This window comes from Bos grunniens, chromosome 10 (genome assembly GCF_055505025.1).
Source record: "Bos grunniens cultivar Pamir isolate PY7600 chromosome 10, Bosgru_T2T1.0, whole genome shotgun sequence".
NCBI lineage: Eukaryota > Metazoa > Chordata > Mammalia > Artiodactyla > Bovidae > Bos > Bos grunniens.
Genome location: NC_141174.1, coordinates 76,886,239 through 77,027,665, shown reverse-complemented (window position 1 = coordinate 77,027,665; position 141,427 = coordinate 76,886,239). Strand labels below are relative to the sequence as shown.

General features: G+C 42.4%; 7 protein-coding genes, 2 long non-coding RNA genes, 12 other non-coding genes and 1 pseudogene across 27 annotated transcripts; 12 read left to right on the top strand and 10 right to left on the bottom strand.

The window, feature by feature from the left end:
* Positions 1–7,022: 7,022 nt before the first annotated feature.
* On the top strand, positions 7,023–9,288 carry LOC147364985 (heterogeneous nuclear ribonucleoprotein A1-like; annotated as a pseudogene).
* Positions 9,289–17,950: 8,662 nt separating this feature from the next.
* On the top strand, positions 17,951–19,537 carry LOC147364984 (ribonuclease pancreatic). 2 transcript variants are annotated; one of them, XM_086319002.1, is made up of 2 exons: positions 17,951–17,999; positions 18,734–19,537. In XM_086319002.1, exon 2 carries the CDS (start codon positions 18,759–18,761, stop codon positions 19,209–19,211), a length of 453 nt encoding a protein of 150 aa, XP_086175128.1. In that variant the 5' UTR covers positions 17,951–17,999; positions 18,734–18,758; the 3' UTR covers positions 19,212–19,537. The 2 variants fall into 2 exon arrangements, with proteins under 2 accessions (XP_086175128.1, XP_086175129.1); XM_086319003.1 differs by having other exon boundaries at positions 17,951–18,065.
* Positions 19,538–32,301: 12,764 nt separating this feature from the next.
* Positions 32,302–33,924, bottom strand: RNASE6 (ribonuclease A family member 6). Of its 2 annotated transcripts, none has more exons than XM_086319000.1 (2): positions 33,687–33,924; positions 32,302–33,095 (listed from the first exon to the last, which is right to left on the bottom strand). In XM_086319000.1, the coding sequence occupies exon 2, from the start codon at positions 33,088–33,090 to the stop codon at positions 32,626–32,628; it is 465 nt and encodes a 154-aa protein (XP_086175126.1). In that variant the 5' UTR covers positions 33,091–33,095; positions 33,687–33,924; the 3' UTR covers positions 32,302–32,625. The 2 variants fall into 2 exon arrangements, with proteins under 2 accessions (XP_086175126.1, XP_086175127.1); XM_086319001.1 differs by having other exon boundaries at positions 33,621–33,759.
* An 11,607-nt stretch (positions 33,925–45,531) lies between these two features.
* On the bottom strand, positions 45,532–47,827 carry LOC147364982 (epididymal secretory protein E3-beta-like). Its single transcript, XM_086318999.1, has one exon. It carries the CDS (start codon positions 47,260–47,262, stop codon positions 46,771–46,773), a length of 492 nt encoding a protein of 163 aa, XP_086175125.1. The 5' UTR covers positions 47,263–47,827; the 3' UTR covers positions 45,532–46,770.
* A 5,457-nt stretch (positions 47,828–53,284) lies between these two features.
* On the bottom strand, positions 53,285–75,034 carry LOC147364980 (ribonuclease 4). 2 transcript variants are annotated; one of them, XM_086318993.1, is made up of 2 exons: positions 74,919–75,034; positions 53,285–54,533 (listed from the first exon to the last, which is right to left on the bottom strand). In XM_086318993.1, exon 2 carries the CDS (start codon positions 54,514–54,516, stop codon positions 54,073–54,075), a length of 444 nt encoding a protein of 147 aa, XP_086175119.1. In that variant the 5' UTR covers positions 54,517–54,533; positions 74,919–75,034; the 3' UTR covers positions 53,285–54,072. The 2 variants fall into 2 exon arrangements, with proteins under 2 accessions (XP_086175119.1, XP_086175120.1); XM_086318994.1 differs by having other exon boundaries at positions 74,980–75,034.
* Positions 58,430–75,034, bottom strand: LOC147364979 (angiogenin-1). 2 transcript variants are annotated; one of them, XM_086318991.1, is made up of 2 exons: positions 74,919–75,034; positions 58,430–59,045 (listed from the first exon to the last, which is right to left on the bottom strand). In XM_086318991.1, the coding sequence occupies exon 2, from the start codon at positions 59,025–59,027 to the stop codon at positions 58,581–58,583; it is 447 nt and encodes a 148-aa protein (XP_086175117.1). In that variant the 5' UTR covers positions 59,028–59,045; positions 74,919–75,034; the 3' UTR covers positions 58,430–58,580. The 2 variants fall into 2 exon arrangements, with proteins under 2 accessions (XP_086175117.1, XP_086175118.1); XM_086318992.1 differs by having other exon boundaries at positions 74,980–75,034.
* Positions 63,221–75,034, bottom strand: LOC147364981 (angiogenin-2). Of its 3 annotated transcripts, none has more exons than XM_086318995.1 (2): positions 74,919–75,034; positions 63,221–63,826 (listed from the first exon to the last, which is right to left on the bottom strand). In XM_086318995.1, exon 2 carries the CDS (start codon positions 63,806–63,808, stop codon positions 63,365–63,367), a length of 444 nt encoding a protein of 147 aa, XP_086175121.1. In that variant the 5' UTR covers positions 63,809–63,826; positions 74,919–75,034; the 3' UTR covers positions 63,221–63,364. The 3 variants fall into 3 exon arrangements, with proteins under 3 accessions (XP_086175121.1, XP_086175123.1, XP_086175122.1); XM_086318997.1 differs by having other exon boundaries at positions 74,980–75,034; XM_086318996.1 differs by lacking the exon at positions 74,919–75,034 and adding an exon at positions 66,575–66,710.
* A 449-nt stretch (positions 75,035–75,483) lies between these two features.
* Positions 75,484–75,555, bottom strand: TRNAP-UGG (transfer RNA proline (anticodon UGG)). Its single transcript has one exon. It is a non-coding gene; the product is annotated as a tRNA-Pro (tRNA).
* A 1,136-nt stretch (positions 75,556–76,691) lies between these two features.
* On the bottom strand, positions 76,692–76,781 carry TRNAY-GUA (transfer RNA tyrosine (anticodon GUA)). Its single transcript is given in 2 exon segments — positions 76,692–76,727; positions 76,745–76,781. It is a non-coding gene; the product is annotated as a tRNA-Tyr (tRNA).
* A 1,462-nt stretch (positions 76,782–78,243) lies between these two features.
* Positions 78,244–78,316, bottom strand: TRNAT-UGU (transfer RNA threonine (anticodon UGU)). The gene has a single exon. It is a non-coding gene; the product is annotated as a tRNA-Thr (tRNA).
* Positions 78,317–99,090: 20,774 nt separating this feature from the next.
* TRNAL-UAG (transfer RNA leucine (anticodon UAG)) lies at positions 99,091–99,172 on the top strand. The gene has a single exon. It is a non-coding gene; the product is annotated as a tRNA-Leu (tRNA).
* A 1,585-nt stretch (positions 99,173–100,757) lies between these two features.
* Positions 100,758–100,839, top strand: TRNAL-AAG (transfer RNA leucine (anticodon AAG)). Its single transcript has one exon. It is a non-coding gene; the product is annotated as a tRNA-Leu (tRNA).
* A 2,528-nt stretch (positions 100,840–103,367) lies between these two features.
* LOC147364971 (uncharacterized) lies at positions 103,368–105,121 on the top strand. Its single transcript, XR_015133729.1, has 2 exons — positions 103,368–103,555; positions 103,745–105,121. It is a non-coding gene; the product is annotated as an uncharacterized LOC147364971 (long non-coding RNA).
* TRNAY-GUA (transfer RNA tyrosine (anticodon GUA)) lies at positions 104,012–104,101 on the top strand. Its single transcript is given in 2 exon segments — positions 104,012–104,048; positions 104,066–104,101. It is a non-coding gene; the product is annotated as a tRNA-Tyr (tRNA).
* Positions 104,681–104,770, top strand: TRNAY-GUA (transfer RNA tyrosine (anticodon GUA)). Its single transcript is given in 2 exon segments — positions 104,681–104,717; positions 104,735–104,770. It is a non-coding gene; the product is annotated as a tRNA-Tyr (tRNA).
* Positions 105,122–107,453: 2,332 nt separating the features above from the next.
* TRNAY-GUA (transfer RNA tyrosine (anticodon GUA)) lies at positions 107,454–107,544 on the top strand. The gene is given in 2 exon segments: positions 107,454–107,490; positions 107,509–107,544. It is a non-coding gene; the product is annotated as a tRNA-Tyr (tRNA).
* A 922-nt stretch (positions 107,545–108,466) lies between these two features.
* Positions 108,467–109,815, top strand: LOC147364968 (uncharacterized). Its single transcript, XR_015133728.1, has 2 exons — positions 108,467–108,711; positions 109,033–109,815. It is a non-coding gene; the product is annotated as an uncharacterized LOC147364968 (long non-coding RNA).
* On the top strand, positions 109,301–109,390 carry TRNAY-GUA (transfer RNA tyrosine (anticodon GUA)). Its single transcript is given in 2 exon segments — positions 109,301–109,337; positions 109,355–109,390. It is a non-coding gene; the product is annotated as a tRNA-Tyr (tRNA).
* A 6,454-nt stretch (positions 109,816–116,269) lies between the features above and the next one.
* OR6S1 (olfactory receptor family 6 subfamily S member 1) lies at positions 116,270–122,311 on the top strand. Its single transcript, XM_086318989.1, has one exon. It carries the CDS (start codon positions 121,304–121,306, stop codon positions 122,309–122,311), a length of 1,008 nt encoding a protein of 335 aa, XP_086175115.1. The 5' UTR covers positions 116,270–121,303.
* Positions 122,312–127,367: 5,056 nt separating this feature from the next.
* On the bottom strand, positions 127,368–127,439 carry TRNAP-UGG (transfer RNA proline (anticodon UGG)). Its single transcript has one exon. It is a non-coding gene; the product is annotated as a tRNA-Pro (tRNA).
* A 1,547-nt stretch (positions 127,440–128,986) lies between these two features.
* Positions 128,987–129,059, top strand: TRNAT-UGU (transfer RNA threonine (anticodon UGU)). The gene has a single exon. It is a non-coding gene; the product is annotated as a tRNA-Thr (tRNA).
* A 3,579-nt stretch (positions 129,060–132,638) lies between these two features.
* Positions 132,639–132,720, bottom strand: TRNAL-UAG (transfer RNA leucine (anticodon UAG)). The gene has a single exon. It is a non-coding gene; the product is annotated as a tRNA-Leu (tRNA).
* Between the last annotated feature and the right edge of the window lie 8,707 nt (positions 132,721–141,427).

Here is a 141,427-nt window from a genome sequence, read left to right as displayed (position 1 = left end):
ATAATCACAATGGTGTGATTCCTCACCTAGAGCCAGACATCCTGGAATGTGAAGTCAAGTGGGCCTTAGAAAGCATCACTACAAACAAAGCCAGTGGAAATGATGGAATTCCAATTGAGCTATTTCAAATCCTGAAAGATGATGCTGTGAAAGTGCTGCACTCAATATGTCAGCAAATTTGGAAAACTCAGCAGTGGCCACAGGACTGGAAAAGGTCAGTTTTCATTCCAATGCCAAAGAAAGGCAAAGCCAAAAATGCTCAAACTACTGCAAAATTGCACTCATCTCACACGCTAGCAAAATAATGCTTAAAATTCTCCAAGCCAGGCTTCAACAGTATGTGAACCATGAACTTCCAGATATTCAAGCTGAATTTAGAAAAGGCAGAGGAACCAAAGATCAAATTGCCAGCATCTGTTCATTGGATCATTGAAAAAGCAAGAGAGTTCCAGAAAAACATTTACTTCCTCTTTATTGACTATGCCAAAGCCTTTCACGGTGTGGATTACAGCAAATTGTGGAAAATTCTTAAAGAGATGGGAATACCAGACCACCTGACCTGCCTCCTGAGAAATCTGTATGCAAGTCAGGAAGTAACAGTTAGAACTGGACTTGGAACAACAGACTGACTCCAAATTGGGAAAAGAGTACATCAAGGCTGTGTATTGTCACTCTGCTTATTTAAGAGAGATAGAATGAGGTAAAACATAAAACAGTTGAGTTTGCGGCAGAACCAACTCAAGGATTAAGAGGGATTAAGGATTAGCCCTGAGAAGTGAAACACCCATGTTGAGGAGGTATTGGGGGTGACAACACTGGCTGGATCGGATTGCAATGGGAGAAGGCATCAGGACTGTTTAATTCAAGGCTCAAAGCAAGTCAGCCAGTAGGTCAAGAGGCTGAACTGAGTGACCCCATGAAAGACCCCACTTAAGTAAATGTGAGGCTTATCCCCTGCTTGATAAGGCTGAATCTCTTCACCTTAGATTCCGGCATGTGTTCTGTATCCACGTGACTTGTCTCTTGATAATAGCTTCCACTTAAATAATATCTCCCACCACAGGGCACAACAGGAAGAGCTGGAAAGGGGAAATCCAAGGTTAGAAAAAGGGGATTATTTCACAATGAGAGACTGTAGCTGTTTTTGGAGTCCATTCCAGTTCCCCATCCATGGCACAGGCTTTACTCAGGCATCCTAGGCAATGTTTGACCTTGCTTTAAGAAGAAACAGGGCTGGGAACTGGAGTGAGAAAGGACATGTGGAGAATGTGTGTGTCCTTGGGTGGAGGAAATAGTGATAAGGTGGAGGCTAGGATGTGGAGTTGAAAGATGGGAGCCCAGCTCTGTGTGCACTGGTGTCCAGACTGTTGACCGCATCTGTAGGTCACATGGGAGTCAGAGCCACCCTCTGGGAAAGGGCAGCCTGTGCTCAGGTGTTGGAACCCCTCCTCACTTTTATCTTTTGACTGCAACTCGTGTCTTATGGGATCTTAGTTCCCTGACCAAGAATGGAACCTTGACTCTTGGTAGTTAAAGGACAGAGTCCTAACCATTGGTCCACCAGGGAATTCTGAGAACCCTTTTCTTTCCCAGTTTGGGCTGCTGGCTGTATGAGGGTGGGATGGACAGAAAGAGACATGGGAAGCCTGGTAAAATGGGGACAATCAACAGGGAGCTGCAGAGCCTCGAAAGCTTTTTACCTTTTTGCAGTTGATTTGTCTTGAGAGGTGAAGTGTTGGGGTGTCAGCAGGAGGTGGAAATTAGGAGAAGATTGAACAATGTTTCCCTGGGGAAGGAGCTGCTCAGTAAATGTCAATAAATGCAAAGTTTTGTGACAGGCTAGATGGGCCACTTGGGCTGTTTGACTCCTTGGGAACTCCCAAATGATCTCCATCCACGGTGACCTCTGTCTCCATGGAGTTGGCTTCAGAGGACCCAGAATCCAGAGCCCCACTCCTGAAGCAGAGCCAGGAAAACTGTATAAGCTGGGAGAGGGGCAAGTGCCCTACCCGAGAGGAGAGTGTGGGGGTGTGGGTGGGCCTGGCCACAGCCTCTCTAAGGAGGTTCCTTGGGACCTGGAGCCCAGTGGTGTGGTAAAGTAGTTCTAACCTTCCTGGGCTGCCTCTGAATTTAAGGGGATTTCAGGGGTTAATTTCCAAGCATTCTGTGAAGGGGACAAATGTGCACTTCCTTTCACTTTCCCATCCAGGCCTAGGATCAGCTAGTTACTGATGTGGTCTTGGGAGCCTTCCTTGAACACTCAAGTTGGTCCTCCCATCACCCCTCAGGAGAATGCAGACCAGGGAAATGGATAGCTCAGTCATGCTTGGTGACAGGATCCCCGAGCTTGGAATCCCAAGGGCTTGAGTATGTCAGTCGCGTTCCTATCTTCTGGGTCTCTGACACCATCCTCTTGTTTCTCATTCGCCTACAGCTTGAGATCCTTCCCAACACCATCCCCTTCACTCTCAGGCTTTTCAACAGTCTTGGGAGATTTCAGGAAGTCAGGAACTTCATTTCTCTGTTCCAAAAAAGTCCACTTATATCCACCCTCATCAAATGAGGTTCTTTAATAAGAATATAAAAATTGTATTCTATGTTTGGAAATAAGGCTTAAAGTATATGCTCAGTATGGTTTCTAAATGGTTTTGGATTCTTATGGAGGAAGATAAAAGAATAGGTGAAGCAGGGAGCTTCTGCACAGAGATGTAGAAGAAATGAGCAGGGGAGGAAGCTCAGGGAGGGAGGCTGAGACCTGGAGACACAGCATAGCTTTGACAAAGATGCATCCATGCCCCTCCTGAGCCCCTAAATATCCTCAGACCTAGCAAACCTCTTCTCACCTGATTGTTTGAGAATCAATTCTTAAACATTTATGTTCAAACACGTTCAGTGTCTGAAGCCAAAGGGAGGGACGGGAAAGGAAGTGTCCCCAGACGAAGGAAGCTTCAGCTGGAGATCTCTGACTCTGCCTCCCTCCCTGCAGCCTCTTGCCTAGTTCTGCTTATGACCTGTCACCACTCGTAGGTCAGCTTTAGACAGTCTGTGGAGTCTCAAGGAGTCAGAGTTGACTGAGCGATTGAACAGCATGCACAGCCTAAATACAGAGATTCCGGGAAAAGGATTCTGCAGCAGGATAGAGCTCTGTAGAAGACAGGAAGAGCTAGAGCTGGGAGAAGTGTTGCTCATTATCTCAGCTTAGCCTCCACCCCGTGCTTTACATTCTCCACATAATTGCTAAAAGCTAGTTTTTCATCTCCTGAGCCCACATGCTCTAGAGGCAGTGTTCCACAACTAGAGAAGCTTGTACACCGCAAAGAGAAGTCCTTGTGCTGCAACAAAAGAAGCCCATGGGCCACAACGAGAGAAAGTCTGCACACAGTAATGCAGATCCAGCGCAGTTAAAAGCAAACAAGCCAAACCAACCAACAAAAAACTTGTCTTTCATCTCAGGCTTAGAATCGCATGTGGAATTACTGGATGGAAGAAAATGAATTAAAAGATGTCATCTTGGTGAGGTTAGCCAATTTCCCTCTGGGGGAAATTGGGCATCTGGATTGTAGAGGGAACCAGGGTGGGCGAGGTCAGGGACAGCACTGACTTCAGATATATCTTTGGGTCTTTCTTCCTTCCTTCTTTTCTCCTCACTGCCCTCTCCTTCCAATCACTGGTCACCTCTTTGCCTGCCTCCACTTTTCCATCTTTTCTCCTTCTAATTATTCTCTGCTTCCTTACTTTCTACATGTGACAAGGAACTCTGGAATATTAATGAGTGTGTGTGTGTGTGTGTGTGTGTGTGTGTGTGTGTGTTTGGGGGGCTGTCCTTGAGATTTTACAAACCTTCCTTGTAAAATAAAACCCTCACCCTCTACATACCCCTTTCTTTGCAGTTTTAAAGATCATGTGGAAATGAACAAAACCACTCAGATGGGAACAAGAAGAGTGAATTTATTTAGTTTATTGTAGTCAGAAATCTTGAGAGTCCCTTGGACTGCAAGGAGATCCAACCAGTCCATTCTAAAGGAGATCGGTCCTGGGTGTTCTTTGGAAGGAATGATGCTAAAGCTGAAACTCCAGTACTTTGGCCACCTCATGCGAAGAGTTGACTCATTGGAAAAAACTCTGATGCTGGGAGGGATTGGGGGCAGGAGGAGAAGGGGACGACAGAGGATGAGATGGCTGGATGGCATCACCGACTAGATGGACATGAGTTTGAGTGAACTCCGGGAGTTGGTGATGGACAGGGAGGCCTGGCGTGCTGCAATTCATGGGGTCGCAAAGAGTCGGACACGACTGAGCTACTGAACTGAGTCAGAAATCAGCCACTATCCCTTTTATTTGTCAAAGACTCAAAAGCAGGGAAGTGGGAAACTTTTATTGGTGGAAAAAGAAGTTTTCAGATGTGCTCTAATTGGAGGCTGCTGGCATGGAGCTGGAAGTGGGCTAACTAGAAGCAGGACAACCTACAGTTAGAGATGCATATTTGGTTTTTTCCAATAAGTCCTAATATGGGGAAGCAGAGACAAAAATTAGGAAGCTTTAACTTAGTAATCTAGTCACAGCTGTTTGAGGCCAATAGACCACCTGTTTTGCTAACTCTAGCAGCTGCTGTTAATGCCACTACCTTTGCCCTGGATGGAATATCATTGTTTGGCTTCCTGGACTGGTTTATGACGTAGAGTAGGTTTCCTGGATTTATTGATGCTGATTGTGGATCAGAAGTTTATCTTAAATATAGTCTGGCTGTTGTCTGTTCATGTATTTCGGTCTCTCAGTCCCTCTTTGTGTTCATTCTCTCACTTCCAAGAGGTTGGTCAACTTGTGAAAAGCAAGAATTCCAAATCTTCATTGCTCAGGAACAGTTCTGTTATCTTCATAGTCAACTGTATTGTAAGATCTTCTTGATCTTTCTATTTTTGTAGATGATCATCATGGTGATCATCTGATGAGAGACGGGCTGCACATAAGCATTTAAGACTGTACAGCAGACCAGCATAATGATCACTATCACTAAAACAAAAGAAATTAATAGTCTCTCTGAGGAGCTTCAAAACCAGAAAGTCCAGCTGTCCAACCCAGGCCAAGAGACATATTCCATAGGTCATGAAGCTCAATCTTAGACATCCAAATAGCTTTTCTTTAAAGACAATGGAAGGCCTGTTAAATTTGCCTATTTCATTGACAAATACAACAGGAAGTATTAGTACTGGCCCAGGCATCACCATGACTAGCCAACAAGAAATCTTAAGCAATGTGACTGTCTGTCACTACTCATGCCAGTGAGTTGAGACTGACCTCTAATCCATCTAAGGCAAAGGTTAGTGTCATTAACAGCAGCTGCTAGAGTTAGTAATAGGCTTATTATTTTTTAAGATTTTATATTAAAGTATAGTTAGTTTATAATGTTGTGAAAGTTTCAGGTATACAGCAAAGTTATTCAGTTATACATACGCATATATCTATTCTTTTTTCAGATTCTTTTCCCATATAGGTAATTACAGAGTATTGAATATAGTTTCCAGGTTATACGATAGGTCCTGGTTGATTACCTATTTTATTTATGTATAGTGGTGTGGATTTTTTAATCCCAACCTCCTAATTTATCCCTTCCCCCAGTAGTAGGTTTCTTAAAGGTTTTCTGTTTGTATGATTCCCACTGATGGGAACACTGTTCTGATTATTCAAATAAAAATGAGCCTGTAACTCACCCAAGTATTAATAATCCAGAATGGCATCATCTTGGCTTTGTATCTAAGCAGGAATTTCCAGTCTTGGTGATTTATAGAATTACAGACAAGTCTTGGAATACTATTCCTAATGATCATGAGGTGTTAGTCTGAGGCAAACAGGACCAGGCATCCTGATCACAAAGGAAGTAGAATCCCGGAGAGGTATGTGGAGATCCAGCGAAAAAAGTGCTGTTTATGACATGAGGTTGGAACCAAGGCCTTACATAACATGTTTGGATTTCTACTAGTCTTTTTCAGGTTTGGCTCACCACCCTACAAAGATCGTTGAGTTCAAATTTGGAATTATCTAGGGTCTGAACAATAGATTTTATTAACTGAGGGTCTTTTTCTGGGAGAGAGTGCATGCTTGACCACTGGTCACTGGGCACTTCAGTTGTGTGAAGGACACTAGCAGAGTCACCGGTTGACTTGTTTGGAATCAATTGTTCAAGTGGGTGCAAGTAGAAATGCCATTAACTGTGATCACCTGTGGCCTTATTTGATGAAATTGGAATTGCTCAGAGGGCTTTATCATGGGAATCTGGTGATTGTTGGTATATTCAGCAGTCAGTAAGACTGAGAACAGTCTTGTGGCTACCACTTGGGATCATCTGAAAATGGCAATTGAATGAGTATTTCCTTTTCTTTTTAACTTCATTGAGATATAATTGACAAATAAAATTGTAAGATATTTAAAGTTTACATTGTGACAATTTACTATATGCAAACATTGAGAAAGAATTCCTTCCACTGAATGAATTGACATGTATCACCTGATGTATTTATCATTTTAGAATGAGTCTATTCTGACCTAACAATTATAATGTCAGGAAGAAAAGAGAAAAAGGCTCTTTATAGGTGAATGACAGTAAGCAATCTATAGAAAATAATAAGAATTATAAGCAAGCAGATAAAAAAAAACCAAACAAGAATTGGATAGAAGTTTGGTCCAACATACTGGCTAGAGGCTGTCCACTATCTGTGATCATCTGTTTCAAAGGTCTTAGGCTAGCTGTCTACTTCTGAAGATTAGTGGTTTCTGAAGGATCTCTGAGAATCCTCAGTTTGAGATCTTGTACTGAAATAGCCCTCTACTTACATGAAATTCTAAATTGCTGTAGTTGTGAATTGTGAACCCAGTAATTGATTTCCTATAGTTTTACTGCTGTATTTGTTGTTAACAGTATTTTGATAAGGTCCCTTCCTATGAGGTTCAAGAACAATTTTTCTCTGATGTGTCTTTCAATAGATAAAATCCTCTGATTGAAAATAAGGCAGAAATTGTCTAGAAAGATGTTGTGGGAGTGTGGCCTTAATCTGTTGGTGACAGGACTGGGTATATAGCATAAGAGTCCCTCAAAATATTTTGCCGTATCTGCATATGGTAGGGATGAGTCTAGAATTGGAGGTGAAATTTCAAATGCATGTGCCTCTGTGGGTTAGTCGCTCAGTCATATCCAACTTTATAGGATCTATGGACTGTAGCCTGCGAGGTTCCTCTGTCCATGGGACTCTCCAGGCAAGAACACTGGAGTGGATTGCCATTCCCTTCTCCAGAGGATCTTCCCGACCCAGGGATCAAACCTAGGTCTGCTGCATTGCAGGCAGGTTCTTTACTGTTTGAGCTACAGGGAAGTCCCAATGCATATGCCTTCCAGTTATCAATTCATAGGGGGATAATCTATGTATTCCTAAGAGAGTTGTCTGTTAGGCCATAGAGATAGTGGCCAGGAGAAGCTGTAGTCAAGAAAGCTCAAAGATTTCTGAAAATATTGCTAGTTTTTTTTGGCCACACCTTGCGGCTTACGGAATCTTAGCTCCCAAATCAGGGACCAGACTTGGGCCACCACAGTGAAAATGCTTGGTCCTGTTAGGTAGGTAGAATAGGGAAAAGGAGTCCTAAATGGCGGTGACTATAAGATGAGGAAGGTCAAAGGAAGGTCTGAGGACCAGAGTGAAGACTTCAGGCAGAACAAACAGCACTCCTGGCTAAGCCCAATTTGCATAGGGCAGGCCCAGGTGGAGGAAAAAACATATAAAAGGAGGAGCCAAAGCGCTTTCTCACGGACTGTCTCTCCTGCGTGCGTGCGCTCTTTTCTCTCTCTCTCTCTCTCTCTCTCACTCTCCTGCTATCTTCTAAATAAAATAGAGCTGTAGCTGCCTAAGAGCTGTAGCATGGTTTGTCCCATACCCGAGAGCTATGACGCGCCAAGGGCTTTAATGTCTGTCGCTCCAAATCTTTGTTGTGACGAGACAAAGAACCGAGGAACATACACTCACGTGACAATTCTCAAAGACCTGGTGCCCACTTAACTGAGAGATATTTTTGGTGGCATTAAAGAAGACACTGAAGAACATCATCTGAGAGATTATTTTGAACAGTATGGGAAAATTGAAGTAACTGAAATCATGACTGATGAAGGCAGTGGCAAAAAGAGAGGCTTTGATTTTGTAACCTTTGATGACCATGACTCCGTAGACAAGATTGTCATTCAGAAATACCACACTGTGAATGCCCATAACTTTGAAGTGAGAAAAGCCCTGTCTAAGCAAGAGATGGCTAGTGCTTCCTCCAGCCAGAGAGGTCGAAGTGGTTCTGGAAACTTTGGTGGAGGTCATGGAGGTGATTTCAGTGGAAATGACAACTTTGGGGGTGGAGGAAACTTCAGTGGTTGAGGTGGCTTTGGTGGCAGCCATGGTGGTGGTGGATATGGTGGCAGTGGGGATGGATATAATGGATTTGGTAATGACGGAAGGAATTTTGGAGGTGGTGGAAGCTACAATAATTTTGGCAATTACAACAATCAATCTTCAAGTTTTGGACCCATGAAAGGAGGAAACTTTAGAGGCAGGAGTTCTGGCCCCTATGGTGGTAGAAGCCAATACTTTGCCAAACCATGAAACCAAGGTGGCTATGATGGCTCCAGCAGCAGCAGTAGCTATGGCAGTGGCAGAAGGTTTTAATTACTGCCAGGAAACAAAGCTTAGCAGGAGAGGAGAACCAGAGAAGTGACAGGGAAGCTACAGGTTACAATAGATTTGTGAACTCAGCCAAGCACAGTGGTGGCAGGGCCTAGCTGCTACAAAGAAGACATGTTTTAGACAATACTCATGTGTATGGTGGAGAAGGAAATGGCACCCCACTCTAGTACTCTTGCCTGGAAAATCCCATGGATGGAGGAGCCTGGTAGGCTGCAGTCCATGGGGTCGCTAAGAGTCAGACATGACTGATCGACTTCACTTTCCCTTTTCACTTTCATGCATTGGAGAAGACTATGGCACCCCACTCCAGTGTTCTTGCCTGGAGAATCCCAGGGATGGCCTGGTGGGCTGCTGTCTCTGGGGTCGCACAGAGTCGGACACGACTGAAGCAACTTAGCAGCAGCAGCATGTGTATGGGCAAAAAACTCGAGGACTGTACTTGTGACTAATTGTAAAACAGGTTATTTTAGTTTCTGTTCTGTGTAAAGTGTAAAGCATTCCAACAAAGGGTTTTAATGTAGATTTTTTTTTTGCACCCACGCTGTTGAGTGCTAAATGTGATAGTCTGATCATGACGCTGAATAAATGTCTTTTTTTTTTATGTGCTGTATAAAGTTAAAAAAAATAAAAGAAACCAGGCCTCAGCAGTGAGCACTGAATCCTAATCATTAGACCACAAGTGCCAGCAGATAGTGAGAAGTCCCTGGCTTATCTGCTTTATATAAATGAATTCAACAAAGCGATGGAAGATAGTGAAACAGTGAAGTGTTTATTAAGAGGAAAAAAAGATACATGTGAATAGATATACACTGGTGGGGTGGGATAGGGATGGGGTGGTTCAGAGAGACAGTCTCACTCTTGCAGTGGTTTGAATCACTTACATGGAGCACTTCTTCCTGGTTTCCTCTGGCCAATCATCTTGCTTTGCCTGGCTCTGAGTCCCTCTGTTATAAATTCAGAGTCCTCTCCTGTTTGTGCAAATCTCTTAGCCAAGACAGATTTCGGCACAGAGGCCTGTGGGAAGGTTGACACCACCTATTATGCAGTGGTATGCCATCTTTTCAGCCCCTGAGGAGCCTTTCTGCACATGTGCAGTTGGAAAGTTCTCTTTTACCTCAAGAATGAGAAATATGCAATCTCTTTATCTCTCTCTTTTTTTTCCTTTTGAACTTTTCCTTTTGTGCCAACAAATGTACAAATAGTCAAAGTTATGGTTTTTTCAATAGTCATGTATGGATGTGAGAGTTGGACCATAAAGAACGCTGAGCATGGAAGACCTAATGCTTTTGAACTGTGGTGTTGGAAAATACTCTTGAGAGTCCCTTGGACTGCATGAAGATCAAACCAGTCAATCCTAAAGGAAATCAGTCATGAATATTCATTGGAAAGACTGATGCTGACACTCCAATACTTTGGCCTCCTTATGCAAAGAGCTAACTCATTGGAAAAGACCCTGATGCTGGGAAAGATTGAAGGCAGGAGGAGAAGGGGATGACAGAGGAAGAGATGGTTGGATGGCATCACCGACTCAATGGACATGAGTTTGAGCAAACTCCTGGAGATGGTGAAGGACAGGGAAGCCTGGCGTGCTGCAGTCCATGGGGTTGCAAAGCATTGGACACGACTGAATAACTGAACAACAACAAATGGAATATACCGGATTAACAATGTTGTGATAGTATATATATATATATATATATATATATGTATCCAAGCTTCCCTTGTAGCTCAGTTGGTAAAAAATCTGTCTGCAATACAGGAGACCTGGGTTCAATTCCTGGGTTGGGAAGATCCCCTGGAGAAGAAAATGGCAACCCACTGCAGTATTCTTGACTGGAGAATCTCATGGACAAAGGAGCCTGGCAGACTACAGTCCATGTGGTTGCAAAGAGTTGGACTAAACCAACCAACCATACATGTATCCATTCTCCCCTAATCCCCCCTCCCATTCAGGCTGCCACATAATGTTGGGCAAATTTCCATGTGCTATACAGTAGGTCCTTGTTGGTTATCCATTTTAAATATAGCAGCGTATATGTGACCATCCCAAACTCCCTAATTATCCCTTCCCTCCAGCAACCATAAGTTCCCGGTCTCTTTATCTCTTATCTGGGCAGGACTCAGCTCCTCCTTTCTCCTACCACGATCTTTACCTTGGAGTATCTGTCCACAGAGGATAGACTTCAGCTACTCAGATTGGTGCCCATCTATCTCAGTTCTTTTGCTATTTTTACCACATCTGTAGAGACTGCCTCCACTAAGAGGGAGTCTTCATCCCCTGAAGTATGTAGGTTAATGAGAGCATATCCTGCTTGATAACCTCCAGTTTCAGTTTTAAGATATGATCTGTCAACAAGTAAAATTAGGCTAGGGTTATCATTAGGAGTCTAGAAATCTGAGATCCAAAAAGTTCTCTGTCTGAGATAAGATGATCATGAGACTCCCCTTCTTTTGGTCAGAGAAGAATGGCAGGATTCAGGGTGCTTTAGTGGTGAACAGTATGTGAGATGTGAGAGTAATGTATTCTAATACCTTAGCTGGACTTGCTGGCTGGATATTTATACAAGGCCTCCACGTGGCACCATCTTCCTCACAACGTGATGATTGGGTCCAAGTGTGGGTGTCCCACAACAGAGAGGGAAAGCCAGGCAGAAGCTGTCTCACCTGTTATGACCTGGCTTTTCATTTATTTATTTTTGAACTTTTTATTTTGTACTGGGGTATAGCCGATTAACAATGTTGTGATATTTGCAGGTGAACAGTGAAGGGACTCAGCCATACATATACATGTATCCATCCTCCCCCAACCCCTACCAGCCAGGCTGCCAACTAACACTGTGCAGAGTTCCATGTGCTATACAGTAGGTCCTTGTTGGTTATCCATTTTTAATATAGTCATGTGTTCATGACCTGCCCAAACTCCCTATCTCTTCCCCTCAGCATCCATAAGTTTATTCTCTAAGTCTCTATCTTTCTGTTTGTAAATAAATTCATTTGTATCATTTCTTTTTAGATTCAATACAAAATTTTTCATTTGACTTACTTCACTCAGTATGACACTCTCTAGGTCCATCCGTGTTGCTGCAAATGGCATTATTTCATTATTTTTAATGACTAAGAAATATTCCATTGTGTATACTTACCACATCTTCTTTATCCATTCCTCTGTTGATGGACATTTAGGTTGCTTCCATGTCTTGGTTATTGTAAACAGTGCTTCAGTGAACATTGGGATGTATATATCTTTTTGGATCATGTTTTTCTCTGGATATATGCCCTGGGGTGGGATTGCAGGGTCATATAGTAGCTCAGGACTTCTCTGGTAGATCAGATGGTGAAGAATCCACCTGCGATGTGGGAGACCTGGGTTTGATCCCTGGGTTGGGTAGATCCCCTGGAGGAGGGCATGGCAACCCACTCCAGTATTCTTGCCTGGAGAATCCCCATGGACGGAGGAGCCTGGTGAGTTACAGTCCATGGCGTTACAAAGAGTCAGACCCAACTGAGTGACTAAGCACAAGCACAAGCACAAGCATGGCAGCTCTATTAATGGTTTTGATGGTTTCCATAGTTTAATTAAAAGCTTAAGGGTGGGAATTCCCTTGGTATTTTCAATGCAGGGGCCCAGCTTCAATCCCTAGTTGAGGAACTGGGATACCACAAGTAACTCCCCATAGCCAAAGAACAAAACAAAACAAAAACAAACAAACAAATTAAAAAAAAAATCCAAGGATTTGTCCAGATTGCCATACACAAACAGGCAAAATGAAATCTTACTTTGGGATGCCTAGGGGGTAGACTACTGAAGAACCTTATTTGGGTCGCTGAAAGCCTGTTCATATTTCTGCAATTCTGAAATCTTCTTGTTGGACCAACTCCCTGAAATTCTTCTTGCACTGGAAAAGTGAAACAAGAATGACTGTTTTCATGCAGCCATGCCCAACACCTTAGTGGGATGCTAATACAAACCATCCTGTTGGGCACCTTTAGGGCAGGCCCTGTAACTTATTTCTGTACTTCACTGAGGTTGAATAAATGAATGAGCAAATTCTAAATTGGTTACTGTGAGTAACCAATGAAGATCTGTAGAGTTGATATGAAGGTTATTTTAAACTGAAGATATTTGAGACCCAGCAGATGCAGAAAGAAGCTTTTTCTGAGCTTCCCTTTCTGAATAAAGGCAGAATCTTCTGATAGTAAAGCTGCTATACATCCCTTTAGTGGGGAGTTACACCCAGGAAGAAAACAGATCATTCACACTTGCATTAGACAAACATTAAAACAAATTATTTTCCATCCCATTTATTCCCATAAAAGCTCATTTATCTTTCCTTTAAAAAATCCATTTATTTCTTGTAGAGTCCCTATTTGCTCCCCTCTGCCCCATTAAGCTGATGTAAAGTATAAACCTTTTCCCTAGCAGTTCAGAGAAGCACTTCTATGTTCTTCCATATGCATATGCATAAAGTTTGTCATTTCTCCTTCTGTTAATCTTAAGTCATTTTGTCAGTTAATTCACAGGGTTCATGACTGTACATAAATGAGTATAGGAAAAGTTTTCCTTCCAATACCCCTCAAGATGGTATGAGTACAATCTAAAGACTAAGAGACAAAGAAAACCTGGGTGGTGAGTGAATTATGGAAAGGAAAATAAAAGCTCACATGTCACCACATCTTCTTTGGCCCCACTTCCCCTTCCAAATTTAAACACATTAGAAAAGAAGGTTTACTTTACCAAAGATTTCTTGGATTTCATGTGGCAAAACAATTAAAAAATTTTCCCTTAAAGAATTCTGGTGGTCCAGGGGTTAAAAATTCGACTGCCAGTGCAGAGGACATGGGTTCAATCCCTGGGCCAGGAAGAGCACATATGCCTGTGAGCAACTAGGCCCCTAAGTCACAACTGCTGAAGACCATGCACAGAGCCTGTGCTCCATCACAAGAGAAGCCACCGAAACGAGGAACCCATGTGCTGCAATGAAGAGTAGCCCCACTCACTGCAACTAGAGAAAGCCCTCACACAGCAATGAAGACCCAGGACAGTCAAAAATTGTTTATTTATTTATTTATTTTCTTTAAAATCTCTTAAAAAAAAAATTCTGTTCTTTCCATCAAGTTTCCTCTCCTCTCTCTTCCTCCTATCTTTCCCTCCCCACGGATTTGAAACTTCCTGCTGTTTTCGGCTCTGGATTTTAGCAAAGCAAAAGCCAGACAGTTATTGACTCCACCCCCTGTAGAAAGCAATTCCAAGATCACCTAGTTTTATTTAAACAGATTCCTTGTGGGAGGTTTTAACCCCACTCTCTGTGAATAATAACAGGCTTTCTAAGCACTCTGCATCTTACCTGGCCTGTGTACTCAGTAGCACAGTCTTGTCTGACTCTTTGTGACGCTATGGACTGTAGCCCGCCAGGCTCCTCTGTCCATGGGATTTCCCAGGCAAGAAGACTGAGGTGGGTTGCCATTTCCTCCCCCAGGGATCATCCTGATCCAGGGGCTGAACATGTGTCTCCTACATCCCCTGCATTGGCATGCAGGTTCTTTACTACTGAGCTATCAGGGAACACTGCTTCTTACCTTATTTTGTCTTAAAAACAAGTCTAAGAGAAACATGTTATTATCACCCCATTTTAGAGATGAGAAAACTTTCCCAGTGCTTAAGGTGCTAAACCAGGATTTGGACTTGTTACTGAGTCCAAGCTTGCTCTGTTCACCATATGATAGGACAATAAATCTGAGAGACTAGGTGTTGAGACACAGAATACAACTTTGTTGGGGGAATGTGTAATTTCCTTGGTTATGTCTCACTACAGCAAATATTTGAAATGACAGACCAGTGTTACAGCTCGGTTACAGCTTAGTTTTATTTGGCAAGCAAAGGATAGTACACCTTCGAGGTGTGAGGGCAGGCAGACCCCAAAGGAGAGGCCTCGGTCTGTCTTGGCTTCCTCCTTTCATTCATTTGTCTCCTCCCTGCTGAGCCTGCCCCATGTAAATTGGGCTGGCCAAGAAGGGAATGTGTTTGTTTCACCTGAAGTTCTCACTCCAGTCTGCAGGTTTTCTTTTGTTTCATTTTTGCGGGCTTTTTCTTTTCTTCATCTTTTAGCCACCACCATTTTTGACTCCTTTTTCCTATTCTAACTACCTAACAACTTTATTTGGACAGTCAGCTGACCAAGAAGATGGCAGACTAACATCTCAAAATAACCATTTTGTTGGGGCCTGCATGCCAGGCTCTTTTATGGATCAGCGACGGGGGGTGAGGTGAGGAAACAAAGTTGAAAGTGAAAGTGTTAGTTGCTCAGTCATGTCTGACTTTCTGTGACCCCATAGACTATAGCCCACAAAGCTCTTCTATCTGTGGAATTTTCCAGGCAAGAATACTGGAGTGGGTTGCTATTCCCTTCTCCAGGGGATCTTCCCTACACAGCAATGGAACCTGGGTCTCCCACATTGCTGGAAGATTCTTTACTGTCTGAGCCACCAGGAAAGCTAAAGTAGAAAGACCATTTATTTCTTGCAAATACCTTCTAGAATGGCAAGTCCCAGATGGGGATATGTGAGTTTCACTTCCTTACAGACACTAGTGTTAAAGAACCCACCTGCCAATGCAAGAGACATAAGAGACACAGGTTCAATCCTTGGGTTGGGAAGATCTCCTGGACAAAGGCATGGCAACCCACTCCAGTATTCTTGCCTGGAGAATCCCATGGACAGAGGAGCCTGGTGGGCTACAGTCCGTAGGTCACAAAGAATTTGACATGACTGAAGTGACTTAACACAGACACAGCCTTTTCACAGGTGGTGCGAAATGGAATATCTCCTGCCATATCAATAAGAAAGGATGCCACAGGTATGTGCAATTCTGGCCCCCCCTCCCCCAAATATGAATTTCTGAGCCACCCCGGGCAAGCAGCAGGCAAGTGGCACCGTTGTCTACACAAGGAACTCAAGAATGTCTCAGTCCTTCACAGGTGGGCAGGGCCAGGTTATCTTCCTGTCAGCTAAACAAAGGCACTTTAAGGGTATGACTTCCCTGGTGGCTCAGACAGTAAAGCATCTGCTTACAATGTGGGAGACCTGGGTTCAATCCCTAGGTTGGGAAGATCTCCTGGAGAAGGAAATGGCAACCCACTCCAGTATTCTTGCCTGGAAAATCCCATGGACACAGGAGCCTGGTAGACTACAGTCTATGGGGTCACAAAGAGTCGGAAATGACTGAACGACTTCACTTTAGTTTAAGGGTGTGGGGGTGGGCAGGATTCTACAGCCTTTATGTATGCTATAATAACAAAAGTAGCGAAAAAAAAACAAGGATTAAAGTCATAGAAACAGATCCAGTCCAGTATGGAGTCAAAATTAACCTTTCTCGGTTACAGACCGAGACAGTGTAAAGCTAGAACATAGAGATATTTTGATAATTCATGCTCCAGAGGGAGTAAAATTATCCTCCATAAAAAAGTAATAACTGTATATGTTTATATATATCTGAGTCACTTTGCTGTACACCTAAAACTAACACAATATTGTAAATCAACTATACTTTAATGTGAGTAAAAAGTGAAGTCAAAAAGCTCAGTGGTGTCCGACTCTTTGCGACTCTTTGAGACTCCCTGGACTGTAGTCTACCAGCCTCCTCCGTCCATGAGATTTTCCAGGCAAGAATACTGGAGTGGATTGCCATTTCCTTCTCCAGGAGATCTTCCTGACCCAGGGATTGAACCCAGGTCTCCCGCATTGTAGGCAGACACTTTACCATCTGAGCCACCAGGGAAGTCTATACTTTAAAAGTAAATAAATAAAAACAAAATTGTCTCTCAGCAAATACAGGTCTCTTTCTGGGAGGAAATTCTACTGCTAAGAAATATGATGTTCTCTGTTTCTTCTCTAAAGGGGATTTTGCATTTTGGCTTATCTCAAATTCCTCTCCTCCACTCTGGCCTACAGGAAGAGAGATCACTGTAGATAAGAACAGTCACACGTTCTTTTTCAACAGCCCAGGAGTGTAGAAGAGGCCAGAACTGGGTAAGGTCACACAGAGGCTTCCTTTTCCTCCTCCGTGTTCAGGTACTGTCATCTTCTCCAGATCTAGGGAGCCTTCCAGCTAGGGGCAGCTGGACACCTCTCACCTCCTCGCCACCCCCTTCCTCTTGCCACCCTTTGCTCTCACCACTCCCTTCCCCCTGCAGATGCTGATGGGAGTCAAGAAATTCTGGCCAAAGCGGCTTCAGGATTCCGGGGGAGAGAGATGACATCCCGTGCCTTCCCCTTCCCATGATTACTTGTTATGTGACTTTTGATAACCTCCTCGTGTTTCCCAAGTGGTGCTAGTAGGAAAAGAACCCAACTGGCAATGCAGAAGATATGAGACATGAGTTTGATCCCTGGGTTGGGCATTGCAACCCATTCTAGTATTCTAGCCTGGAGAATCCCATGGACAGAGGAGCCTGGCAGGCTATAGCCCATAGGGTCGCAAAGTGAAAAGTGAAAGTCATTCAGTCATGTTCGACTCTTTGTGACCCTGGAATTCTCCAGGCCAGAATACTGGAGTGGATAGCCTTTCCCTTCTCCAGGGATCTTCCCATCCCAGGTCTCCCACATTGCAGGCAGATTCTTTACCAGCTGAGCCGCAAGGGAAGCCCAAGAATACTGGAGTGGGTAGCCTATCACTTCTCCAGAGGATCTTCCTGATCCAGGAATTGAACCGGGGTCTCCTGCACTGTAGGCGGATTCTTTACCAACTGAGCTATCAGGGTCACAAAGAGTCAGATACAACTGAAGCCACTTAGCACACATGCCTGGGCTATTTAGTGTGGAACATGGATTTGGTTGGAGTTTGAGCATCAATACTATAGTGGCTTTCTCTGCTGCTTTATAGAGAGAAAAGTTCTTATCAGCAAAGGCTCACTATCCCCAGCAGTCCCCCCAAAAGGGTGTGCGGGTATGCTCAATTGTGTCTGGACTGTAGCCTGCCAGGCTTCTCTGTCCATGGAATTTCCTAGGCAAGATCTGGAGTGGGTTGGTATTTCCTTCTCCAAAGGATCTTCCCACCCCAGGGACAGAACCGGAGTCTGATGAATAGGCAGGCATACTACCAGGCCAGGTGTCCTGGGCAATTCCCCAACCTTTCCTCGCTTGACCTTGTTTTCCTGTGGACTGAGACCAAGATGCCCCTCCCACCCTTCTTGGAAGCCAAGCCCCCTTTCACCAGTATAAGGTCCACACCTCTGGAAGAGAATGATTGCAGAAACTGCCTTCTCTCTCTCAGACATCAAACTAGAGACCCAGGTAAGCAGCCCAAGAAGTGGTCTCAGGAGCTGCTTCTGCTTGAGGGTTTGAGAGGGAGGATCCTAGGTGAGTGAGACTAGCCTGAGAATTGGGCTGGGCAGACAGGGGCAGGGAGCAGAGCTGGGGTCAGGAATGGAGCACGCAGGCTGCAGAGAGCCCACAGGGTTGGAGAAGGAGAAGCCTCCAGGTTGGGGGAGGCTTGAATCTCTCATAGGAATACAATGGTGTCCTTTATGGTATGGGGTCAGACACAGGACAGGGACTGAGTTTCCCTTGTGCTGGAGGACAACAGGGCTCTGTCAACTGTGATCCAGATGAATACTGGTGGTTATTTTGGGGATACAACTTAGCTTATTCAAAATCTGACTTTTTTATTTAGTGGTTTATTCAAAAGGATCCCCTAATGAGCTGCATGAGTGCTGGGTACAAAAGTATTTTATTTTCCAAATGTATTCCATATCAAAAGACTTTCTGTATTCAAAGACAGGACTGCTAGGATTTTAGATCATTTTGGGGGTCACCACCCAAAGGGGAGGACGACACCTCTGTAGGGAGTGGGAGTCAAATGTTTGTGGGAAGAGTATATGTGTCTCCTTACCTAGGAAAGCTCTTAGGAACAGGGACATCTTTCTGGTTGACCGGCAGGGAGACTGTAAGCCAGGGAGGCTACAGGTGGGAGCTGGGGTCTCTTTCAAAGGCGATGCTTTTCCTCCTCTCCCCCTTTTCTCATTCAGGTTTCTCCAGGGGAGTGCAGTCATCATGGCTCTGAAGTCCCTGGTCCTGTTGTCGCTGTTAGTCCTGGTGCTGCTGCTGGTGCGGGTCCAGCCTTCCCTGGGCAAGGAAACTGCAGCAGCCAAGTTTGAGCGGCAGCACATGGACTCCAGCACTTCCTCTGCCAGCAGCTCCAACTACTGTAACCAGATGATGAAGAGCCGGAACCTGACCAAAGATCGATGCAAGCCAGTGAACACCTTTGTGCACGAGTCCCTGGCTGATGTTCAGGCTGTGTGCTCCCAGAAAAATGTTGCCTGCAAGAATGGGCAGACCAATTGCTACCAGAGCTACTCCACCATGAGCATCACAGACTGCCGTGAGACCGGCAGCTCCAAGTACCCCAACTGTGCCTACAAGACCACCCAGGCGAATAAACACATCATTGTGGCTTGTGAGGGAAACCCGTACGTGCCAGTCCACTTTGATGCTTCAGTGTAGGTCTCTACCTAAGGCCAGAGCAGCAAGATGCACCACTTCATCACAAAGGCACCTGCCTCTCCCCCCATGTTTCCTTGCCCTGGGGGCAATAGCTCAAGTTAGTTAGGGCTCTTATCTCTGCGCACCTTACCAGAAACGCACACACAGGATTCCCTGGCATGAAAGCAATAACTCAAGCTAGTTAAGTCTTCTATCCAACCCACACTTGCTCCCCTGGCCTGAGTCTTGCCCCTGGTGGTTTGGGGGGTGAGGAGTGGGTTGTGAGGTGGGACCTGTGTTAACCAAATCACTGCTTCTTTCAATAAACATACTTGCAACCACCTGAATTCCTGATGCTGTCCTCACCTGGGTATTGTTCATGTGATTGCTCTCTTGCCAGGGGTGAGAAGCGTGAATCAGGTTATCTGTGGTAAGAAGGGAACGCAATCCTTAAATGCCACCTCTTCTGACTTTTGGTTTTCAGTGCCCTAAGATAATTCCTCTCTTTGTAGGTTCCTTGACACCCAGTATAAATGTGTGGGTGATTTTAAGATCTATAGTCTGGGACACTGTCATGCTGGGTGAGCTGACAGAGGGTGAAGCTCACATACAAAAATCTCTGGCACAGAAGAAAAGATCATGTGATCCAGGAGAGCCCCTGTTTGGCCTCAGGAGCAGAAGAAGACTACGAAATTATGACCTAAGATTTCCATTTTCCTTTTTTTGAGGGAGCTATTACTAAATCAGAAGGATGGTCCTCTCTTACTTGCAAACTTGGAATTCTTCATTCAGAAGCTAGAAAGGACCTCAGGGATCACCAAATGTGGGGAGGATTTCAACTAAGTAGATTTCAGCTTGTGGACCAACTCTGGTTAGAAGTACCTGCCTAGAATGTGTACAAAAATGCCTAAACAGTGATATGATGGAGCAGTGGTCTCCACAAAGGCTCCAAGGAGGTCAGTGTATATGTGCTACCCATTGGCCATCCCTACCTAAAGAAAGCCCTGCCTTTTACAGGGGGAAACCTGAGTCTTAGAAAGGTTAAGTGACCTGCTCCTGGCAGCTGCTAGTTAGTGTCAGATTGAGACCAAACCCTGGGTGTCCCAGCCTCCCTGTCGTTGCTCTTTCTGCTCCTGGAGTCTCCTCAAGGTGAAATCCCCCAGTCTCCCTCCTTCACTGAGAGCTGTGGAGTCACAGCTTTCCCTGCCTGAGCTGCTGGGGGCTCTCACAGGTTCCCAGGGCACTTGGCTGCGAGCCTGCTCACTTCTCGACAACCCTTTATTATATCCATTGAAAAGACTAGACTCGGCTTTTGTCACCGCTTAATCATCTCATATGACTTCCTGTTTATACTTGCATCTAGCTCTAGACAAGGTCATAAAACTGGAGAAAGATCCCACTGCCAACCAGTTTGACCAGTTCTTTCATCATGTGTACCACATTTATAAATGGTGGAATTGATCCTGTGTTTTTAGGTAAAGTGGAAGCTTAACCCTGGGGTCTCTGGGGGATAGGGGTGGACAGCTGATTCAGTGGCAGTAGGTATCTCACTCCTCACAGTGAGGATGGAGGAAGAAATAAAAAGGAAACTTTGTTTCTAGATCTGTTTTCTTCAGATAGAATTTTTCTTAAGTTCTTCTATTGTTTCCAAAACAGCAGTTCCTCTTTTTCCCTCCTCCTAGAGCTGAGAGAACACTTTAGTGGAGGTTTGAACATTCACTTGGAGTTTTGCTGCATCTATTCTGCACAGTCACCAGCTCTGACTACTGGTTCCCTGCAGGTTCTGGGCCAGGGGACCCTGTGAGCCTCCACCTGGGGAATAAGGTGATAGGTGGTAACAGATGGTCTGGGTGCAGCCCTGCACAGCCAGGGAACCAGAAGGTGTGGGTGGGGGTAGGTTGGGAAGTGCTCTAAACAGGACACCTAAAGGGAAGAGATCAAGTCTTGTCCTAGAGACATCAGGCAGAGTCAAGGAGAAACAGCAGTTGGGAGACAAATCAGAGATCTCTTTGTGGGGGACCTCCCTGGCAGTAACCGGTTAAGACTCCAGGCTTCCACTGCAGGAGCCTGGGTTCTATCCCGGGTCTAGGAACAAAGATGCCGCATGCCAGGTGGTGTGGCCAAAAAAAAAAAAAGGTTTCCCTTCTGTGAGGGAGTCTTGCTACCCCATAAATAAAGGAGTACAAACCTCTTCCAGAAGACTAACCCAGGCAGATTAATCTGAAAACTGAGGTACTAACATGTGAAAATGGATGGGTATCTGCATCATGACAGAAATGACGATATCTAGCTATTCTTCTAAGAAGGATAGTATTAATTTTCAGAAGACTCTTCAAACCAAACAAGCTCCAGGAATTCTGCATTCTTGGTGGACAGGTAAAATGCCTCCCAGCACACTCCTTGCTCCTGCAGTCTTACCTGTACCAAAAAAACCACAGTGTCTTCTGCCTCTTTGGACAGGCTGATTTTCTCCTGCCTCTCTCTCTGGTAAATTTCCCTTCAATTCCAGCAGCCAATAGTCTTCCAGCCGGAAACAGATCAGTCATCCACACCTTAACTGAGTCCTTCAATGAACAGAGTACAGGACCAGCACTTTAGGTTCTTTCTTTCCAAGCGCTGTCTCGTCAGTATTTTGCACTTTGAGCTTTCTCTCTAACTGGAAAATGAAAGGCGGCTCCCAATCCCCACTCTTGCCTCCTTAGCCTGATTCAGCCCTCGCAGAGCAAGTGGGAGCACCAAGGGGTGCTCATCTTCCTGTCTGTGATGAAAGGCACTTCAGTACTGGTTTGGGGAATTGATCACGAATGTGAGACAGCCCTCCATGTGCATGATTCATGATGCATGATGGAGTCCTGGTAGAAGGTACAGAATGAGAGTGAACTTCCTGTAGATTAGACCAAGACACTCCTGGAAGCACTTCAAAACTGTCTCCCAGGAGCTACTTTCTAGGGGACAAATTGCAAGCACGTCTGCAAAGCATTCACTAAATTCCCATGTACTTTGGGTTTCTTTGTGGCTTGTAACAAGTGTAGGTAGGATAGTTTCATCTCACTTCCTCAATGCCTTTGAAATATATTCAAGCTGTTGTGTGAATCAATGGTTCATTTCTTTTTCTTGCTGTGGATGTTCCACAGCTTATTTATCCATTCACCTGTTGGACATTTGCACTGTTTCCATTCTGGGTGATTAGGAAGATAGCTGCTTTGAACATCTAAGTACATATTTCTGTGTGAATTGGTGGAAGAATAAACACAGAAATCAATGGAACAGCATAGAGAGACCAGAGACATACCCACACAAATACAGTCAAATGATTTTTTTAAAAATTATTTTTGGCTGTGCTGGGTCTTTATGACTGCATGCAGGTGAGTGGAGGCTACGCTCTAGTTGCAGTGTGAGGGCTTCTAGCTGCAGGGCTTCTCTTGTTATAGACCACTGTCTCTAAGGTGCCCGGTCTTCAGTAGCTGCGGCACTTGGGCTCAGTAGTTGTAGCTCATAGGCTATAAAGCAGGGGCTCAGTAGTTGTGGCGCAAAGGCAGCAGCTTGTAAAGAAACATATTGAGGAAAGAACTGATTTTTTAAAAAAATATCCTGTGTTATATTAATTTTGAGGGAATTGCAAGAGTACATGGAGAATGTAAAAACAGTTAAGTACTGGGCACCATACTACTGAGTTTAGGTAAAATACCAGGCTTGCCATAGAGGCTGCCCACCAATCCCGAAAGCCCAAGAAAAGAAGATGGAATTCTGGAAAAGCAGAGCTTTCTTTCTTGTGAGAAAAAAACAAAGCAAAACAGATGTTTCTCTTACTCCTGAGTAATCTGATTTAGTTATAACCCTCCAGGTAGTCAACAGAACCCAGGGAACTAGGCACACAAGCGTGCCATCATTTCTGATCTTATTTTCTCATCCTATTTTACCTCCAAGTCTCATCCATACTTCCTGATACCACATTATAATTCCCTCTTTTTTCTAATCTCCTGTGCCTTCTTCGTCATCTGTACTGTCCCAGCTTCAAGGCTTCCACCTACCCAAGGTCTGACTGAGAGCAGATCCATGTGGTGGGTCTAGAACTTAGAAGCTATTGTCTGTGAAATCCCCCAAACCACTGGTAGACACCACAAAACAGTTGTCCTAAGAGTAGGGAATGGGTTAACTTTATGCACTGTATCCTCACTTCAGAAAAGTTGTCAAACTGCATTTAAAGACCTAAATATAAGGATGCCTTAACAGATACTACTGGGTGACTAACCACATCCACCATCGCTTAGTTCCTTGGGATGCTTATGAAACTTCTTTTTATAATCTCTTTTACAGGTTGAATTGTGTTCTCCCCAAATTTATATGTTTAAAGCCCTACCTTGTTGGAAATGTGAGATGCATTTGAAGTGAAGCGCTTTAAAGAAATGAATAAATTAAAATGAGCCCTTGCTGCTGCTGCTGCTGCTAAGTCGCTTCAGTCGTCTCCAACTCTGTGCGACCCCATAGACGGCAGCCCACCAGGCTCCCCCGTCCCTGGGATTCTCCAGGCAAGAACTGGGCCCTAATCCAGTGTGACTGGTGTCCTTATAATAAGAGGAAATTTGAACACAGAGAGACACCGTGGGTGCCAGGCTGCTGTGGCAAGTCACTATGGTGGGGTCGGGAGAGCAAGACAGGAAGTTTAAAGCTGGCTAGAAAGGGGGCTATTTGAGGATTTTTTTAAAACAGGGATAAAAAAACTTTCCTTAAAGCTTGTAATCATCCAAAAGGAAGATGGAACTACTTTTATGATATACCAGGAATTTCATTAAACCTCTTTTATATGTATGCTTGTGTCTACATTAGGTCATTCAGGTCTTGAAAGTGTTGTAGCCATGTGTTCCTGGAAACAAACTCACTCAGAAGGACAATGCAGCTCTTGGAGTGCAGTTTATTACACTGGCGGGCCCAAGGCAGAGTCTCCTCTTAGCCAAGGACCCCGACCAGTTTTTGTGAAAACCTTATATACCCTAAGTGTACTTGCTCAAACCCACCTCCCCAAATTCCTTGAAACTAGTCTGGACAAGGTAAAAGAGAGATACAATCAAAGTTAACCCACGATTCATGTGTCACAAGACTAGATAAACAGTGGATATTTATCAATAGGCCTGTGGTCATATCCCAATATACATAATGAAATGTACCGCTTTGTTCTGTTACAGAGATAATTAGCATATTTTTTTAGGCAACAGAGAGTCCAAGTACAAGTCCTGAGGCTCTTTTATCCGGGGGATCTGGTTTTCCATTGGTATGCCATTTCTATAGACACCGGGCACAAAGTTCAGAGTCCATTGGGAGGGTGACCATGCGTGTAGCCTAATGTTCACAGCCTGGCCTAAGATGGAGTCCAGCTCTGTCTGTTTCCTCCTTCAAAACCACTCTGAGAACTAGTAATAATCACTTTTTGTTAAACATTCCAGTTTTTTTTGGTTGTTTTTTCCACATAGCTTAAAGATACTATTGACTAGGTCTTTTTGACATTTCTATACCTGGTGATTTTCAGGGTGCCAGACAGAGTGGAGTTTGGTAGATTCTGTAAATGAAAGTAAGTAGACATAATATCTTATCTTAGTGTCGACTTAAAAATTAGCCACAACCTTAAAGCAGAGAATGTTTTACTTGATGTGAATGTTTAGGACCCCCAGCCTGGGAGAAAGCACCTCAGTAGCCCTGAGAGACTGCTTTGAGGAGGTGGGAGAGGGAGTCAGGCTATATACAAGTTTGCAACAAAGCAGACAGGCAATCGGAACATCAAAGATTATTGTTAAGTAAGGAAAACCAGCGGAGAAGGCAATGGCATCCCCACTCCAGTACTCTTGCCTGGAAAATGCCATGGATGGAGGAGCCTGGTGGGCTGCAGTCCATAGGGTCGCTAGAGTCGGACACGACTGAGTGACTTCACTTTCACTTCTCAGTTTCATGCATTGGAGAAGGAAATGGCAACCCACTCCAGTGTTCTTGCCTGGAGAATCCCAGGAACAGGGGAGCCTGGTGGGCTACCGTTTATGGGGTCACACAGAGTCGGACACGACTGAAGCAATTAGCAGCAGCAGCAGCAAGGAAAACCAGACATCAAGTTAAGGGATTTAGTGTTCTACATGTGGGAGGGCTTCCAAGGTGGCACAAGTGGTAAAGAACCTGCCTGCCAATGAAGTTAAGATGTAAGAGACCTGGGTTTGATCTCTGGGTCTGGAAGATCCCTGGAGAAGTAAATGGCAACCCACTCCAGTATTCTTGCCTGCAGAATCCCAAGGACAGAGGAGCCTAGTGGGCGGCAGTCTATAGGGTCACACAGAGTCGAACACGACTTAGCAGCAGCAGCAACCTATGTATGGGAAGATGCAAGATTCTGAAATTATTGAAGTCATTCCTTGCATATGCATCTCAGTTATCTGGGGCCAACATCCTGCATTTTTACAGAAATGTTCTTCTTTTCTTGAATTCCCTTAGGTCACAGAGGGCTGTAATCACTTATGACTATGAGATCCTTAAGTTCCTCGTGTAGGGAGTGGTGCTGCTTGTTGGCATGACTCATAAATTCACAGTTAGGGGCCAGAATCTCAGATAGCTGTGGCATTTCTTGCCCACCACATGGCAGGAAATATTTCATTTCATGTTAGTAAATGAGGCACTGATTATCTGCAAAGGTAAGTAACTTGCACAGGTAGTAAATGTTTGTGCTGAAATTGTTTTTAAAATTTTTATTTGAAATAATTTCATATGTACAGAATGGCTGCAAAAATGATACAAAGAATTCCTGTATACCATTTGTCTATATTGTCTAAGCAATAACATCTTTCCTATTTGCTTTATTTTTGTTGTTTAGTTGCTAAGTTGTGTCCAACGCTTTTGAGACCCCATAGACTGTAGCCCGCCAGCCTCCTCTGTCCATGGGATTTCCCAGGCAGGAATACTGGAGTGAGTTGCCTTTTCCATCTCCAGGGGATTTTCCCAACCCAGAGATCGAACTTACATCTCCTGCATTGGCAGGCTCTTTACCACTGAGCCACCAGGGAGCCTCATTTGCTGTATTAGTCATATATTTATGTACAGATACATAATTTTTTTCTGAATGTTTGAGAATAAGTTATGGACATGTTGCTCTTTTTCCTAAGTACACTATACATTTCCTAAAAACAAGCATATTATTTTTACAAGGGTTTAATATAAGTATGCTTATCAAAATCAGGAAATTTGCACTGAAACTATACTATTATCTAACCTGCAGACTACATTCAACTTGCGTCAACTGCTATCTTTAACAAAAGAAAAAAAAATTTTTAATGTTTCAGAATACCATCCAGGCTCATACCATGCATTTAGTCATGTCTCTATAGTCTCTTTTAATATGTGCTGTGAAGGTGCTGTGCTTAGTTACTCAGTCATGTCTGACTCTTTGCGATCCCCATAGACTGTAGCCCGCCAGGCTCCACTGTCCTTGGGGATTTTCCAGGCAAGAATACTGGGTTGCCATGCCCTCCTCCTGGGGATTTTCCCAAGCCAGGGATCGAACCCAGGTCTCCCGCATTGCAGGTGGATCCTTTACCATCTGAACCACCAGGGAAGCCCTTTTAAAATATGTGTCTCTGTTAATTCAGTCTTTCTTTGTCTTTCATGATTGCGATGTTTTGATGGTTATGGGTTGGTTCATTTGTAAAATGTCTTTAAATTTGTAGTTGTGTAACTTTTGGTGGGGGGGGCACATCACGAGGCATGTGGAATCTTCCTTCTCTGACCAGGGATCAAACCCATGCCATCTGCATTGGAAGCATGGAGTCTTAACCACTGGACTACCAGGGAAGTCCTATACTTGCCTACACTTTTTCCACTCCTAATTGGAATTTGTTTATGCATTTTAGCATCTTTTACTTATTTATTAGAAGCCCACCAGTGGGAATTCCCTGGGGTTTCAGTGGCTGGGACTCTATGCTTCCACAGGAGGGAAGAGAGGTTTGATCCCTGGTTGGGGAACTAAGATCCTATTGAAAGGTTGTTGTTGAATCACACGAAGACACCAGGACTCTTGGCCCCCAGAGGAGAAGAATTCAATCTGGAACCAGAGACGAGACTTGATCGCTCAGAGCTTTTGTGTAATAAAGTTTTATTAAAGTATAAAGGAGATAGAGAAAGCTTCTGACATAGGCATCAGAAGCGGACAGAAAGAGTACCCGCTTGCTTGTGTTAGCAATGAAGTTATACACTCTCCAATGAATCCAAATAATGTCTGGAGGTTGTAAAGACCTCACCAGACCTACTCCCATAATTTACATTTTAAGATAACAGAATTAGCCAGAAGGTTTATCCAGAGACTGTCCTCAGGCAGGATACATTATTGTTATATAATCCTAAGGAATGTAGAGAAGGAAAAAAAGGTTTGTCCTTTCTTCCTCCTTGAAAATTCCAGATCCCTCTCTCCTTGAGGACCCCTAGACTCCTTATCAATCTGCCTAGAAAATGACTCTCATTATTTGTGGCATGGCCAAAAAAAGAAAAAGAGAAACCCACTGGTGTCAGGCATTGTACTAGGAATTGTCAGGCAATGTACTAGGAGTTAAGGATCTAAAATTACAAATAACATTGCTTTTTTTTTTTTTCCTACACAACGATGTGCTTTCATACCAATCAGATTGGCAAAAATGCTGGACCATTACACTCTTATGTTTTGCCACAAATAATTGAGCTACAAAGACTCATATACCATAGTTTCTGGTGAGAGAGTGAAATTAAATGACCAATGGTTCAGTTACTACATGTGTGTAACAAGTTATCCCCAAACTTGGTGACATAAAACAATCATTTCTTATGCTCCCAGTGATCCAACAGTTCAGATAGGACATAGTGGGAGCAGCTTGTCTCTGTTGCAATGTCTGAGGCTGCAGATGGAAGACTCAGAGGTTGGGAGCTGGAATCATTTGAAGGTTTATTCACCCACGTGTTGGATGGTTCATGTTGGCTGATACCTTAGCTGGACCTGCTGACTGGATTATCTATACAAGGCCTCCACGTGGCACCACCTTCTTCATAGCATGATGATTGGATCCAAGTGTGGGTGTCCCACAACATAGAGAGAAAGTCAAACAGAAGCTGTATCACCTGTTATGACCTGGCTTTGAAAGTCATACAGTGTCATTCTCACCACATTCTGTTCATTAGAAGGGAGTTTCTAAGACTAAGCCATACTCAAGGAAAGAGAACATAGACCTTTCTGATAGAGAAGAGTCAATACGACACTCTAAGAGATGTATAGAGAATGAGATATATTGAGATGGACATCTTAGAAAAACACAAACTGCTCCAATCAGTTTGTGAACAAATAAGAACAAAGAACATCTCTTATCACCCAGTTATACAAGGATTAGTTTGCAACCCACGGCAATTGCTCTCTGACAGGGCACCCTCTGGGGAACTGAGGATGAAAAACAGGATGAGATACTCTGTGCTCTGAATAAATAGGCCCCTGGATAGTTATCTCAGGAATAATGTCAATGACTCCTGATTCTTGCCCCTTCTCATACATAAAAATCACTAAAATCATTAATTTGAGATGTCTGTTCTTTGTGATTAACAGTAATCTTTTACCAAGATGTATGCTTGACTGTTTCCCTGGTGGCTCAGTGGTAAAGAATCCACCTGCAATCCTCCCTGTAGAAGAAAATGGCAAGTGATTTCAGTATTCTTGCCTGGAAAATTCCATGGAAGAGAAGCCCCGTGGGCTACAGTCCACAGGGTCACAAGAGTCAAACATGACTTAGGGATCAAACCACCACCACCACCGTGCTTGACTTTGTATATTCTCTAGCCAAAAAATTCATGTATAAACTGATTCTTCCCCTACCTCTTTGAAACAGTTCCTCAGAACTAACTGAGAGGCTGTCTCCCAGGCTCTAGTCCTCAGTAAAACCATGAATACAACTTTAACTCCCAATTCTTATGCTGTGTGTCTTTCTTTCAGTTGACAAGTTTGAAGAAAATATGGCAATATTTGGCAAAATTAAAAATATGTATGACTTGGAAATTCCACATCTAGATATACCTTGGTAAAAACGTTTGCACACAAAGAAATGTACAAAGATATCACTGCAACACTGCTTATTAGAATGGAAATTTGGGAGCATCCCAAAAATCCATCAACAGACGATTGATAAATAAATAATGGTTTATTAATACACAGAAAAAACATCAGTAATAAAAGATCAATAAGATGTATTTTAATACTGATGAATCTTAAAAAAAACACTGCTGAATGAACAAAAACAACTTGCAGAATGATTTGTATTACATGATAATATTTATATAAATTATCTTAAAATTGTACATGGAAACTATATTTTGTTTATGAATATATTATACATGAGGTATAAGTATAAAAAATGGGACTGGAAACACCCTAAATTTATGATTTCATTTGAGAAGAGTTAAGAGGAATGAAATGGAGAGAGGAATAAAATGGACTCCAATGTTTTTATATATTTTTTTTTAAATGGTAAGCAAATAAAAAGCAATATCTATTTGTGTGCTATATATTAGTATTTATCGACACTGTTTAATTTTTGAAAAGTAATTAATCACATTAAAAATGAAAGGAGGGCATGAGAGAGGGCAAGATATGATAAAATCTATCAAGAAGAGTGAGGAGCTCCAGAAGAATTCCCCTCCTCAACAGCATGTGCTCTCCCTTCCCATGAGGTTCTTGGGCCTTTCTTCTGACACCCACACACAGGCTTCCTCTATGGGCTTGCCTCATGTGTAAGCATCACCTTTTCTGTTTCTATTAGCCCTATGTAGATAGTGTGCAAGGGATAGGATACCCATTCCAGTATTCTTGGGCTTCCCTGGTGGCTCAGTCAGTAAAGAATCTGCCTGCAACGCAGGAGGCCTGGGTTTGATCCTTGGGTTGGGAAGATCCCCTGGAGGAGGGCATGGCAACCCACTTCAGTATTTTTGCCTGGAGAATCCCCATGGACAGAGGAACCTGGCAGGCTGCAGTCCATGGGGTCACAAAGAGTTGGATGTGACCACGCACAGCACAGCACAGATAGTGTGGCATTTTCAAAACAACAACAAAAAACCCCCCAAAGCATTACAAATTAAAAAGAGTATTGAATTTATCAGTGAAATGGTTTTCAATTGTATTCTTCTCCACTGCGCCCCCAATGGAACTAGTTAAAATAGCTTTCTAAGTCAATAAGTAAAGCAGTAAGAAGGGCATACTGTTTTTATTGGCTCCACCTCCTGTAGTCAATATGAAATTTTAAAAGTACAATGTCATCTGACCTGATACTCAAATTCTGCTTCCATACCATGTGGGTAAGAGAGATAAATGAATTGTCTACTTAGCTCATTTTCCCTGGGAACTGTGGCATCTCTAAGCCAGCACTAATGGTCCTGGAACCAGGCTTGGCCCTGGGATACCACTAGAGACATGGACTCTAAAACCCCTCAGGGTTTCCTGTCTTTTGAGGCTCATATTTTTGTGGGGCTCCCATATGTTCATGTGTAACTAAAATTGTTTTCTTCTGCTAATCTGTCTTTTTATTACAGAGGGGTCTAGGCCAAGAACCTAGAAGGGTTTGTGGAAAACTATTTTTTCTCCCTTCCTCCTAAGACCTAAATTCTTAATCCCAGTCCTTCAGTTTCTAAATCAAATACCTATTCCAGGACACAGCTTCCACTCAAACAAGGGTGTGGGCAAGTCAGACTCCCAGTGACAGACTAAATGGGCCCTCCCAGAAGGACCTGGGCCAGGGCTTCTCTGTCACAGTACTTCCTCCGTCACAGTACTACTGACTCTGCCACCCACGCACCCTCTATCCCGGGGCATCCTGTACTGAAGGCTGTTAGAGCCTCCCTGGACTCTCTGCCTTCTAGCTGCCAGGAGCAGCACAGCACCGGCTGTGACTACCAGGAACGCCTCCAGACACCGCTTGCTCCTGCTCCATGACAGCCACGCCCTTCATGATGGGTGATTAGGAAATAAGACACACAAGTTGAAAACGAGGTACAGTGTCATTAGGGTGAACCATACGCACTTTCTCTTACCAAGCGTTGGAAGCGGAGGTACAAAGGGAAAGAAATCCTATGACACACGATATCATAGCAGGAACTGAGGCAAAAGATTGGGCACCCACCAGAGTGAGCAATGTGTCAGGAGCCAGAGTCTAAAGGGTATCGATGAGTCTGACCCCTCAAAGGGACAGCTGAATGAATGTCACAACTCCCTTAGGCTGATTAAACCTCTTGTTACAGTAAACAAAGATGTATATGATTAAAAAAAAAAAAAAATCTGTTCCAAAACCCCAATGGGTAGAACAAAAATGTTTTTAGTTTCCCAGTGCTTCCCCTGCTCCGCACCCCGACTCCCTCCGTGATCGATACTTTCTCTTTGTTCATTCTAGTAGAGAATGGGAGACTTGACTCTAAGGTTACTGTGGATTATTATCACTATTATTTTTTTTATTATTATTTTTGGTTGAGCTGGGTCTTTATTGTTGCTCACTGGCTTTTTCTAGCTGCGGTGAGTGGTGGCTACTCCTTGTTGCGGTTAGCGGGTTTCCGGTTGCAGGGGCTTCTCCGGTTTAGTGGCACAGGCTCTAGGCACAGGGGCTTCGGTAGTTGTGGTGCATGGGGTGAGTTGCTCTTCAGCGTGTGGAATCTTCTCGAACCAGAGATTGAACCTGTATCCTCTCTACCACCAGGGAAGTCCCCTTCAACTATTTATATTTAAAACATTATCTGATTAAATATAGAAATAAATAGTTAAGATCTAGGATGCCTCAGTTACCAGTGTTAGAACCTGTGTGTGAAATGCCATTAGCACTCTGTATCAGTGCCACCTCCAACAAACACAGACAAGTATTTCAGGGGAAATATGTAAAGCTATGAGCAGAGCTTGAAGGGATGGAGAATTTTCTTTCTCTTTAATCCCAGAAACACAAGGAAGAGGGACATGGCCAAGGCCCCAGTTGCTAAATAATCTCAAAGTTTGCCTAGGGCCAAAGTAGTTCTTGGAATGTTGGCAAATGCAGGCCTAGATAGCTCCAGGCTGGCAATGACGAGAAAGGGATCTCAAACATACTTATACACACACTCATTATAATGCAACCAAAAATGGTTTTATTGCTCTGAACACAATACAGCAAACGTTGGCCAAATTCCTAAGGTTAAAAATATGGAGGTCTGGACCCTCCTTTACCCTTTTATCTACTACCTTCCTTCAAAACACAGAGCTCCAAGGCAGAAAAGCATCTGACTTTTTTGTTGTTGTTCCAACTCTGATCTGGTATCCTCATTTTTTCCACTCTAATTTTTCCAACACTCTCCTTTTTCCTTCTATGGGAACCAGGAAAATCAATAAAAGACAAGAAAATCAGAGGAGATCATAAGAGAATTTGTGCTGAGCGAGAAGCAAAGTGATTTAAACAACCTTATCTAAGTGTACAGGAACCAAATGATAAGGGGGGTCGGTCTTCTGAGGCGGGTCACAGGCAACAATGAAGAACTTGTATTGGGTGTCGTCGTGGTAGCGGCAGTCAGGATACCTTCCCGCGATGAAATTGCACTGAGTCAGGTTGACAGGCTTTGGACTCTGGTGACAGTTGTGCCGGCCATTCTTACAGATGATGTTGGGCATATCACAGACGGCAGTCACATCCTGGAAGACGTTGTGCAAAAAGGTGTTTTCAGGTTTACAGTGCTGAGTGTAGTTATTGACACCACTCATTGCCTTGTTGCACTGGAGAAGCCTTGGCTGTATGTGCTGAATTTCAAACCAGCGAGCCTTGGTGAGACCTTTTGGCACAGCACAAAGTGGACGCACTGACCACCACATTCCCAGCAGCAATAAGAGGAGGGAAGAACGTCCCAGAAGATGTGGCCCCATCTTTTCTGTGCAAGGAGAGAGAAAATAGATCGTAGCAGTAGAAGCAATAAGAGAGAAATTATTGCTCATAACCATTCATATTTTCATTCTGCCTTTTAAGATTTCATAGCTCTTTTTTTTTTTTTAAACCATCTCCTTTCTCACTTGAGTCTCACAATTTTGAAGAAACTAAAGCCCAGTGAGGAGGAATTTGAGGTAAGACAACCTTTACTCTGATTGGTATATCTTGTTCTTCTCTTCGACCTGCATTCCTTTGATGCTTGATGCTGCCCACGTCAGAAACCTTGTCTCTTCCCAGGACCTCCCTGGTGGTCCAGTAGCTAAGACTCTGAGCTCCCAATGCAGGGGGCCCAGCTTCAATTCTTGGTCTGGCAACTAGATCCCACATGCCACAGCTAAAGATCCAGCATGCCACAATGAAGATCAAAGATCCTGCATGCAGCAACTAAGACCCAACACAACCAAATAAATAAATAGTTTTTACAAAGGAAAAGAAACCTTGTCTCTTGCTTCCTGAAACATTTACCCACCTTCTATTTGACCTGGATCTCCCAGTTATCTTCACCGCCCACTCGCTCCCCAGCTGTGGGGCTTACCAGGTCTCCAAGATGGGGCTCCAGCAGCAGTACTTAGTCCCAGGACCAGAAGCTTTTGTCTGTTGTTCTCCTCCCAGGCATGCTAGGTCTGCCTGTGTGCGGAAGGGTTCTGAACCCTAAGAAAGAGAAACCTAGAGCTTGGAAGATGAATTTCTTGTGGACAATATGGATGAAACACTTAGATTTTCAAACCTGCTGTTTAAAATAGTATCAATTACACTGTAGACACAGGGAGAGTAAGCTTATTTTAAAAATAATGAGACTCAAAACACAGTTTTGAGGAACCGATCACTTCCTGATATGAAATGGTGTTTCCTTCCTTACTTGAACTTCTTTTTTTTTTTTAATGATTTCAGTTCTTTAGGAGAAAATATACATGAAAATCTGATGTAATAACTGCCACATACTTGGTATGTGGATTTCAACAATAGACTTGAATGAACTATTCATTTATGTGTATGTTTTTTAGGCCAGCTACTGAGCTACTCTGATTCATGAGCTCATGATAGAGATAGGTTAATGGACTAATACATAATATATTAATAAATATAAGTAGCACTTACAGCTGTGATCAAGGTAATTGTCTGGAGACAGTAGAAAGGAAGTATTTTTGGAAGGCACAACACCTGCCCTGAGTTTTGAGGATTAATTAGAAGTTAGGTAAAGAAGATGGCAAGGGCATCCCAAAGAGGAAACTGTGAGAAGAGACCCATACATATGAAGCAGGGCGCATTTAGGGTATTTGCCTGATAAACCTTTTCGTACCTTTTTGTTGGGGCTGCAATATCTTTATTCAGAACCTATTGCCTCATAGACGACTCACATAAAAGTTTCCTACATGGACTCTTTGTTTATAGTCTCTTTTGCTTCCAATCCATTCTACACATTACTTCCAGATTAACATTTCTTGAACATAAATGTAACAGTGAAACACTCTTGCCCAATACTTTTAATGGCTCAAATAATCTTCAGGGTAAAATTTAGTCTGTTTATAGCAAAGTTACAGGATACAAGGTTAATACACAAAAATTGATTGCTTTTTTATATACCAGCAATAAACAATTGGGATTTGAAATAAAGACACTAACATTTCCATTAACACCAAAGAAAAATGAAATACTTAGGTGTAAATCTAATAAAATATGTACAAGATCAATATGAGGAAAACTATAAAACTCTGATGAAATAAATCAAAAGAGGATATAAATAAATGGAGAGATGTTCCATGTTCATATTGAAAGAAACCAGAACATGTCATCCCAAAATATGGCTCTTTGACATAAAAATTATTTTGTATTGAAGGCAATTAAGAATCATGAAGTGCAAAACAAGCTTCCCTCTTTCTGTCCAAAGGCAGAAAATAAATTTTCCTTTTACTGGAGAGAGACTGTCATCATCCCAGTGAGGACACCAGTAGAATCTGCAAATGAATCTCAAAAACTATCTTTTTAGTTACTTCTTCACCATTTACTACGCAGAGATAGTATGGTGAAGGGGTATACCAACTCTGGTCTCTGGTATACTATCCAGAGACCAAACCCCTTTGTTTTGTCAATTCTTTACAGAGGTATTGTTTCTTTGTCTAAAGGGTATAAAAGCTTCCTGCTGTGTTCACTTACTTGGATTTTCATTTTCCTGTGAATGCTCCCATGAGCATGTGAATATTTAATAAAAATTGTATGCTTTTCTTCTATTGATCTTTGTCAGCTGAATTTTCAGACCCAGCCAAGGACCATAAGAGTGCTAAGGAAAACTTTCTTCCCGTACAATGACATTATGCACTTGTCAAAAATGTGTGCAGCAAGAACAAATTCTAGTGTAAATTGTGGACTTTAGTCAATGTATTTTTTAAAAAATAATTTTATTGATTTATTTGCTGCATCTGGTCTTAGTTGCATCACGTGAGCTATTTTGTTGTGCCTTACGGACTTTCTAGTTGTCACATGTGGGTTCACTGCACCCAGACTCGAGAGCACAGGCGCAGGGGTAGGCTTAGGTGCTCTGTGGTATGTGGGATCTCAGTTCCTGCACCGGGGATTGAACCTGGGTCCACTGCACGGCAAGGTGGATTCTAACACTGGGTCATCAAGGAAGTCCCAGTATTAATGTATTAATACTGACTCATCAGTTGTAACAAGCACTACAGTAAAACAAAACGTTAATAATAGGAAAATTGGGAACTGTGTGGTTAGGAGAAGAGAAAAGGAAGAAGAGGCATATGGGAACTCTTTGTACTTTCTACTCAATTTTTCTGTGAATCTAAAATTTTGTCCTGGGGACTTCCCTGGTGGTCCAATAATGAAGAATCTGTTTTCCAATGCAGAGGACAAGAGTTCGATCTCTGATCTGGGAACTAAGATCCCACGTGCTGTGAGACAAATAAACCTGAGCACCAGACAACAGGAGAAGCCTGCCTAACACAACTAGAGAAGCTTACACACTGCAGTGAATACCCAGTACAGCCTAGATAAATAAATAAATATCTTTAAAAAATAAAATAAAATTGCTCTGAACCAACAAGTCCATTAATTTAAAAAAATGTTTTAAGATGTCTGTTTGCCTAGCACTCAAGTATCTTTTTCTACAGCCTATGTATTAGAATAGTCTCCCTTCTCCTTGAAGTTCCACAACTTGATTGTATTCGAAGTCTACTACAGAGAAAAACAATATCAAGTTATCCATGTCCCTAGATAGGGGTCCCCTAATCCTGACCTCACATCAGAATTGCCTATAAAATTTTTTATAATGTCAAGATCCTAGGCCTACTGAATCTGAATTTGGGGGACTGAGGTCTTTGCATATCTATGTTTGATTAACTCCACAGTGATTCTTAGTAGAGAACCATTTTTCTTGGCTGACACTGATTTTCACCCAATGGCCAAGTTTTTAAGACTGGGCCTATGCTTGACTCCTGAGATAATGCTTCCACTTTGTCCTAATTCAGGCAGATGAATTCTTGTCTTGCTATAATAAGTAAGGTGCAAGACAGATGGGGGAATATAAGAATGGGGGAATATACCTCTCTTAACTCTCTTAAATTATCCCAAACCTTTGAAGTGTAGGAGAGAAAAAATATCTTTTCCTTCTACGCTTCTAAATTCTTGGCTGGGGTCCCTGTAACAAAAGACAGATTAATAAGATAAAAGCATACAAATTTATTTAGTATAAGGAACATAGGAACACTTCTTAGGAAATGAAGACCCTAAGAAGTGATTAAACCTAAGCATTTTTATGCTAGGTTTGACAAAAAGTGGGAAGACATGGACAGATGTGAAAGAACAGAGGTACAAGCTAAGTGTAGTAAGAAAGGAGAAACTTTCAAGACCTATTCATCTAGATCAGAGATAAAGATTCTCTTTTCCCCTTAGGCATAGGGAGGGCTCCTCTCACATGAAGATCTCTTGATCTGCTTCAGAAGGTCAGAAAATCCTTCCTGCACTATCTTCCATCTCTCAAATTCCTTTAGCTTGAAATATTCCATAAGCTAATGCGTGCATGCTGAGTCATGTCTGACTCTTTGTGACCCTGTGAACTGTAGTCCACCAGGCTTCTCTGTCCATGGAATTTTCCAGGCAAGAATATTAGAGTGGGTGCCTTTTCCTCTTCCAGGGGATCTTCCCCACTTGGGAATAGAATCTGCATCTACTACATCTCCTTCAGTGGCAGGCATATTCTTTACCATTGCACACCTGGGAAGCCCTCAATATGCCAGGGTGCCATATTCAGTAGTAACATGTCCTGAATCCCATCAGATGCTCCCTGTGCAGGAAATGGACCCCAGTGATTGGCTGGGCCCTTGTGCCGGCCCTAAAATTCTAAAGCAAGTTCAGGGCATCTGATAGGGTCTCTATTATCTATGTTTTCTCCATACCCATGCCTCATTGAGAAGGGATTAGGTCTATGGCCTGTTATTTTGTATATTCTATTCTCTAGTCCTTTATTTGATTGCTGACTGCAAAAGTAACAGTCTCGAAGCCCTGTCCTGAAATAACAGATCAGTCTTCAATCTAATACTTATTATAACAATTATCAACCATATTCAGACCTCTTAGAATGCTCCTTCTTTCATGGTTGCTGATGTATTTCTGTGTCAGGCATCTAGCCAGTGATGGCCAGAACGATGAGTCAGAGGCTGATGCTAGGTGATGAGTTCCAAGTTCCTTTGTGAGGTTTAGTTTTATTGTTTCTGTGGAATTGAATTCCTGACACTGAAGACGGCCTTCAACTCTTAGCTCATTGGTCAATTTGGGTGTGTGATACAGTTTATTCTTTGGCCTATTGCTGTATCAGACTATTTCTTGTGACTTCCTTCTTCTTTTCACATCAGTCATAATGATCTCCATACATTTTCTAAACAAGATGCTTGCTCCTTGGAAGGAAAGCTATGACAAACTTGGTATATTAAAAAGCAGAGATATCACTTTGCCCACAAAGGGCCATATAGTCAAAGCTATGGTTTTTCCAGTAGTTATAATATGGATGTGAAAGTGGACCGTAAAAAAGGCTGAGCACCAAAGAATGGAAGCTTTTGAGTTGTGGTGCTGGAGAAGACTCTTGGGAGTCCCTTGGACAGCAAGAAGATCAAACCAGTAAATTCTAAAGGAAATTAACCCTGAATATTCATTGGAAGGACTAATGATGAATCTGCAGCTCCAATACTTTGGCCACCTGATACAAAGGGCTGACTCATTAGAAAAGACCCTATTGCCGGGAAAGACTGAGGGCAGGAGGAGAAGGGGACGACAAAGGATGAGACAGTTGGATGGCATCACCAACTCAATGGACATGAACTTGGGCAAACTTGGGAGATATTGAAGGACAGGGAAGCCTGACACCCTGCAGTCCATGGTGTCTCAAAGAGTTGGATACAACTTAGCAACTGAATAACAACAATAACAGAAGAGAAAGCTGTCCAAGACTTGGAAATGGACAAAAGAGATTACTGGGAGTCTTTTCATTTAGTACCAGGATTTGTCTAGCAGACCCGCTGTGGATGAACAGACACTGGGAAGGTGTATACCTTTGATTTGCAGAACAGACATAAACTTTCATAAAATGATAACAGTGCATCATTCCTGTTAATGCTGATGCAAATGAATTTTATCCAGCTAAGAATATACATTTCTGTAAACTAAAGTCACATTTGAACTGTTTATTTGGATGTTACTGACTTCCTTATTGCTGATGAATTTAATAAATTGGGTTTATTTATGAGCTTATTCAATGACATGAATTTATTATTTAGACTTTCTTGATAGCCACAATTTTAACTTTAAAAAAAATTCACACTTCACAGTTTTACAGGTGTTATTTCTTTTTCCTGGATCATCCTTTCCAACCTAGTCTGCTTGGTTGCTTACCCATCTTTGTAGACCATGCTCATATATCCTCTCCTCCAAACTTTCCTCTCTCCAGGCCCAGAACTCTTCCAGCTGTTAATTGTTCAGACCCTGTTAGCACTCACTGGATTCTATTTTCATTGTTAAATTATATTACAATTATACCAAAGTATAATTGAAGTGTAAATTCAGTTAGAAAACATCAGATTTGCTGTCTTGCTCTTCTGCTCTTTGCTCCAGGTCTTCAAAGCAGGGTGGCTTTTACTAACCACACATTTACTTAATAGCTTTCCCTCATTCCTTCTAATTGAGTTAGAATTTCTCTGTGAAGCAAATTGACTTCTAGCTTTGGACTTATAGCTACTCGTAAGGTTATGTGGGGGGAAACAAGAATACCTGCCTCCCATTTCTCAAATGGATATTTAGGATTTTTGATGAGTGTCATAAGATACTTTATTGCTAGGATTCTTCAATATTTGAGGGGAGGATTTGAGGATTATAAAATGCAAAAAGTTCATGAAAGCAAAAAGGGATAGAAATTTTCTCAGAATGCAGAACAAAGTGTGAAGATGTCACAGCAAGCCATCTTTCCCTTTTCCCATCTCATACCTGCTCACCATCAGCAGTATGGATGTGAACTAGAGTGCTTTGTTGGATCAGAAATAAACTTTGTATAAGAGTGTTTATGGAGTTATTATAATTTTGATGTGTGTAATATCTTGTTAAAATATCTATCTTTGAACAAGACCATTGAATAATATCTTTGTCCCAGAAAATGCTGACTCCTAAAATATGGGCTATCCCATGTGACAGACAAAATCTGAAATTTTTCCAGTTAGAGTATCTTTAACATAAATTACTTTGGGACCACCAACCCTACTTTGTAAAATGAGTTTTGACTAGATTAATAGCATCTTTGATAATTATGCGCATATGTGTGGTAATTATATCACAGCCACTAGACCAATGACTGTAAACTTCTCTGAGAATTTGATGAAAGCCATTGATTTGCTGTCCCCAAATGGAAACATACCAAGAAGAATCCATATAATTTCAGTGGGTTTGTTACTAGGAAGAGCCAATTTTTGCTCCATGTTGGATCTGCTTCTTCGATTTTAACCTTTGCTTTTTGCTGCTTTTGTTATTATAATCATGCTTAATGGTCTGCTCTTCTGCTTGACTATTCACAGAGAGACAATCTGACCCTGTCCACCTGTGACTGGCAGAAAAGAAATTAACACCTACCCACCCTGAAGCTGGCCATTCCCGGAAACATTTGTGAGACTTATGACCTTTTTACTTTACTTCCTCAGCTTCTCCACACCTCTCTGTTCTATAAAAAAACCAGATATCCCCCCAACAAGATGGTTCTTTTGAGACATTAGTTGGCCATCTTCTCCTCCAGCTTGCTTTCTGAATAAAGTTGTATTCCTTGCCTTAACACCTCATCTCTGATTCATTGGCCTATTGTGCAGCAAGCAGATAGACCTTGGACTTGGGAACATGGTTCACGGACTTCTTGAAGTCCCCAGGTTATAAGAAGCTGTTCTAGAGAACTTGACTCCCTTGACTGCATGGAAACTGGCTTTTTCACCTTCTACCATAATTGCTTAGCACAGCATTTATCACACAGTAGGCATTCTATAAATGCTATTGAATAGATAAATACATGAATGAATGAATAAAATATGAGAAAAATTTTAACCATACAAAGCAGCATATGCTAAATGCCAAATGTGTGATGTAAATGAGTTAAGAGGAAGGGGTCATCATGGATTGGAGCCCAGCAGCTTCTCAGTGGCCATGAACTGAACTGGGACATAAACACAGGGCAGATTGTCACCAAGTGGCAAGAAGTGAGAACAAAGTTTCAGTGGCTGGAATGTGCATGGCATATTCCTGGAACTGTAAGTGGCTACATATGACTACTACTAAGAGAACAAGTAAAGTGAGTGATATCAGATGAGCCTAGAAAGTGGGGCACAGGTCAGATTATGAAGATTGTGTGCTTGAAATTGAGCAAGACCTTGCAGAATCCTCCGGGTACAAAAGTCTTTCCGTTTCTTGTTTGCAGAACTTCCCCCTTTCCAAAGAGCAGATGCAGACAGTTACTAATTAGAGAAGTGGGGAAATGGAGAAACGAAAGAAAAGCAGTCAAGAAATAAGTCCCTGCACAGCAAGAGAAAGAGAACACTTTAATAGAGAAAAAAAAGGAAGTTGGAGGGCTATAATAAACAAAGAGTCCATGGCTTTTCATTGGCAGAATCCTTGCCAGGAAAGTCCTGGCTAGCCCTGCTAGGCTCTGCTCTGTTCACAGGGTGTGAGAGCTCCCTCTTCTGGTCTTCCAGTTCTATTTAATTGAGAATGTGTGTGTGTGTGCCTGCTAAGTCGCTTCAGTTGGGTCCAACTCCGTGCGATGCTATGGACCAACGCCTGCCAGGTTCCTCTGTCCATGGGATTCTCCAGGCAAAATACTGGAGTGGGTTGCCATGCCCTCCTGTATTGTTTACTAATTTTTTACAACTGTTAATAATTTCTTTAAAATTCATTTTCTTCCTATACTGCTTTGAACCATCATCATTTAACATTTTAATAAAAACAAATTTTAAAGAATTTTAAAAGTGAGGTATTCGTGAAAAATTATTGTAGGAGAGCTGAAAAGACAATCCTAAAATATGACTCTAGAATACACCAGTATTATCTAGAATACACCAGTTTATCTAGAATAAACCAGAATACACCAGTACATTTTAAAGCAGTATTTATCAAGTAAGAAAAACAATATGTTTCCCATATGTAAATTGATCATTGATGAAGAACTATTACCACCAGAAAACTGAATTCACCTCTTGGTGGATGTGAGGTGAGTGTAATCTCCTCGGTTCTATCTTGTCACAACAAAAATTTGTAGCCACGGACATTAAAGCCCTCAGCATGTCACAGCTCTCAGACAGACCATGTTACAGCTCTCAGCTCTCAGATAGACTGTGTTACAGCTCTCAGCCCTCGGACAGACCGTGTTATAGCTTTCGGACAGATCAGTGTTACCGCTCTGTGTTTTATTTAGAAAATAAAAGGAAAATACATCCTTGAGGCTTTAGGGCATACCGACCCAAAAGACGCGAAGAGAGAGCACCAGCCCTTTGGCTCCTCTTTTTATCTGTTTTTTCCTCCCCTTGGGCGTGCCCTATGTAAAGTGGGCTAGCCAGGATGCTGTTTGTTCTACCTGAGGTCCTCAGTCCCATCCTTGGACTTTCCTTTGTTCTATTTTCACGGGCTTTTCTGTTCCTTGTATTTTAGCCTCCGCCATTCTGGACTCCTGTTTCCTATTCTAACTACCTAACATGGATGTCAAGCCAAAAGACACAATCAAGGCAAAGATCAGGAGCAGGAAAGATTTATTACTTGCAGCAAGGAGCCTGGTGGACTACAGTCCATAGGGTCGTAAAGAGTTGGACACGACTGAAGCAACTTAGCATGCACACAGCAAGTTAGGAGCACACCAGAGATTTTTCCCAAAGCAGTCTCCGCAAACAGCATAAAAGGGGAAGTTTTAAGCTAAGGGTACTTGCATATTACTAAGCGGCTTGAGCAGAGAATTCGGTGTAGAACTGGGGAACTGTTGATAGAGTCCAAGCTTTAGTTGACTGAAGTCAGGACGGTCAACAGCATCTTTCTGTCCTGCATCTGGAACTCAAAAGACTTTATCAGATTGTTATGTATGTCCTTTGAAGAGGAACTGAGACACTGTTTTATTGCTGAACAATTACTTCTTGATTGCTTTCCCTTTGTTCCCTTACTTCCCTTAAGATCTTGTGGCCAAGTCTAGACTACAAAATGCCTATGGCTAAAATGGTTTCTCTTCTGTTAAGAAAGCCCTTCCTGGTTCTCCTTCTCTGGGGACTCCCTATCCTATCTGCTTTTAGAACTATTGTTTAATACTAATCTCTTGTCAGTTTGGTTGGTAAAGTTCTTTATCTCCCAGGGTTCTGCTCATTCCCAAGTAGGCTGAAAACACTGCAAAGCTGAGGAGCTCTTTGGAACATGATGACCAATCTAGATTCACTGGCCACTCATTGAGGCCCGAGTTCTAGGAAGGTGTTGCTGAGAGGAAAATTTGTTTCCTTTTTCCCTTGGAACTTAACTGGTACAATAATTATATTATATGAGATATTGACAGGAGAACAAATAAATGTTTAATAACACGTATAATAGCAGAGACCTGGAAAGCTGAGTAACTCACCAAAATGGCTGATGCCATCACCTTAAACACCATCTTTAGTTAAAAATGAAAGGAGATGTTGAGGTTGAGGAATCTATGGAAGATGATCAAGAAAAACACAGTAAACAAGGATAAGGTTGTTTTGCAGATTTATTATTGCCTTCTCCATCGGTAAGTTTCTAGAGTATGAGTCGCCACCACCCACCTTCCTGGTACAGCAGGAAGACACTCTTACAAATGGAGATTTCCCTTTTACCTGTAATTGTCTCTTGTGTGCATTCTAAGTTGCTTCAGTTGTGTCTGACTCTCTGCAACCCTATGGACCATAGTCCACCAGGCTCCTCTGTCCGTGGGATTCTCCAGGCTAAAATACTGGAGTGGGTTACTATGCCCTCTTCCAGGGGACCTTCCTGACCCAGGTATTGAACCCATGTCCCTTCTGTTTCCTTCATTGGCAGGCGGGTCCTTTACCACTAGCTCCACCTAGGAAGCCCAAATGTCTCCTACAAAAGAGTTAAAAAAATAACTTCTATTTGGTTTTCAGAATGTCTCTCATATCTGCTGATTCTTAAAAAATAACCAGGCTAAAATGATCCCTATGCCAAAGAGGCATATTTCAGGGTGGAAAATTCTGCTTCCTTACAGCATGCAAACTAATTTAAAATATCAGCTAATTTAAAATTTTTATATTATTGTTGTTCTGTCACTCAGTCATGTCCAACTCTTTGTGACCCCATGGACTGCAGCACTCCAGGCTTCCCTGTCCTTCACCATCTCCCGGAGCTTGCTCAAACTCATGTCCGTTGAGTCAGTGATGCCATCTAACTATCTCGTCCTCTGTCATCCCCTTCTCCTCCTGCCTTCAATCTTTCTCAGCATCAGGGTCTTTCCTAATGAGATGTCTCTTCACATCAGGTGGCCAAAGTATTGGAGCTTCACCTGCAGCATCAGTCCCTCTAATGAATATTTAGAGTTGATTTCCTTTAGAATTGACTGGTTTGACCTTCTTGTAGTTCAAGGGACTTTCAAGAGTTTTCTCCAACACCACAGTTCAAAAGTATCAATTCTTCAGCATTCAGCCTTCTTTGTGGTTCATCTCTCACATTCATACGTGCCTACTAGAAAAACTATAACTTTAACTAGACAGACCTTTGCCAGCAAAGTAATGTCTCTGCTTTTTATTATGCTGTCTAGGTTTGTCAAGGTATAAAAATGTTTATACCTTGGTCTTTTTTCTAGTTGTTTCAAAGTTTGAGTCATTTGTTGATGCTGGAGACTGAATAATAGTGTTTAGTATTTCTCCTTCACATACCTGCCCTGGGCATAATTATATGACATGAACATTTCTCTTACCCTGTGTCTCTATCCCCTATTTAGCAAATAGAACTACTGTGGACATTACTTACTTCTGTCTTCAACATTTCCTTCTCCCATATACTTCCTCTTTCCTTCAACAGAGTGTAAGTCTTAAGCCTCACTCTTGAACAGAATTTCATTTTAAAGTCCTCTAAGGGTCAGGAAGCAACAGTTAGAACTGGACATGGAACAACAGACTGGTTCCAAATAGGAAAAGGAGTCCATCAAGGCTGTATATTGTCACCCTGCTTATTTAACTTATATGCAGAGTACATCATGAGAAACGCTGGACTGGAAGAAACACAAGCTGGAATCAAGATTGCCGGGAGAAATATCAATAACCCCAGATATGCAGATGACACCACCCTTATGGCAGAAAGTGAAGAGGAACTCAAAAGCCTCTTGTTGAAAGTGAAAGTGGAGAGTGAAAAAGTTGGCTTAAAGCTCAGCATTCAGAAAACGAAGATCGTGGCATCTGGTCCCATCACTTCATGGGAAATAGTTGGGGAAACAGTGGAAACAGTGTCAAACTTTATTGTTTTGGGCTCCAAAATCACTGCAGATGGTGACTGCAGCCATGAAATTAAAAGACGCTTATTCCTTGGAAGGAAAGTTATGACCAACCTAGATAGCATATTCAAAAGCAGAGACATTACTTTGCCAACAAAGGTTCGTCTAGTCAAGGCTATGGTTTTTCCTGTGGTCATGTATGGATGTAAGAGTTGGACTGTGAAGAAGGCTGAGCGCCAAAGAATTGATGCTTTTGAACTGTGGTGTTGGAGAAGACCTTTGAGAGTCCCTTGGACTGCAAGGAGATCCAACCAGTCCATTCTGAAGGAGATCAGCCCTGGGATTTCTTTGGAAGGAATGATGCTGAAGCTGAAAGGCCACCTCACGTGAAGAGTTGACTCATTGGAAAAGACTCTGATGCTGGGAGGGATTGGGGGCAGGAGAAGGGGACAACAAAGGATGAGATGGCATCACCGAGTCGATGGATGTGAGTCTGAGTGAACTCTGGGAGTTGGTGATGGACAGGGAGGCCTAGCGTGCTGCAATTCATGGGGTTGCAAAGACTCCGACATGACTCAGCGACTGAACTGAACTGAACTGAACTGAACCTTACAATGGCAACCCACTCCAGTGTTATTGCCCGGGGAATCCCAGGGACGGGGGAGCCTGGTGGGCTGCCATCTATGGGGTCGCACAGAGTCGGACACGGCTTAGCGACTTAGCAGCAGCAGCAGCAGCAGCAACCTTACCTTATATTTCTGCTAAGTGAACATGATTATTAGCAGATAAACTGATTTATGTTCATATCTTCTACTTGATATTTTATTCATCAGGAAACATATGACCTTAACTCATCTAAAATGCAGTACCCTCCTTACAGATACTTTTAATGAAACCTAGAGAGAACAGACAATTGCTGGGCACTTGTCATGTTTGTTTTCTCAAAGTTAAAATACCAAGTCAAAGGATGAGGAAGGAATAAAATCATTGTTGACTGAGCACCTGCTATGTGCCAGGAACATGCTAGATATTTTATACCTAATCAGCTTTGGCCACACCCACCAATCTGGGTGGAACTCAACATGTCCCCACCATCAAAGCCTACGTCACATCTTATCCCTGCTTAGTGCATAAATAGTTATACATTCATCACACACAGAAACCTATTACACACAGGAGACAGACACATGTAACATACTTTAAACCTATAAACAGTACAAATCACATTTAAGCATAAGCTATATAACACACACTTAAAACACCTGTACTAATCACACAACACATACTCTGTATACATACATACATGCCATACACATTGGAATGATATAATTTATTTAGGGATGGGAAGATCATTCAGTTTGCAAAGGTATAAGGAGAATCCATATCAGGAAAATTCCTAGGATGGTAAAAAAAGAGACGCCATATGTGCAGAATCTTAAAAAAAAAAAAAAAAAAAAACAGAAGAAAATCAGATAAATGAGAGGGGAAGGGTATTCCAGGCAGAGAAGCAACATGGGCAGTTATGAGAGCAAGAAACCACGTGAAAAATGCTAAGTAGTTGAAAAACGTTGGTACATAAACGTAAGGGCTCTTGATGTAGGCGGGGCCACCACTTGGGAGCACTGAACACTGAAAGCTGTGGCTGTGGGTGGACTTTCTAGTTGCTGATATCTTCTAATAACCGCATGTCCTCTATGCCATCAACAAACCCATTCCTGCTGCAATGGAATTCAATGTAGCTGTAGCTCTTGTAATCTTTGTAATTGCCTCTGCTGTTCTTCCGGATGCACTTGAGTACCTCGAAGGGATATGTGGCCCATATATATACATTTCTGTGGCGGTCTCCCCAGTTCCTCATGCATATATGTACAATTTTGTGCCATAAGGTATAGATGAAGATGTGATAGTTCTTGTTTTTTGGAATGCCTCTTTCCCTCATCAGATCATTGCATTTGTACTTGCTGAATTCCCAATTTGTGCTCAGGTGGTGCTGTTTCATAAGTTCCCTCCAGGAAAGGTTCTGGCTGTGTACAAGGAGCCCACATAGAGGAAACAGCAGAGCCAACAGAGAGCCTAGGGCCTTTAGAGTGGATGCCATTTCAGTCACCAGGACCACCTGTGGATCCACAGGGAAGAGAGAAGAAAGCATTATTTCAACACTGCCCTAAGAGCTGAGCTCCACCTTAAAATTCCTTTCTCTGTCAGTGTAGGCACCTGGACCCAATTTTACCATTTGGTTTCCAGGCTGGAAGATAAATCTCATTAGATAATAAAGTTGACAAGAAATGACAATATGCTACAGCCTGTCTGAGACAAGAGCAAAGTTGTAAAAAATTAATGAAGTTTATTTTGACAGTTCCAAATACCTCTTGTCTGCCCTCTCTTCTACCTGAATTAAGGAACTTATTTCCCTTTAGCTAACTGTTTTGCATCCAGATCAATTCATAAAGGAGTGTATATCCTTAAAAAATGGGATTTTAAGCCTTATGTTTGTGAATTGCAAAAGGTTGTCACCTTTAAAGGGTATGCAGAAGATGAATAGAGACTTGGGAGATATTTTCTCAGCAGGAGGCTTTGGTTCCCTGAAATCCTAGGCTGCAGCTACAGTGACTCTGAAAGATGTTGCTTCCCAGGATCTCGTCTTCCTTATGACACTTCCCCAAAGCCTGTGAAACAGGCTATCACTTCTGACTACACACACCCCTTCTCAGAAGCCATTTCCCTAATTATTGTCATTATAAATGGTCTTGATCTGTTGTTAAGAACGTCATCACAATGAGCTCCAATTTTGAACTATTGTTCTAATCAATCAGGTACCAAGATTGAAATTGCTCACACAAGAGCTACTGTGTTCAAAATTAGGACAGAGAGTTGCTTGAAAAAGTCTCCCCTTTAAACTAGCTCTCTGCCCTCATTTACCATGAGGACTATATCTGGCCCTGTGGAATGTCTATCCTAGTTCTCAACTCTGAGCATGATGCCCCAAAATGGGCCTAATCATCCGTCCCTCAGACTTGTGAGAGTCTTATGAGATATATGCATTGAGAGCATTTGTGAGAATGTCAAGTGCTACATCAAACACAGCATAAGGGATAGGTGCCTTCTCTTTTGTGATACCCTATCCCTGGCTCAGAAGGCCTAAATAGGTTGAGAAGACCAGGATTCAAGCTGCTTCAGTGTATAGTTGGCCCTCTGTATCCACCTGTTCTGCACCCAGGGATTCAACAAACCACAACCATAAATTAAAAATATATATATAAAAAAAATCCAGAAAGTTCTAAAAAGTAACACTTGAATTTGCTTTGTGCTGTCAGCTAATTCCATAGCATTTATATTGTACTTACAGCTATTTACATAAAATTTAAATTGTATTAGGTATTATAAGTAATGTAGAGATGATTCAGATATATAGATTAAATGCAAATGCTATGCCATTTTATATAAGGGACTTGATGCCTGGATCTTGGTATCCTGGGCATGGGGGTCCTGGACCAATACTCCATAGATATCAAGGGACAATGATATTATGCTTAGGAAGATTGAGGAGGAAGCCGGAGGGGTAGAAGAGTGGGGAGAGGCTCTAAGAATTGTATCAATGAGATTCATACAGAATTGAATTCAGGTCATTGGTACTTACAAGTTGGATCACTGTCTGTTCTTAATCCCACCATCTTAATCTCCCCGTCCAGCATACCTGGGCCTTTCCCTCCAAGCATCCTCAGTACCAGCCCTTCTAACCATAACTCACCCTATTTAGATGCAACACTCCTGTCACTGGTCGAAGTGGGGATCAGTTTATGGATCTGAAGAGCAGAGTGTGTCTTTCCCCTTTCGTTAGAGCCAAGAAATCTCAAAAGTGAAGGAAAGATGGAAGGAATAGCAGTGGGAGGTACAGCACTCCAATTACTTGGCAGTAGTTGTGGGGAGGGGGGTAAGACAGACTTACTATGAGAACCAGTTCCTGTATCTTCTCATCTAGAACACTTGGGTTCACTCTGAGAATAGCCTGGAGCAAAGGAGTCAAACTTCAAAGACTGACCTGTGGGCATTAAGAAATTATAAGGCCCTGGATAACCCCAGAGGGGGGTTTCAGGAGACAACCAGAGATTTGGCTCCTAAACTGGTTTCCCAACAAAATTCTAGGAGAAATTCCCTGGATGGTTACGATCCAGGGGAATTTAAGTGAGGGAAACTGCACCTGAAATTGTAAACTTCTGGACTTTCATTGAGAATTGAAAAGTATCTAGTCAAAGGCACATTTTGCAGATAAAGTGAGATCCTCAAATGTGTTTTCTATTAACATTTTTCTTCAAGGGCTGTTTCTAGCTAAGTCTCCTGGGCTGAATTTCTCACTGGGCCACCTTGTTATCAGAGTATCACGAAGTGTAGCAGAATATACCACCCAAAGTATGCCTCTGAGGGGAGTAACATTTGCCTCCCCAGAATATGTCTCTTTGGCAGGTGGATTATTTTGAGCTGAAAACAATCAAGGTCCAAAAGATTTTGAAAGAACATTTGACCTTCTCCCTAACTACCTAAAAGAGTTATGGACAAAGAATATCACCTGCCATTCCAGGAAACAAAGGATGTTGAGGCCATCAAGCCAGCAGTCATTGCAGTAGTTGAATTCAGGATGGAAATAAACAGGATACAGGCCTAGATAGGTAAGGTGTATATCAGGGAAAGATTTTGGTGAGTCTAGACTCTTGCATCTTTCTGTACAAGGAAAAGTGCTAAATTTGTTAAACTTGAGTTGCCTGGTTTTTCTTTAATTGACAGTAATCTCTTGATGTTCCAACTATTTGTGGCTTTTTTGGGGGAAAGTTCCTATATATCCTGGTTTTTCCCTTACTTCTGCAAAACAGTCCCTCAGAGCTGAGAGGCTGTCTCCCAAGCTTAAGTCCTCAGTAAGTCCACTGAACAAAACATAATTCTCAACTTTTAGATTGTGAATTTTTTTCAGTCAACAGAATGTAGATAGAAGACTTATTTCAGGAAGAGAGCTATCACCATGGATAATTATAGTATAATATGAACTGGATGTGTAGACAGGGAGGTCTGTTAAATTTTTTTCTCTGTTCCCATGATCTCTGCAAGGTTTAACAAATATTTGTTGACCAAATGTTTGCTCCTTTCAAATTCTGCTGAATTGCTCCCTTCCCTTTGTAGTCCCCAAATACTATCCCCAACTTTTGCTTCTAGCTAAAAATGTTATTTGAAGTAGCAGCTTGGTCCATTTATCAAGTTTTAATCAGCTTTCCTGGGTATCTCCTATGCATATGGGAAATATCCATGTTGTTAAGCTTCTGTTTGTTTTTTGTTAAAAAAAATTAATAAATAGAAATCTCATTTAAATGGAGTCAGGAGACCAGAAGGGGAAGCTTTCACACTCTACAAGGATAGCAGAGCCAGTGGGAAGAAGAAAGATTGCCTCTTCTGGCTCAGATCTTAAGAGACTGTTGCAATTCAGCCAATGAAAAGTCACATGCTCTTTGCTTACTGTAGCCCTCTCAACTTCTTTTTCTCCTCTATAAAAGAGTTCTCCTCTCCATTTTTGCTGAGGATTTGCATGTGGCTTACCATGGTTGCCTCCCCAAAATTACAGTTCTTTGCTGATCCCAAATAAACTTTTTTTTTTTTTTTTTTGCTGGAAAAAAGCCTGGTGGTCTGATTGTCTTAGGGCAACACTTACCTTTGTTAATTTATTTTTTATGACAGAGGGGAACACAGAACCTAGAAGGTAGAAGAAAAATTATTTTTCTTGTCCTAGAGTTAGAATATTTAGTTATATCCAGAATATTTCGTTATATCTTATCTTCAAAACTTGTTAGTAGCAATGCCATCTTCTTTCTTCTCTCTTTTTGGCCATGCGGGTTGACTTCAGTTCAGTTCAGTTGTTCAGTTGTGTCTGACTCTTTGCGACCCCATGGACTGTAGCACACCAGGCTTTCCTGTCCATCAACAACTCCCAGAGTTTACTCAAACTCATGTCCATTGAGTTGGTGATGCCATCCAACCATCTCATCCTCTGTCTTCCCCTGCTCCTCCTGCCTTCAATCTTCCCCAGCATCAGGGTCTTTTCAAATGAGTCAGTTCTTCACATCAGGTGGCCAAAGTATTGGAGTTTCAGCTTCAGCATCAGTCCTTCCAATGAATATTCAGGACTGATTTCTTCTAGGATGGACTGGTTGGATCACCTTGGGGTCCAAGGGACTCTCAAGAGTCTTCTCCAACACCACAGTTCAAAAGCATCAATTCTTCAGTGCTCAGCTTTCTTTATAGTCCAACTCTCACATCCATACATGACTACTAGAAAAACCATAGCTTTGACTAGACGGACCTTTGTTTCCGAAGTAATGTCTCTGCTTTTTAATACGCTGTCTAGGTTGGTCATAACTTTTCTTCCAAGGAGGGTTGACTTGCAGGATCCCAATTCCTCCACCAGGGATCTAACCCATACTCCCTGCAATGAAAGCTCAGAATTCCAACCACCAGACCACCTGGGAATCCCCTTGTTTCTTCTCTTCAAATGGGAAATAAGTCATCAGAGTTAGATGGGGACACGTTGGTATTTACAGAAACTCTGGTGCAATTTAAGCCCTAGCTCATTATTCCCCTGAATAATGGGGAATTGGGCACCAATAGACTGGAGAGGGGTTGTCTCAGGGAACATTGTAAATCCAACTACTCTCTAGTTCTTTGGGTGAATGAAGAGGGGGAGTAAAAAGGCAAGAATTCTGGGCACCTGGGTATGGAGGACTTGAGAGATGATTCTAAGAAAAGATAAAATGGCCATCATGTTCCCATACATTTCGAGAGTTCCCAGCAAGTTAGTGGTATCCACTGATGACCTAAATCAAGCAGTGGCTCAAGGAGTGTAGGAGCTGGAGGGAGACACTACTAGGGCTCATATGTGATGCTGCAAACTACAAAAGACCCATTTTATGTCTTCTAATAGCTCTTTTTCTGGGAAAAATCCCAAGTTAAATTGTTCTAAGAAGTCAAATGAGGGGCAGTAGTTTCTCTTCCGGAGAAGGCAATGGCAACCCACTCCAGTACTCTTGCCTGGAAAATCCCATGGACAGAGGAGCCTGGTGGGCTGCAGTCCATGGGGTCGCTAAGAGTCCGATGTGACTGAGTGACTTCACTTTCACTTTTCACTTTCATGCACTGGAGAAGGAAATGGCAACCCACTCCAGTGTTCTTGCCTGGAGAATCCCAGGGACGGTGGAGCTGCTGGGCTGCCGTCTATGGGATCGCACAAGTCGGACTGACGCGACTTAGCCGCAAAAGCAGCAGTTTCTCTTCAGTTTTCACGTGCTTCACTACCGTTAACTCAAAATAAAGTGAATGAAAGTGAAGTCACTTAGTCGTGTCCGACTCTTTGCGACCTCATGGACTGTAGCCTATCAGGCTCCTCAGTCCATGGGATTTTCTAGGCACGAGTACTGGAGTGGGTTGCCATTTCCTTCTCCGGGGGATCTTCCTGACCCAGGGATTGAACCCAGGTCTCCTGCATTGCAGGCAGACGCTTTACAGTCTGAGCCACCGGGGAAGCTCAAAACAATCCACATGGCAAAGTAGCACGTCTTATGAAGGACTCTTCTGAACCCCTAATTTTTTTAACAGGTGGGCAATATAGCAGTGTAAACATAAAATGTGCTAACAGGGTAAATCCTATGGGTTCACACCACACACACACACACACACAAATACATGAAAGGGTAACCAGGTGAAGTGGTAAATACGTTAATTTGATTATAGTGATTATCTCAGGATATGTATGTAAACCAAATCAAGTTGTACATCTGAAATATAAACAATATATGTCAGCTACAATTCAAATGCTTTCAGTTTAGTCCTTTCACACATACACATACACTCTCCTTCTTTAGTAGCTAATGTCTTTATACATCTCTGTTCCCCAATTTGCTTCTAAATATTCAAAGGGAGAATGCATGAGAATTATCTTAAGAGGAATCATTCCCTCTGAAGCAGATGAAACAAAGCTTTGTGTGTCATGGTCACTAATATGATGGGCTTTAGTCTTGACCGGAGTTTATGAAGATATTAAAGCATGTGCATGTTTATAAACTAGAGAAGAATTAAAAGAGGATAGGAGGAAAAAATAATCTCACACACAAGAACAAAGTCTTCTTAAATACCTGGAATTGAAATTATCTTATTTTCTTTATTATAAGGAACATATGAAAAATCTTTCAGTCAGGAAGAGTGAAGGAGTCTTAATGATCTAGCACATGTTAATACTCTGACTTACTAGGGTGACTCAAAAGTTTGGGAAGGGGAAAAGAAAATTCCTTGTATCATTTCTTGATCTTATTAGATCCAAATACAGCTAGTTTGCCACATAATACAGATAGAGGTCTCACGTTGCGAGTATGTATTTCCAACTTGTTAATGCTTCTCCCAAGAGCTGACTTTTAGGAATAACAAAAGCCATGTATTAAAACTTTCAAAACTCCTTGTGCTGAAGTGGGGAAAGCACTGGATGAGTAGCCTGTTAAACTAGATTTTTGTCTTAGCTTTTCTACTAACTTTTCAGTCTTAGCAAATCCCTTCACTTTGAGCTTTTGTATACTGTAACACTAGGACCAGCATCCCAAGGGTGCCATGGTATTAGAATGAGATAGCTTAGATGAAAGGACCTGGAAATTCTTGAAATTCTATGTAATGACTAAATTCCAGATGATAAGATCAAAGATAGCAAAGCTGACCAATATTATAAAAGAAAGCATATTACAGAAGAGCCCAGATTCATTATAAGTTTGTGTCTCATCTTTCTCTGTCATGCAATGTGTTTAACAGAATGGGTTATATAAAGAAGAAAAAAACAAAGAATCAGGGGAGTCGGCCTGGGACAGCTCAAATGCTTACTCATTACTATTTAAGGAGTAAGTTAAGGGCCAGCTGCTGGGCCATAACCCCTGTTGAGTGGTATCTACTTGTCAAAGTGCACAGGCACTTCCGGGTTACCCTCACAGGCAATGACAACACGTCTGGTGCTGGCCTTGGCCCGGTATCTGCAGTTGGGAGCCCTGGAGCTTCCTGTCTCCCTGCAGTCTGTGACCCTCACTACACCCTCATGGCAGTTCATCCGGCCATTCTTGCACTGAATGTTGGTGGTGCTGCAGATACTACGGATGTTCCAAAGATCTTCATGAATGAAAGTGTTGAAGCGCTTGCACTGATATGAAGTCATCTTCCGTCTTTGCATCATCAAATTGCAGTAGCTGTCATTGCCTCCTGTCTCATCAGGGTCCACATGTTGCCTCAGGAATCGTTGGTACATGCGATCCTGGCCATAGGAGGGCTGTACCAGCCCTAGCCCCAGCAGGGTCAGCAGCAAGAGCAGAAGAAAGGCCTGGGTCCTCTGGAGAGCCATCACTGCCTTGGAGATGCCTAGAGAAGACCAAGGGGCAAGAAAAATCATCCCAGGTTCAATAGGAAGTGAGCAACCCAAAGCAGCAAGGAGAATTTTTGGAGCAACAGACAGGGCCTTTTTCTACACATCCAGTCTAAGGTTTAGGCCCAGCTGAGTTCCTACTTTGATACATATGGTTACTACTGTCCTTTGTTTTCAAAGATGCTGCTTCATGATGGTGGATCACACTGTGTGTGATTATAACGCTGATGAGGGATTTGCATCTTATTCCACCTACAGCCTATCCTTAACAATAACGATCAGGATTAAACATAACTATCATTCGTTTAAATGCCACCTTCTCCGTTCACAACCACGTTTTGCCTGTGCACAGAAAGACCCAAAGCTCTGTGTCACATTGCTGTGTCTGCTGCTGCAGATACGTGATACAGAGTTAGGAGAGGGAAGTGAAGGAGTTGTGGGAAGCAGGGTGGCAGGAAGAAATGATGCTCAATTTACTCCTCACCCCAGGACCACTGGATGCAACTTCTGAAGATACACTTAGCACTTGGGTAAGAGCTTCATCACCACAATGTACTTTGCATTGTCTGTCCCAAAACTAAGTGTGCACAATTCTGTCTCCTTTCTCTCATTCTGCTTCAACAACATGGTTTAGCAACACGACTAGCTACAGAGAAGATTTTACTTTTCAAACAAGAGCATGGATGGCCTCAGTCACAGTAACCAACTGATTTAGTAAGACAAGGAAAAACACTATGAACAGAGTTTAATGTAGACATCAATGGGTGCCTCTCAAAGTTCCACCTACAACAGAAAATTAAATGATCTCCAAATCCTTCCAACACATACTTTTTGGTTAGAGCTTGCCCCAAAGGCTTTCTCCACTGAACACGATGATCTCAGTAAGAACTTCTTTTGATACGGTGGTCCCAAGGACCTAGTTCTGCCACACTAACTGTATGGCCTTGGGAAAATTATTTAACCTCTCTCAGTATATTTCTCAAAAGTAAAATAAGCATAAAGGTAATACCTACCTCTAGGAATGTTGTGAAGAAATGATAAAATCAATGTAAAGTGCTTATCATAATGCCTAGCCTATGCTAAGTGTTCAGTAGGGGTCGGCAATGATTATTTTTAGCATTTCCATTTTTTCTTGGTTTCCTTTATTCTCTTCATTCTGCTAAAATGACAACTATACTTAATTGCACATGTTATAGACACCCTCCCTCTTATACTGTAGAGAACCTATATTCCCAAGACATTAGAAGGCTTTTTTTGCAGCTGAAATATCTCAGCTACTAGGATTTATGCTGTGTACCTACACGAATGTTTCCTCTTCAAAGTGCATGGAATTTTCTTCCTTGCCTGTCGCTCTTTTTCTAAGGACTTGACTATTTTGAGTTCTTTTTCTCTTATCCTTGCAAAGTCAGCAAAACATACTGGAATAGGATTTCAATTTCACAAATGATTGACCTAAGATAAAATGACTTGCCTGTGATTAATACTTCATTCTAAATAGCTTTTTGGTTGTGAGAGAACAGGAGATCAAGAGCAAAAAATACTAGGAAGGGCTGGCTACTCAGCTGCTAGCTCCATCAGCAAGTGGAGAAGCACCTTGTCTCATTGCCACATGATTTCCTGGGAAAGTGTCATTTGTTCTAACACCAGGGCTGAGTATGTGATAATACTGCTCTAAGCTGATGCTCGGAGATGTGAGGTTTCAAAAAATTTTTTTTCATTTATTTAGCTGTAGTTGTGGTGCAGTTCCGGTACTGAGCAGTACCACTGCTCAGTAGCTGTGGTGTGTGGGCTTAGATGCTCTGGGCCACGTGGGATCTTAGTTACCTGATCAAGGATCAAATCCCCATCCGTTTCATTGCAAGGTGAATCTATTAACCACTGGACCACCAGGGAAGTCCCTGGAGATGTGAGTTTTCACAACTATGATGTGATCAATATAGTAATGGTCCAAGCCTTTGACCTTCCCCATCGAGACCATAGGATTTCCCTGGTGGCTCAGTGGTAAAGAATCTGCCTATAATGCAGGAGATGCTGGTTCAATGCCTGGGTGGGGACGAGCCCCCTGGAGAAGGAAATGGCTATGCATTCCAAAATTCTTCCAGAATTCATAGGATTCTCTGGAAATCATACGGACAGAGGAGCCTGGAAGGCTACAGTCCATGGGGCTGCAGAGAAGTTGAACACCACTTAGCGACTAAACAACAAGAGTCAAGACCTTAAGAGGGCAAGAGTCTGTTTGGAAGCCCCCTTTACCTCAACAGATGGTACTGGTTGGAGAACCCGAGAAAGAGTTCTAGTAGTCTACTACTACTACTACTACTACTACTACTACTACTACTAAGTCTCTTCAGTCGTGTCCGACTCTGTGACCCCATAGACGGCAGCCCACCAGGCTCCCCTATACCTGGGATTCTCCAGGCAAGAACACTGGAGTGGGTTGCCATTTCCTTCTTCAGTGCATGAAAGTGAAAAGTGAAAGTGAAGTCGCTTAGTCGTGTCCAACTCTTAGTGAGCCCATGGACTGCAGCCCACCAGGCTCCTCCGTCTTCTCCAGGCAAGAGTACCGGAGTGGGTTGCCATTGCCTTTGCCAGTAGTCTACTAAGCACTGGAAATTTCTTGCTTCCTAAGGGCTTTTTTTACTTTATAATAGTAAGACAAATTTTCCAAAAGAGTTTTGGAAAATTCTTCTTCCTACTTTGGAGAGAAATGACAATGTTTTCAATTTTGAAATAGATGAAACTTTGACCTACTCTTCCATCCCTTCCTCCATAAATTGAATACTTTCTGTGAGGCTGGGCTCTGTGTGATACCAGGACACCAGCCTCTAACCCAGGTATTGAGGAAACAGGACTTTTGGTCCATCTCAGGACATGTAGGCATCAGGGGAGGCCACCATGGGGAATACTGTGACCATGATAGTCATTCATAAGATGGCAAAAATAATGATGCATAATTGTAGTTTATTAACTACACTCTAAATAAGATATCCAGGTCTCTGTTGATTAAATTAGGTAACACCAAATTCATAGATTAATTAGCATATTTTACAAAGACTGTCTGTTAACTTAGGCTTGTATTTACTTGAAGTGAAGTGAAGTAAGTGGCTCAGTTGTGTCTGACTCTTTGCAACCTCATGGACTGTAGCCTACCAGGCTTTTCTGTCCATGGGATTTTCCAGGCAAGAGTACTGGAGTGGGTTGCCATTTCCTTCTTGAAACCATATCAAATTGAAGAATAAAGGATAAGCTTGGAATTTTTCTAATACCTCCCCAAGACCTCAGAGTTGCCAGGCATCAGTTGATAAAGGAAAAGATTAAAGAGAAAATAAGGTAGTGATCAATTTTTTTATCTTTATATGAAATAACCATGAGAATATCCTGGGAGTGTTCCATTCAAAGCACTATCAAATTTCTTCCTGCTTAAGGGAAGAGGTGGCTACCCTGAATGGATTTTGTTATTTATGCAGGATTTCAAATGTGTTCATGTGTGTGTGTGAGAGAGAGAAGGAAAGAAAATGTAATTAATCTATTGGTATTTAGTCCCAAAGGGCTTCCCAGGTGATGCAGTGTAAAGAATCTGCCTGCCAATGCAGAAGACACAAGAAATGTGGGTTTGATTCCTGGATTGGGAAGATCCCCTGGAGGAGGAAATGGCACTGGAAAATTCCATGGACAAAGGAGACTGGTGGGCTACAGTTCACAGGATCCCAAAGAGTGGGATATGACTGGATGACTAACACACACACCCCTTCACAGAAAGGTAAAGTGCACCCCCTGAATGCCTGAAAAGGAACTGACTGATAAGGAAAGAGGCATTGCTCTACCATCCAACCCTCTCAGGTGAACAGAGAAAATGCAGAAAGATCAATAGACCAAGAATCAGTGAGAAGACTTTGATTCTTACTGATTCGAGAGACTTTTTATTTATGAAGCATATTGTAAAGCAGAAAAGATCAGCAGCTCATTTTCTGGATTCTGATCAATGAATGTTGCTGCAGTGTAAGGGGAAAATGCAAGGAAGGAAGAGCAGAGCCAGCTCTGGGCTAGTGGCGTGGAGTGATAAAGGACTCATCAAAGTGGACGGGCAAGCCATTTTCACAGCCGACAACAATGACTCTGGAGTCTTCTGTGGCTCCGTACCGGCATGGAGGCCGGGAGGAACCTCCTTTATGCTTGCAGATGGTGATCTGGAATTCAGACTTGCTTATTCTGAGATCGCCTCTGTAAGGCTGTCCATTTCTGTCCTCACAGATGGCCTTAATGTCATTCTTGTTGCCATGAATAAAGGTGTTGCGGTCTTTGCAAGGTCTGGTCAGGCGTCGATTTTTCATCATGTTAAAACAATATTCGTCATTCCGGCCCTTTGGTTTGGCATCGTAGTGCTGGGTCAGGAAGTGTATGTATCTGTAGTCATCTTGAGCCGGGGCCACTGGGGTCAGACCCAGACTCAGTATGAAGACCAAAAACAGGGGGCTCAGGACCATGACCATCTCTTCCAACAAAGGCTCCTGCCAAGGGCAAAAAGAGATGCAGTAGGGCACAGAACAGCATTGCCAAACTAGGCTAAAAGGATACGGATTTGTTTTTATGATGGGGTGCCATGAATCAGGTATCCTCTGTCACTAGGTATATCTTTTTCTTTTCCTTTCCTCAGTAGTCTCATCTGTCTTGTCAATCAATTTCTTTGGAAAGTCAATTTAAAATTAGCTGAACACAACTTCCAAATGCAAACACTGTTTCCTATCCCTGAAGATCAGTGAAAATTTACATTTCTAACATTAAAAAATCCATTCACACTCTTTAATTCATTTATTAACTGGGTACCAGACACCATGCTAGGTCCTAGAACACAAAGACCATAAGACATACCAAGTGCCTCCCTAATACAGGGTGCAGCACCCACGGGGAGATCAGCCACAGGGAAGGGATCAGAGCACCAATATACAAAAGTGAGACAATAAGATATACGCTGAGAGCTATGAAGATGAGGGACTTTCAGGAAACTTGAACCCAGGGAAGGGCGATCAGAGAGGATTGTTGAAGACAGATTCCAGGGCAATCAACCCATCAGTTGATTGTGAGGAGACCAGTGAAAGTTTCACCAGGAGGTGAATGGAAGCAGAAGTAGAAGAACTAATTCCCCAAGGAGTATGTGTTTCATGGCCAAATGTGGAATTATTACTATTTAGAAAGAACAGCGGAGAAGGCAATGGCACCCCACTCCAGTACTCTTGCCTGGAAAATCCATGGACAGTGGAGCCTGGTAGGCTGCAGTCCATGGGGTCGCTAAGAGTCGAACACAACTGAACGACTTCCCTTTCACTTTTCTCTTTCATGCATTGGAGAAGGAAATGGCAACCCACTCCAGTATTCTTGCCTGGAGAATCCCAGGGATGGGGGAGCCTGGTGGGCTGCCGTCTATGGGGTCACACAGAGTCGGACACGACTGAAGTGACTTTGCAATAGCAATAGCAGAAAGAACAGGGACAAGTGTGGAAGAATCTGTGTCATACTTGGGAGTGGGTCTGGGGTCAGCTCTTACAGAGAACTGGAGGAAGAGGAATTCAGGCTTCCTCTTGAGAGCTTCTTGCACTGGGAACAGTTTGGATTATTCTCAGAGAATATTTTCCAGTTTCCCTGAAGGCCTAGGTGGACAGTTACGTAACAGGCAAGTGGTATTATCGTGTGCTTAAACAAATAAACAACAAAACACTTCAGACCTTTTCATTCAATCAAAGGCTTTATAATTTGCTGTATTGATTTCTTAACATCTTCCTCAAAAGAAGAGACAGCTGCCATCATCACTCAGGAGCAGTCAACTAAAACTGTAAAGCTCACGAATCCCAGGAATGGTGTGTCACAGACACTCAGCACAGCCAGAGAGTAAATACTGTGCTTCTTGCTGGGACATGATTTTAACTCAATGATAGATAATTAAAAATAGAATTAGACAGGCATAATTTATAACAAAATAGAAAACAAGCTTCTTATGAGCCACTAAGATTTTATTTCTTCTGAAAGTTGAGAACTGGAGCATTGCAAGATGCCTATTGTTTGTAGCAGGTAGTTTCTGACTATACCATCAGTTCTTTGGAGGAAAATTGAAAGGATAGGGCCTTTTTAAAAAAAACCACCATGGTCCTACTTCACATTTTACAAAGATATGTGAATGTCCTCATGTCTAACAATAAAAAGAACTTTCCAGTGTTAATTGCAAACTGATTTGTATAACTTGGTTTTTCAAATTGTTTTCCAATGAGTAACTCATCCAATTTATAATTGGCTATGTTTTCTCATCAGTCATCACACATGCTGAGAAATTCTTAGACTAGGATAAAAATCTGATCTTCAATTTATTTTTAAATGTGCTATAATCTTTATGAATCCTAAACTTAAACAGAAGTGGTGTAGTGTCATGGATATTAAATTATTAATTTTTATACTGTGCTTTTCTTGTTGTAAGTCAATAAACATATTTTCATATTAAGTATTTTTGTAGCCCTTAAAGAGGCCACGAGTTGTAGCACTAAACCTGTAGTGATGCTAAACAATCCTGGGAGTACAACTGTGAGTCTAGAGAGACAAAAGGATTCGGGATTCTGTTGCTTACATGGGAAGGCATGTCATAGGGTGAGCTTTCTAATCAGCCTCTGACATTGATCTGCCTTGTCTGTTTTATTGCTGTTCAGTCACTCAGTCGTGTCCAACTCTTTGCAACTCCATAGTCTGCAGCATGCCAGGCTTCCCTGTCCTTTACATCTCCTGGAGCTTGCTCAAATTCATGGCCATTGAGTTGGTGATGCTATCCGACTGTCTCGTCTTCTGTTGTCTCCTTCTCCTCCTGCCTTCAATCTCCTTGCAGTCCAAGGGACTCTCAAGAGTCTTCTCCAACACTACAGTTCAAAAGCATCAGTTCACTGGCTCAGCTTTCTTTATGGTCCCAAGTTCACATCCATACATGACTGCTGGAAAAACCATAGCTTTGACTATACAGACCTTTTTCAGCAATGTGATATCTCTGCTTTTTAATATGCTATCTAGGTTTGTCATAGCTTTTCTTCCAAGGAGCAAGTGTGTTTTAATTTCATGACTGCAGTCACCATGCACAGTGATTTTGAGCCCAAGTAAATAAAATCTGTCACTGTTTCCATTTTTTCTCCATCTATTTGCCATGAACTTATGGGACCAGATGCCATCCTAGTTTTTTGAATGTTGAGTTTTAAGCCAGCTTTTTCACTCTCCTTTTTCACCTTCATCAAGAGGTGTTTTAGTTCCTCTTTGCTTTCTGCCATTAAAGTGGTATCATGTGCATATCTGAGGTTGTTGATATTTCTCCCAGCAATCTTGATTCCAGCTTGTGCTTCCTCCAGCCCCGCATTTCACCTGATGCACTCTGCATATAAGTTAAATAAGCAGAGTGTCAATATACAGCCTTGACATACTCCTTTCCCAATTTTGAACCAGTCCATTATTCCATGTCTGGTTCTGACTGTTGCTTCTTGACCTGCATACATGTTTCTCAGGAGGCAGGTAAGGTGGTCTAGTATTCCCATCTCTTTCAGAATTTTCCAGGTTGTTGAGATACACACAGTCAAAGGCTATAGTGTAGTCAATGAAGCAGAAATAGATGTTTTTTTCTGGAATTTCCTTGCTTTTTCTGTGATCCAGTGGATGCTGACAATTTGATCTCTGGTTTCTCTGCCTTTTCTAAATCCAGCTTGTACATCTGGAAGTCCTCAATTCATGTACTGTTGAAGGCTAGCTTGAAAGATTTTGAGCATTACCTTGTTAGCATGTGAAATGAGCCCAATTGTACAGTAGTTTGAACATTCTTTGGAACTGCCCTTCTTTGACATTGGAATGAAAACTGACCTTTTCCTGTCCTGTGGCCACTGCTGAGTTTTCCAAATTTGCTGGCATAATGTGTGCAGTACTTTAACAACGTCATCTTTGAGGATTTGAAGTAGCTCAGCTGGAATTCCATCACCTCCGCTAGCTTTGTTCATAGTGATGCTTCCTAAGGCCCACTTGACTTCACACTCTAGGATGTTTGGCTCTAGGTGAGTGCTCACTCCATCGTGGTTATCTGGGTCATGAAGACCTTTTTCTGTATAGTTCTTCTGTATATTCTTGCCACCTCTTATTAATCTCTTCTGCTTTTGTTAGGTCCATACCATTTCTGTCCTTTATTGAGCCCATCTTTGCATGAAATGTTCCCTTGGTATCTCTAATTTTCTTGAAGAGATCTCTAGTCTTTCCCATTCTACTGTTTTCCTCTATTCCTTTGCATTGTTCAGTCAGGAAGGCTTTCTTATCTCTTCTTGCTATTCTTTGGAGACCTGCATTCAGATGGGTATATCTTTCCTTTTCTCCTTAGCCTTTCGTTTTTCTTCTTTTCTCAGCAATTTGTAAGGCCTCCTCAGACAACCATTTTGCCTTCTTGCATTTCTTTTTCTTTGGGATGGTTTTGGTCATTATGTCCTCTAAAATTATGTCTCTGAAAGATAAATTTAACATCCCAACCTTCACAGAAAGGAAAAGTCTGCCCCCTGTTACCTGAGATGGAAATGACTGATAAGGAAAAAGGCATTGCTGTCCCATCCAACCCTCTCAGGGGGAAACTGAATAGAGAAAATGGGGGAAGATCAATAGACCAGGGATCATTGAGGAGACTGATTCGTGCTGATTTCAGAGAATTTTTATTTACGAAGCATATTGTAAAGCATAAAAGAAAAGATCAGCAGCTCATGTTCTGAGTTCCTAGCAATGCATGTTGCCATAATGCGAGGGGGAAATGCAAGGAAGGAAGAGCAGAGCCAGCTCTGGACTACGGTCTTGGAGGGATAAAGTTCTCCTCAAGGTGGATGGGAAAGCCATCTCGACAGCGAATAACAATGACCCTGTTTGCTCTGAAGGCTCTATACCGGCATGGAGGCCGGGGGGACCCTCCTCTATGCTTGCAGGTGGTGACCTGGAAGGGAGACCTGCTTCTTCTAAGACCGTTTCTGTAAGGTTCTCCATTCCTATCATCACAGACGGCCCTGATGTCATTACTGTTGCCATGAATAAAGGTGTTGGTGTCTTTGCAGGGTCTAGTCATGCTTCGTCTCTCCATCATGGTATTACAGTATCTGTCATCGTGGCCTGTTGGGCTAGGATCATAGTGCTTCCTTAGAAATCCCCTGTACGCATCATTTTGGGCCAGGGTTTGTGGGGTCAGGCCCAGATCCAGCATGAAAACCAAAAACAGGGGGCTCAAGACCATGACCATGTCTTCCAACAAAGGCTCCTGCAAAGGGCAAAAGGAGATTAAGTAGCGGACAGAACAGCATGGCCAAATTAGGCTAAAAGTGCAAGGACTTTTCTCTCTGACAAGGTATCATGAGTCAGGTATCCTTCATCACTACTTAGTGATATTCTTTTCCTTTTCTCGTTAGTTTCATCTGTTTTGTCTATTGATTCCTTTAAAAAATCAATGTAAAAGTCTTCTGAACACAACTCCAGCCCCAGCTGAACTTTCCTATCCCTGAGGATCACTGAAAATATACCTTTCTATCAGTTGTAACATTACAAAATCCATTCACACTCTTTAATTCAGTTATTAGCTAATTTAATAACAAACACTATATAAGTCCCTACTGGATACCAGGCACCATGCTAGGTCCTGGAAGACAAAGACCATTAAGACACACCAAGTGCCTCTGTAATATGGGATGTGGCATCCATGGGGAGGGGATGGGAGCGCCAGTTTACTGAGATGAGACAGTTAAGATGCTGAAAGCTATGAAGAAGAGGACTTCTTTGGAACCTTGAATCCCAGGGAAGGGGCGATCAGAGGATTGTTGAAGACAGATCCCAGGCATTCAAATCCATCAGTTGACTGTGAGGAGAGCAGTTGCACCCTGAGGTGCTGAGGTGAAGGGAAGCAGACCTAATTCCCCAAGAAATAGGTGGTTCATGGCCAAAGGTGGAATTATTATATAAACTACCATACAGTTGTGCTCATTTCACATTCTAGCAAGTTATGCTCAAAATCTTTCAAGCTAGGCTTCAGCAGTATGTGATCCTAGAACTTTCAGATGTACAAGCTGGGTTTCAAAAAGCAGATGAACCAGAGATCATAACACTCTAATGACAGAAAGTGAAGAGGAACTAAAGAGCCTCTTATCAAACATGACAAAGCTAGCTTAAAACTCAATGTTAAAAAGACTAAGATCATGGCATCTGGTCTCATCACTCTAAGGCAAATAGAAGGGGGAAACGTGGAAGTAAGTGATAGATTTTAATTTTCTTGAACTCCAAAATCACTGCAGACGGTGACTGCAGCCATGAACTTAAAAGACACTTGCTTCATCCTCTAGCTCTTACAGAGGACTGGAGGAGGAGGAACTCAGGCTTATTCTTAGGAGCTTCTTGCACTGGGAACAAACAGGATGATTCTCAGAGGATATTTTTTCAGTTTCCCTGAATACATACCTACGCTGATACACAACAGGCAAATGGTATTACCATGTGGTAAAACAAGCAAACAAAATACCTTAGATCTCTTCATCAAATCAAAGGCTTTATAATTTCCTGTATTGATTTCTTAATATCATCTTCAAAAGAAAAAGGCTGCTATCTCCTCTCAAGAGCAGTCAACTCAAACTGTAAAACTCAAACATTTTAGGAATGGTGTGTCACAGACACTCAACACACCCAGAGAGCAAATACTGTGTTTCATCCTGGGGCACAATTTTAAGTCAGTGACAGATAATTAAAAATAGAACTAAATATGCATAGAATATAATAAAATAGATAACAAATTTCTTACAAGTCACTAAGATTTTATGTCTTCTGAAACTTGAGAACTGAAAGATATTTGTTGTTTGTAGCAGGTAGTTTCTGCTCTACCTTCAGTTCTTTGGGAAAAAATGTGACAAACAGGGCCTTTTTATAAACTACCACAGTCTACTCCACATCTCACCAAATATATGTGAATGCCCTCACATCCAACAATAAAAATAACTTTCCACTGTAAATTGGAAACTGATTTTTATAAATTTTGTTTTTCAAATTGTTTTCCCATGAGTAACTCATTCATTTTATTATTGGCTATGATTTCTTGGCAATTATCACACATGCTGAGAAATTCTTAAATGGGACAAAGATTTGACCTTCAATTTATTTTTAACTGTACTATAATCTTTATGAATTCTAAATTTAAAAATAAATGGTATAGAGTCATGGATATTAAATTATTTTTATATTGTGCTTTTCTTATGTGTAAATCAATAAACATATTTTGCTGTTAAATATTTTTATAGCCCTTGAAGAGACCACCAATTATAACACCAAACCTGTAGTGATGCTAAACAGTCCTGGGAGCACAACTGTGACTCTAGAAAGACAAAAGGATTCAGGATTCCGCTGCTTACATAGGAAGGCACGTGAGCCTACACAGGAAGGTTGAGCGAAATGATCTCTCTTTCTAATCAGCATCTGGCATTGATCTACCTTGTCTGTTTTATCTTACCTATAGACAAATTTGGTATACTACCAAAGAATTACCAAATTATACCCTAAGATTCTTTGGTCATTCCTCAATACTGAAAGAAAGAAATAGCCTCTGAAATGGTTTCCATTAGGCACATAAGAGTATCATTTGTAATAGAAACAGCAAAAGTATTTTGCGGAGGTTAACGAGAATCCCATGGACGGAGGGGCCTGGAAGGCTACAGTCCATGGGGTCGCTAAGAGTCGGATAGGACTGAGCGACTTCACTTTCACTTTTCACTTTCATGCACTGGAGAAGGAAGTGGCAACCCACTCCAGTGGTCTTGCCTGGAGACTCCCAGGGACAGGGGAGCCTGTTGGGCTGCCGTCTATGGGGTCGCACAGAGTCGGACACGACTGCCGTGACTTGGCAGCAGCAGCAACAAGAAAGTGGTAGACGACTGGGAGAGTCACGCCTAAAAGAGTAACAAGACGTCCCACAGGGCTACTGCTCCGCCACAGCCGCTGGGCTGCCATGCTCCCCGTGCACTGAGCTCTTTACCTTTACGTGGTGTTTCAGTCTCCTGGGTGTGTTTTCTTTTTCTACTTTTTTGAAAGACACTTTTCTTGAACTGTGATCAGTTAAGTCTCCTGCTCTGCAATGCACAAATATTGCCTTTTAACGACAAAAGGAGTTGTAGAATGGCAGGCTGTCAAGGGTGGAAGCATCCTTAATGGTCACACTGTGAACAGAGGGCAAAATCTGAGTTCACAAATTTAGTAGAACCTGAGCTGATAGTACCCCCAAAGAGTCATTAGGTGGCAGTGGTGGATAGGAATGTTGTCTCCCTTGCTTGGCGGTAACAGTGGGTCCTTGTAGGCAGAATCAGTATTGTACAGGGAATATTGCTGATCACAGAAGAGGGTGTGAGCTGGCAGGCCTGGCCACAGTCTCTGTCCAAACACTCTATGCCTTAGATATTAAGACCAAGGACACCTCACTAGATACGAGTGTCAAAACAAAAGTCACAAAGCTCAGGATATCACAAATAAAGATTTAGCTGTCATCAGGTTTCATGCCTGCCATTCCCAAACCATTATTAATGGGATCTTAAGCAAACAATTACCTATTTACTTATAAATGTTTCTTGCATCCCCATTCAGTCACTTAGTCGTTACCGACTCTCTGTGACCACATGGACTGCAGCCCACCAGGATCTTCTGCCACAGCATTATTCTGGCAAGAATACTGGAGTAGGTTGCCATGCCCTCCTCCAGGATAAGTGTTTCCTACTGGCGCATAATCTACAACAGGGCAGAGAGCATATTATTCACCTTGAATCATACTACATGCCTCACAGCACACCCGCAATATATATTTTTTTAAATGACTGATTACATTTTCCTCTCCAAACCTAAATTTGCTTATCTATAAAATGAGAGTTGCTCACTGTAAAAGTCTGAAATTCCGTGGTTCTCATTAAGGCATCAGGGAACGTTTCTAGTTTCATAGCAAATGTCCAGTGACCATGGAATTGTAAAGATAAGTTTGTATGGATTTAGTTGCTGGCACAGCCACCAGCTGAAAGAAAGAGATGATAGGATGATGTGAGCCCAGTCTCACTGGTATGCATCTTCCCTTAAGGCTCAGGGTGTAAGCCCAGCCCTCTTCACCTCTAGTTTAGGTGCTGACCCTATGTCAGGCCTTGGCACCCTAAAAAGGTAGTTGTTTGTTGGAAGGTTGAAGGCCTTCATGTTCCAGTCTGGGGAGGTAAAGAAATATCTTTATTTCTGGTTTACAAAATTTGCAAAATTCATCCTGAAACAACTCAGCTGAAGTTTGCTTAGACTTATTGTAATTTTGACTCCCTGAGACATCCAGAAACCAAACCCCAACAAACACACTATGGCCACCTCTGTCTAACATCTGCTCCCCGACTTCACACATTGTTTTCAGTTCTCACATGTTTGCAATTCTAAACTTCTGGAAACAAGAGGTAAAATGGAATTGGGAAAAAACAAATAAGAGACAGAATGTTTGTGGTACAGAAGTGAATCTGCCTAGGCAAATGGTACAGAGCCTCACATTTGGTCAAGGATAGTTAGACTCCTTTACACAGATCCTCCAGGACCCAAGCACATAATTGGCAGTGGAATTTATTTCAAATATACTTTAGATTTTTATCCTGTGTCTCAAACTAATCCCTTGGTCTTTATAAAAAGTAACATTCTTGTCCTCTCCAACAGACAGTATTTTGTATTCAAGGGAGCCATCAAACTTCATGGACCAGAGAATTACCCCAACCTTTGATGACGAGTAATTATGGTCAGTGCACCTTCTTTTGATCTTGGGGTGTGTTCCACTTTGCTTTCAAAGAGCACCCAAAACTTTCTTTCTTCCTTTTTTGCTGTACCACACAGCTTGTGGAATCCTGGTTCCCTGACAAGGAATTGAACCCATGCCTTTGGCAGTGAAAACATGGCATAGTCCTGCTTGGATTGCTAGGGAAATCCTCCAAAATTTTCTTAAAGAAGTTAGCAGGGAAGTTTACAAGTAAACAGAGATTGGACTTCCCTGGTGATGCAGTGGCCAAAGCCCGACACTCCCATGCCTGGGGCCGGGGCTTGATCCCAGGTCAGGGGACTAGATCCCTCATGCCACAACTAGGAGTGCCAGAGCCACAACCAAAGATCCTGTGTGCTGCCGCAAGGACTGACGATCCCTGTGCCACAGCTAACACCTGGTGCAGCCAATAAATAAATAGATATTTAAGAAAAAGAAAACGAAGAGCTAAAAATACACTTTCTGTTTCTTTTCTTGTTCAGCGTCATACAAAACCTATATTTCGGAGGTAGGGGTGAGATGGGGCTCCAGATACCCTTCAGCAAACAGCTTTCCCCAGGCTTTGGGGATTTTATCACAATTTAGAAATCTGTCCTAGCCCTCCACTTGCTCCCTGCTGCTGCTAAGTCGCTTCAGTCATGTCCAACTCTGTGCGACCCCAGAGACGGTAGCCCACCAGGCTCCCCCGTCCCTGGGATTCTCCAGACAAGAACACTGGAGTGGGTTGTCATTTCCTTCTCCAATGCGTGAAAGTGAAAAGTGAAAACGAAGTCGCTCAGTCGAGTCGGACCCTAATCGACCTCATGGACTGCAGCCCACAAGGCTCCTCCGCCCGTGGGATTTTCCAGGCAAGAGTACTGGAGTGGGGTGCCATTGCCTTCTCCGCCACTTGCTCCCAGTGGCACTAATTTGCCTTTATCTACATATAGGATATCCCCCAAAGAAATCTGTTTTCATTTTAAACTTTGGAATCTAATTCATTTTCTTCTGAATTCATGAGATTGGGCCCAGAGGCTTTAAAATACGGGAAAATAGTTTCATTAAAATGGATGGATGGCTATAGTATATAAACAAAAAACAGACAAGTAAAACAATGGATTACCCAGATGGAAGAATCTTACAAAAATCTGGAAGTTTCCCTCCAACTGCAGAGGGGTTCCAGCTATTTGTTCCTGGAGATGGGTTCCAGCCAAGTGAATCTGGAGGTCCCTCCTGGTTCTGATCACACAGTGATCAGATGAACAGGGTGGAGAGACCAGGTCTGAAAATTCCCAACCCTGACAGTGACACACAAACCAAGGACACTGCTCTTGAACAAACAATGAGAGTCATTCACCTCTTCCCTGGGCATGATTTGGTCAACTATTAACCCATATTTGGATTAGAGATTTGTTCTAGGAGGCAAAGTTTGATAAATGTGGCCTTTTGTCCCCAAGTTGGCTTTTTCTGACATCCCTGGTTCTTACTCCTGCCCAAGACAGGATTGAGGTTTTATTGTTCCCATGCAATATCTGGATCCCAGAGATGTTGTTTCTTGGGCCAGTTCCAAGAACTTCCTTGTAGAAGCCTGCAGAGAAGCTGGGGTTCCCCAGAAGGGTGCTGCTCCACTGTACTTTCTGTTTATCCACAGAATTTGGTCTTATGAACAGGTGCTAAGTAGGTTTTATAGAACCGGGAAAGCACTTCCAGAGAAGGTTATGTGATAGCTGTTAGCACCCTGCACCTGACCTCAACCTCCCATCTGTTAACCTTCAGAAATATCCTTATCATATTCTTGGGTTTCTCTTTCCTTTCATCTTTACCTGTCCACAAATGACTGTGAGTGTCTAATCTTCTGCTGTAAAATCGAATAACTCCACCATCAATGCAAGAGAAGGCAATGGCAACCCACTCCAGTACTCTTGCCTGGAAAATCCCATGGGCAGAGGAGCCTGGTAGGCTGCAGTCCATGGGGTTGTGAAGAGTCGGACATGACTGAGCGACTTCACTTTCACTTTTCATTTTCATGCACTGGAGAAGGAAATGGCAACCCACTCCAGTGGTCTTGCCTGGAGAATCCCATGGACAGAGGAGCCTAGCAGGCTACAGTCCATAGGGTCGCACAGAGTTGGATGCAACTTAGCAGCAGCAGCAATCTGTCCATAGAACTGAAAATGCCAAAAGCAAGTTGGTGAATAATGAATGATTACTTTTATTCTAATTGTTTTTCTTTTCACCTTGATACAATGAGGTGATGAAAACAGGAAACAAGATTTTGAAATAAAAAGAAAATTTTACTATTTCGTTAAAATGCATCTAAATGCTTACTAATATGCCAGCAAATTTGGAAAACTCAGCAGTGGCCACTGGACTGGAAAAGGTCAGTTTTCATTCCAATCCCAAAGAAAGGCAATGCCAAAGAATGTTCAAACTACTGCACAATTGCACTCATCTCACACGCTAGTAAAGTAATGCTCAAAATTCTCCAAGACAGGCTTCAACAGTAGGTGAACCGTGAACTTCCAGATGTTCAAGCTGGATTTGGAAAAGGCAGAGGAACCAGACATCGAATTGCCAACATCCGCTGGATCATCGAAAAAGAAAGAGAGTTTCAGAAAAACATTTACTTCTTCTTTGTTGACTATGCCAAAGCCTTTGACTGTGTGGATCACAACAAACTGTGGAAAATTCTTAAAGAGATGGGAATACCAGACCACCTGACCTGCCTCCTGAGAAATCTGTTTGCAGGTCAAGAAGCAAGTTAGAACTGGACATGGAACAACAGACTGGTTCCAAATCAGGAAAGGAGTATGTCAAGGCTGTATATTGTCACCCTGCTTATTTAACTTCTATGCAGGGTACATCATGTGAAATGCCAGGCTTGATGAAGCACAAGCTGGAATCAAGATTACTGGGAGAGTATATCTGTGGCGGATTCATTTTGATATTTGGCAAAACTAATACAATATTGTTAAGTTTAAAAATAAAATAAAATTTAAAAAAAATTCTTTGAGTTTACAATCACAAAATGTTGACAGTTTTACATTATGTACATATACTGCTTTATTAATATGGCCATTAAATTATTACGGAGAAAAATGGAAAAAAAAAAGATTACTGGGAGAAATATCAATAACCTCAGATATGCAGAAGACACCACCTAATGGCAGAAAATGAAGAGGAACTAAAGAGTCTCTTAATGAAAGTGAAAGAGGAGAGTGAAAAAGTTGGTTTAAAACTCAACATTCAGAAAACTAAGATCATGGCATCCAGTCCCATCACTTCATGGCAAATAGGTGGGGAAACAATGGAAGCCGTGAGAGACTTTATTTTCTTGGGCTCCAAAATCACTGCAGATGGTGACTGCAGCCGTAAAATTAAAAGACGCTTGCTCCTTGGACGAAAAGCTATGACCAACCTAGATAGCATATTAAAAAGTGGAGACATTACTTTGCTGACAAAGGTCCATCTAGTCAAAGCTATGGTTTTTCCAGTAGTCATGTATGGATGTGAGAGTTGGACTATAAAGAAAGTTGAGTGCCAAAGAATTGATCCTTTTGAACTGTAGTGTTGGAGAAGATTCTTGAGGGTCCCTTGGGCTGCAAGGACATCAAACCAGTCCATCCTAAAGGAAATCAGTCCTGAATATTCTTTGGAAGGACCGATGCTGAAGCTGAAACTCCAATACTTTGGCCACCTGATGGGAAGAACTGACTCATTTGAAAAGACCCTGAATCTGGGAAAGATTGAAGGCAGGAGGAGAAGGGGATGACAGAGGATGAGATGGTTGGATGGCTTCACAGACAGGATGGTATGAGTTTGAGTAAGCTTCAGGAATTGGTGATGGACAGGGAAGCCTGGTGTGCTGCAGTCAATGGGGTCTCAAAGAGTCGGACACAACTGAGCAACTGAACTGAAATGCTTACTCAAAATGCCTACAATGAGAAGCTACAGTTAACCTTCCATATCCACAGGTTCCCCATCCTCAGATTCAACCAACTATGGACCGAAAATATTTGAAAAAAAATTCTAGAAAGTTCAAAAAAGCAAAATTTTAAATTCACTGTGTCCCAGCAACTGTTTACATAGTATTTACATTGTATTAAGTATTATAAGTAATCTAGAGATCATTTAAAGTATAGGGAGGATGTGTGTAGATTATTAGTACAAATACTATGTCATTTTATATAAGGGGCTTGAGCATCAGGTTTAGGTCCCTTGGCAAGTCCTGGAACTAATTCCTGTTGAATAGTGAAGGACTACCCATAATCTATGATTAATGAATGCTATATCTTTTTGTCAGTAACTTCAACAGATGGGAAGTGCCATGGTGGATCAGACCGAAAAGCGTCTGCCTGCAATGTGGGAGAGCCGGTTCGATCCCTGTGTTGGCAAGATTTCCCTGGAGAAGGAAATGGCAATCCACTCCAGTACTCTTGCCTGGAAAATCCCATGGATGGGGGAGCCTGGTAGGCTACAGCTCGTGGGGTCACAAAGAGTCGGACACGACTAAGTGACTTCACTTACCTTACCTTCAATAGATGGGAAACAATTGCACTGCCAATTGAAAAAAATGCTCATATATTTAAAAAATGTTCCGACAGCTTGAACTTAAAGCCATCCCCTTTATTTTGAAATGTCTTTCACTCTCTCCTTCAAACCAATAGTTTCCCTGCACAAAGACACAGGAAGCACGGGTTCTCCTTCTATGGACTTAGTGCTAGTGTACTTTGCCCTTTATACAGAGTACATATGTTTAGTTCTGTCCTCAAGGGTAATTATAAAAGTAGGTGATGGAGGGAAGAGATTAATCTATGAATTTCTTCATAACAAAAAATTTTAGGTCTCTAAGTGTGAAACTTATCTAGTAAGAGAAGTCAATGGTTAAAGGAGGATGAAGCCCACATGGAAATAAGGATTACCCTTCTACCTCCAGGAAGCAGAAAACACTATTGAGGGCGAATAGGGACAAAGTCCTACTGGCCTACCTATATTTCCAAATAAAAACAAACATTAAACATTCAGTTTTCAACAGACTCTGGATTTTGTGCCCATTTGCTCTTTCGCAATTGGAGAAGGAAATGGCAACCCACTCCAGTATTCTTGCCTGGAGAATCCCAGGGACGGGGAAGCCTGGTGGGCTGCCGTCTATGGAGTCGCACAGAGTCGGACACGACTGAAGCGTCTTAGCAGCAGCAGCAGCTCTTGCCCAGGTATTTCAATGCGTTCTGAGAATAGCTGACCAGAGACTGTTTGCTCAAATACGGATTCAAAAGAGGGTTTTCACCAGCCTGCTGTGGTCCACTTTCTCAACCATCTAATTTATGAATCATGCTGGCAAATGCTTCTAACAGTAACTGGGTAAACCTCTTAGCTTTGACTGCTTATACACTCACATCTGCTCTTTTAACAATAGCCAGAGCCATTCCTCTTTTTCTAGAATGATTTTCCCAAGCCAAACTAATTTGGCTCAAAAGAGGATGTTGAGGGTGGGGAGGAAAGTTATGGAAAGTTATGGAAAGTTACCAGGAAAAGCACAATAAACAAAAGTAGGGTTGTTATGCAACTTAAGTCTTTGGCTTCTCCAGTTGGCAAGAGTTTGTAGAGATTTGGTCATCATCTTCTTCCCGGTACAGCAAGGGAGACGTTCTTACAAATGGAGGTTTCCCTTATAAATGTAAATGTTTCTTGTTACAAAAAGGTAACTCCTACTAGGTTTTCAGGATTTTCTCCTTGTCTACTGTTTTTTAGAAAACAACCAAGTTAAAATAATATGCCAAAGAGACTTTTTGGGGTAGCAAATTCTGCTCCCCTACAGCTCACTTGAGATTTCCCCAGGCCCCCAAATTCTGTTGAAAATCGCTTTTACTGTCCTTCCTAAGTAAGCCTGTGTCGTTATCATTTGGTGTGCTGTCACAGAATAAGAAAGTTGAGGATCCCAAGGTTCCACTAAGAAAGTTTAGAGAAGAGGTTGTTGGCAAAGTGTCTCAAAGAATTTCACAATTCAGGCTGAAGACGGGTTAAGGGGGAGAAGACAGAGGAGAAAAGGAAAACACGAGTTCCCAAATGTCAGTTATGGTTGCAAAAACTTGACAAGTCAGGGTTCGTAAATCTGGCGATCATCCTGTTTTCCTAAGGAAGTGTAGCCCTCGGATTTCCCTTCCGTTCACCAATTCTGCGGTCACGCTTACAGCCTATGTTCTAGGCAACAGGCATTTCATCCTGGCAGCTCTACTCAGCTGCAGAAAAGAAGCAGCAGAGTAGGAATGTGGGCTGGAAGACCGCATGGCAACCCCACTCTAGTATTCTTGCCTGGAGAATCCCAGTCCGAGGAGTGGGGTGGGTCACAGTCCGTGGGGTCGCAAAGAGTCGGACACGACGGAGAGACTGTACACAGGAATGTGGGATCCCTAACTGTAGAAGAACCTTCCTTCCCATTCTTCAGCCCCTCCAGTCCGCAAACGCCTCCCTACAGAACTCCATTCTGTCTCTGCTAAAAAGGGACTCCCTCGCCCAAACTCCCGGATAAAGCTACCGAAAAAGGAGTAGAGGAGGAGATGAATGAGCGGGAGTGTGAACCTACCTCGGCCTCGGAACAAATCTGCAGAAATGGGCAAAACGGTGGAAACAGAAGTTTTTCTCACCCGCTTCTTCTTCCCTGTAACGACGACGTCGAGTCGGGAGAAGATGCACAGAGGTGGAGAAGGGTCGGGGTGCGAGGCTTTTTGTAGTTGGGACAGCACCCCACTTCTCCTAGGAGGCGCCTCCCGCCAGGACCCGCCTCCAAAGCAGGCGTCAGAGCAACCCTCGTTCTAGGAGGAACGGGTGGGTTTCTGCCTGGGCTGAGCTTGAGCTTGGAGGTCCGAGTCCGACGCTCACTGGCCAAGAGGACACGGAGCTGAGGGGGCCTGCAGACTACAGGACCGTGGCCCCCGCTCCAGGGAGCACGGCTGCCTCTCCCATGCGTCTGCTGGCGAGAGTCCTGTAAGCCAGGCAATTTGACCCCGCACACATAACAGCTCCAGCTACCACATGTTCGATCAATGTACATCTTTTGTAAAATAGTTCGGAACGCGGGAAAATTTGCACAGAACAGAGCTTTTTTCAGCAGTAGCAAAGTTGGGGTGGAGAAGGGGAAAAAAGGAATTGGGCTCGTCCGGGATTTGAACCCGGGACCTCTCGCACCCAAAGCGAGAATCATACCCCTAGACCAACGAGCCACAGTAAAAGTAGCGCGCAGAGATTGTCTCTGAATCTTACTTCTCCGCCAGCAATTGGCTGCCTGATTACTCTGAACTTCTATTTTCTGTGTAGAAGTTTACCTTTGATTTTGCTTAGCTGTTCTTTATGAAGTATCATGTCTGACTCTGCCCTCACTTATCCTCCTCCATCCGCGTCCTGGACCCCTCCAGACGCCAGATAGGGTGAGGAGAGGCAGCTTTTCAAGACGTTAGTCCCTGTGTTTGAGCTCCAACAAGCCCCTCCCTGAGGAGTCTCTTTGAGTTCCAGACTGGAGGGAACCTGGAGAGAACCGAGTTGCAACCCGAGGGCCCGAGCCGGGGTCGATAGCAAGACTGTAGGGTCCTGAACACCAGGACAGATGCCCAGGATGTGTAGCTGTCCGGCTGCTACTACTTCGCGAGAGTGTAAAATCCTAGGGGCAGGAATGACGGGCATCAAAATACGGGTAGCCAGTATTTTGATCTATTGGAGGTGAACCAGTCTGGGGCGTGTTCGTAAAGATCAGACTCCCGAAGTTTCCTTGAATGGGAATCAAATGTTCCATTTCCCCACCTTTGCTTAAGTTGTTTCCACAGTTTGAAATTCTCTTTCCCAGTCACATCCCAATTTACGTCAAAGCCTATTCCTCCTTCCTGCTCCAGCTCAAAAAAATTTTTTTCGGTTGTTGTTGGAACTAAAAATCTGTTAACAGCTGACTAAATTAAAAGGATCTCCTCACGGAATGGATTTGTGCGTGTAGAGTGAATGACGGTCTCAGGGGGTTGTCCCGCAAATTAGAGCTCTAAGGACCGCAGAATATAATATATATTCAGTACCAACGAGTGGTGTTGGATCTTCAACTTTTGAACCTCAGGCGGCAACCTAAATTCAGTTAGACCATCAAACTCAGAAGTTCTTCAGATGGTTGGAAGAGTTGGTGCTCACTTCCCCTCTTCTGAAAACCGTGCCCAACAGGACCGTTTTCAAGATAACAAAACCATCTTTGGAACGGGGTAAGGTCTGTAGAAAAATACCCTAGAACACTTACAACGTAGTGAGAAATTGAGAGCGAGGGCTCACGAAATTGAGAGAGAGGGCTCACCAACTAGTTGCAACCCCCAAAATACTCGTTTCTTCCTTCGAGCCGGAATCGAACCAGCGACCTAAGGATGTCCACACTTGGAATTACTACAGTCCTCCGCTCTACCAGCTGAGCTATCGAAGGAAGCACGAACGTTGAGTACTTAGAATTTTGTATTGAGAACATTGATAAACAGAGGTTCTGGCACAATAGCCTACTAGTTGCCAGTGTGTAAATTCCACGTAGCCGACCAGTTTAGGAGAAAGTCCTTCATCCACACTTCTACGGACAACCCCTCTAGAGCTGGATTCTCCTGCTTCAGAGAGGGGCTTTCAAGCAGGCCTAACCTGTGAGCATTTCACTGCCGTACCTACAGCCTGTGAATCTCGAGGCCGCCCCAAGCCGTGGCGATCTCCTGGCCTGTTGTCTTCACTTAGCGCGCTGCCCCGGGCCTCCTGGCCTGATGGTGTGTGTCTAAAGTGGGAGCAGACACCCGGGCATTGGAAAACTAAGGGCTGAGGTAGTGTAACACACAATTCTGATCGCGCAACTGCGAGCCAAGAAGGGCGGGCCTTAGAGCTCCGGCCTGGGCCTCCCTTTTCCTCAATTCCCATGCTCGCCTCCATAATCCAGGAGCGTTTGCACAAGCGAGCTGCTTCTCCCTTCCGTTTACACGTCCACAGACTAGCAGAGGTAGAGTCTGTGACGTATAACACATAGCTAAGCCCAATGTTACTATGAGAATTGACTCTTGGAGAAACTATTTTAAGGTTTTCAAAGAGGTAGCCACAGATTCTTTGAGTCAATAATAAATTTAGTGACACGAGTCTCGACCCTAATTTTCCCGCTGAGATATTGAAGTGTTCGAAAACCCACTGAAACATGGAACCTTGTCGGACAGCCTATATTCTCCCAAACGCTTAATAGGGACAGCGGACGCTGGGGAGAGGACTTGGTTCTGGACTCCAGACCTGCTCAGAGCGGGTGAAAGGGTTCGATCCTCAACGCCCTTGTGTCCCGCCGCGGCACGGGCCGCCCCCATCGCTCTTGCTGTGTTCCCGCAAAGCCAGGGCGTCCTCGGAGCCTGGCAGCACTTGCCGAAGTTTGTAACAGACTGCCACAATCAGGGCGGCAAAGCAGCCCGTGCCCCCTACTGCTGCTGCTGCTGCTGCTAAGCCGTTTCAGTCGTGTCCGACTCTGTGCGACCCCAGAGACGGCAGCCCACCAGGCTCCGCCGTCCCTGGGATTCTCCAGGCAAGAACACTGGAGTGGGTTGCCATTTCCCTCTCCAATGCATGAAAGTGAAAAGTGAAAGGGAAGTCGCTCAGTTGGGTCGGACTCTAGCGACCCCATAGACTGCAGCCTACCAGGCTCCTCCGTCCATGTGATTTTCCAGGCAAAAGTACAGGAGTGGGGTGCCATTGCCTTCTCCGTACCCCCTACTACTGGAACCTAAAAGTAAGTGTTCTGCTCGGGTGTTTATTTGGGACATCTGGAAACTGGCGGGAAATTATAATTAGCGGAATTTCCGCTGGAGTTGAAGTTACGCGAGAGAGGCGGGTAGCTGGTGAAGTAGATTTTAAAAAGAGTCAAAGAATTGCCCAGTAGGCCCCAGCGAGATTTGAACTCGCGACCCCTGGTTTACAAGACCAGTGCTCTAACCCCTGAGCTATAGGGCCTTGTAAGTGATCGATGTCCCTTGCTCTCTAAAACAGCTTTTATGCTGGACCTTTATTAAGGTGCCTGTGTGTACTGGGCAAAAAAACCTGGACGTCGTTTCAATCTGTTGTTGCTCAACCGCTCAGTCGTGTCCGATTCTTTGCAACCCCATGGACTGCAGTAGGCCAGGCTTTCCTGTCCATTATCTCCCTGAGTTCACCCAAACTCATGTCCTTTGAGTCGGTGATGCCATCCAACCATCTCTCCCCTTCTCCTCCTGCCCTCAATCTTTCCCAGCATCAGGGTCTTTTCCAGTGAATTGGCTCTTTGTATCTGGTGGCCAAAGTATTGGAGCTTCAACTTCAGCATCAGTCCTTCCAATGAATATTCAGGTTGATTCAGGATTGACTGATTTGATCTCCTTAGAGCCCAAGGGACTCTCAAGAGTTCGAAAGCATCAATTCTTCAGTGCTCAGCCTTCCTTATGATCCAACTCTCACACTCTTGCATGAATACTGGAAAAACCATACTTTGCCTATCTGTTCCTTTGCCAGCAAAGTGATCTCTCTGGTTTTTAATACGCTGTCTAGGGTTGTCAGAGCTTTTCTTCCAAGGATCAAGAGTCTTTTAATTTCATGGCTGCAGTCACCGTCCATGGTGATTTTGGAGCCCAAGAAAATAGTCTCTCACTGTTTCCATTGTCTCCCCACTTATTTGCCATGAAGTGATGGGACCAGATGCCATAATCTTAGTTTTCAGAATGTTGAGTTTTAAGCCAGCTTTTTCACTCTCCTTTTTCACCTTCATCAAGTGCTCTTTACTTCCTCTTCACTTTCTGCAATTAGGGTGGTGTCATCTGCATATCTGAGGTTGTTATTTCTCCTGGAAATCTTGATTCCAGCTTGTGCTTTAGCCAGTCCGGCATTTCGCGTGATGTACTCTGCATAGAAGTTAAATAAGCAGGGTGACAATATACATACTCTTGACATACTCTTTTCCCAATTTGGAAACAGTCCCTTGTTCCATGTATAGTTCTAACTGTTGCTTCTTGACCTGCATACAGGTTTCTCAGGAGGCAGGTAAGATCCCCATCTCTTTTAAGAATTTTCCAGTTTGTTGTGATCCACACAGTCAAAGGCTTTAGCGTAGTCAAAGGAGCAGAAATAGATATTTTTCTGGAATTCTTTTGTTTTTTCTATGATTCAATGAATGTTGGCAATTTGATCTCTGGTTCCTCTGCCTTTTCTAAATTCAGCTGGTACATCTGAAAGTTCTCAGTTGAAGCCTAGCTTGAAGGATTTTGAGCATTACCTTACTAGCATGTAAAATGAGTGCAACTGTGCAGTAGTTTGAACATTCTTTGGCGTTGCCCTTCTTTGGTACTGGAATGTAAACTGACCTTTTCTTGTCCTGTGGCCACTGCTGACTTTTCCAAATTTGCTGACATATTGGATACAGCACTTTAACAGCATCATATTCTAGGATTTGAAATAGCTCAGCTGAAATTCCATCCCCTCCACTAGCTTTGTTTGTAGTGATGCTTCCTAAAGGCCCACTTAACTTCCCACTCCGGGATGTCTGGCTCTAGATGAGTGATCACACCATCGTGGTTATCTGGGTCATGAAGATCTTTTTTGTATAGTTCTTATCTGTATTCTTGCCACTTCTTCTTAATCTCTTCTGCTTCTGTTAGGTCCACACCACTTCTGTCCTTTTTTGTGCCCATCTTTGCATGAAATGTTCTCTTGGTATCTCTAATTTTCTTGAAGAGATCTCTAGTCTTTCCCATTCTATTGTTTCTCTCTATTTCTTTGCATTTTCACCTAGGAAGGCTTTCTTATCTCTCCTTACTATTCTTTGGAAATTTGCATTCAGATAGATATATCTTTCCTTTTCACCTTTGCCTTTCACTTCTCTTCTTTTCTCAGCTATATGTAAGGCCTCCTCAGACAGCCATTTTGCCTTTTTGCTTTTCTTTTTCTTGGGGATGATTTTGATCACCGCCCCCGGTACAATGTTACAAACCTCTGTCCATAGTTCTTCAGGAACTGTGTCTATAAGATCTAATCCCTTGAATCTATTTGTCACTTCCACTGTATAATCATAAGGGATTTGATTTAGGTCACTATTGGAACTCTGTAGTCTCTTGCTGGGGACAGCGCAATATGGGGTCAGTGACAGGAACTACCACTAGATTAAGAATGTAGAAATTTGCCCAATCCAACATAGTCTAATGTAGTGAAAGTTTTCTACCCTCCACCCTCTGCAGATTGTGAAAATCAAGAAGGGAAATTCTACATAGAGGAAATTGTTGACCACAGATCTCTCAGATTAAATTTCGACATCCACATTTGGTTTTCTGTTTGACTTAGGACGTGCACCAAGGGGCAAACGCCTGCCCCAAGGTCATTACATTAGCGATTTCTCCACAGCTCAAGTCTTAGTGCCAGAATAGGCATTCATTAGTTCATTCATCCCTTTATTGGATAAACACTGAACTCCAGTTCTGTGCTAGGCGAAATGAGACATCTAGATTTGGTCTTTACTTTGAAGCCAGTGGATAGTCTTATGGTATAAAAGAATGTTAGCTTTCATGAAAGAGAACAAGAGAAGTAGCTGTGTCAAGTGTGAGAGAGTGGTAACAGTGCTAAGGTTCACAGACCTGCAGAGTGAGCCATCACAGAGGCAGGCCTTCAGGAGGGGATGGAACTTGAACTGCACTTTAAGGGCAAGTTAAGACTTACACAAGTTTGGAGACAGAGTGATCCTTGGTAGAGAAAAAAATTATGAGCAAAGTTGGAGAGAAAGACCTTGGCATTTAAAGTGCCAAGGCAGAACACTGGCTGGGGCAGATGCCAGCCCTTGTGGAAGTGAGGTATCATAAAATAGGTTAGCAGGAGACTTAGAAAATTCTGGAATGAAGTTATACCCCTTTAAAAATTGAACAGGGAAATTCACAAGGCATGAATATGAACATTGGTTTGAAGGGGAGAGAGAGAAACCAAAGTCAAGGGAACACCAGAGACTGGCCATGGTACATATTGTCAAACATAAAATGTAGGAGAATAATAGTTATGGGATTGGAAAGGAAGGAATAAATGAGAGAGATACAGGAAAGGGAGAGTCTGCTGAAGCTAGATATGAATGAAGAAATAAGAGACAATAAAGAGGAAAGAAGGGTGATTCTCAAATATCATACTTTGAAGAAACAAAATGATACTGAAAAAAGAAAATCTAAAGGAGAGATGGGTATCTGGAGAAGGCAGAGGGGTGAAGAAATGTTAAAATTTAGGCAGGCTGGATTTGAAGTGTAGATGGAGGATATAGGAATTTATGACAGCTAGGGTACTCTTGTGTCTGGAGTTCTGTAGATTAAGTCAAGGCTAGATCAAATTTCAGAGGTCATTCATTGAGTCAGAGCCTGTAAGAATTATGTGCTCTTGAAGGAAAAGAGTACAAAGAGAAAACAGCAAACACCTGAAAATAAGCTTTCTGAATAGCCCCGTTTCAGGCCTTTGTCTGGAGAAGGCAATGGCACCCCACTCCAGTACTCTTGCCTGGAAAATCCCATAGACAGAGGAGCCTAGTAGGCTGCAGTCCATGGGATCTCTGAGGGTCGGACACGACTGAGCGACTTCACTTTCACTTTTCACTTTCCTACATTGGAGAAGGAAATGGCAACCCATTCCAGTGTTCTTGCCTGGAGAATCCCAGGGACGGGGGAGCCTGGTGGGTTGCCGTCTATGGGGTCGTACAGAGTCGGACACAACTGAAGTGACTTAGCAGCAGCAGCAGGCCTTTGCCATATTGAGTGTGTCCAACATTTTTTTTTTTTTCATTCAACATTTTAAAAACATTTTCCTTACTTTTTTGTAATTTCAATATTATTAGTAAGATTGTCCTAGAAAACTTGCTTTCCCACCTGGCAGCTGAGAATGAGGATGTGACCTAGCTCCACCAATCAGATGCATCCAGAGAAGATTTCAGTTTAGAGGTGTAAATAATCTTCTTTACTCCTCTAATCCAGGAGTTAATAATTCCACAGGGAAATCCCGTATATGTCCAGTGATGAAGGTGTCAGGTTCTTGGGTTTGGGATTTCTTAAATCTATAGATCATTGCCTTTCTTCCATCTGGAAAATTCTCATCCATTATCTTTTTAAGTTTTTTTTTTTTTTCTCTACTTTTCTTTCTCCATTCATGAAACGAATTATATATTAGACCTTCACACCCTGTCCTTCATCTCTTAACCTCTCTTTCATATTTATTGTCTTTTTGTCTCCATACTCATAATCAACTACTGCTGTATTTAACCAGCTGTTAAATCTACCCACTGAGTCAACCGTAATTATAAATTGTAATTTTCAATTTTAGACGTTTTGCTTCTTTTTCAAAACAACTAAGCCAAATTCTATAATTTCATATTATTTGCAGATACCTGCCAGCTTTTTAAAAATCTCTTTAAACATAGCAATTATATTGTTTTAATATCTATGATAATCTGTATTATGCTATCTGTTGCTTTAGTTGATTCTTACTCATGTCGAATTGTTTCCTGTGTAACTGTTCATCTTTGAATGTATACTGCTCAATATCTTTGCAAAATTATAAGCAGTGAATTTTTGAGGTCAAGATGAAAGTTTCTTCCTGGAACAAAAAAAATTACATGGCTTTTGTTTCTCATATGTAACTGAACCATTATCAGCCCAAAAGGACTCTAAAAAGAGTTCATGGTCAGACATTCCTTCGGCCTCCAAGATGATGTAAGGCCAAACTGCAAATCAGAGAAAAAGAATACCTGTAGTCCTAGCTTCGCAGTAAAAGTTGAAAGGTCTTCTTTTTATTTTCCCTTTCTAAGCTCAGCTGATTTCTGCTGAGCTCCACAACAATTACTGTAAGTGAAAGGTTAACTTCTTATTCGTTCTTATCTTGTGGGCATAACTCTCTGGGGTCCCAACTTAATATTTGGAAGAATATCTTAGAATTTCTACTTTTGGTGGGTGCTGAACCTTGGCATCTGCCCTTCCTTTTTCTCCCACCCAAAGGTACTGCCAAAACTATAACCCAATTTTGCAGTAATTAGCAAATGTCTTTGGAGAAGGCAATGGCACCCCACTCTAGTACTCTTGCCTGGAAAATCCCGTGGACAGAGGAGCCTGGTAGGCTGCAGTCCAGGGGGTCGCTAAGAGTCGGACATGACTGAGCAACTTCACTCTCACTTTTCACTTTCATGCATTGGAGAAGGAAGTGGCAACCCACTCCAGTATTCTTGCCTGGAGAATCCCAGGAACGGGGGAGCCTGGTGGGCTGCCATCTATGGGGTCCCACAGAATCGGACACAACTGAAGTGACTTAGCAGCAGCAGCAGCAGCAGCAGCAGCAGCAAATGTCTTAAGAGCTACAAAGATTAATGCTTTCCTTACCTCTCAGATTTCATCTTTTCCTTAGATTCTGGCCTATTTGTTTCTTGTTATCATATTAGTACTTTGATGCTTTTACAAAGATTTGGTAAAATCTTATCCAATATTTTTATCATTTTTCCTCAAGGAGGTTGGTCCAATTTAATTAGCCCACAATTACCAGAAAGGAGATTAGAGTGGTAGGAGCTATAACATCAATCATATTCTACCACATGGACTGAGAAGCAGAGAATGCATTACTCTAGAAAGGGCCTAAGGGAGAGAAAGCACAAAAAAGAGAGCAGTGATAGTAAAAAAGGAAGCCTTGTGTACCTTCCAAGTCCCTAGTTATGACTCACTCCAGAGGCCTCACTGTATTCCCTCTCAGAATCTATGAGACTTCCCTGAATTTTTACAGCAATTCTCCCTTCTATTTTAGGAAAAATTATTTTCAACTTAAAATAACACTGACGGAGAAGGCAATGGCACCCCACTCCAGTACTCTTGCCTGGAAAATCCCATGGACGGAGGAGCCAGGTAGGCTGCAGTCCATGGGGTCACTAAGAGTCTGTCACGACTGAGTGACTTCACTTTCACTTTTCACTTTCATGCACTGGAGAAGGAAATGGCAACCCACTCCAGTGTTCTTGCCTGGAGAATCCCAGGGATGGAACCTGGTGGGCTGCTGTCTATGGGGTCGCGCAGAGTTGGATACGACTGAAGCGACTTAGTTGGACCAAATAACACTGAAGGTATTAATACATGTTTCTACATTATAACTTTTATCTTCTAATATTTGGATCAATATTTATCAAATGGCAGTTATATGTTGGCCACATATACAGATCTCTGCTCCAGTCAGCTTGGTCTACTTATAATTCCCCAAATATAACTCACACCTTTTCCAGTTGTGATCATTTGTTAATTATTTCTTCAACTAGAATGATTTTCCATTTCTCCATACCTGTCAAACACTACTTATCCTGGAAAGATGATCTCAATGTTCTAATTCACAGTATCTTTGCTTTTTTACCAAGTAGATTTCCTCTCGTTTCCCCTCTGAAACCTATGAACCTTTTTCATCTTTGCTATTCCTTCTTCTTCACTCTCTCTCTCAGGATTTTGAACAGGACACATGTAATGGAGGTGTTCCCTAGCACCCAGAAGTAAGCATCCAGAGTGCCATTACTCATTCAACTACACTCAATCAGTTATGAAATTATCAGACTGTTCTGTCTTTCCCGAATTTCTTCATCTTATATGATATATTGTTGAAAGAATGCACCCTTTTATTTTTTTAATCTTCCAGAGTTACTTCTAAATTCTGTTTTCCTATCTATGTCTATGTCCACCTTTTGGAAATGCTACAAAAGATACAAAGAAAGAACTGAAAGAGATGGAAAAGAAAAAGGGAAGGAGATTCTATTACACTTAATTATAAAGTGCTTTATCTTGTTTTTAGAATTCAGTGTGTTAGCATACCATCAGCAGTTTTAGTACACTATCAGCAGTACGTGAACCGAGAACTTTCAGACGTACAAGCTGGATTTAGAAAAGGCAGAGGAACCAGAAATCAAATTGCTAACATAAGCTGTATCACAGAAAAAGCAGGGGAATCCTCCCCCCCCCGAAAAAACCATGTACTTCTGCTTCATTGACTACTCTATAGCCGTTGACTGTGTGGATCACAACAAAATGTGGAATATTCTTAATGATATGAGAATACCAGACCACCTGATCTGCCTTCTGAAAAACCTGTACACAAGTCAAGAGGCAACTGTTAGAACTGGACATGGAACAACAGACTGGTTCCAAACTGGGAAAGGAGTATGTCAAGGCTGTATATTGTCATCCTGTTTATTTAACTTATATGCAGAGTACATGGGGAGAAACGCTGGGCTGGAAGAAGCACAAGCTGGAATCAAGATTGTCGGGAGAAATATCAATAACCTCAGATATGCAGATGACACCACCCTAATGGCAGAAAGCGAAGAGGAAGTAAAGAGCCTTGATGAATGTGAAAAAGGAGAACGAAAAGGCTGGCTTAAAACTCAACATTCAAAAAATGAAGGTCATAGCATCTGATCCTATTACTTCATGGCAGATAGATGGGGAAAATGTGGAAACAGTGTCAGATTTCATTTTCTTGGTCTCCAAAATCAATGTGGATGGTGACTGCAGCCATGAAATTAAAAGACATTTGCTTTAAGAAAAGCTATGACAAACTTAGACAGTGTATTAAAAAGCAGAGACATACTTTGCCAACAAAGGTCTGTACAGTGAAAGCTATGGTTTTTCCAGTAGTCATGTATGGATGTGAGAGTTGGACCATAAAGAAGGCTGATCAACAAAGAAATGATGCTTTCAAACTGGTGCTAGAAAAGACTCTTAAGAGTCCTTTGGACTACAAGGAAATCAAACCAGTCAATCCTAAAGAAATGAACCCTGAATATTCATTGGAAGGGCTGGTGCTGAAGCTGAAGCTCCAATATTTTGACCACTCATTGGAAAAGACCTTGATGCTGGGAAAGATTGAGAGCAGGAGGAGAAGGGGGCAACAGAGGATGAGATGGTTGTATGGCAACACTGACTCAATGGATATGGGTTTGTGCAAACTCAGGGAGAGAGTGAAGGACAGGGAAGCCTGGTGTGTTGTAGTTTATGGGGTCGCAAAGAGTCAGACAAGACTTAACGACTGAACAACAACAACAAGCAGTTTTATGCACTGTATTCTCAGCTCCTTGAGGGGAAGGTTGTATGGGTTTCCAAAATACCTAACAAAGTGACCAGCACACAGTGGTATTAATAAATACTTGAAATGGAGGGCAAACTACTACACAGATATGTTCAGGGAGTAAAGGATATTATTGCCCCCAGAAATCTGGAACCCAATAGATTCTTTTAGTTTCCTCTTCCTGAAATTATTGGTAAAACAAGCACTGGAAATCTCTAAGAGACTTCTAGCTCTTATCTAATTTAAATTCCAGGACACTAGTCTGAATTCAGGGGCCAGTTCTCATTTTATATGGTCACTAAATGGTGTACCTAACACTAACAGAGATGAATGCCCCACCCACCCAACACACACAGAGTATCCTTACAGAAAAGAGAAGAAGTTACCTAAAAATAAACATATGGTTACCTATTGAGACTGAGAATATATAAGATAATGTTTATAACAAAAAGGGTGAAATCCGTTTAATGTGGCATGTACATTTAGCCCTACTGGGGCAGATTTCCTTTGAAAAATGTCTGACCTCCTTTCTCAGTCTAATTCATAATTTCAGACCCTCAAGCAGACACACTTTTCAGTGAGAGAAGCCCCACCTAAAAAACTTATTTGCCTAACAGGGCAACCTTTGTTTCCTACACATTTGTTCAGTGGAAAGTACGTCTTCCTGAGGGTTTGGCATCACACATTAGGACTGTGAAGGAAAGTCAGGCATTTCTCATAGGAAATTTGCCCTAGTAGGGTTGAATACCAGAGAAGGCAATGGCACCCCACTCTAGTACTCTTGCCTGGAAAACCCCATGGATGGAGGAGCCTGGTGGGCTGCCGTCTATGGGGTCGCACAGAGTCGGACACGACTAAAGTAACTTAGCTGCAGCAGCAGCAGGGTTGAATACATACGTTAGGAAAACAAGGAACACTTTCAATCTCATTTTATGGAGCCAGTATCATGCAGATACCAACAACAGACAAAGATAGTACAAGAAAGGAAAATTACAGGCCACTATCAATGCAAAATGCTAGCAAATTGAATTTAACAGTATATTAAAAGGATCATCACAATGACCAGGTAGGATTTATCTCTGGGATGCAGAGATGATTCAACATGTGTGAATCAATCAACGTGATAAACTATATTAACAGGAAAAGAAGAAAGCCACATGACCACCTCTGTGCTATGCTTAGTCGCTGTCTGACTCTTGCAACCCCATAGACTGTAGCCTACCAGGCTCCTCTGTCCATGGGATTCTCCAGGCAAGAATACTGGAGTGGGTTGCCATTTCCTCCTCCAGTCCAACTCTTTAGGACACTATAGACTGTAGCCCTCCAGGCTGCTCTGTTCATGGAATTTTCTAGGCAGTAATTGGAGTGGGTCGCCATTCCCTTCTCCATGACCATCTCTAGATGCAAAAAAAGCATTTGCCAAAATTCAGCATCCATTCATGATAAAAAAAAAAATACTCTTACTAAAATAGGTATAGAAAGGACTTATCTCGACACAACAAAGGTCATATATGAAAATTCCACAGCTAACAAACCATAATTAATGGGGGAAACCTGAAATCTTTCCCTCAGAGATCTGATACGAGGCAAGAATGCCCACTCTCACCAGTTCTATTTAACACAGTACAGGAAGTCCTAGTCAGAGCAATTAGACAAGAAAAAGAAATAAAAAGCATCCAAATTGGAAAGAAGTAAAATCATCTCTGTATAGAGATGACATGGTTATATATGCAAAAAATCCAAACTACTGAGCAACAACCAAAAAAACCTGTTAGAACTAATAAGTGAACTCAGTATAGTTTCAGGATATAAAGTCAACATGCAAAAATCAGTTGCATTTCTGTACACAATAACTATGCAAATAGGAAATTAAGAAAACAATCCCATTCACAACAGCAATAACAACAACAAAATACTTAAGAATAAACTAAAGAGGTGAGAGCTTGAACTTTCTGACCTGTATCAAACTCAAGGACATCACTAGTCAATTTCAAAACAACATTTGATAGCAAGTTCTTGCTACAAGCTTGTAGTTTCAAAGTGTTCCCACCCATTTCACAACTGCGTTATCATTTCAAACCCCAATCAATCCTTATGAAATAAGCACCCTTACTTCTTCTAATCCTTGACAAACAACTTATGTTTTTTTGCCTTTGTAAGCTTTCCTCATTTTGTAATCCAATGGAACACAATTCAAGTGTTTCCTTGAATTTGTGCCTCCTGGGCTGCTCTCTTAACAAACCCTCAAAAAAGCATTTTTTTTTTTTTGGTCTCAATCAGGTCTCTGTTCCTAGAATTCTTGGTTAACAAGGAATAAGATACAAAGAAAAGATAAAGAGGGATCTTATTGTAGGATAATACAAATGTTTTAAACTTTGATTATAATGGTGGTTGTACAACTTGATAAATTTACTAAAATAGTCATTGAATTGTACACGTACAAGGATGAATTTAGGTATATAAATCATATCTCAATAGTTATTTTTAAAAAGTATTGATGGGAATAATAGAAAGAAAATAGCAATCAGGAGACTTAATCTCCTCTATTTCAGAAATTACATTTAACATAAGTGAAATAAACACTGTTCTTAAAATCAAAAATTGCTAGATTTAGTAAAATTAGATCTAACTCTATGCTATTTATAGAAAACATTTTAAATGTAAATACATGTGTTAACAGAAATAATCAATAAACAACAGAAATAGAAAAGAGTTTGATCTGTGCCAAACCAAAGACTATAACCCAGGAGACACAGATTCAATAAGCTCTTGAACTGTGTTGCAGTGGCTTACAAATGGGAGAAGCTTACATAGGCAAAAACTTCAAAGTTATGTAAGTTGTTTGTCAAGGTTTAGGATTGGATCTGGCAAGAAATAAAGGTGTTTGTTAAACAAGGATTGCTGCTGCTACTGCTAAGTCACCTCAGTCATGTCCGACTCTGTGCGACCCCATAGACGGCAGCCCACCAGGCTCCCCCGTCCCTGGGATTCTCCAGGCAAGAACACTGGAGTGGGTTGCCATTTCCTTCTCCAATGCATGAAAGTGAAAAGTGAAAGTGAAGTCGCTCAGTCGTGTCCGACCCTCAGAGACCCCATGGACTGCAGCCTACCAGGCTCCTCTGTCCATGGGATTTTCCAGGCAAGAGTACTGGAGTGGGGTGCCATTGCCTTCTCTGTCAAACACTACTGGCCAACCACTAATCTTTCAACTATGTTCACAAAAGAAAAGGAAAAGGATCTTTTCCAAACACAAATAACATATATTTTATAGGAACATCCCAAGTTACTTAAACCAGACTTGTTAAAAGCCCTGTTTACCCTTCTCCCACTATTCCATCTTTTCTCCCATTCTCCTGTCCAAGAACTCCTCTATCCAAGATTGGACAGTAAATGGTGTTTTCCCCAGCTTCTCACATGCCTAATATAGGAATCTCTCTCTCTCTTTTTTTTTTTTATCTTTGGCTCACATTTTAATCTTAGGTATAACACTATTTCTCTCTTCCTACTCCTCTTTTCATATTCCAGTTTTTGTCCAGTTATAGAAAACGTCCTCTTCCTTCTCTCTTATTAAAAATAGTAAAGCTCTAATCACAGCTTCTAAGCAAAGTGTAGAAAACATCACACATGCCAAATCCCACTCATAATTCAAGAAAACCATGAAGGGAGCACAGTTGTAAACTAAGGAAGAGTTTATCAGAACATAAGATCTCTGCGGCAAGGATTTTGTCTATTTTGTTGGGCCTCCTGCCTGGAAAGTAGAAAATGGCAACCCACTCCATTATTCTTGCCTGGAAACCTCCATGGACAGAGCAGTCTGGCAGGCTGCAGTCCACGGGGTCGCATAGTCAGACAACATTGAGCACTGAGCACACACACAGGAGCAGGGCAGCCTACAGACTAAATACTATTAAGTTCTACCGATTTTTTTACTTCTCACTGGGTTGGTAACCTAAAGCAAGCAAAAGTAACAGGAAGCTCCTCATATCTAAATTTTATCTCCCTTACATTCTATCTTTTTAGAGTCGCTTTGAGTTTATTTCCTCTTTGTAAGAGACCAAGAAGGGCCACCTGTGTTCAACAGATAACGCCAGTTTGTTAACTCAAGTACTGTTTTAATCTGAGGAAGGAAAAACTCTTTGCCAAGACAAGTTTAAGCATGTATGAGTTGTATGAACACTCTTAGATTCTCCTACTCATAAGAATATCTATTAACCATGCCTTTTTAAGGTTAGGAGTACACTTATACATACCTACATCAAGAAAATGCCATTATACTTAAGAATCAGTAACATTACTCTCAAGCTTTCAAAAGTGCTTTGAAATCCTTCAGAACATCACAAATTTATCAAACCTACTTCTCAGGTATGTACTACTTATCAAACAAAATCTATACACCTGGCTTTTTTCTTATATAACAAATTCAGTTATACCTAATGACATAACCAAGTTTGTCATTGAAAACTTTGACAAGTTTTCCAAGAAAAGGTTTTTCATGTTTTGCATACAAATGCACTTTTCATTTACAACCTATTTTGAAGTGAAGGTCATTCTACAGAGATTAAAAACAGAGCCATACAGACACAGGCCTGACCCTTCCTAAATGACTACTAGTAATTGGCCCCATCTCTCAAAGTGAGACAAGTTCCTTAACATTAAATAGAAGCCTTCCAATGTTTCTCTCTCCTCTAAACCTCATACCATGTTTTAATAGATCTTTTGTTCAAAAGGATGCAAAGCACATATTCCAACTAGTATTATGTCTCTAAACTTTAAGATCTTTAATTTTCCAGAAATCAATTTAAAGCCAATAAACATAATCTTGATATTTCAACATACTCCAAAATAAAACTCTGAATCCATTTTCACATAAGTTTACCATTACACTTATTAAGTCATAAAAGCTTTAAATTGGCAAACTATGCTTTAAATGTTACAAACCAATTAAATGTTTAATTATAAGAAGTTGAATGCTACACTTGACTGTTAAACTACTGGGTTCCAAAGTTAAATAAGTTATTATGAAGTGTACATATGTTACGGTATAGAAGGTGTGGTCAGAAGCTAGCTGCAGAAAAAGAAAAAAAAAAAAAACTTGAGAAACTCTGTATCATGAGTTAACCATAATTCAGAGCAAAATGTTTATGTCTGTTATTAAGGGTAGAAATAAAACACTCTGAAAACTTGAAAAAAAAAAAGGTATAAGCAACCATATGTACTTATTTCCTAGGTTGCTAGATGATATTAAAAATTAAATCTCAAAATCATCATAAAGTCTGATAAATGAAACTACAGTAGACAGACTACACTTTTGAAAGTTTTGTAATTTTAGCAAGAATTCAGTGAAGACTTATTTTTATAACACTGATTTGACTACTTGATCAAATCATTCTAAATGGAGGTGGTTTGGGGACAAACCAGAGTAAACGCTGAAAAGTGTAACTCAAGTCAAATATACACAAGGAGGTTAAATCACCTTAGAAATATTTCACTTGAAAAAAGATTCCAAAATGGCTAATCAGAGATATTAGCATACTTAAATTAGTTTAAAACACTGAAAGTTATTTTATTTTAAATCAATGTTTTGATGTAAAGAAGTATCACCACCTAAAACAAGAATAAAATAAAATGGATAGTGAATTCCATGTATCTTTTTCTTCACCTATGAGGATGAGATGGCTGGATGGCATCACTGGCTCAATGGACGTGAGTCTGAGTGAACTCTGGGAGTTGGTGATGGACAGGGAGGCCTGGCGTGCTGCGATTCATGGGGTCGCAAAGAGTCGGACACAACTGAGTGACTGATCTGAATCTGATCTGATACTTGTGAGGTCAGCTGCTAGAAGCTGATGACAAGCTTGGTCATTCTATAAATTTTATGACAATCAAAGCAAAAACTATGAAAATCAATACTTTCCAATCTACAATATTTTACCTTGACTGTTGAGTTTGAGTACAGGACAGCAAGATGGACGGTAATCTAGATTACACTTCTGGGGTTTTCTCAATTTCCAGGAATCTTATCTCAAATCCCCAATTAATCAATCTTCCTAATTCACAATTCTGATAGAATATATGATACATTCTAAAATAAAACTTTAAAGTTGCTAAAATAAATTCAGTATTTAGTTTCAATCCAAATTCTGAAATTAGCTCACTAAGGAAAAATTAAAAAATCAGGTACAGTGTGAAAAAATCATTGAAAATCCATATTCCCCAAAATCCTCTTACTGCTCCCTGTAATTTTAAACCAAGTATTACTTGAAATTTTTGTAATTTGAAAAACTTGTAACTCTTAGAACTCTGAAACTGTCAGTTTTTTTGTCAACTAATTTCTTCTTAAAATCAGTGAACTATGAAAGTCATATTTCACAAAAAAGTAAAATTCTATGAGTTTAATTTTAATAAATTAATTTTATTTATGCTATTAATATCTTAGGAAGGACTATTGTAGAGTTAGAATCATACTATTTTATTACTTTCTACATTAGATGTCAAAAAATATTTCTAAATGATTACACATAGTATACAAATATTCATATAATGTAGACAAAATGTGTAACTAACACCAATGAGTGTGTGTGTCTCTGTGTTAAGGGAGAACATTCACTCCCAGTATCATGTGTAGTAAATATTTACCAATCCACCTACAAGGACATGTTTGCAATTCTTCCATTACGGGCTGATTGCTGCTAGCAGATGCTATTTTGAGAACAGCTGGTGTAGTCTTTGAGTCCCATACAGTTAAAACAAGCAAACAACAACAACAATAAAATTCAAATTCTTAGATTCAGGAACACGCCTGAAATCATATCCACAATGGCCACCCAGCTCCATTTTGAGTGCCTAAACCACAGTTACCCCATTTTGACTTAAAAGTCTATTCTTTTCTTTAATGGTTAAAGCAGATGTACAACCCATGTTTGACAGGTCATAAGACAGACTGTTCTAGTTAGCATAAAGTTCAAGCCAAATTGTGTATAAGCTAGAATAATGTGCCTATACCTCAATATATGAAAATTATTTCCATCATATAGATATGTTAAAAGTAAAAAATGGAAAAGACATACTATGAAAATTTTTTTAAAAAGTTGATGTAGCTACCTCAGTATCAGATAACAGATTCTTTACGGTGAGAAATACTATATGAGATATTGAGGAATATTTTATTATTAAAGGGTCAATTCTATACAAAGCACAACATTCTTTTTGGTACCTTTTGGTACATTCATACAATGAACTATTATTTAGCACTAAGACCTATAGGCATGAGCTATCAAGTCATGAAAAGACCTGGCAGAAATATTATGAACTGAATGCCTATGTTTCCCCCAAATTCATGTTGAAACACTAACCTCCAGTGTAATGGTATTTGGAGATGGGTCTTTTGGGGGTACATAGGGTTAGATGACATCATGAAGATGGAACCCTCATGCTGGGATTAGTGCCCTTCTTAGAAGAGATGCCAAAAAGCTAACTTTCTTTCTCACTCTGTACCATGTGAGGACAAAATGCTTGACTGCAAGCCAGGAAGATAGCTTGCATCAGAATCCAACCATCCTAGCACTCTAGACTTCTAGCCTCCATAACTGTGAGTAAATAAAATTCTGTTGTTCAAGTCACCCAATCTATGGTATGTTGTATGGCAGCCTGAGCTAAGACAAAACACTCAAATGCATTTTACTAAGTGAAAGAAGGCCACGGCACCCCACTCCAGTACTCTTGCCTGGAAAATCCCATGGACGGAGGAGCCTGGTAGGCTGCAGTCCATGGGGTAGCGAAGAGTCGCACACGACTGAGCGACTTCTGTTTCACTTTCATGCACTGGAGAAGGCAGTGGCAACCCACTCCAGTGTTCTTGCCTGGAGAATCCCAGGGTGGTGGAGCCTGGTGGGCTGCCGTCTCTGGGGTCGCACAGAGTCGGACACGACTGAAGCGACTTAGCAGCAGCAGCAGCAGCAAGTGAAAGAAGCCCATCTGAAAGGCTACATATTATATGATTCCAACTACATGATGTTCTGAGAAAAAGGCAAAACTATGGACACAACAAAATGATCATTGGTTGCTAAGGGTTGTGGGGAGAGAGGGATGAATAGTCAGAGGACAGAAGACTTTTAGGGCAGTGAAACTGTTCTATTTGATATGGTGGATATATGCCATACATCTGTCAGAAACCATAGAATTTATAACACCAAGAGTGATCCCTAATGTAGAGTTTGAGGGAGAAAGGCTCCATGCAAATGTGTATGGCTGAGTCCCATCACTGTTCACCTGAAACCATCACAACATTGCTAATCTACTATACCCAATACAAAATAAAAAATTAAAAAAATAGAGTGACCCCAAATGTAAACCATGGCTGGGGGTGACAATGATGTATCAGTGTGATTCATTGCTTGTAACAAATGTACCATCCTATACCACCCTAGTGTAGAATGTTGATGGTGGAGAAGGCTGTGCATGTAGGGGCAGGAGGTATATGGGAACTCTATGCACTTTTTACTCACTTTTGCTGTGGACTTAAAACTTCCCTAAAAATAAATTCTGTTTAAGCTCTCCCACAATAATCTTGAATTTCTATGTATCTAATAACACATCTTCAGAGGTAAGAAACAAAAGTGGACAGAACTGAGAGAAGAAATAGAAATAGAGAAACACACAATCATGACTGGATATTTGAACAAATCTCTCTCAGTAAGAGTTAAACAAGTGGACAAAATATTCAGTGAGATCATTGAAGATTTTATGAGCACAGTAACCAATATGTGGTATTGAGAGGTGATTGGATAGAGTCCTAAAAAAGAAATTTTGAATAAAGTTTACTATGCATATGTCAACTAAAAATTGCCATTTGCCTTCTGCCTCTACAAGGATTAAGTCACTAGCTGCTGCAGTCACTGACCTTCAACACATCCTGAAAGGAGCTCAGGGTGGAGAACAGGAATGAGGCACTCTGTGCTCTAGGAAAAACTGGCAGAACAGGGTATTCAGGTAGTTATTTTCAGGAGAAGATTTTATGAGCTCAAATTCTTGGATCTTCTCACATTTGGAAAAGCACTAAAATCATTAACAGAAACATTTTCTCCTTGTGATTAGCAGTAGGCCTCTGCCAAAATGTGTGCTTGACTGAGCATATCCCCCTTCGCTCAAATCATAGAGAATACTGACTTCCCCTATCCCCTGGTGAAGGGAATGGCAACCCACTCCAGTATTCTTGCCTGGAGAACCCCATGGGCAGAGAAGACTGGCGGGTTATAGTCCATGGGATCACAAAGAGTCAGACACAACTGAGAGACACTACACACCTCACACTTCCCTCCCTCTTCAGAGCAGATAGTTCCTCAGAGCTATCTGAGACACTTTGCTGAGCTATAGTCTCCCTAGATAAAACTTAACTCACAACTCCCACGTTGTACATTTTTTCAGTCCACACAAACTTCAGTCACTCTGCTGACAGAATGGAGGACTGTAGGATTCGTGTCCTGGAAGACATTCTTAGGTCTCCATGATTCAAAGCAGAACACAGGTATTTTGCACACCACTGACAAGGGTGTGCACGCCACCTTGTTGAAGCCTGTAAAACTGACATAATAAAAAACACATTTGGACTTAGAAGATCAAGGTAGTTGAGATTCCCTGCTCTTGGACCAAGATCTTGCAGGTTCATTGTTCATGGACTTCAGACTTTCTAGATGTCAAATCTCGGAGGTTCTTCCACAGATGAGAAAGATCCCTGGTACTGAGTTTCCAGGATGATCTCATTTGATTAATTTGAACATGTGAAGAGCTGTCCATGTGGCCCATTTCTCCTAGTTTTGCCTGCGTACTCACCTGTCATGCCCAGCAAAACAAATACACTTGGCCAGAGACCTCAGAAGATAGCACAATTTGATTTCATTTTTGTGTAGTTCATCTGAGATCTCCAGTGTTTCTAGTCCTGGGCATCCTTGGGTTCACAGTCTATTCATGTCTTACGGGTCATAAAGTGGTCGGTACTGTTCCTTAGTATTGGAAAGACCTTTTCCTTGTTCTTAACAGTTGTCTTTACTATTTTGCCAAGGTTTTCTGCTTTTCCCTCTCATTTATATCTAAGACTTCTCAATTCCCCCCCCCCCCCCCGCCACCATACTGAGCACATATTTCTTCCCTGCACATTGCTTTCGAGACATCTACATATCTTTATATCTAAGGCTTCTCATTTTTTCCCCCACTGCCACCACACTGAGCACACATCTCTTCCCTGCACATTGCTTTTGAGACATCTACAGATCTTTATATCTAAGGCTTCTCATTTTTCCCCCACTGCCACCACACTGAGCACCATCTCTTCCCTGCACACTGTTTTCAAGACATCTGCAGATCTTTAACTCCTTTAGTTCACCTTCCTCATTTCTGCTGGAATTCAAAAATTCTACAAAACTGATCTCTGCTGCAATCAATGGTTCTCAAAGCATGGTCCCTGGATCAGTAGCATTTGCATCACCTAAAAACCTGTTAGAAATATAAATTCTTAGGCTCTTGGTCTTCTAAATCAGAAATTCCAAGAGCAGAGTCCAACAATTTGCCTTTTTAATAAGCCCTCAGGTGACTGTGATGCCTGCTACATTTGAGAGTCAGTGCTCGAGATGCCCCTCTCCAGTGATGTCTCTCTCCACAGCAGCAGGGAGCTCTGGCCCCAATATGCCTACCTCTTTAACCCTTGAAAATGCATTGTGGTTCATTGACAGAGATCCCACAGAGGATCTGAGTTAGCAGTCTTCCTCCAATCCCTGCTCCCTTCACTTTTATGTTAAAACTTACGGGATTTCAAGAAGAGATCTCTGTCTCTATGCCCAAATTTCCCCTTCGTATAAGGACACCAGCCATATTGGATTAATGCCCACACTAATAACTTCATTTTAACTTGGTTACTTCTGTAAATATCTTGTTTCCAAATAAGGTCACATATTGGGGCACTGGGGATTAGGACTTCTATATAACCTTTTGGAGGGACAAAATTCCACCTACAACAAAGACCACAGAATTTTACAGGAGGCTCTGGGAAAATCCCCTTTATATGTCCAGGGAACCCCCAACACTACCATAGGATTAATTTTCTCTTCTCTTGGGGGAAATTAAGAGACAGTGACAAGTGTCTGTTCTTAAGGAAGTGAGCCAGGTCTGGGTGCTTCTTCCCTAACATAGACTGTATATTTGCAAGAGAGAGGGAGGCACAGAACATGAACATATATAACCTCACCATTTAAAGCTCTTGGTGGAAATGTGCTCCCCAAATAGCTTTAATGTTATTAAATGGAGGGTGTGATCCGATGTCATCAAGGAGCCACAATTTCTACTTTCTTAGAAGGCAGAAAATCGGTCCAAACATCCCCCAATCCCACCACCCAGCCTTTTGCTGTCACCTATTCCCAGACCCCACCACCACCTCCAAGTCTAGGCAGTAATTGTGAAATAATTCTGCTACAGCCACACACTAGCGAAAGAGATAGCAGCATCTGGCCGTTCTGTTATTTCCAATTTGTTGTGAGGAAAAAAAGCAAGAGTTCCTTTCCGCATAGGGAACACGGAGACTCAAGTGTGTGGACTCTAAACAGATGCTCAAACGTTTGGAAAACTGATGTGTGTGGCTACTCTTCTGTGTGTCAAGAGGAGTGACAGTGTAATGCTAATTTTCTCTCTTTCCGACTCGGTTCTCAGGCTCCTCTCCGTAGGCCTGCAGGCTCGGGATTCCGGGTAGGATGAGGTGCGGGAGCACGCAGAGTACCAGCCTGGGCTCAGAATCCTGCCTCAGTCCTTGGAGAAGGGCTTCTCTGGCTTCTCCTTCCGCAGTCGTCAGTGGTAATAACCGCTGCATGGCTACAACTGCGCAGGGGAGACAGGACCTCTCTGGGAGACGCAGAAATATATGTTCCAAAGAAAGGGACTGAAGGCTCCCTGGAAGCAGGAACCGATCCAACCTAAAAGACAGCTTTCTCTTGCAACAGGCTGAGTTGGGAAGATTCTGCTTGGGCTGACACTAGGCAGCGGGCATTGATTGGCGTCGGCTTTTTGGGCTCTCGGCCACTAAGAGCAAAAGGGAACTATGGTTTTGTTTCGTTTCGTTTTTTGTTTGTTTGTTTATTTTAATCCTTTAACGCACGCCCTATCCATGCCTCCTGGAGACTCAAGACTGCTCTCCTAGCTTCAGAATCGAAAAGTATCGAACTCAAAATTTAGCAAAAAATTGAAGTCCAGGCACGCGGAGCTGACAGGGAAAGGCAGCTTTGCTCATTCTTACTCCTCCACCACCAGTATCCCCAAATGATATGGATACTAATCACTTTTTGTCCAATCAACAAATAGTTTTTGAGCGCTTACTGGACGCAAAGCAGAAGCTCATGTGACCCACCTTCGGGAAGCTGTTTCAGTCCACACCCTAAGAGCTGCGCTTCCGGAGCGATACTTGCCTTTGAAGTTATTTCCCTTTTACTTCCTCGAGTGAGAAAAGCTATTTGGGTTGGGTGGATACAGGTTCGAGTTCTAGTAGAGCAGAGAACTTTCTTAGTGTCCTCTGGTGATATCTAGAATCAAGATTTGGGGTCCCAGAGTAGAGGACAACGCTGGGGGGGAAAAAAAAGGCAGAAAGGTATAACTAGCGAGTGTAGGGGAATACCTGATGTGGGTACGGTAGCGTGGCCGAGCGGTCTAAGGCGCTGGATTTAGGCTCCAGTCTCTCTGGAGGCGTGGGTTCGAATCCCACCGCTGCCAAGGTTTTGTTTCTTGATCGTGAATGTTCACGACCCACGTCCTCACTACAGGACCGGATAAGGACTTGCCAAAGGGAAAGCATTTAAGCTGAGGCTTTTTCAAGTTGAGAGAAGAGAGGTGGAGAACCTTGAAATTACCTTGAAAGTGCAGGTGCCCCACAACGGGCTGCCCCAGCGAGGGGAGCAGGGAGTGAAGTCAGATGGTCTCATCATTTGCTGCTAAGCCAGCAAACTTCGGGCAGTTGCAGAATGTCCCTGTGCAGTTTCTGCTGCTGACTGCCTCTGGGATCCCTACTGTTCCCTACAGGATTATCTCTATTTATCTGCTGCTCTCCTCACTTAAACAGCACCCACTCCCTCACTCATCCTTTCTCTTTCCTTCCCTTCCAGGCAAGGATGGTAAAGTCAGGCCAGTAAAGAAGATGGGTTAAGCTGGAAGAGAATCATCGAGGGAGGCAATTGCTCCTCAGTTTACCATCTGTGCCACCAGGGAAGCCCCATCAGCTCAGGCAAGTGATTTAATTCCAAGGCTTGAGTCACCCAAGGAAGAGTACTCTGACCCTACCTAGCACATAGTGTCCTAGGATGGGTTCACAATCAGAATTTGAGCTCTTTAAGGAACACTCTCACTTTCTGACCCTAGAGGGCAGTGCCTTTCCTGCCCAATATGCACCACTTTTGGTTCCCAAAGGGTGCATTGGGCATGGTTTGGCACCTACTGCACTCAGATTTGAATCCAGGCATCTCCTCTTCCTTAAGCCTTTGAGGAGTCATTGGTTCATTTTAGTAGGTGGAGATGACTGGACTATTGAAGGCAAGCAATAAATTTGTCCATCTGACTTGTTACTCTAGTCAGCTTCTGAAAATGAAGTGAGTGTTAGTTGCTCAGTCCTGTCTATTTGAGACCCCATGGACTAGAGCCCACCAGGCTCCTCTGTCCATGGAATTCTCCAGGCAAGTGATAGTTTGGACAGTTCCATATGAATTTTCCATATGAATCAGTCAGCTGATTGTTTTCTGGAGAAAAAATATAAGAAGCTTCTTTTCTAAAGAAATAATTCAGCAGAGCCACATGTGTGCATTCTTTGATGTCTCAGCTGGTGGAAATAGGGGGAGATATAGAATTCTGTTGGCATCTTTAGGTTGTTGGTTAGATTCCAAATAGGCGCTGGAGCATTTGCAATTGCTCTAAAAACGCCATTGGATGTCATGTTCGTTGAAGATTTTCGTAGCTTTAATTAGCAACAGCCTTCGTTTATCTTTGTAAGAGATTTCTGGCAGACTGAGGAAGCCGCAAGGAATAAAACATAGTAACACTGCAGAAGGCCCACAGCCTAGTGTGTGGTACAGATTTAATTCATTCATTACCCATTTATTCATTCACTAAATTCTTCCCCTTCCTGGGTGGAAGATGAAAAATTCAGAGCCAACGAGGCGAGTAAACTTTTGCAATAAGTGTCCGCTGTGCCCTGAACCCCTTGCTCTTGACGTTTGAAGTTAGGACTTCGAGAACACTTTGTATAAAGCAAAATTGAGATGTAAAGAAAGTACTATCAGAAAGAGTAGTGAATTTGTGTCCAGCATCTGGTAGCGTGGCCGAGCGGTCTAAGGCGCTGGATTAAGGCTCCAGTCTCTTCGGGGGCGTGGGTTCGAATCCCACCGCTGCCAAGGAAAGTTTTTGCCAGTTGCAGAAGACTGAGATCTAAAATGAGACAAATATTCCACCTACTGGGTTAGAGGTGAGAGACTGAGCGTGTGGCAGCGAGGTTCAGTTAAAACTAGTCAAATCCGTTTTCTGGCATGAAAGTTTTGCTAATTAGTGACGTTTTGATTAGTCTTCAAAGATGAATTTCACCAAGGGGATAGGGGTCATCGGAAACAAGTTTTAAGACCTTAAAACGGAAGCTTTAGGTGCAAACGCAACTCCGGAAGAGGAAGCTGTCACATTCCACAAGGGACTGATAAAAGGATAGGGGAAAGGGGGAGTGGTGTCGCCCCCTTTTCCCCCCCTACATTTTCACAGAGGGAAATTCACAGAGGCTTCGCGGGCAGTGTAAAACCGAAATTCAAGAGGCAACTCTTTTGGCAAAAGTGCAGGGCGTAGCCGTTGGGTCCATACTGTCGTCAGAGTACAGTGGTGACTTTAGAGTTAGTTCCTCAGGTCCTCAGCTCTCCATTGGTCTGTTTGCTCTGGGACGCATCTGCCTTCCCACGCCCAAGCCCCATTTCTGGTCTCTTGATGCAGACTCTGCATCTTTCTCTACCAGGAAGGGAGAAGAACAGGGAGGGTCTGAGGGAGTATGTCTGGAGTGTGACTCAACAAAAAGGCAATGTCCACCGGAGGAGGGAGGTGTTTAAATTCTTGTAGACTTGAATCAAGGATCTTGGACAACTAACTTGGAAAATTAGCTCACTGCCCCTACAGCTTGCTTTCAAAAAGTCCGAAAATGTTTTAACCCAGAATCTGAATGCCTGTTAGACATTTTCACCTCTTGAACTGTGAATACAGTGAACTTTGGATCTTTGCCCACATTTCAGGGGTCCAGGAGAGTGTATGGATGGAATTTGATGTCCATTGCAATCCAGGTTGAATTAAAATGTTACACCTTTCTCATTGTCTTTGGAGAGGCCCATTTTGCAGGAGAGAGCACCCTTAAGCAAAGGAGAGAACACCTTCGGGAGGTGGTGAAGGAACAAAGATGGCCCATGTCCTTAAAAGAAACATCAAAAGAAGTTTCCAGTTCCTGGCTGAATTCTCAATATAAGAGTCTGCATATGATTGTTCCTCTTTTGCTTAGAAAACTCACATAACAAAATCGCAATCTTTGTTTAACATAAACATTGCACCCCTGCACTCACCGAGCTGAACTAGAAATGAAGAGAAACCCAGAAATGTTCAAATGGTCTCAATTTAAATTCATGACAATGATCTCAAGGGCATCTGCATAATAATCTTACTATTTTTCTCAGTCGCTTCACTGTACCATTCTTAAAGGTTAATCTTTCATTCCTTCTATAATGTCTTTAAAATAGCAATACCTCAGCATCCATTCTCACTCTCAGCTTTCTATTTCACTGAGGAAACGGAAGCATTCACAGGAGAATGTCAGCATGCACGGTACTACAAGGTACCCATCTACAGGCATCTGAGGACTTTTATTCCTCCTGTTACTGTGGATGACCTAGCTAAGATACTAGCTAAGATCATCCCCTCTAACTGCACCCTAGAAGCCATCCTTTACTGCTTACCCAAGACCATTCTTTCTAGTAGCTGTATACATGTAAATGGATATACATGGACAAAATCAATTCATGAATTTTTCAATTAATACTGTTTTCTGTTTGGAGGCGGTTTTATGTAAAAAAGAAAACTGAGCACGATGTAAAGAAAGTTCTCATATATATGCTCTCACTGCTCCTCTTCCAATATTTTCCCTTCTAATGACAAATTGCATTGGTATAATACATTTTGTTACATTTGGTGAACCATTGTACCATTTTGTTAATAATTAAATCCAGGCATCATCCTAGCAAAATTTCTTTGTTTGCCATTAAAGATTTCTTCAAACCTGGAGAGTAAAAGAGACTTGCAATAAAAGTCCAAGAGAATCTGAGCATGCATAATTATAAACACACCCTGGATAACTATCCTGAACTTTTGGAACTCTTCCTTTATTTTCCCACTGGCTTGTCTCAGCCTGCATTTTAGACAAATGTCTGTTACTCTATACGCTGCTCTCATTGCACCCAGAAAGTGTTAGTTTCATCTGAAAGTGTAATGAGTGGTGAAACTTGGAGAATTAGAAACAAATATACTGCAAATTCTGACATAGAGATATAGAAATAGAGAAAGACAGAAAAAAAAAATAACAGAGACAAAAGGCAAGAGAAATAGACATAGAAACAAAGAAGAAAACAGTGGGGGGAAAAAAGTTACAGAGAAAGATCAGACCAAGAGGGCTAGACACCCTGAGAGACAGAAAGAAAATGAGAAACAGATACAGCTATATCAGAAGGGGGAAGTTTAAGAGAAAAGCACGAACTTAGGGATCAAAAAGGGATCAGACATACATCTGGTAGTAGGAAGGTGGTGGGGAAAATAAAGAGGGCTGAAGCAAGGGAACTGAAGGGTGCAGGAAGTGGGAGATAGATGCTGGAGAAATAGCTACTGACAAAAATTTCGGGTCTGTGGGCAGAAAAGAAGATCCAAATCCCTAGATTGGCCTCAGCGGGCAGAGCAGAAGAGTACCGACGGGCGTGGTCGTCACCGCGGAACCGAACATCACTTTCTCCATCCCTTCCCAGGAAGCGTCATGAGTGCAAAAAGTCAGACTACGTCTAGGTGAGCAGCGCAGTCCCTGTCTGGAGTGAGTGTTGAGGCGAGGTGAGTACAGAACCTGGGGCGGGAGTTGAGTGGGATGGGGAGAGGCGGTTGGAGGCGGTGATTCTCCTCAAAAAGTCTTCATCGACCCTGCAGGATGCTTTCTTCTGCTCTCTATTCCTCCGCAAGCCCGCCACCAACCAACCCACGCTTCCATTTGGCTGACGCCCCCTTTATCCTCACCTCTTACAGGGTTTCAGACCTAGGATGGCCGGTATCCCACCACTCCGTGTAGAAAGGAGCAGGGGAGAGAAAATGAGTCAACGAGTGACTGTCCAGGCTCAGACATTCTGAAAATAGCCACCTCGGGTGCCTGACAACCACGGAGCTGGCATGTACATTTCTCTTTGACAAGAGAGCTTGCAACTAACCAGAGGCTTGATGTACCCAGGGTCATCCAGTGTGTTGGCCTCTGTCCTTTCTGCAAAAAGGAAGGACCCAGCATGAGCCCATGTGCACCCTTCGATAGCTCAGCTGGTAGAGCGGAGGACTGTAGGTCTACTACATGTGGACATCCTTAGGTCGCTGGTTCAACTCCGGCTCGAAGGAAGTGCCGCACTTGCTTTTTGCCTCATCATAAATGCCACCACCTCCTAGCACCTAGTGCTTCTGCCCTGCAAATTGGCCCCTGCCCGTGCACTACAAGAGTATCTTCATTCTTACTGGACAAAGCCAACAAAGCCCTTCCGGAGTCACTTGTTCCTTCCCCAAATCCAAGGACACATGCCCTTCATCCAAAAGCAACCTGAGTAGACTGCCCCAACTCCTTCAACATCCCAAGTCCTTTAAGCTTTTATTCACGCACCTCTTCCTGGGGAGACAAGTGCCTCCTCTCCCACTACCACTTTGCTCAATGTGGACAGATTCCTGACAAACACATGTCCACACAGGAGCTGCCCACTGAAAGCCCTGGAACCCAACAAGCACATGGGCCATCTCATAGTTCATGGAAAACCAAGGCATTCTTCTTGAAAATCCTCCCACTCAGTTTCCTAGTGGGTGGGATGGAAGGAGGCGCTTAGAGGTGGTGCTCCTTTGAGGAGCAGTGAGGTTCCCGTTCCTTAGTCCCTCTCATTTTTGCAAAAACAAAGGACCCAGTGCTTGTCAGTGGAAAGCATAGATGTGCACCCTTTGATAGCTCAGCTGGTAGAGCGGAGGACTGTAGACCTGATAAATGTGGACATCCTTAGGTCGCTGGTTCGATTCCAGCTCAAAGGAAGTGCCTTAGTTACTTTTGCCCCATCATGAGGGCCACTAGTGAAATGTGTCCACTGACGTATGCCCCCCAGCCCCAAACACCCCTTTTCTCCTGCCTTAGGAGACTGCCCCAACAAGGCACCCTGTTGACCACCCCCCCCCACCAAGCCCTTAAAACATTTGTTCACCCACCTCTCCCCAGGGACAGCAGCACCTGCTCAGCTACTACCACTTACTCAACATGGATAGACCCAGCCACACAGTACCTGCCCACCACAAGCCCTGGAGCCAGACAAGCACTGGGCCATGAATGGGTCATGGGCAGTGAAGGTGTTCTTCTTGAAAATCCTCCCATTAAATTTCTCTTTCCTACTCGGCCTAGTCCTAGGGTGGTCCCTTGCTTCTCTCTTCTGTCTAGCCCAACTGCAATCTCTGTGTGTCCTTGTCCATTTCTCCAACTTTCTCTCTGACTCTCTCTCTTTACCTTTCTCCCTCATTCTCACATTTGTTCTCTCTTTCTGTGTTTCTTTCGAATAATCCATAAATATATAGACATAGGGAGACAGAAAACCTCCATCACTATTCGTTTTATATACTGTGGGACAGGACTGCCACTCTGAGATTTACCAAGCCACTGCCAACTGTACACCTGCATTGAGAGCCACTGGCATTGGCAGCTGCAAAAGACACCAGGGCTCTCAGGATGGGGGAGAAGGCCTGAAGTCGTAATGAAAACTTCAGAGGCCCGATTCAAGTCTCCTGTCAGAGAACTAGGCTGAGGCCATGGGAAAACTTGAAATTCCTTGAAATTTCACAGCTTTTCTGGTTGCTACAGGAAGCTTTGGGTTCCCTCTGAAAGACTAATGATTGCTCCTGCTCTGTACAATGGTGGGAAAAACACGTGCACGGATTCTCCTGCTGCTTCTGATGGAAGACATAGAAATAGAGATGGAGATAAAGACAGAGACAGAGAGAGACCAAGGGTGATTGACTGCAAGGGGAGGGGGAGATAAAGAGAGAGGAGCAGAGTTTGTGAGCAAAAGGAAAGATTTAGAGTTGAGAGAGCCCTGAGAGTAGGAAAAGTGGGGGTGGAGGGGAGAGCAGATAATGGTGGCTGAAGGCAGCGAGCAGAAGGGGCCAGGGTTTGATGGCTGGATGTGTGATCTGGAGGGGTATACCAACTGTCTTCCTTACACAGGCCACTGGTCTGTGCTTTCTGACCAGCTGGCTTACTTAAGGGCTGGGCCCTAAGGCTACATGGGCTGGGCCTTCCCACCAACCTCCATCCATCCCCACTGAGCCAGGCTGAAGAGGTGGTGGTGGTTGGGGGAGGGTTGTCAAGGCTTGTGGGTGCAGACAGGAAAGCCAAGGTGTGGCCCTTGCTCTTTTCCCTCTGTGGGAGGGAAACTTCTGAAGGTGGGAGATATGTTTGGGAAGCATGGGAAAGAGAACTGTCCATACAACCGTGATGGGCCTCTGACTCTGCAGTTCCGGGGCCCAGCTGCTGGCCTCCCCTGACCCCTAAGCCCACAAACTCCTTTTCAGTTCAGGTTCTGCCTCTGCATTCAGACTGCATTTCCCCACACATTTTCCTCTCCAGATGAGCTGCCCCAGGTCTTCCCATGTCCCACTGCTGACTAAAAGGGGCTGAGCCCAAGGCTGTGGTGTCTCCATGGGGGTGGTGCCACTGTTGTCCCACAGGAGACCTTCAGGAGAAAGGTTTTATTGCTCTGTGGCCACAAAGAGTCCCCAACCTCAAATGTCATCTTCTGCAGAGACCAGCGAGCAGGGACCAAAAGGAGATTCTAGTGCTTTCATTGGATGTGTCCACAGACACCCCTACCTCCTCTCCCTCCCCCTCTCCATGGGAATTGGAGGTTCTCAGGTTTGGGGGAACTAACTTTGATGTTTTGGGGATGTAGCAGGGGCAGGGGAGTACCCATAGCTGGGAGATGGACTGTGATGACTTGCATACTCTAGGGTGAGCCCCAGCACAGTCAAATTCTCCTATTTGGAGCCTCACAGTGAGCAGTAGGGGACCTCCGTGGACATGGCCCTCATCCTCACAGGAGCAGACCTGTGGGTCTTTTCGATCAGGGGTGGTGACACAGGCATTGGAGGGCAGGTGACTTGGGTGTGGCTTGCTACACCTCTGTTCTACCTGTGCTGGGTGGGCGACCATGCACTGTTGGGGAGGAGAGCCCACACCAAATAGGATCTGAAAGGTTTTTCAAAGACTCCAGGTGAGGGCAAGAGGTCCAAGTCGGACAGCAGGGTGCTCTGGCTCCTCCCTTCGTCTCCTGTGCCTATCCAGGAAGCCCACAGAATCTTGAGCTACTTCAGGGAGCAGTCGCCTCTGCCAAAGGAATCCGGGTCTGTGGGCAAAGGAGGGGAACCAAGGTCCCAGACTGGGCTAGCCCAATCAACATCCTTTCTGCATCACTTCCCAGGAAGCCTCACTGCACGGAAAAGTAAGACTAGATCTAGGTGGGCACCGAGGCCCCTCTCTGAAGTGAGTAACACGTAGAGGAGATACAGAACTAGAAATGGGGGTGGAGAATGAGACAGATGGAAAGGGGGAAGGAGCACCCATGGAGGCCCATACTATTCTTTAAGAAGCAGTGAGGCTCCATTTTCTTCACCACCTTCATTTCTGCAAAAAGAAAGACCCAGTACTTGTCAGCGGAAGTACTTAGTCGTGCACCCTTCGATAGCTCAGCTGGTAGAGCGGAGGACTGTAGTATTTCATGAATATAGATATCCTTAGGTCGCTGGTTCGATTCCGGCTCGAAGGAAGTGCTTGGGTTTCATTTTTTATCCATCACGAAGACCGCTAGCGCCCTCTACCTCTTCCCTGTATATTGGCCTTGGCCCTTTCATCAGTAGATCACCTCCATTTTCACAGGACAAAGCCCTTCTGAAGCCAATTACCTACCTCTCCTTCCTGAAATCCATGGAAAAATGCCCCTCAGCCTAACAACACCCCTTTGCTCCTGCCTTAGTAGGCTAGTTAGCCACCCCCTCAACCTCCCAAACCCTTTAAACTTTTATTCATGTATCTCTCCCCAGTGAAAGCTGCACTCGCTCTGCCGCTATCACTTACTCAACATGGACAGATCCGTGACAGATAAGTGACCACAGAGGAGCTACCCACCACAAGCCCTGGAGCCCGACAAGCACCCCTGCCATCACATGGGTCAGGGACAACCAAGGCATTCTTCTTGAAAATCCTCCCATTCAATTTCCCTTTCCTACTCTGCCTAGTCCTAGAATGGTCCATAGCTTTTCTCTTCTGTCTAGCCCAACGATTGTCTCTGTATTTCTCTGTCCATCTCTCTCTTTCCAACTTTCTCTTTCTCTCTCTAGCTCTCTCTCTTCCTCACTCTCCAGAGAGGGAGAGAAGGTTACCAGGTTTGGGGGAACTAGCTTTGATATTTGGAGATATAACAGAATGAGAGTGTGCCCATAGTTGGGAGGTGGACTCTGGTGACTTGGACACTCCAGAGTGAGCCCCACCATGACCCCACTCCTCCTGTCTGGGAACTTACAACAAGCAGTAGGAGACCTTCGAGAACATGGACCTCGTCCTTGCAGGTGAAAACCTGCGGGTATTTGGATCAGGAGTGGCCACACTGGCACTGGAGGCCACACTTGGGTGTGGCTTGCCATACTTCCGTGCCACATGACCTGGGTGGGTGAGTGACCAAGCACTGTTGGGGTGGCAGACTCGCACCAGACGGGATCTTAAACGTTTGTCAAAGACGCGGAGCAAAGGCAAGAGGTCCAAGCGGGGTGCTCTGGTCCTCCCTTCATCTCCTGTGCCTGTCCAGGAAGCCCACAGAATCTGGAGCTACATCAGGGAGCAGCCGTCTCTTGCCAAAGGAATCCGGGACTGTGGGCAGAGAAGGGGAGCCAAGTCCCCAGACTGGCCGCAGCATGACCAAGCTTCTGGGTACCTAAAGGTGTGGTCTCCCCGCCTAGCCCGACATCCTTTCCCCATCACTTCCCAGGAAGACTCACCGTGAGGAAAAGTGAGCCCAGCTCGTGGTAGCAACAGGGTCAGGTCGAGGTTAAGTGGAGGGGGTGATGACTTCCCAGCACCAGAGGGCAGATATGGGTTTGGGTAAGGGCTGGGGGCGACGCTCAGACACTCCTCGAGGGCCCCTCAGCGGATTCTACCTAGGTGGTAGGATCCTCTGCTTTCCTCCGCAAGCCGGCTCCCACCTCACCCACGCATCCATTTGGGTTTCAGTAACGCCCCCTTCTCCTCACCCTCTTTCCAGTTTTCTGGCCACGGAGGGCTGCTGTCCTGTTCTCTCTGAAGAAAGAGCCCAAGGGAGAGAAAATGAGTCAACAAGTGGCGGCCTGGGCTCAGATTCTGAAAATCGCTTCTCCGGGATGCCTGGCCACCACGGATCCCAGGCGTGTGCACGGCTCTTTGCCAAAGGACTTCCAGCCAACGCAGAGTATGCTGTACCCGGAGCCTCTTAAAGCCTTTTGGCTTCTGCCATTTCTCCAAAAAGGAAGGACCCAGCACGAACGCGTGTGCGCCCTTCGATAGCTCAGCTGGTAGAGCGGAGGACTGTAGATACGAAGCATGTAGACATCCTTAGGTCGCTGGTTCGATTCCGGCTCGAAGGAAGTGCAGCTGGCGATTTTGCTCCGTCGTGAAGGCCGCCGCCACCCCCGGGCGCCCAGCTGCACAAATTTACCCTTGCAGAGCAGGTTAGTATTCGAACTCTCACAGAATAAGGGCAGGAAAGCCCTTCTGGAGCCACCCTCACGGCGACCTGTGGACTGTCGCCAAGGAACACATTTGCTTCTTCTCAAGTCCACAGCTTTCAGCGAAAAACAACAGCCCCTGGTTCCCCAACCATCGCTCCCACTTAAGGGGACAGTGGTCCCTTTAATGTCCCCCGACTCTCAAGCCCTTTTGCTTTTGCATCTTCTGCCTAGCACAGCGCTGTCTTTGATACCCACATTTCTGAATTCGTTTGCTACAATCGTTTTTTAGGGTGGATGGATTCTTTGGGATTTTCTACATATAAAAATCATAAAATCTCCTAGCAGAGAGAGTTTTATTTCTTCCTTTCCAATTTGGATGCATTATATTGTATAGTATGGTATATACTATATATCATTTTGTTTTGTTTCATTTTGTTTTATTCCATTCCATTTTATTTGCCTGAATTCCTTAGCTAGAACTTCCTGTACAATGTTGAATAGTAGTAATGAAAGCGGTTGTTCACTCTTGTTCCTGAATTTAGGGAGAAAGTTTTCAATGTTTCACCACTAAGACTGATATTAGCTGCAGATTTTTCATAGGTGTCCTTTATCATATTGAAGACGTGCCCTTGTATTCCTAGTTCGCTGAGTATTCTCATCAGGAAAGGATATCAAGTTTGTCTAATGCTTTTTCTTTATCAATTGGAATGATCATGTGTTTTCCCCCTCTATTTTGTTAACATGGCATATTATATTCATTTTCATATGTTGAATCACTCTTACATTCTTGGGGTATATCCCAACTGGTGTATAATCTTTTTACTATGCTGCTGGATTAGGTTTACTGGTATTTGGTTGAGGATTTTTCTTTTTGCATTCATGTGGTACAGTGGTGTATCATTTTCTTTTCTTATTTTTTTTTCTTCTAAATTTCATATGAGGCTAGCTAATACTGGCCTCATAGAACAAGTTTGGAAGCATTTCCTCCTCTGCCTTTTGCCTTTGAGGATTGGAGTTAATTTTTCTTTAAATGTTTGGTAGAATTCACCAATAAAGCCATCAGATCCTGAATTTTTCTTTGATAGGTTTTCAATTACTGATTTAATTTCTTTATTCACTATAGATCTGTTCAGATTTTCCATTTTTCAAAGAAACTTTTGAGTGAATTTTGATAGTTTGTGTGTTTCTAGAAATGTTTCCATTTCATCTTGGTTATCTAATTTGTTGGCATACAGGTGTTGATAGTATTCTCTTACAGTATTTTTTATTTCTGTAAAGTCAGTAGTAACATCTCCATTTTAATTCCTGATTTCAGTAATCTTATGGGTTTTTTTTCTTTTGTTTTTTCCTTTGTCAGTCAAGCTAAAGATTTGTCAGTTTTTTTTCATCTTTTCAAAAACCAACTTTTGGTTTTGTTGATTTTGTTTTTTAAAATTATTTTTCATTATCACTGCTCTAATCTTTATTATTCCTTCCATCTGCTTGCTTTGTTTGTGTTTAGTTTGCTCTTCTTTTTTCTTAAAATTTTTCTTCTTAAACATGTTTTTCGACCTTAAGATTGAAGGTTAGGTTATTGATTTGAGATTTTTTTTTAAAATGTGCATTTATAGCTCTAAATTTCCTTCTGAACTTGCTTTTGCTGCATCCTTTAAGTTTTGGTGTGTGTGATTTTGTTTTCACTGATCTCTAAGTATTTTCTAATTTCTCTTGTGTTAGCTAATTTGACGCGTTTGTTGCTCAAAACTATGTGGTTTAAGTTCTTTCCGCTAGTGATTTGTAGTTTCATTACATGGTGATCAGAAAAGACACTTGTATAATTTCAACAGTTTAATTTTATTGTGACTAGTTTCGTGGCCCAAAGTTTATCTTGGAGAATGTTCCATCTGTATTTCTGAGGGAGGTGTCTTCTGTTGTCACTGGGTGGAATGTTCTCTGTGTGGTCTGTTAGGTCTGCACGGTTAGGTTAGCTTACTGCGTTGAAGTCTTCTATTTCCTTATTTATCTTTTGTCTAGTTGTTTTCTCAATTATTTACACTGGGGTGTTGAAGTCTCCAACTATCATTGTAGGACTGTCCAAATCTTTTTTTCATTTAAAAAATTAGAGGTAGGTTTTTCTTATTAACAAGTTTCGCAAGTTCTTAATATAGCTGGATACTATTTTACCTTTATTAGATATGTGATTTTAATATATATAATTTCCCCAACCTATAACTTGTTTATGTGTTGTCTTAACAGTATTTTTTTTTAAGAAAGAAAACTTGTAATTTTGATGAAGTTCAATTTATCAACTTTTCTTTTATGGACTGTGCTTTTGATTTAGTTTCTATTAAATCTGCCTAAATCAAAGTCACAGAGGTTATATCCTATTTTGTACTTTTAGAAATTAAAATTATTTTAGTTTTACATTTCAGTCCATAAATCTTTTTTTACTTAGTTTTTATATATGGTCTAAGATGTAGATTAAAGTCCATTTTATCATATGAATCTCCAACTGTTCTTTCAATATTTGTTGAAAAGACTATACTTTTTCTGCTGAATTTCCTTTTCTCATTTAAAATCAAGTGGCCATAAACATGTGGGTCTATTTCTGCACCATTCTGTTTCGTAGTTATTTGTCTGCCTTTATGTCACTTAGCATTTCTCTCATATATTTTGTCTCTTAGTTCTATGGTCTTTAAGATAGTCTTCAGCCAATCCTGAAGTACCTGTTTTCTCTAAGTTTGCTTGCCCTGTTTTATCCTTCTTTTCACACTGTGGCTATCATACTCAAGGCCAGATTATACATAGGTATGAGTTAACATATATGAATTAAGGACTACGGAATAATCTCTTATTCATATTTTAGATTTGTATTGTATTTCTGGTTCTTTTTATTCAATTCTATGTGCTATTTTTTCTCCTGTAAATTCCTCTTATATAAAATTTGATAATGGAATCTTGTTTTTCTATGTTATTTACTTACCCTTTTAAAATATGAAAAGGGGAAAGACGAAGGGAGAGAAAAGCAATCTTTATTTATTTTAAGAAATTTTATCATAATGAAAAAGACAGTCTTCTGTATTCAATATTTTCTTTTAATTCTGTCTCCCCATTCTGATCTGTGATTCCATGTGAATAGCTGTGTTTCTATATTGCCTCTACTACTTTTGGGTCAGAAAGCAAGTTGTTTCTGGGAAGCTTGAATTCCTCCTGGAGTTGATAGTTCATTATAGTTTTACATTTCCTGGCTCTGAGTAGGCCACATGGTATCTGACATTCCCCAGTGGTTGGTTGGCTAATTTTGCGGAAATTGAGTTGCCATCTTTAGGGAAACACTTCTGACATCCATTAATTTTTAACTGCAGACATTTTGTATTTCTAAAAGCTTTGAGTTTTCTTCAAATATATACCTGATTGTTGCTACATATTTCTGACGCTTTTTCATTATGAAAAATTCCAAACATTCTAAAAATAGAGAAAATGGTATAATGAATAATGGTGTAACAAACTCATAGTTCCATGAATTACCAAATCATGCTAATTTTATCTATACCTCCACTCATTTTATTTTGAAGCAAATCCCAAGTATCATATCATTTTGCTATAAATTATTTTCTATACAGTTACCACAACAAGAATTTTACTGATGAGGAAAACTAAAGTCAAAGTGATATTAAAAGATGATTAAAATAGAAGTATAATTTGAGAATATTGAAATTCCATCATGCAACAGAATTGTCAAGCTTAGTAGTCTCCTTAGTTTAAATATTTTCCTTCTGTTCTCCATATAATGACAGGGAAAGTTTTCCAGGGTGTCTTAAAAGTGAGTAATAAGGTACAGAACAGAGTAAGAAAGTCACAGGTAAAGAATTAAGCATTTTGACATTTGCTTACATATACACAAAACAACACTAGAAAGTTGTGCAATAAAACAATGAAAATGGTTAATTAGGGAAGGGATATAAGATGGATGGGGGGAGGAAGAGGGTTAGAACTTTAAAAATCTATACATTGTTGTATTTTTAAGTCATTTGAGTATGTTTTATATTTTTTAAAATAAATATGATCTTTTCTTCTAGAATGTACTGTTTCATGCAAAAACTAGGATTTTCGAATGATCAAGTCAATATGAAAGTATAACAATACCAAGATCACTATTAATTGGACAGATGGCTATGTAGTTTTTTAAAAAATTGCCTGACTTTATAGTTAGAGCCTTAAGTTTTATAGTTCAATTACATGTTAAAAACATATATGGCTTAAGTGTGCGTTACTAGCGCTCAGACTTCATGCGTCTCTCTTCACTTCGACTTGTCTCCCTTGCAGCTCAACAAACAAGAGCCTCAGTTTCTAGTTTAGTTTTGTTCAACTTACCTCAACCAGGTCTACCTGTCTGTGATCTCACTATTTCTTCAGAATCTAAAGTGATGAAACTTCTCATGCCTCATTCATGTTTCCAGTTAGGTGTTTTCTTTTCTCTAAAAAGGAATATGTCCAGAAGAATGGAATTCAGTCAAACTGAGTCTCAAGGGGACCTCTGTACAACCAATCCTCCATATTCATGGGTTCTGCATCTGGGAACTCAACCAAACGTGGATTTAAAATAATCAGGAAAAAAAAGTCCAGAAAGTTTCAAAATGCAAAACAAATTTGCTATATCAACAACTATTTACATAGCATTTACATTGTGTTGTGTGTGTGTGTGTGTGTGTGTGTGTGTGTGTGTTAGCCAGTCAGTCATGTCTGACTTCTTGTAATCCCATGGACTATAGCCCTCCAGGCTCCTCCATCCATGGAATTCTCCAGGCAAGAATACTGGAGAGGGTTGCCATTTCCTACTGCATTACATTGTGTTAGGTATTATAAGTAATCTAGAAATGATTTAAAGTATAGCTTACCCTTGAACAACATGGGTCTGAACTGAACGAGTCCACTTACTTGTGAATTTTTCCAATAAATACAGTACCTACATTTTCATTTTACATATCCTTAAATTAAGTAGCTATGAGAGAAAGTTTCTTTTCTCTTAAAGATCACAATATGTGGAATCAAAAGAAATCAAAAGGGTTTGAGTACTGATTCTGACCAAACTGTTTCAGGTTTCTGCTCTTGGGTAAGTCATTTATGAATTCCTCTGTTTTTGAGGCAGAAATAGCAGTATGTGGGTTTTCAACTACACAGGAATTGGCATTCCTAAACCTCCCTCCCACTGCATTTTTCAAGAGTCAACTTTATATGGAAAATATGTGCAGGTTATATTCAAATACTATTCCATTCTAATCAAGGGGCTTGAACACTTATAGTTTTTTTGATATCCCCAGGGGGTTCTGGAACCACTCTGATGCAGATAACAAGAGACAACTCTACTCTTCTTCCTCTCAGCTTAAGACTTAACTGGTTTTCATCTCACAATACCAGCTGCTCCTCAAGTCTAGGGGTCAGAGTAGTTTAATTCACGTATTTGTTGAGCACCTAATGTGTTCCGGGCACTATGTTTGGTGTTTGTTATTACGCTAAAATATAATTCCTGTCCTACAAGTTCAGAATCTGGCATGAGACACAAATAAGAAAGTAGAGTTCCAATTAGGTATTGAGACTTAGTTTAGCAGAACCAGCCATGGATCGTGTTGGAGAGTGGGCAGGAGGTGGGGTTAAGCTTCTAAGAAAAGAAGCTGATATGTGTCAGAGTCAACTGAGTTTTAGAACATGAATAGGAGTTAGTCAAGTCTTTATTCAAGGACATAAAATGGACACAGATAGAAAAATGTGAAGAGTGGTTCAGAATTCTGAACAGTGTTTTAGGTGTGTGTGTTATTTATTACTAGAAGATAAGGTCCAAGGCTGGGAGAAGCAGTAAAAGCTAGAGATGATGCAGGGAAGCTTCTCTTATCTTATCCCACCCCTGGGGCTATATTCTCAATATCAGTGTAAATCCTCAGGGAGAAAATACAATGCTTCTGTTATTGGGATATAAATATTTCCCATGAATCCTGTGCAGGAGAAACACGGATGTTGGCTATGGTCCTCCACAGCTGGTCAAACTCCATTCTTTCTCTCATTTCCACTGTATTGCCCAGTACTTTCACAGCTGCTGATTTGGGGTGAGTGACAGATGAAAGCAGAAGCATTCCCACTCAACCCTTGTTGGTTCAGTAAATCCTAATTTTGGGGCATCACCACTGGAAGCTCAAGTTTTTTTTATTGGAGGATAATTGCTTTATAGTGTTATGGTGGTCTCTGTTGTACATTGATGTGAATTAGTCATAATTATATACCCCTCCCTCTGCCACCCATTCCACCCTTCTAGGTTGTCACAGAATTCCATGCTGGGAATTATATATATATCTATGTTATATAACAGCTTCCTGCTAATTATCTATTTTACACATGATCATGTATATATATCATTGCTACTTTCTCCATTTGTCCTAACCTCTCCTTCCTGCTGCAGAAGGAAACGGCAATCCACTCCAGTACTCCTGCCTGGAAAATTCCATACCAGGTTCCTCTGGTAGGTTACAGTCCTTGGGGTCGCAAACAGTCAGACACAACTGAGCAATTTCACTTTTCTTTCATTTTTTCCTTCCCGTGCTGAAACTCAAGTTTTGCCTGAAGGATCCTACTTGTCAATAGATGAACTGGTTAGAAATCAACCACTTCTTCAGTTTCTCCTTCCCTCACTCAGGCTCATGCCAGGAGCCAGAGAGGACAGGGTCTCAAACTGATAGTTTGTACATAAAACTCATCAGCAAAAAAGGAGCTATAGGTAAGTGCATGAAGTCTTTTCATAGATAGATGAGTGGTTTAAACCCTCCATATCCACCCCTTGCCTTCCAGCCCCATGTTATTTTTTTAGTGACATACCTTGGAGCATTATGAGATAATGTATTTCACTTGAAGGGTACCTGTTCAAACCTAAGGCAGTGATCAGATTGTGGAAGAAACTCTTTATGCAGGGAGGAGAGGGTGGACCCTAATGGTTGAGGCCACAGCCATAAAAAGGGACAACGTGATGCGGCCTCCTTAGGATCAGAAAGCCCCTTTATTTACAAGGCAGAAGAAAAGCTTTGAAGAATTATACCCAGGAGGAAAGCACAAAAGAAGAAGCAGATAATTATTACCTGCAGGCTCTTTTCCCAAGTGCTTTGCCCATCCTCAGGAACTCCAAGTGTGCCAGGCTATTGTCAGCCTCACAGTAGAAGTCATGGGAAGGACTCCAGGATGGAGCAGGACATTTCAGTCATAAAACGGCAAAGAAAATTCTTGCAGGGTGATCCTCACCTTCATGGAGATATCAAAGACTTTTAGGGGCAGGTAGGAAGAATCCCTTCTATATTTTGGTTTGGGGCTCATCTTCTCTCGCTTAAGGGATAATTAGCTTCAGTATATTCAGACAGCCAGAAAGAATCCTCTTTGAGGGGAACAGTCCTATTTCATTTCACTCCATTACTTATTTTTTGTGCTTCAACTGCAACGTACTAGGCTCAAATACTGCTCTTTTCCATTAAAAACCTCCTGTCTCTCCTATCAAATCTATACTTATTTTTAGTATTTATTTTAGGTATCACCTTTGTCCAGAATAGTTTCTAAGTCTCAGCTTGGATTCCTTCCCACGTGCCCCCTCAAGTCCCCTGGGCTTACCTGTGACACTTCACGTGTGACACATTTTAACTTTTCTGTCATTCTCATTAGGCAGTGAGCTGAATGAGGGTAGTGACAATATTGCCTTACCTTCAAATCGACAAACATAGCACGTGAGACATAATCAACCTAGAACAAAAGCTGAATGGTTTTACTGCTAATAAGGTAATTTCTATAGAGGCTACAGGGAGATGAGATGTTGAATGAAATCTCCAGGGGAAAAGACCACAGAATTGCTTTCAGAAATGGTATGGACCTAACAGAAGCAGAAGATATTGAGATGGCAAGAATACACAGAAGAACTGTACAAAAAAGATCTTCACGACCCAGATAATCATGATGGTGTGATCACTGACCTAGAGCCAGACATCCTGGAATGTGAAGTCAAGTGGGCCTTAGAAAGCATCGCTATGAACAAAGCTAGTGAAGGTGATGGAATTCCAGTGGAGCTATTCCAAATCCTGAAAGATGATGCTGTGAAAGTGCTGCACCCAATATGCCAGCAAATTTGGAAAACTCAGCAGTGGCCACAGGACTGGAAAAGGTCAGTTTTCATTCCAATCCCAAAGAAAGGCAATGCCAAAGAATGCTCAAACTACCGCACAATTGCACTCATCTCACACGCTAGTAAAGTAATGCTCAAAATTCTCCAAGCCAGGCTTCAGCAATATGTGAACCGTGAACTTCCTGATGTTCAAGCTGGCTTTAGAAAAGGCAGAGGAACCAGAGATCAAATTGCCAACATCTGCCGGATCATGGAAAAAGCAAGAAAGTTCCAGAAAAACATCTATTTCTGCTTTATTGACTATGCCAAAGCCTTGGACTGTGTGGATCACAATAAACTGTGGACAATTCTTCAAGAGATGGGAATACCAGACCACCTGATCTGCCTCTTGAGAAATTTGTATGCAGGTCAGGAAGCAACAGTTAGAACTGGACACGGAACAACAGACTGGTTCCAAATAGGAAAAGGAGTCCGTCAAGGCTGTATATTGTCACCCTGTTTATTTAACTTTTATGCAGAGTACATCATGAGAAACGCTGGACTGAAAGAAACACAAGCTGGAATCAAGATTGTCGGGAGAAATGTCAATAACCTCAGATATGCAGATGACACCACCCTTATGGCAGAAAGTGAAGAGGAACTAAAAAGCCTCTTGATGAAGGTGAAAGTGGAGAGCGAAAAAGCTCAACATCAGAAAACGAAGATCATGGCATCTGGTCCCATCACTTCATGGGAAATAGATGGGAAAACAGTGGAAACAGTGTCAGACTTTATTTTTCTAGGCTCCAAAATCACTACAGATGGTGACTGCAGCCATGAAATTAAAAGACGCTTACTCCTTGGAAGGAAAGTTATGACCAACCTAGATAGCATATTCAAAAGCAGAGACATTACTTTGCCAACAAAGGTCTGTCTAGTCAAGGCTATGGTTTTTCCTGTGGTCATGTATGGATGTGAGAGTTGGACTGTGAAGAAGGCTGAGCGCTGAAGAATTGATGCTTTTGAACTGTGGTGTTGGAGAGTCCCTTGGACTTCAAGGAGATCCAACCAGTCCATTGTGAAGGAGATCAGCCCTGGGATTTCTTTGGAAGGAATGATGCTAAAGCTGAAACTCCAGTACTTTGGCCACCTCATGTGAAGAGTTGACTCATTGGAAAAGACTCTGATGCTGGGAGGGATTGGGGGCAGGAGGAGAAGGGGACGACAGAGGATGAGATGGCTGGATGGCATCGCTGACTCGATGGACGTGAGTCTGGGTGAACTCTGGGAGTTGGTGATGGACAGGGAGGCCTGGAGTGCTGGGATTCACGGGGTCGCAAAGAGTCGGACACGACTGAGTGACTGATCTGATCTGATCTGAAACAAAAGGTACAAAAGTTTTGCTACTTGGGTGGGAGTCACAGGTGAGAGATTGTAAGTAGAGAGGTGGCACTAGTGGTAAAGAACCTGCCTACCAATGCAGGAGACGTAAGAAATATGAGTTTGATCCCTGGATCGGAAAGATACCCTGAAGAAGGAAATGGCAATCTACTCCAGTTCGTGGACAGAGGAGCCTGACGGGCTTTAGTCCATGGGGTCACAAAGAGTCATGTCCATGGGGTTACAAAGAATCACTCGACTGAAGCAACTCAACACACAAACTTTATTGCAAACGAAGACTGCTGGGTGTGCTAGAGAACTGTAGGGCTGACAGAGAACCAAAGACTTAAGGTCATTTCTCATGCTTTTCATGGCTAATGGTGATCAGTTTTCTCCTAGTAACTGAGGCTTTAAAAACAAATTTCAGAATATCATTGATTTGTTCTTATAATTGGTGTTAGTCTTCAGAATTGGAATGACGAGAATCAATTGGTAAGGACTTAATTTCTGAATTTATTAGAAATTACCAGGAATTCATAATTTTGTCTCTGGCAAGTCATCTAATAGGGCCCAAGTTTGAAGAGACTTAGCTTGGTATTATGGACTGAAAAAGCTTGAGAAACTCATCTTAACATTCCCCAGAATATTTGACTTGAAGTTGGCACTAAATTAAAATATGCGGATAACTGACTGAATCAGTGTGGTTTATCCCTATTCTCCCTTTTAAATATAACTTGCTTTAGATAGGCAAGCACTTCTTGACAGAGTTCTGTTAGACCATTGGGTTGCAGGAGAAAGTCTCCATGAAAAGGTTGCTGCTGCTAAGTCACTTCAGTTGTGTCCGACTCTGTGCGACCCCATAGACGGTAGCCCACCAGTCTCCCCCGTCCCTGGGATTCTCCAGGCAAGAACACTGGAGTGGGTTGCCATTTCCTTCTCCAATGCATGCAAGCGAAAAGTGAAAGGGAAGTCGCTCAGTCATATCCGACTCTTAGCGACCCCATGGACTACAGCCTACCAGGCTCCTCCACCCATGGGATTTTCCAGGCAAGAGTACTGGAGTGGGGTGCCATTGCCTTCTCCGTGAAAAGGTAATATTGTGTAATAAGTGTACTAATGGCCTAGATTCCTATGACTCATTCTACAGCTGAGCAGATGAAAGACCAACAAGGCTGGATTAATTGACTGTCTTCCAAGGGAAGTGGCAAGGCAAACCTAGACTCTGGTGCCCTAACTTAGAGTCCAGAGCTTTCTCTATCACATCGTTTGTCAGCTAAGTGCTGGCAACTCTTTGCACTATGAATTCATTTGCTCCTTACAGCATTTTACAATTGAGTTGCGCAGAGATGTTAAGTAACTTTTTCAAGGCTACTCGGCTAGTAAGTGTAGATGCTGGGATTCAAAGCCAGGCAGTCTGGCTCAAGTTCTGATTCTGGTTGAATGGGAATCACATTCTTCACAAAATCATTTTTCTTCATTTTTTCCCAGCTCAATGGATATTGTTATTATAATAATGAGATAGCACCATTTGGGATCTTAGAATAGTAGATGTGAAGATGGAGCCTCCTGTCATCTTCACACCTTAGTTTCAGCTACCATTTATAGGAAATCTTCCTCAGCTCTAAAAATCAATTAGATGAAGACCTCAGATCCTTCAAATCTTTTTAAAAAAAATTTATTGGAGTATAGTTGATTTACAATGTTGTGTTAGTTTCAGCTGTACAGCAAACTGAATCAGTTATACATATACATATATCCACTTCTTTTAGATTCTTTTCCCATTTAGGCCATTACAGAGTATTGAGTAGAGTTCCCTGTGCTATATAGTAGGTCCTTATTAGTTATCTATTTTATATATAGTAGTGTGTATATGTCAATCCCAATCTCCCAATTTTCCAAGGAGAGATTGGAAGAGTAGGAGAGATTCCCCCTACTCCTTCATAACCATAAGTTTTTTTTTTTTTTACATCTATAACTCTATTTCTGTTTTATAGATAAATTCATTCATCATACCCATGTTTTTTTTTTAGATTGCACATTTAAGTCATAGCATACAATATTTCTCTTTCTCTGTCTGGTTTACTTCACCAGTGTGACAATCTCTAGGTCCACCCATGTTGCTGCAAATGGCATTATTTCATTCTTCTTTGTGACTGAGTAATATTCCATTGTATATATGGGCCGCTTCTTTATCCATTTGTCTCTTGATGGACATTAAGGTTCTTCAAGTATTAACAGGATCTGTGACTAGAGAAAGTGGAGCTTCGTGTGCGATACCATGATAAAATAAATTTTAGGATTGTTTGGAGAATCCTCACCAGGACTGTGTTCATGCTGTTGCACAGATGGGAAAGATAATGGCTCCTGGTGGAAACCAGAGCAGTGGTGTGACCGAGTTCATCCTGGCGGGTTTCCCAAATCTCAATAGCACAAAAGCAGAACTGTTTTCTGTCTTCCTTCTTATTTATCTGCTGACTCTAACAGGTAATGTGTTGATCGTTGGGGTGGTAGGAGCTGATACTCGCCTGCAGACTCCCATGTACTTCTTTCTAGGTAATTTGTCCTGCCTAGAGATTCTGCTCACTTCGGTCATTATTCCCAAGATGCTGAGCAATTTCCTCTCAAGGCAAAACACTATTTCCTTTGCTGCATGTATTACCCAGTTTTATCTCTACTTCTTTCTTGGGGCCTCTGAGTTCCTACTGTTGGCTGTCATGTCAGTGGATCGCTACCTGGCCATCTGTCATCCTCTGCACTACCCCTTGCTCATGAATGGGGCTGTGTGCTTCCGAGTGGCCTTGGCCTGCTGGGTCGGGGGACTCCTTGCAGTACTTGGCCCCACAGTGGCTGTGGCCTTGCTTCCTTTCTGTGAACAGGATGCTGTGGTGCAGCACTTCTTCTGTGACAGTGGTCCTTTGCTCCGCCTGGCATGCACCAACACCAAGGAGTTGGAGGAAACTGACTTTGTCTTAGCTTCTCTTGTCATCATAGCCTCACTGATGATAACTGCCGTGTCCTATGGTCACATAATCCTGGCTGTCCTGCGCATCCCCTCAGCTTCAGGCCGGCAGAAGGCTTTCTCTACCTGCACCTCCCACTTGATGGTGGTGACCCTCTTCTATGGAAGTGCCGTTTTTCTATATGTGCGGCCATCACAGAGTGGCTCTGTGGATACTAACTGGGCAGTGACAGTGGTAACAACATTTGTGACACCGCTGCTGAATCCATTCATCTATGCCTTACGTAATGAGCGAGTAAAACAAGCTTTGAAGGACGTGTTTAAGAAGGTAATAGCAGGATTTTGGTGGCATCTTTCACTTGCTAGAAGTTTCAACAAGAAAATAGTGAGCTGAAAGTGAAGGGACGTCATCACTTAAGGGATGTCCTAAGTCCAAGTCTTCTTTGTTATCTTCTCATTGTCTCATCATCATGGATATCACCACATGACCAAATTTTGGAACCACTAAAGAACTACAAAGGCATCAGATCCATCCTTCTTCTCTTTCAGGCAAAATTCCTTGATTCTATCTCATATAAATTCACATTATTATTGATTTATCATAATCAATACCATTATAAGAACCTCCAACCTGTGCAATCTTAACCTATGGGTCCATAGTCACCAGGAAATCTAAGAATAAGCTTCAGAAAGTGAATGAGCACTATTACTATGTAAACGTATATATCTGAGCCTATATGCACTTGTCTGGGAAGAGGATATATAGCTTTAATTCAATTCCTAAAGAGTTCATGTATGATTGTCATCAAAATTTAAAAACTAATTCTCATTAGATTCTTAAAATTATTTATGAAAATCAAGAATCTTAAGAAAATGTCCTATAATCATAGAAATAAATAGATTAACTGTATATTTTTGTACATACTTTCTGAAAAATATTGCATTCACTGTTAGGTGGAAAAGAGGTAAAACAAATCTAATAAGGGACTTATTTTCTTCTTCATGGCAATTTCAGATGCCTTTGGAAAAGCAGATCAAAAAGAAAGCTTATAAATAGTAGCATTTAATGTGGTTTTCTAATTTACACTGTATTATAAAGGTGAATTAAAGATATAGTCACTCATTTTATCAGTGGATTATGTTGCTTTCATTTGTCCATCTTTTTATTACATTTGAATATCTGTTGTCCTCATTCATCTTTTATTTTTAGTAAAATGGGGATGGAATGAGGACCTTCAATATAAAAAAATTAAGAATATCAAATACTGTTGTATCTACCAAGAATCAGATTTTGTGTTATATTTTATCTACATCATTGTATATTTGAAAGGAAATGGTGGTACTTATTTGTGGTGACCTTGGAATCTTGGACAAATGTTTATGTATGTATATATGTATGTATGGATTCAATCATTCAACAAAGGTTTTTTTAAGCATCTTTGTTGGATACTGTGATACAGTAATATATGTTATTATATATAATATGTCTTTATTATATATAATAAGATGAATAAGCAATGGTTCCTAACCTCAAGCAACTTTGATCTTAAAGGGGAAGACTAGGAGACAAATAATAATTCAAGATAGGAGATGATAAGGGGATTTACAAAATAACATTGGAGGTCATATGAAAATTGATTTATCCTGTTAAGTATTTTCTTGTTAGAGAAGTTTTCGGAAGCTATCATTCACTACATGGGAATTAACTCCATGTTGGAGTGCATTTGTGTACATAGACACAATGCTTAGAAAAAATAAATATCAAAGTATGGACAGCACATCAACCTCAAAATAATGTTGCAAAATTGGCAAACTGAGCATTAATATGCAAAGAAATAGCCATAAAGTTTCAATGGTCACTAGAAATAGTGATGATTTTATCTGGTTCTATTAGTAATACACAAACACACACACTAAATATTTCTATCCTGAAAGATTCCTGATTGAGAACTAGAGGAGTGGAAGGAATAAAAATAAGCAGTAATTTGAGAGAGAAAAAGAATTCTTCTGGAATGATCTAGAAGTGTTGCCCAGAGGGCAGAAGAGATATTGCCTTAAAAGCTACCTAATTTCATGGAGCATAAAAACCGGAAGTCAATCCCAGAGATCACAAAATAAGAGGACGCTGAAAATAAGAATGTGTTCCAAACACATAGAACAGAGCCTGGTACTTAGGAGGTACCCAAGAAAGTTGACTTAGTACTGTGTCTGTCTAAGCTGGAACTACATTATCTGGAATTTTCCTTTCTATATGGATCTAAATTTCTATATGGATGTGGTGGAATTTGTAGTGAGATTTAGAAGGTGGAAATGTCACACACAACAACCACTGTGTTCTGAAGACTGGCAGAGAATGCCAGGCTTTGTTGCAGCTTGCACTTATTGATGCAACAGAGATGCTATTCTGCTAGTCTGCTTTTTACTCATTGGTATGGGCTTCTGTTGAACCCACAACTCCTCTAGCACAAATGGATCTCCTCCTCCATCTCTTGGGCCAAGTGAATGGGTAGTTCTATGATGAAGGGAGCCAGCTTCTCCTGCAGATCTCCCATATCAACAAGGTTGGAGACAGTGAGAGACAGATGTAGGTCCCGGTTTTCTCATTTTATTTCATTTTGTCTTTATGGATTTCATGGTGTAGGTTTGAATCATTCTCCCCTCACTTCAATGCCCATTTGTCCTTACCTGTTCACCTCCAGGGTTACAGATTCAGGCCCAACTCTAGTCATAGAAGCAAGAGCTTGACATAAACTTTTTCATCAGTTCCCAGAATTATAATAAATCTCTTATTCATCACTACATACAGTGCTTCCACTTTGATTGAATCCTAAATGATACAATTTTTTTTTTTGCAATAATAAGCTGCAGCATTTCTCCTGTTTCCCATTATTTTTCAAACTTCTTAAAGACAGAGACTGGATCATATCTGAATTTGTTTCCATGCCATCCAGAAGAGTACCTGGTAACTTGGAACATAGCAAACTCTCATTACTTTTTTGTTTCTTGTAGGGAAAAATTACATAAGGAATGAAAAAGTGTCAAATAAGTATGCTCAATAGTGATTTGCTGGGGACACTTTTGTATAATTCAAAGGGGATCATGTTGACAATTGCTTATTAAAGGCCCATATTGGCATAGGAGTACCATAGTTATAGGTACCATAGGAAGTGAGGAAGACAGTTTAACAGCTCTGAGATTGTACAGGCCCTGAGTCTATGGCTGAGCTCCTGAGTGGGCCTTGGAGCAGATGAGTTCAGTAGCTATACATACATAGTCAAGACCTACCTTAAAGATCCTCATTCCAAGAAAACCATTATTTTGTGAAGTTTTGCATATGGATATTTCCCTTGGGTTCCCCATCTTAAAAAAAAAAAAATGCATTGCGGCTATAGGAAGTATTTCAAGATCTGCCAATACAGAAAAGATTTTAGCAGTAAAGACTTTGACAAGTGTTCCAGATGTTCTCTGTGACGCCTAACATTCCCCAAGCAGTGAGGATGACATAGTGGGTCTCAACCCCAACAAGCAACAAAATTAGTTGTTGGAAGTGTCATCAGTAAAATAAACTCTGAGTGCAGACTCTTAGCTGTAGAAGCTGGTGCTGCTCCTCTCAAGTGGAGCCCAGAAGATAAGGTCTCAGTTTCTACCACTATAGAAAAAAGTACCTACTGAATCTTTAGCCAGGTGCTCTGTTTCTGGTTCCCAATGGACATTATTTTCTCAAAGGTCAAAAGATCTTATTTGAGACAAGAAATCCCCACATGTCTCCCACATAAGATCATCTTAAACTATATCTGCTTTTCAGAACTGATTTTCCTTTATCTCCCCCCTCAAGCTGCCTGGGTAGTCTTTAATTTGCTCCTTCGAGCCTTTTTTTCAAGTGCTGAAGAGTTCCTTGTCTTGATTGTAGCCAGTACTTCTGCTTCTTACCATGATAATGGAAGGAGGATGGAAGGAGGATAATGGAGGAAAGTGGCACAGATGCCACTTTCGTAAAAACCCTTAAGAGTCAGAACATACCAAGGTCAAGGAGTGCACTTTTGGCAACCCCAAGATACCTTTGCCAAGGTTTCAGGGCAGGGCAGCAAAAGACCCACTGATTGTCCTTGAGTGGACAATTAAATAATTGTGAAGCTATCCCAAGACCTCCAAGCTAAATGTGTGAACTATCTAGGTCCTCCCCTTCTCACTCAAGATACTAAGAAGAAAGATTTACTTATCTGTCTACACCTTCCCCTCATTCTTCATTCCATGCAACACTGTCATCTTCCCTAAACTTTTTGCTTTAAATGCTGGTGAGATTGTCAGTGGGCCCTAAGCAAATAAAGAAGCCATCAGAGCAAGTGACTGTCATGAGCCTTCCTTCTCTAGTTCCTTCACTTATTGGTATTTTGTTTTCACATTTTTAAACACTAATGATCACCAGGGCCTGTCCTTAACTTATTCTTCTCTATATAAATGCTCTTCCCTGTTGGTTCTTACCCACATTACTGTTAACTGCTCTATGTTTTTTATTCGTAAAACTCCTTTCCGGATCTTTCTCTTGAATCTAAGAACTTTATATCCAAATTCTCACTGTGCATCTCCACCAGTAGTCATACAGCAAACACATTAAAGCCCAGGCTAGTCACCTTTCTCAGGGGAGGGTCAATCTGTCAGGACGTCCTGGCCGATTCTACTTTCTCCCCTCCCTCCAGTCACCAAACTCTTTATTCTTGCCTGGTCACAAAACCTTTCTAAGAGAGGAAACTTGCAAAGGACAAATATGATCAAGTCAGACAGAAATCCTGTCAAATATCCCCCTTGTATAAGCAGTTTAGGAAGATAGGCAAGTCTGAAGGCCTATCATACCAGTGGTTTCTGGGCGACTTCCACAAATCGGGATTAACCACACCTTAAGGTCACAAGTAGACACCTCACATTATACCCTGCTGGTTTTCCAAGTGAGCAATCAAAGTGAAGAGTCTGGTGGATTCTTGCCAGAAATGGCAAGACAGTTGTCACTATGTTATACTGTATTTTGGAAAATAATGCCTTAAAATGATTCATTGTACTCCCTTTGGACGGCGTGGATGTCTGAACCCTTTGAGCCCAAGGGTTCCCGGAGCCCCTGTTTAGCATTGGGAAGACCGCATACAGCACTTGCGACTCTGGGGAAGACAGACTAGCCCCAGCACACCTCCGGGTACCACTCTACTCCGTGTGAATGCCGATTGAGAAACGCACTAGTTTTCTTTCCCGCTCGAAGTGCCGACATAACATCTGCCTGAGCAAGATATTCCTGACAAAATATCTACATAGCGGGATGAGGGGCCTCTGTCTACAACGAAGTCCTTGAGTCAGGTCAAGGTTGAAAGGGACTTCACCTAAGTGGATCTAGCTTAGTGGTGTTGGCTTCATTTAGCTTTAAAGAGGGGGAAAGGGGAAAAAAAAGAAAAAACCGAGCACCTGGGCTCGTCCGGGATTTGAACCCGGGACCTCTCGCACCCAAAGCGAGAATCATACCACTAGACCAACGAGCCAAGCTCTGCGCCATCTCTTCCTATTTAAGAATATTCATTTATTCTGTTCGCTGCATCACGTTGTATGAAGACCATTTTTGATTCCTCTTCTAAACCCAGCGATTTTCTCCAGATTTCAGAAGCATCAGCGTGCGGATTCAGGGAAACCTGAGCCACAGGGTTCCAGAGGCAGAAATGTTCAGTAAGGGACTCAGGCTGAGCTGCTAGTCCACATGTGGACCCTCTAGCGAGGATCTGAGTTCTTACAGAGTTAGGACAAACATCCCTACAGGTGGCCTGAAGTTAGAGGACAGGTAAAGACAAAAAACCACATTGATTTCATCGAAAGCCCTCCCGCCCAGGGTCTAGAGCTGAGGAACTCGATACCACGCCCCTGCGGAGGTCAAAAACTAGAACCACTGCCTCAGCCTGCCCACTATGTGAGAAACACCCTGTATCAGGCTCTTGCTGTTTTCTTTCAGCTTAATTTAATGAACTTTGTACTATAGATCTAGATTTAAGGCACTCTTCAAGGGCGCGCGGAAGGTGGCAAACGTCTGGAAGAGTCGACCATTTCCAAAATCGTCTTCTTTAGAACCCTATCCTCGCCCGCTTCTCCAGCACCCAGAAGGTGGTGGGTGGAATGGGAAGGGAGAGCGTTGTCCTTACTCCGCAGTCTCTTCTACTTGGGGAACGAAACTGCTGGGCTCTAGCTTGTCTGCCTTGGTCACACGGTTCACCGCGCACCGAGCATATTCCTTGCTCAGGGCACAAACTTGATAAACAACGAACGCAGGGCTCAATATCCGCGCCAGATTGCTGGGCGGGCTAAGATGCGAGAGAAAAGAAGGGGACCGCCCTCTTCCCAACCGTTCTCTGCGTCACCTCTTTCTGTTGATTCTGGACTTCAGGTTGGTTATTTATAAGAGCTCTGAGACCGAGAGAGAAGCAGCTGCCGCTCAGACTCCAAGCTGTTGGCAAAGAGTGTTAAAGGACCGAGGGAAAGGTTACTCCTCTTCTAGTCTACCTCTGCTTCAGGAAACCTGGAGGAATCCCAGACCCAGGTTGACTAAGACTGAACCTCGTTCCACTAATAGATTGTGGTGGGGACGGCCTAGACCCCTGAATGTCTTCACCTCGGGCACGCTCTGGACTTCGAGAAGTCCGCCTTTCTTTAAATAAGAACAAACCCTAATATTAGTCTACGAGAGCTGTAGCAGTTACTTTTACAAAAATCCACGCAGATAGGAGACAATGACGTGATGCCGTGTCTCACACCCTCACCTACCCCACTTTATCCCAGGGCTGCGCTGGTGGCCCTGGTGTTGCCCAAGTTCAGGGACATGTCAGGCCTGAGCCTGAAGAGCACGCACTGTGGGCTCTTCCAGTGACTTACATTCCCATTTGGGCCTAGTCAAGAACATATTTCTACTTCGTATATAAAGAAGCGCTTCCTTGAAAAGAAATTCCTTTTAATTTTTAAATATCTATTACGTTTTATTTAAATATCATCTAGTTGCCGGTTTCAAAACTTAGGGAAGTAGACGGTGAGTAGTGTGTTGCGCTTTGGCTCCATAGCTCAGGGGTTAGAGCACTGGTCTTGTAAACCAGAGGTCGCGAGTTCAAATCTCGCTGGGGCCTAGAGAGAGTACCCTTATATAGGCATGAGTGGTGCTTCCCGCGCTTTTCTTTCTTACACTGACCCTTGAAAGAAAGGAAGCAGTGTGTGAAGTTTCAGGGGAAATTATCTTCTGAAGATTTGAAAGGAAAGATTATAGGATTGGCGGAGTTCACATAACAGCGTTTAAGGTCAAGAATAAATCAACCTCGGCCAGCAGGTTTATCCTCCGGCTGCCATTGGAGCATGGAGTCCCGCACATTTTCCCACTTGCAACCTGTCTGACTCCCCAGGTTTTCCTTTGCTTCTGGAACGAGAACTGGTTTGTCGATTACCCTGGGACAGCCCAGCCCAGAAGCTATGCAGATACACCCCAATCCAGACGGTTTCTGCTCTTTTACTTCCTCGGACTCAGCCTCTGTGTCCTTCTGCCCCAGGCTACTCCAGGATTCAGTCTACCCTAGATTCAACTCTCTGGAGATTTCTTGACCTCTAGTTTAAGCCCGAACTTCAAATACAAAGAAGCTAGCCATTCACTGGCTGTTACTATATACTCAGTAGTCGACACTTTGTCTCACTAGACGTTGTTTTTGGTAGCTCAGCTGGCAGAGCGGAGGACTGTATCGGTGATTTAGATTCTGTCATCCTTAGATCGCTGGTTCGGTTCCGCCAAGAGGAGACGTTTAATCTTTCGTTGCAGTCTCCTATTCCGCTAGGTTTTATCTCCTAAATCAATAACGTTGGAATGTTTAATTTGATTTTCAGGCAACAAAAGAACAACTTTTTGCCGACCATAAAACTTAATGTTATGTGTCCTCTCTGTGATCATGCATTATAGGTGATTCGGTTTACTGAGGAGATATGAAATAACGGTTGGAGAAGGAAATGGCAACCCACCCCAGTATTCTTGCCTAGAGAATTCCGTGGACAGAGGAGCCTGGTGGGCTGCTGTCCATGGGGTCGCACAGAGTCGGACACGACTGAAGCGATTTAGCAGCAGCAGCATGAAATAACGGTACCCTTTTTAGATTTGAATGATATCTCCTAATACTGAATACCAGCTAGTCTTAACTGAATATTGGGTAATATCCCTCAACCCCTTCCCCCAGCCCTACAATTTTCCCTTACCATGAATAATTTATAATAAGCAATTCAGAGTTTAAAGAGAAATACTGTAGAAATATCTGTCCTTTAAAAGAGTGTGAACAAACAGTGTAGAGAATGAGCAATGCAAAAAAGCAAAATATGCATTTGGGAATATTCTTTCAATAATAAGAAATAAATACTAATTCAAACTAGGGGGTTTTGTTTCACCACCAAATTACACAGTGTTCACTGTTTAGTACTGGCCAGGATACAGTGACAAAGACTTTCTCATAAAATTGTCACTACTTTCTGGAGTAGTACAGTTGGGCGTTATAAATCAGGAATCTTAAAAAGACATTTTTTTTTTTAAGCAGATATTGTGTTTCATCAAGTATTCTTTTCCTACTCCTAGAAATTTATCATTCATTTTTGGGAAAAAAAGAAATACAGCAAAAGATGTTAATCTGTGGGTAAATTGTGTTCTGTATATAAGTATTTTTTTTTAATATGCTACATATATAAAGGACGTTTTTTAAAAACCAGAGCTTTAACCTTACAAATGATGTTTAAAAATACACCATGCCACTGGGAGACATTTTGACAGTTTCTTACAAAACTAAATATATTCTTTCCATACAATCCAGCAATCACATTCCTAGGTACTTACTCAAATGAGTTGAAAACTGATGTCCACACAAAAGTCTGCCCATGAATATTTATAGCAACTTTATATGTGTATCATCTTCAAAACTGGGAAACAGTAAAGATGTCCTTCAATAAGTAAATAAACAAAACTGTGGCACATCCATACAATGGAATATTATTCAGCACCAGGAAGAAATGAGATATCAAACCATGAAATGGCATGGAAGAACTTCAAATGTGTATAAGTGAAAGAAGCCAATCTGAAAAGGCTACATACTGTATGATTCCAAATATTCAGCTGGAGAAGGAAATGGCAACCCACTCCAATATTCATGCCTGGAGAATCCCATGGACGCAGGAGCCTGGTGGGCTACAGTCCATGGGGGTCACAAACAATCCAACACGACTTAGCGACTAAACAACAACAACGACAAATACTCAACATTCTGGAAAATGCAAAACTATGGAGATGATAAAAGGGTCAGCGGTTGTCAGGTTATAGGGGAGGGAGGGATGCATTGGGGAAGCCCTGAGGATTTTTAGGGCAGTGAAGTTATTCTGTATGATACTTTAATCATGGTGGATATATATCACTGCACATTTTGTCAAAACCCATAGAATGTGCAATACCAAGAGTAAACCATAGTGTAAATTAAAAATTTTAGAGGATTTTTTTCCCCTCTTCACAAAGCACAAAACTATGATCATTGTGTGTGTGTGTGTGTCTGTGTGAAGAATATAGGTGTCAAGATTTTTCTTAGTGAAAGGTGGATAGAAAGGAAAGGCACTGATCTGGAGGAGTCATCAAAGCGAAACAGGAGATAACCTGTGAGGACACAGAAGATAATTTTGATTGAGAAGAGGGAATGACATAAAAAGGAAGGCAGAATCAATGTGTCACCAAAAATCCCAAGACCTTGGTTCCTGTGCAGAATCCTCATTGTCTGCTCTGTACCTTTCATTCCTCAAGGGGCTGCAGGGAAATACTGTACCTCTTTGAGAGAGCTGTACAGCCTGTGGGATAACAGGGGCTGAAAGGGCTGAGAAGGGCAATGGGACAACCATTCTGATAGGGCACCACTAAACAGACCCTGAGTGTATCCCTTCCTCTTTCCTACACTGAGTTAGGTTCTCAACAGGCATTGCAACTGGGTGATTCAGAGACTGGGACAGTCTCCAAGGTAAGTGAATTCGCTTAGAAGGGGCAAAGCAGTGGCTAAGCCAACATTCACAGAACACTCCATTGGGCTTGACACCCGGAGTCAGCCAAAAATCAGCTTTTAAGAGTTTTGGAATCACAAACCCACCTGCAAAGTCAAATTCAAAGAACCATTTACCTGCCCTGCCCCAACCCTTAAGGCAATAATGCCTGAGTGAGATCTGGAAGCCTGGAAGGAAATGGCTTTCTGCATGGATGCATTCATTCCTCATCTTCAGTTACAAGAGTAATGTGATTAAAATCAAATCAAGTCTGTGCAGGTTATTTCCAGTGCACAGAGCTGCAGCTCTGAAACCAGTGTTGGCTCCCAAACCAGGGCTGATGGGGGCTATGGGGCAATATCTAGGAAGTCTTTGCTACCATATGGTGCCTAAACCAGGTCATGAGAACGATTCAATGTGAGCGTGGATTTTATAAGAGGAGGACAGAAAGAATTCCCCCTTGTGAGAATGCAAAAGCTTAGATACAAGCAAAGTGAGGTGCAAACAACTAGTTTGAGCACGAGATGTTGAGAAGAAACCGAGCTAACCTGGTTCGAAGTAAGTATTTCAGAGCAGGATTGAAAGGTTTCCTAGAAATTCTTGCAAGAGAGATTTTCATGGATTCAGCTTGAATTATACTACTGATTTACAGCTATGCTAAAACACACCATTGGCAGTGGTGGGATTCGAACCCACGCCCCCGAAGAGACTGGAGCCTAAATCCAGCGCCTTAGACCGCTCGGCCACACTACCACAGGCGGCGCAAATAACTCATCCCTGAGCTGTTTACTACAGTACGCGTGCTCATAATTTTGAATTTTCTTGAGTTAGTGGAATTTCTCTCAGTGTTTTCATTTATCCCTAAAGGACCTGAGCAAACTCGGAGAGAGGAGAAATCATTGTATTCTCACAGGCCTGAGAAGTGAACTAGAAAGTTGTCAGTGATTATTAGCGCAAATTTCCTTGAAAGACCTTTTCTTTAACCGAGGCAATTCCACGCAGAAAGGAGGGGGAAAAATCTCACTGGCGACTTGTTTCAAGTGATTTCGGAAGACTAAGAAACTCCCCTCTGTTGGGTCGTTGGTCTATGGCTGTGAAACTCACAGAGAGAATGAGGTCCGAGATCAGATCAAGCAAGAGGTTCGCTTCCGTTGACAGATCTGGCAAGCCTGTCGCCGATAGACAGGAAAATCGTTGGTCGCATTCCCTGCAGGTTCGGTCAGAGAGAGAAATTGGTCTACTTTTCCTGAAAGTAGCGCTCTGGGGTAGACCCACGCACACGCGCACTGCTATAGCCTCTGAACAATTTCCCTTACAGAGGGACCAGGGTGACCCCCAGAGGGTGGTTACATCCAAGAACTTTCCCACACCGGGGAGGGGTGTGTCCGAGTTTTCATGGGTTCCGGAACCGCTAAGCTTCAGATCATTTCTTTTGAATGGAGTAGAGGGAAGGCAATGGCAACCCACTCCAGTACTCTTGCCTGGAAAATCCCATGGACGGAGGAGCCTGGTAGGCTGCAGTCCATGGGGTCGCTAAGAGTCGGACACGACTGAGCGACTTCACTTTCACTTTTCACTTTCATGCATTGGAGAAGGCAATGGCAACCCACTCCAGTGTTCTTGCCTGGAGAATCCCCCTCACCAGGGGGAGCCTGGTGAGCTGCTGTCTATGGGGTCGCACAGAGTCGGACACGACTGAGGCTACTTAGCAGCAGCAGCAGCAGCAGAGGGAAAGGAAAAGTTTCAGATCCAGCCAGGGATCTTCAGTACCCAAGTGGAATCGCATACCAATCAATCTGTGCTCCGCGGTAAACCCTGGATTACAAGTCACTTTATTCATTGCTCTTTCTGATTGGCCATTTCTGGGTCTCTGGATGCAGAAACTCTCCTCGGAGTCTCATTAAAGTTTCCTAACTTCCTCTTACTCCCCGCCTCCATCACTCCAAAAAACCACACCCTGCTCTTGCCTGCCCTTGCCCCAGATCTCTCCGAGGTCCTTTCCCGGCGGCCTAAGGGTTCGGGGTCAGGGTCAGGCGTGCTTCTCTGTATTTTCTTGGGACGAAGGTCTTGCTGGTTCCCATCTTCGATTCAGGAAGCTGGGTGGGGTGGGGAGCGAGGAACACAAAAGAACTTCTAAAAAAGCTGATTGGAAATAGGGCTCAGGGAGCATCGGATGAACGTAGAACCAAGACGGGGAAGCAGGAGATGGGGAAAGCTGGGGCCACTTTAGGAAGAGTTCAAGGCCAGAGGCGGACTCTCCTTGCACTCCCCATCAGCTCCCTACTGCCGCCAATCCCGGTGCCCTCTGGGTCAAGTCCCCTCCACCCGTCCACCTCATCTCACGCCTCTCCCACACCGGGTTAGACGCTTCCTGATCTCTCTTTTTCGCTCTCTGGTTCCCTCTCTCTGCTCCCAGTTGACAGGCAATCTGAGCTCCCATGGTGGAACTGGGTGTCAACCCGTGGGCTCCCATCTAGTTCTTTCTCTCCAGAAGATACCAGAGTCACGAGTGTGGCCGTCTCTCGGAGATGGTCAGCAGCAAAGGCTAGCGAATCTAGCGGAAGGTGTGGCTTCTATGCCCCACACCACTGGAGATGGAGGAGCTCAAGTACCTGTCTCTAGCTCCTTTGGCTGAAGTGGACAACTTAAAAGAAACTTCAGTTTGTGTTTCCACGCTTTTTAAGGACCCTCAGAAAAAAAGTGTGTGAGCATATTGCCTTGAGCAGTGCACGCTTCCTTCCAACAGGTCATAAGCAGTGGGAAGACTGATGCTAATCTCAAATTGGAGAGAACCTAGAGATCGTGTGCAATAAACTGTGCATAAGACTAGGAAGCACCAGTTTGAAAGACAGAAAAGGCCTGGGGTTCTTTACTACCTGAAAGGATGTAGGGATGGATGGGAGGAGAGAGAACAAGTGTTGAACATATTTATCAAACTATTTTGTCTGGTAGTGAACCAGGTGAGAAACTCAGAGTCTATGGATTGGTCCTGGGAAATCTCACATTGAGGCTTTTGATTGGAAGATTAAGTGAGATCATATTTAGGTCTCAGTGCTAATTTGGTAAACATACACATTTAAATAAACCACTGCTTCTGTAAATGTTTTGACTTCTTTTTAAAAATACGGATTCCAAAAATAGTACAGAGATTCTGGTAAGATGGAAGTGACCTGAACCCTTGATTATTTATTTATTTTTTAGTTCTCGGTCAGGGCAGTGAAAGGAACCAGCTGACAAGAAAGGACTTGATCATTATAGCAGAGGTCCCCTTGATTCTAAGGGACTGCATGTTCAGGCTCCACAAATTGACAAGCTTCAAAGCATTTTCTTATCAGGACAAAGTACCACAGTCTCACATGCCATTCTGAATTTCCTTTACTAGCCAGTGTGCACGGCCTCCCCTATTCAATCACCTGTTATTGCTCGAGCACTCATTGTCTGCCTTAAACTCACAGGATTCTTCAATGGGGGAAGTATTTTGATCTGTTCCTCACGGAAGTGGATCATCTGTTAGACTGACAGAGACCTGAAGTCAGAAGTCTTAGCTTTCCTAGTGGAATGCCAGCCTTGCCAAAGACTTAATTGACCAGTATCTGAAGCCCTTTGGAAAGATGCCTGATAGAGAGAAGTGTGATGTTTGTCTGGCACATGCCTATTCTCTCAGTTTTCAGTGTTGGATACTAGTATTTTAAGCTCTAACATTCTGCAACATTACAGGAGAGTTTAACCTTGGATTTCCTGCTATTCATACTTGTCAATAGTCTAAATGATGAAAATTTATACACAAGTGGGAAATTTACTTTAAGGCCTTGATGCTCAAAGTATAGTCTAAGAACCAGCAGCATCAGCATCTCCTGGTAATTTATTCAGATCAGATCAGATCAGTTGCTCAGTCGTGTCCGACTCTTTGCGACCTCGTGAATCGCAGCGCGCCAGGCCTCCCTGTCCATCACCAACTCCCAGAGTTCACTCAGACTCATGTCCATCAAGTCAGTGATGCCATCCAGCCATCTCATCCTCTGTCGTCCCCTTCTCCTCCTGCCCCCAATCCCTCCCAGCATCAGAGTCTTCTCCAATGAGTCAACTCTTTGCATGAGCTGGCCAAAGTACTGGAGTTTCAGCTTTAGCATCATTCCTTCCAAAGAAATCCCAGGGCTGATCTCCTTCACAATGGACTGGTTGGATCTCCTTGAAGTCCAAGGAACTCTCAACAGTCTTCTCCAACACCACAGTTCAAAAGCATCCATTCTTCGGCGCTCAGCCTTCTTCACAGTCCAACTCTCACATCCATACATGACCACAGGAAAAACCATAGCCTTGACTAGACAGACCTTTGTTGGCAAAGTAATGTCTCTGCTTTTGAATATGCTATCTAGGTTGGTCATAATTTTCCTTCCAAGGAGTAAGCGTCTTTTAATTTCATGGCTGCAGTCACCATCTATAGTGATTTTGGAGCCCAGAAAAATAAAGTCTGACACTGTTTCCACTGTTTCCCCATCTATTTCCCATGAAGTGGTGGGACCGGATGCCATGATCTTCGTTTTCTGAATGTTGAGCTTTAAGCCAACTTTTTCACTCTCCACTTTCACCTTCATCAAGAGGCTTTTGAGTTCCTCTTCACTTTCTGCCATAAGGGTGGTGTCATCTGCATATCTGAGATTATTGATATTTCTCCCGACAATCTTGATTCCAGCTTGTGTTTCTTCCAGTCTAGCATTTCTCATGATGTACTCTGCATATAAGTTAAATAAACAGGGTGACAATATACAGCCTTGACGGACTCCTTTTCCTATTTGGAACCAGTCTGTTGTTCCATGTCCAGTTCTAACTGTTGCTTCCTGACCTGCATACAAATTTCTCAAGAGGCAGATCAGGTGGTCTGGTATTCCCATCTCTTGAAGAATTGTCCACAGTTTATTGTGATCCACACAGTCCAAGGCTTTGGCATCGTCAATAAAGCAGAAACAGATGTTTTTCTGGAACTTTCTTGCTTTTTCCATGATCCAGCGGATGTTGGCAATTTGATCTCTGGTTCCTTTGCCTTTTCTAAAGCCAGCTTGAACATCAGGAAGTTCACGGTTCACATATTGCTGAAGCCTGGCTTGGAGAATTTTGAGCATTACTTTACTAGCGTGTGAGATGAGTGCAATTGTGTGGTAGTTTGAGCATTCTTTGGCATTGCCTTTCTTTGGGATTGGAATGAAAACTGACCTTTTCCAGTCCTGTGGCCACTGCTGAGTTTTCCAAATTTGCTGGCATATTGAGTGCAGCACTTTCACAGCATCATCTTTCAGGATTTGGAATAGCTCCACTGGAATTCCATCACCTCCACTAGCTTTGTTCATAGTGATGCTTTCTAAGGCCCACTTGACTTCACATTCCAGGAGGTCTGGCTCTAGGTCAGTGATCACACCATCATGATTATCTGGGTCGTGAAGATCTTTTTTGTACAGTTCTTCTGTGTATTCTTGCCATCTCTTCTTAAAATCTTCTGCTTCTGTTAGGTCCATACCATTTCTGTCCTTTATCGAGCCCATCTTTGCATGAAATGTTCCTTTGGTATCTCTGATTTTCTTGAAGAGATCCCTAGTCTTTCCCATTCTGTTGTTTTCCTCTATTTCTTTGCACTGATTGTTGAAGAAGGCTTTCTTATCTCTTCTTGCTATTCTTTGGAACTCTGCATTCAGATGTTTATATCTTTCCTTTTCTCCTTTGCTTTTCGCTTCTCTTCTTTTCACAACTATTTGTAAGGCCTCCCAGACAGCCATTTTGCTTTTTTGCATTTCTTTTCTATGGGAATGGTCTTGATCCCTGTCTCCTGTACAATGTCACGAACCTCATTCCATAGTTCATCAGGCACTCTATCTATCAGATCTAGGCCCTTAAATCTATTTCTCACTTCCACTGTATAATCATAAGGGATTTGATTTAGGTCATACCTGAATGGTCTAGCGGTTTTCCCTACTTTCTTCAATTTAAGTCTGAATTTGCCAATAAGGAGTTCATGGTCTGAGCCACAGTCAGCTCCTGGTCTTGTTTTTGCTGACAGTATAGAGCTTCTCCATCTTTGGCTGCAAAGAATATAATCAATCTGATTTCGGTGTTGACCATCTGGTGATGTCCATGTATACAGTCTTCTCTTGTGTTGTTGGAAGAGGGTGTTTGTTATGACCAGTGCATTTTCTTGGCAAAACTCTGTTAGTCTTTGCCCTGCTTCATTCCATATTCCAAGGCCAGATTTGTCTGTTACTTCAGGTGTTTCTTGACTTCCTACTTTTGCATTCCAGTCCCCTATAATGAAAAGGACATCTTTTTTGGGTGTTAGTTCTAAAACGTCTTGTAGGTCTTCATAGAACCGTTCAACTTCAGTTTCTTCAGCGTTACTGGTTGGGGCATAGACTTGGATTACTGTGATATTGAATGGTTTGCCTTGGAAACGAACAGAGATCATTTTGTCGTTTTTGAGATTGCATCCAAGTACTGCATTTCAGACTCTTTTGTTGACCACTATGGCCACTCCATTTCTTCTGAGGGATTCCTGCCGCAGTAGTAGATATAATGGTCATCTGAGTTAAATTCACCCATTCCATTCCATTTCAGTTCACTGATTCCCAAAATGTCGACATTCACTCTTGCCATCTCTTGTTTGACCACTTCCAATTGCCTTGATTCATGGAATGCACAATCTCAGGCCCATGAATTGGAATCCTAATAAATTCCTCCAAAGTTAGAGAGTTGTTACAAGTACTTTATTTTCCAGTCTATCCTTCAACTGTTCTATTCTCTATTTAGGGTCCGTTCAGTCAAGGCTATGGTTTTTCCAGTGGTCATGTATGGATGTGAGAGTAGGACTGTGAAGAAGGCTGAGCGCCGAAGAATGGATGCTTTTGAACTATGGTGTTGGAGAAGACTCTTGAGAGTCCCTTGGACTGCAAGGAGATCCAACCAGTCCATTGTGAAGGAGATCAGCCCTGGGATTTCTTTGGAAGGAATGATGCTAAAGCTGAAACTCCAGTACTTTGGCCAGCTCATGCAAAGAGTTGACTCATTGGAGAAGACTCTGATGCTGGGAGGGATTGGGGGCAGGAGGAGAAGAGGACGACAGAGGATGAGATGGCTGGATGGCATCACTGACTTGATGGACATGAGTCTGAGTGAACTCCGGGAGTTGGTGATGGACAGGGAGGCCTGGTGTGCTGCGATTCATGGGGTTGAAAAGAGTCAGACATGACTGAGCAACTGAACTGAACTGAAAGTTCCACCAGACTTTCACTACATTGCAATGTAAGTCTCTCACTCTAGCTCCAGCAGACAGCCATCCAGTTACTGGCTTGGCTCCCATCTGCGTGTGCTATAAAAATCTCACTAAAACTTTTTTATGACCCCATGGACTGTAGCCCACCAAGCTCCTATGTTCATAGAATTCTCCAAACAAGAATACTGGAGTGGGTAGCCATTCTCTTCTCCAGGAGATCAAACCCTGGTCTCCTGCACTGCAGGCAGATCCTTTACCATCTGAGCCACCAGGAAAGCCCACAAAAATCTTACTAAAAATTAAATACTGGTAAATAATATGTTCCTTTTGATGGATGTATCAGATAGTCTTTCAGCATTTAATGAGCCCCTACTTAAATATTTAGTAGCTTTTTCATGGTCTCATGTGTTTAGTACATTGACCATCAGAGTAATACAAAATACTGTGATGTATTTATACTTACAACTTTTCTAAAATAACTATTTGAAGAAAAAGGAGAGAAGGGAAAGGGAAATCTTTCCCCTTATTTTCAATAGGAAGAATTAGGCCTCTTATTTTAAATTTGCATTTGTCTTTATAATGTTTACTGAAGTTTATGGAAGAAGTGGGACAAAAGGGAACAATCTCAGCAGGTTGATTGCCTCAGCAAGCTTCAGGTGAAAAGAAATGTAACCCTGAACATGCTCAGCCAAAGGGAAAGAGGAAATTTATGGGACATTCTTTTTTCTTTGTTTCTATTCATTCTGCTGGTAGCAATAACCTCCTTCTCCCCCGGCCCCCAGCCCCCCGCCCCAAACTCAGTCACTACAAAATATTGTAATAGTCTGGCTACTTTGGGTTTTGGGAAGATCCCCTGGAGTAAAGCATGGCAACCCATTCCAGTATTCTTGCCTGGAGAATCCCGTGGACAGAGCAGGTGGGTGGGATACAGTCCATAGGGTTGCAAAGAGTCGAACACAACTGAAGAGACTTGGCACGCATGCTTTGGGCTTAAGAAGATAAAATATGATGTACACTTGATTTTCTTCTTTGATTTCTCTACTACCTTGTCCAGCTTTTGACTCCAGTTCCAGAGTATCCAAGTACTCAGAGGGCAGCTTCTCGATGAACACACAAGAGTAATTATAATGGATTTAGGCACTTAGAATTAGGTAATGGGGAACACAAACCAAGAAGCACTGTGAAACTGAGAAACAGAATCTTCTTTTGGTTCTTCAAGGTACATTACAACTGACCCTACATCCATCAAATAAATCTGTGCTCTCCATTTGGTCAGGTTAGAGGAGGTGCAGAAAATAAATAAGATTATCATCCCTGCTGTAGCAAGCTTGCAGTTGAGTGAAAGAAGATGTTTTCTGTAATACATACAATGTAAATCTAGAAGAATGAATACCCACGTGTATGCACCACCATTAGGTGGTAACACAAGTAGTAACTGAAACGCCAGAGTGAGTGCAGCCTCAATTTCCCAAGGGTCAGAGGTCTAGGGAAACTACAGAAAATAAATTTAAGAAAGCATAAGTTGAGGCTAGTACAACTTTTTTTTTTTTGGCTAACATCTTGCAAAGCCTTGTTCCTTGATATTCTAGATAAACAATCTATGTACCTTAGAAACCAGTCTGTCTATCTATCCATAGATGTACTTGGATGCTGCTAAGATGAATAGTTGATTGGATTCTCTTAATTGTGCCTACTTTTCTATATAAATTCTTGACATTTTAAGGTACTTTAGGGTCAGTAAACCTGAAAATGCAGGGTCTTCAGCCAAGGAGATCAAGGAAGTCTCTTTTGTGGGAGAAAAAAAAGCTCCTTGAATGGTACACAATGCATTTTCATGCAAATAGATAAAATGATCTTATTTGACCTCATTTTTTCTGCTTGGGCACTTAGAAATTTATTTTTGTCTACAGCCTAGACAATCTATTCTGGAAAATTATTTGGTTCCTTAGAGTATTAAAAAGCTGTGAGGTAGTGTTCCTGACAAAAATATATAGGCCAAATCCAGTTGGAGTATTGAATCCACTCCAGTATTCTTGCCTGGAGAATCCCACGGACAGAGGAGCTTGGTGGGCTACAGTCCATGGCATTGAAAAGAGCCCGACACGACTGGAACGACTTAGCATGCAGAATGTGAGACTTATGAGAGAGCTGCTATGAAAAAAGAAAGGCTGAAAGCAGGGGAATTTTCAAATTGAAAGAGACTAA

Bases quoted from the DNA above. Each gene is read 5' to 3' on its own strand.
- LOC147364981 (XM_086318995.1), bottom strand. From the start codon at position 63,808: ATGGTCATGGTCTTGAGCCCCCTGTTTTTGGTTTTCATGCTGGATCTG.
- LOC147364984 (XM_086319002.1), top strand. From the start codon at position 18,759: ATGGCTCTGAAGTCCCTGGTCCTGTTGTCGCTGTTAGTCCTGGTGCTG.
- OR6S1 (XM_086318989.1), top strand. From the start codon at position 121,304: ATGGGAAAGATAATGGCTCCTGGTGGAAACCAGAGCAGTGGTGTGACC.
- LOC147364980 (XM_086318993.1), bottom strand. From the start codon at position 54,516: ATGGCTCTCCAGAGGACCCAGGCCTTTCTTCTGCTCTTGCTGCTGACC.
- LOC147364982 (XM_086318999.1), bottom strand. From the start codon at position 47,262: ATGCTTTCTTCTCTCTTCCCTGTGGATCCACAGGTGGTCCTGGTGACT.
- LOC147364979 (XM_086318991.1), bottom strand. From the start codon at position 59,027: ATGGTCATGGTCCTGAGCCCCCTGTTTTTGGTCTTCATACTGAGTCTG.
- RNASE6 (XM_086319000.1), bottom strand. From the start codon at position 33,090: ATGGGGCCACATCTTCTGGGACGTTCTTCCCTCCTCTTATTGCTGCTG.